We start from the raw sequence: 144,179 nt of genomic DNA, 5'->3' as shown, positions 1-144,179 counted from the left end.
TGGGCATGCCTGAAAGGGTTGGTAGTCATTTTCAGGAAGTGAAATTTAGGGAACAAAGTGCCTTGCAGAGACTACTTTGGTTTAGAATTGATCCAGTTTTCATAAAAGAGGATTTGAAACACTTCTAAAATCTCTTTTCTCCTTTTGTGAGGGTAGCCCATCTGCATGACGAAGTGTTTCTTAGTGTAAACAGTGTCCCATGAATAGGAGTATACAATTTTAATGCAGAACAATTTACAAAAATTTCTTGCATTCATATTAGCATTGTACTCACTACATCAAGGTCAATTGTTTGAAACTATTTATTTTAACTGTAACTGCTTGTTTGTAAAAGAGTACAGTGGTTTTTGAACAAAAAGCATTCTGGTCCCAGTTCCTTTCTGCATATTCTACCACCCCCCCACCCCCCCCCCCCCACCAGTTAAATGCATGTAAATCAGCTGTATACGTACCAAACACCTATGTGCTTAAAACTTTCAAATAATCTCATCTCTCTGCAGATTTAAGCAGATAGGCTGCAGTGTCTTATTTCACATAACATCTATGCTAATCTGAGAGCAACAGAAGCAGTTCTACATACCTCTTCCCTCCTACCCTCTATTTAATTTAGAGATAAACGTGATCCAATTTAAAGCTATTCTATTTTTCCCCATCTGCAATAGAAAATTATCTGTATTCTACTAGATCTCTCCTGTTGAACCAAATGGAGAAGGAAATGGGTTCTGTTTAACCATCCATCCTATGGTCCTGCCTCTGATAAGTTCCAATTATATTCAAGGCTCTCTTAAGCAGGCAGCATTTTATTACTAAAGAAAATGAAGGGTATGCAGGTATCCTAGTACAATCACATAGTGCAGATCTCTGTAAAGTGGTACAGGCTGCCATGTGTACCAACTATCATTTTAACCTGTGCAGCAGTAATGTGTAATACAATTATTATGCACATACTACAGAGTCAAGCCTCGCTCACCTAATAAAACCAAGTAATTCCTTCAATTTAAATAGAATTATTGAAAAGAAGTAAAGCAAGACTTGTCTATGAAATTTGCAAGGAGCTTTTCTATTGAATACTCTCTGTTACTGAAAGGATTAAAACCCTTCCTGTGTGCCTTTCATAAATTCTTAGCAATAAATAATTACCAAATTGCAAGTATATTTTCGTTATGCACATGAATGTTCATAACAACTAAAAACTGAATTTCTTTTATTTGAGGATATATGAGGATAAAAAAGATTGGGGTTAAGATTAAGAGGTAATGATGTGACAGGCTTTAGCTAAGACAAAATCACTTCTCTAGTTAGCAGAGTAATTTCAGCAATACATCTTCTGTAATTTTTTTTAATCACTTAGTGATTACTTGTGTGGTGCTATTTGATTCATTGGCCACCAGTACCTGATTAAGATTCTGTGCTTAGGCCATCATTACTTTTCAACAGGCCACCCATATGGTGTTAGTGTTGAGCCAGTGCAAATCCTTCAGTTAAGAACTGTATATTCTGTTAAAGAAGACTACGTGAAATGCTGACATTAGCATATGTTCTCCTCTTATTCTGTTGACCTTTATCCATGGCATTACACTAACACTGGATCTTTGGAGTTGGTCCAGTAAGAAATTGGGTTGAAATTATAAAATTAGCCATCTGTCTATTAAAAACTTTACTGAGCCAGCAAGTTGGAACAAATGAGTACAATGATGCAATGAAATGTAACTATCGGATATTAGGTGGACTTTGAGTTTGATTTTCTGTACATTTTCTTTTCTTTCAATTATGAAAGGACTTTTTTTTCCATAAGTCTTCTACTGTGATTTCTTATGAGAATACATGCATGGTTGATGAGAACCTATGTCTTTAAATTTATTAGGTATTAATTTTTCTTTCCATATGTTATTTCCATTTGATATTCTGAAAATCTCCCTCTGATCATTAATAATTAAAGTATTTCTTAAAATTAAATTAATTATATAAACTTGATATTCCTGACATCTGTCTTACGAGTGGGTGTTTTTTCTTTTCAGTCTGGTTTTCTTTTCAGTCTAGTTTCTGTGATTTTGATTCTAGAATTACTGCAGAAATATAACTTAAAACATGGTTACAATAGTGATAATCAGGTGTTCAAGAGCTACAGCTTCAAAGAGCATGAACACATCCCTTCTTCAATTGCAAGGTCTCTATTAAAAATAGGAACTACAGTAGCCTGTGTTGTAAACAGCCTAGTGGAACATTTTTGAAAAATAATTCATTTACTAATTAACAAAATAGTGTTTGTTTATTTACAGTAGATAAAATATTTCTATCAGGAAACAGCCTGCTAAGACTCTGCAGCTAGCCTGCTGTGCTGACAGCAGAACATCTGCAGTTTAATTTAATACATTTACTAAATGAAGTGGGTAAATAAAGGGATGTTAAACAGCTACTTCCCAGCCTCTGATATTTTTACTTTTCTCCAGAGGTCAGAAGCACTGATGAATGATTCCCCTTCTTTCCGTTTGCCTTGTTTACAGGAGGCTCCCATGTACCAACATTGTTTCAAAGGTTGCCATGTTGCAATTGTGATTGATGAAATTACATTGGCCCGTCATACCTCACTTTATCTGCTCATCTATCTCTTTAAATGCTCTATATGTTACTGTCAGGGATTATTTTACGCAGAGTATCACTTTATGCCTTTCCGAATGCATTCTTTGAGTGTGGTATGTGGTCACCAGTCACAGCAAATGGAATAACTGAAGAATGAGGACTATGTATGTTTTGCTCAAATTCTGGACTAGTGAAATCTGATTTCATTAGGTCAACAATTCAGTCCCAGCCAAAAATATAATTATATTTTCTTTCATAAAACGTTGATTTTTATTTTTTCTTAGAAATTATCATATGTAAAGTCAGGATCACATTGTGCTTTTATTGTTAGAAAAATATTTTCATTTTCTAACAAAGTGGATTTAAGGGATAATTTGACCCTTTTTTGAGGCAGTTGTGCTAGCTTGAGTCACTCTTGGCTCCTCATCCTGTTCTAGGTTTTATGTAGGTAGATGATAAACCCAGAGGAAGAGATAGATTTTTGGTTAATAGCGTACCCAAAGGTGGATATTTTATCAAATATGGTACTTTAACCAAAGGTGACTTTAAAACGCTCATCTTTGTCTCATCATTTTTAACCCAAATCCAGTTTGCCAGGTGAATCTCGGGAACAGCTGTAACCATAATGGAGGTATGGAACTCAGTAGTAAGAAGTGCTTAAGCCACTGGGTCTTGACAGAAAAAGGCTCATGAATTTATGGCTTGAATCACAGATTTATACAACATTATACATGAGCTCCAGGACTAAGCAGAGAAGAGAACACAGTTTTACCTTCTTTCAGTCATGTACCTTAACCAGAAGTCCATTCCTGTTATTTTAAGTGTTCAAGTGTTTTTCATGGAAGGGTTAAAATGTCCATTTATCTAAAGCTGGGCTTTCTTTTATGCCTTATAATAAGTCTTGTTAATTAATTCCAAAGATGATTACTTACAAACTTTGCCTACTTTCTGTATGGAATTCAATTATATATCCACAGATTTTACAGGTAAAATCCAGGTACTTCAGTTAAACCTGGTAATGAAGTGGTAGGTATTAGAATGATACTCATTTAGATGAACTTGTGGTAACTGATTTGCTTAGCAGGTACAAGGTACACCACTGCATGGCTCTAGTTTCTGGGTTTGGTGCTTAAGAGTCTAGTTAGGAGAATTGTGTTACTCTGTTAGTTTCACATTATAATGGCTAGAGTCAACAAAATAAAATGTAAAAGTTTTTAAATTTATAAAATAACTTGGAAACTTCAGCAGCATATCTTAAATGGATGCTGAAAATACTGTTCTGTAGATACTAGGTGGATTAAGCCAATAATGGAAGAATTTGCAATAACTGTAATTAAAAAAATGAAAAATATCAATAGGAATACACAAAATCTGATTCTCTTGTAGCGAGAGAGTGAGTTAGCATGTTAACGCCTCCTTTGCCTCCTATTAATCAAGGAATTATTAAGGTTTATGAAAGAGGTCTGTTCTTGATAAATGGTGAGCAGGATGAAAAGGAAGTATTTTTTCATCAACTAATACTAATCTATTTCAATGTCATAAGTAGCATTGGAATAATTGAATATTATGTCAAAAATATATTGGATGTTACCAACAGCTTGTGATTAATCCTTGTGTGCCTCTGGAGGTATACATGTTCCACTGGTGAGGTTGAGCTCAGAAGAGGTACACAGCAACACTTTCACTGATGCTTCTTTGAGATTCCACTACAGGGACTCACCTGTACATTTACTATATAAAGGTCTCATGAACAGTTCTTTACTGGGAGGTCTAATGAATCAGAATACAAAGAAGCATGACCTTTTCTCTAGGTATCACCCCACACACACCTCCCCCTGGCAGTTTGGTCCCTTGGTACAAAGGGGTGGTTCCATCAGGTTTGCTACTAGGTCAGTGCCCTATATTGGCTTGTTACATGTGGAACTTCCCAGAAAATGAACTGCACCATGAATTAAGTAGAGAGTGCTTAACAGGGGTACCTATTCTGTTGCTGGAGCATCTGTTTGTCAGAGCAAAAATAAAAGTTATTTATTAGCAAAAAGTGACGTTTACATATTCATACAGAAGAAACAATTTAATTCAGACTCTTATATGCACACACATACCTATATCAAGGATTCTCCAAAACATGCATATGCATTCTTTTTTATTTTAAGGCAGTGCATAAAAGTTTTCTAACCATGCTTTGAACTTATTCATAAGATTTTATGTGTCTACCTGGAGCAGATTTGAAATTGCTTTTTATAAAATATGCTGCATTTATAAAATGCTTTTTTGGATGCCTTTTTGTTTTTCAGTGGTTTTATCAGCCCCAACTCTAGATTTCATAGAGCCTGGGGAATTTACAAAGGAGCCAACTCAGAGTAAACTTAAGTCACAGATATTATACATACAATAGTCTGTCTGCTGACGCCAAGCCTCACTTTCCTCCTCCGCTAATAAAAGCCAGTAACAGTTGTCTGATCTTTTGCATCAAAGACAGTGTTTATGAAGTGGCCTGTATCGTTATCTTAAAATATACATATAATTCCTGCATTAAAAGCTTGAGAAGAATTATGAATCAACATTTCATAGTAAATTGTACACAGATTTGAGGACTGAAATAATATGTTTCATTCATGAATACTGGACCTTCAAAATAGGAGCACCCATGAAACAGGCTTCCCTCTGACTAATGGTACCTACCCACCTGAATGATCTTTTGTGTGTGTGTGTGTGTCCAGTATTTTAAAAATTTAAATAATAATAATCCTTAGTTTTTCTGTTCACAGACTTTGGGATATTGGATTCAAATTTAAGTGGGGTCTAGCTCTTTACATAAACAGCTTTCAGCTCAAAGTCCTCTGATTATCGATAGAGAAATACAGAACAGACTGCAGGACTGTTATTTCAGCAGCATGTTGCAAAGCTTAGGGATCTTTCAGACCACCTAGACATAAGAAAGCTCTTGGCCAATTGGGACTATTCAATCTGGCTGGCAGTTTACTTGATCATGTAGTTCTCAAGAGTGTGGGCTATGGCCTAGGCAAATTGTCTCAGTGGTTGGAGTCAAATCCTAGCCTAACTCAGACTCGCTCCTGCCCCTGCTTACAGATATGGACAATGTACATGGTCCAAGTTTGCCATGGGAGGACACTTTGGAAAGAGAGCATCAGGGAGCACCCAGCCAGCCTAATCACACCTCCAACTGCAGGGTCCTGAGGAGAAGGGAGCTAGCCATTGGTGACCCTGTCTCTATTCACATGTTTCTAGGCACTCCCTGTGTTGGAGCAGCTCAGGATCAGGAAGAGGGGCTAGAGGTAAAGCCTGTCCTGTGCAGGGAAGCATGCATTGCCAGGTGCTTTCTGTCTACATGCAGATGGTTTACCTGTGCATATATAACAGATCAGCTACTTTGGAGACACCTACATGAACAGTAGGTTTGAAGATGATTCTATGGATGACAGAAAAATTCTGTAGTTTCTTTCAAATATTATTTTTGTTTTTCCATGTTAAATCTTTAAAATACACAGTCCAAGGAGCTTTACTCAGGATCCTTTAAGTAACAGTAGATATCTGGGGGACTTTTCTTTGTTTAATACCAATTCACTGAGCACTGTGGTTCTTAGCACCTAAAAGTAGTGAATTCGGTGAACACATTCAAGTAAAAAAATAAGTTGAAATATCAAAACATTGAGTAAAGTCTCTGGTATATTCAAAAATTGTAATGAGATTTGCCTGGGTGTGACAAAATATGTGAGAACATTGTCATTTTTTTCTGTATTGAAGTGGATAGCTGGTGTAACAGTACATATTGGAGCAATATTTGTGAGGAACTGAAGTAAATGGCAAGGAGGCATTGCAGCTTTAAACATCCTGTTGGCCTCATCTAGAATACAGAATTTGCATCTCTCACCTTTCCAGATTGTCTGGGGTTCTTGGACTTTTTGAGACTGTGTCCCTCCCTCTCTTCATGTATCTAGTCCCTTCTTTCCAACCTGTAGAAGCCTTTATTTTTAACAAGCAATTACAATGCTCTGAAAAAGACATTTAATTTTGTGCCAAAGAGACATTTTGTGTTTTTCTAAGTTTGCTGGATAGTCCAAAAAATTAACACAATTCCTGAACTTTGTTTCTGGAATTTAATTTTTTTTTAAAGTGTCAAGCAGGACAGCTGCAGCTAAAAGAATCCAAAATTTTTTGTTTGAAATTGTAATTTACTATTATTTACTTTGATGATCACACTGTATAAATAAGGTATTTTGAATAAGTTTCAATGTAGATCCATTATGAAATTATGTACTCATTTATCATCACAAATATGATAACTGCTGAACAAGTTTGGCAGTGCTTTGAAAAAAATCTTCCAGAAACAGTCATACTTTTTGCCAAAGTTCTGCAAGATCTCCAAGCACCTGCCTTAGCCAGAAGAGCATATCAAGCAGCACAGAGCAAAACAAAGTAAGAGAAACTAATGTGCATGGGGCAAAAGATATCTCTCTCTTGCTTTCCTGTTTGCAAAATATTGAATTAAGAAATTTGTTTATAAACAAGGGATAATGGGGAGCAGAGAGATAAATCTAAGAAATGTGTGTTGCTCCCTGCAGTATAGCAAAATAGCTATCCAGCGTATATTTCCCAACTAATTTCTAGGCTACTGAATTTTGGGCTATTTGCATGTACTGAAACACTCCAGTATGTGATCAGCTACTTCTGTTTCAGTGTATGAACCATCTCTAGTCTTTCATTTTTGTCATGGTATGCAGTATTTTTCATTAGAGTGATTTAAAAAATACACTTACAGTTGGAGAGGATAACTTTGATCACTTACATAGTATATATAAGTATATAATATAATTATATATTATATACTTGTATATATAATAGTATACATTTAGTATAAAAATTAACAAAGTACTATAAATTTGCATGCATCTGATATTCCTGTTTCATAGCTCATGTTATAGTTTACTTACATCTTAGTCATTTGCATCAATTAAATTTAATTGGAATATTTTTCTCCTCCTACTTTAGCCCTTCATCTTCAGCTGTCAACATGCACATGCCAGTCAGCAGTGTAGCTGTCAAAGCTGACATCAACATCTATAGTTGTATTTTTCTGGTGTCTGTATCTGTCTTATTCTGAGTATTAATGTTTGTCTTGCTGCTAATAAAAGGATTTGCAAAGAATTAAGTTTCTACTATCCCCATCCTTAAGGGCCAGTGGAAAATGAGATTTCACTGTGGCAATCTGACTTCAGCAGAGTTGCTCTGTTCCCATCATTAGGGTCAAATTCTGGAGGGTTATAAGCTTTCAGTAGTTTTTTCTTTGCCATAGAGAGATCCTAGCTTCACTGAGGTTAATAAAAAAATATTTGTTTCAACTAAACCAATTATCTTATAATTTCATATTCCTGGTACTTTGGTTAACACAAGAACTATATTTTTTCTGAAAAGTAAAATTGGAGAGCATGTTGATAGACAAAACCGTTTATGGAAGTATTCATAATAGTGTGTAGTGTTGAAACCAAGTTGTGGGAACATTGCTCAAAATATATCCAAGTGATATTCTTTCATTGAAATGAGAAACTATCATTTGCTTGAATGGGGCAGTATTTGTGTGCTTTACAGATCACTGAATAAAAAATGAAACTTTTCAAACTTATGATTCTTCTTGTACAGATCAGGAGAAAATATTAGAAGTAGCACAGCATAAAGCTTTTATAAATAAATAAAAAGCACCTAATTTTCAGAGCAAATGACAGCATATGATGAGTGATGTGCTCCTAATGAGTACTGAAAAGCTTCCAGTGTAAATAAACAGATGGTAAAAATACTTAGGTTATAAATTTTTCAAACCACAAATACCTAAGTCACAGGTCTGTGCTACATATTTCAAAGGAAAACTTTGCATCCAACTTTTCCACAAGGTAAACATTTTCTTCCTCTTCACAGGGAGATAATAAACCGGTACTTACCTCACAGGAAGGTTGTGAAGCTTATTGAATATCTATATTTTTGAAACCTGAAAGGTTCTCTGGTATGGCAGGTATTAATAATGCAAGAAGCAAGGAAGTTTCATGTGAGGTTTTGTTAGAAGAGTATATCTTTAAATATAATAGCTGCAAAAGTGAGTTGTGTCGTGTGAGCTCTGGCCCCAGTGATTATCTTATTGGCCACCAGAGACATACATCTGCTGTAGAAAAGTGTTTGGAGCCTGTTCTAAAAACTAGATATTTGTGTGAAATGCATCTCACTGTATATATTAATCTCTGAGTTGTTGCATGGCTTTGTGCTAACGATAGCTCATAGAAAAGTCACATATGCTTCAGAAAATAAAGGCAACATCTATGAGACATGGTTATACTTTGTTCTATAATTAGATCTATATTGATCCTCAATGCAAGGAGAAAACTGAAAGGATTTTTGTTATCATGATTTAGTAATCACATTGCAGTTTACATACAGAATTATCTCTAAATGTCAGAGTACAGAAAACCTTTTTACCTTTAGTGAGTTTGTGGAAATCAAATCCTAGTCTAACATGAGAATATCTATTCATGGTAAATTAAAATATGAATGTATAGATTAGATTAATAATTTCATCAAAATCTGTTGTAGGTAGGATAGAGTTTAAGAGACTTACTTTTCCTGTCAGGCAGCATCTCCTTAAAAATACTACAGTGGGTCTATAGTGATCAATTCAAATATCCACATAGCTCGAAGTCTCTGGGATAGGAGAATCATGTATCTGAAAGGAACCATGAGATGTCACCGATGTCATTCTTCTGGTTGGAGATACTGTCAGGTAGTCCTGGATGAGTGTCTATCACATTCTTATAATCCAGTGACAGAGACCACACAGCTTGTCTCGGCACTCCATCACATCATTAACTGTAGCTGTCCTTTCATAGTGTTTTGTCCTAATGTCTATCCTAACTCTTCCTTATTGCGTAAATTCCTGATTTTTCTCGTATTTCCCAGTAAACCAATTGTCTCCATTTCCCGATATCACCATGTCCCTTGCAGTGAAGTTTTATAGTTTTGAAAGCTCTTCACCTCTCTCTGCTACTCTTATCTGGAATGAATGTCCCCCAACTCCTTCAATTTTTCCTCTTGATGCTTTTAGATGTCTGATTATGTTTGTTGGTATGCTCTGGACTGTCTGTATCAAATTGTTCCATGTATTTAGTAAATCATGATGTTCAAATCAAAACTCAGCTGAAGTCTTCCAGGGCCAAGTAGATAAATTCATTTCTTTTACACATGACGTTTATATGTTCAAGTATGCCTATGTCTACTTAATAATATGATATCTTCTGCATTGTTATTTCTGAGCTTTAGCATGTTTCAAATTTTGATCAAGAAAGAAATATGGGGAAACCAAATACAATTTTCTTTCTATTTCCAGGACTGAGCCCTCAGTCTTATGCCTTGGTGGATCAGCAAACACTCTTTTACTCCTTTTCCTAGCAGAAATTAAGAGTCCCCCTCAATTAGGGGAAAGGAGTGGTTGTTTAATTTGGGCCTAGCCAAGGATGAGTTCTCAAGAAATCTTTCTCACATGTTTTTGCAACGTTTTGTGTTTGACATGTTTCAGTAGGAAAAATGGGAGTAGGAAGCAGTTTCAGTCACTCAGTAATTGTTAAGATTGCTGTTTTGACTCAGTTGTTTTATACACAAGGTTAATTTTGTACCTACTTCTATAGCCAAAATCAGAAATGAGTGACATATGCATCTGATAAAGTTGCTATTTGTCTTAATTTGTTGAGCTGATCTCAACAAGTCTTACTTTCAGAAGAGTCCAAATGACTCCCAAGGCATAAATGTAAATTCCTTTTGTGGTGAGTAGCACATGAATGCCTTTTTCCTCTTCCCAGGTGGTTGATGTGTTAGTATGGAGGCTTTTCCTAGCTTTATGGAAGTGGCAGAGTTTAGCTACTTTGAGTTTACATGAAGGGGGTATCCTGAATGGGTCAGATCCTGTCTGCTTTTGAATCCTCTTCCAGAGTTTCAGATCTGCTCTTGGTGCTGATGAATTTCCCCTGGTGCACTTCAGAAACATTGGGAGAGTACAAAGGAGGCAGAGTATGATAGAGTGTGAGGGAGCTCTGCCTAAGGAAAACTTAAAAGAAACCTTCTTGTAGTTACCTGCAAGTAAACAGACTAGAGGCTTGCATTACATAGAGAAGTACAGCTTTTTGCTTCACCCTCTCTGATAACCAGGTACTCCAGACAGCATGCTGTAAATGATTCAGTTGCGTCTTTGGCTCCCAGCAGGAAAACTCTTTGAATTGCTCTTGGTAATAGCTTCAAACCTGCAACTCTACAGGTATTTTTAGGTCTGTCTTGGAGACATATCAGCTTCCATAGACTTCAGATTCTTTGTCTGCAGTCACTACAGCTCCAGACATATCATTGAAATGGGGTATAATTGTGGTCTCATGCCTTCTTAATCCACCCACCAATCTCAACTGCTTTAAAGGAGCCTCCTGCTGTGCTACAGGGAGTATTTAGAGCCTAAGCAAAGCAAACTTGAACTGTGGGTTGTGCCTGAATTTAAAGACTACCTTGGAAGGAGGAGGAGTGAAGACACGTTGTGAAATCTCTTCTTTAGAACAATATGATTTATAATTGTGGAATGCTTCAAGCTATGAATTTCATCGGAAGTATATGATTTACACTACTTATTGTTCTGGCTCATTGATTTTTCAGTAAGCATCTTCTGTCAGTATAGGACAAATGGTAAGACATTATAAGGCTGATTAATATTATAATATAGATCTGCTCCATACTGTTATAAAAGTGAGTATGATTTGCTGAGAAGTAGGGAAACAATCAAGTAAGCAGCATATAAATGTTCAAAGAGAAATTTACCAAAAAGGGCAAGAGAGAGGAGGAGCAAAGGCCCTTTCACTGCTCCATTTAAATCAGGATTGTGTCCACGCTAGAACACTAGAACATTTATTCACAGAAATAATCCCTTTGAACTCAGCAAGGCTAGTAATTGAAGTTTTGTGTACAGGCTACATGCAGCTTCACTAGGCAGCTGCTGTTTATCTCATGCAGTTTCAGTTTTTTCCTTTCAACAACTTCTGGATGCTTTACGGATGATTCCCAATAAAATGGGAAAGGAGAAGAAAGGAAGGGTTAATAAGGGGGTTGGGAAATCTAGAAAGGAGATAGGAAGGGTTTTTTTCTTATTTTTACCACTTTTGTGCAGCCTAAAGGGTAAAATCAGCAAGACTGGAAACTTTTCAACTGGTGCTGTATTCTCACATTTAAAATACAACTTTTAATCTTCTATAGCTGTTGAAAGATGTAGCTCTGGCTGGCTTTTTGCTTCTAATCAATGAATAAAATACAAATACCACCAAGTCTGCCTTTCATCATGCAAGTGAGAAATCTGTATGGTCACTCTAACACATCTTACCAAAGAGCAGCTGGGATAAGATCCGTGCTTTGGCAAACTGACATTTTTTTAACTGCTGGAATAGAGCTGGTTGAATCGTTGGCTTTTTGCAATACAAATTTTTATGGCTTCTTCTAATATAAAACAGAAGATAAAGGCGAAACAATGCAAAATAGTATATCAGCAGCAGATAACGTTAACCTGATAGTATACTCTATTGCGTAGTTTCAAGACGTATTTCAGACTAGTAGAAAAGCCTTTTCCATCCATTTAAATTAATAGTTGAACACAGCAGTATTAAAAGTCAGAAAAAAAGTCAAATAGAAGTGAGTGCAAATAATATAGAGAACAAATGTACAATAATATGGATAAAGTTTTCTGAAGAATTTAAGGTATAGAAGTTATTCTTGTAATTTATACCAACTCTCTTTCAATCAAATAAAGCTAATTACTTTTTGGAACAGTATATTAAGAGAGGGAGAGAGCATAAACATGAAGAGAAGCTGGTAACCCAAGAGAGTAAAAAGACAATATGTATTTTTCCAATATGGAAAATCTAAGTAAATCTATCTCTTTAGATCTTTTTAGAAGAACAAAACCAAAAAAAACAGCGGTAGCAACCACAATGATGTTTTACATAGATTGGAATTAGTTTGTTACAACTAAAACTGAACCATTTTTCTCAGGAAGTATTCTGTAGAAACAAAAACATACAAAAACAATAGAAAGAAAATATTTACTCCAGTAAATGAGTTCATACTCATTGTATGAACAATAGAGTTATTTAGCTTAATTAGCACAAGTGCATATAGACAATTAAAATTTTGTCTATCAAAATTTTCCACAGAAATAACAACACATGAGCAAAACTGGAAAGAAATTATCAAGTAATTTTGTGGCAAATAGAGGTACCTAAAAAAGAAAATGTTTTTTTATTTTAAGATAAGGTAACATCTATGTCATACTGAGATAAATTGTCTCCATGCAGAAGCCCACTGTGCTCAATGTTAATCTTTCCATATGTTTTAATGGGTTTTAACTAGGCCGTAATTTTCAATTTACCTGTCTGCATCCCTTTGTCAGCAACTGGTCCTTTGTAGCACTTTCTGGGCTTAGCTTATAAAGGTTTTCCAAATTTAAACTTGAAAGATAGTATTTGTTTAGATCCCCCATGGCATTAATGACAGTTCAGCTTGAAACACAGATTCAGCTTTAATTCTGAAATTTCCCAGTCATTGTTGGGCTGTTTTCTGGATCAGGGGAGCCTGGACTCTCCCAGCTTCGATCTACTGTGACTTTAGCTAGCCTATTTCCAACTTCAGCCAGAACATAAATGTTAAGGAACCCTCTCAGTGGAGTTGCATTTAAGGCTAACAAAACTGTCAGCATCACATCAGTCAGAATCTGTCTCTTTCTTCATGATTTGTCCCTTTAATATCTTCACTTTGTAAGGTCTCCCAGGCAGTGATTACTTTTTTGTGCGGGTGTATGTGAGGGGGTAGTCACTACAATAATGCAAGTAATATTAATGCAAAATTTAAAATAGAAAACTATGCTGTGATACGAATTTTGGGAATTGAAAAATAAACAATTCCAAAAGAATATATTTAAATTACTTCTCTAATAATACATCAGTGGTTACATGTAATATAGACTGGGTAAACGCGCATTCTGTTCTTCCTTACATGAATTTAAATCTAATGCAAAATGGACAGATCCATTCATGCCTATGAAATTAAATCCAAATAGGTTTGCATAAGCATTAAGTTTAATGATCACTGCACAATATAATTAAAAGGTGATGTTACCTGAATATCAGATTTTCTGTATGCATGTTTATTTGGAGTTTTAATTGAAAATAAACAAAATCAGAAGTGCAAAAAAAGTAGAAAAGATGTGTGAAATGTAATGATAATGGTTGACTTCTAAACAGCCAAGGAAATTATAGTCATCTTATGTGTGGGACAGGAACAAACACCTCTTAATTGCACTTCATTATAACGTACCTTTCTCTTCTCAGTTGTATATATTAATTATAAAAATCATGTTTCAGAGACGAAAAGCTGTACAATAGGTTTTTTTTTTTCTTTTCCCTCCCTCCCTTATGCTGTCTGCAGCAGGATGGAAGAACAATATCAACTGTCATCCACAGGAAGAGCTTAAGAGCTTTCAAAGACAAATCATAAAAAGAATGAAAGGCTATTATAAAAAAAAGGAGGAAAATGCTTTGATTTGACAGATTTGCTACTTATTAATGTTTAAGGTTCTCTCTTCTTTTTAAAAGTATCTTCTCATATTGTTTTGTATGTGTTATGTGCAGGTACATCACTTTTTGATGACTATATCACATGACATGTGGATTACGTAGCTCATTATTAACAGATGGAGGTTGAGGGGATAAGATATGGGAAAAGATACTTTAACAGCCCTCCAGGACTTGTATCAGTTCTTTGGGTAAGTTGTGGAAAACTTGAACGTGAATTTCATGACACAAAGAGACACTGTGTTTTGAGGGCATTTTTCTTCCATTTCACTTGTGTTCCTTTGGAGCAATAAAGACCCTTGAAAAGTAGGGACATAGTTGTCTTACCTGTATCGTGTCTAGCTGGGACCAAAATTTTGTGGCTGCAGATTTCTTTCTTGATTTGGATTTTCGGTTGTCCTGTTTCCTATATGATTAACCATGTTATTTCCTTAAAACATACATTCGAGCTTATAAAACTGAATAGTCTCACTGGCATTGTTGAATCTAGAAGCTACCTTACTGATGAAGATTTTGTGACTGCTGGATGTAGCCTTGCAGTGTAACCATCTGCATGAAACTTGGTATGTTAATACATGGACAATAAAGTAGTGAGCCATTATCTAGTTATACTGGCTTTTAGTATCTATCCTCGAAGTTTTTACCATTTCTTCCTTTTTTTTTTTTTTATTTTTTTGTAAACTTGAAATGTGGTTTCCTGAAGCAGGAGTCTGTGATATGTTTCTTAAGGCTAAATGCTTAGTTTCACTCTAGCCTTACTGCATCTCCTGCAGCCTCTGTGGATCTTACAGATGCAGTGTCTCTGTCACAGTTACAGGCAAACCATTTTTTTGTTGCATGTATGGCCTGTTGATAACAGGTGAAGACCTGTTATTGTATGTATACTGTGTATAATGTATGTATTCTTGAGGAAAAAAGAAAGTCAGTGAACTATTTCATTAATAACTATGACTGTCAGTGATTCCTGAAAGGGTAGGTACGCACAGAGATCCAGGTGTTTTGATTATGCTATGTGATTTTCTGTATGTGCCTTCCAAACCCTTACACTGTGTCTCCTTCAGAGAATAAAGAAAAGGAAAGAACCTCCTGTCCAAATGGTAAGTTTGTTGCTTCAGTACGTTCCTGAAAGGTAGATGCTGGCTTCTGTCAGTCTCCTGGCTAATGCATCCAGATTTAAGCTGTTGCTTTTTCAGATAGATCAGATAACTCTTCCCAAAGCTTCAATAGCCTTTACTAGACCTTATGTTTGCTCTGGTGGGAGGGAAATCCTCCATGTGCAAGAACTTGAAGCTTATTAAATTTGAAGTGGATGTAAAATATGTATGAAGGAGATAGGTACTATCTATAGGTAGTATGTTCAGAATACAAACTATAACACTTGTCATACTGAAGAGTGCCTTTTTTTTTTTGCCTCCTCTCCCCCCCAGAAAAACCCAGTTAGTGAAAACCATGATAACTATCACAGGTATGACCCCTTTTCCTCTCTTGTGAACAGTTGCAGCTTGCATATTATTTTAATGGATTGGTCAATTTATTATCAAGAAAATAAACAGTAGAAGAGGTGAAAGGAGTTCTTTACAGAACTGCTCTACATTTCAAGTAGGAGCTAGACTGGCCTGCAGATCATCCTGAGATCTAAGGATATGTCAGAGTAATTCAAAAACACAACAGAACCAATAGAATTTATCTGCATTCCTCTCTACTGTAATGCCATTTGTGTAGTTTAAATATTAACATGTATAAAGCTATCTAACTACATGAAGAATAATCACATGATACATTTTTTTCTAAGGAAATATTAACTTTAAGCTGGAATAACCAACTTCCCAGAATTCACATAAAAACATAATGAAGTTAATATTAAGTAGAAGGCTTGTGCAACCTTTTGTTTTTTCCAATATGTGCTAAAGTGTGCTTGATTTAATCATGTTTTGTCTATGATTAATGAACAATTCACCTTGAAGACTAAACTTTGATTCATATCTCATCAAGAATTTGAAGAAATTTTTTGTTTAGAAAACAAAAGAAAGCTGCTTTGTGTGTTACACAGTATTAAAAATTTAGCACAATCCACACTCGGCAATAACACAGGGAATTGAAGCTGACAGGACATAGGAAAGTTTCAGTTATGACCCAAGTGTTACCAAACCTCAGATTGTTCAGGAAATCTTCAGGTATAAGTTGTGTAAATTTAAAGCATGAAATATTCTCTTTTCTTCATTCTTTATGATGTTTTATTCATAAATGTAGACTTAGCAGATGAACTCAAAATGTAAGCATGTGGAATATTTTTATTTATTTATTTTCAATATTCCTGTTTATTTATAAGGCCAAAATAAATACATTCATAAAGAAAAACAGCTGGAAATATGATCAAGTTGCTTTTGTTAAAGAAGGTGCACAATTGTGCAAGTTCAGAGTTTATATTTTACTAGGGCTATAGCCAATTCTGTGACACTTCACCTACATAAAATATTATTAGGTAACAGATCTGAGGAAAGATATGAAGTAAACTGCAATAGTAATGAAAGTATCTGTGTATAAATCCAGAGCACTAAATTATTTGGCTCTATGATATATGTGTATCAATCTTAACATGTTTTTTTTTGTTTGGTTGGTTTTTTTTGCTGATCATGAAGTAAGGATTATTTTGCAAAGATCCATGTTGGAGTGGAAGCAAGTAAATTCACAGGAAGCATTATTTATAAATTATATAATGGGAGTGCTTTCATGTGCCAATGACCTGAGATCTACAATGCTGTATGTTTTAATTTTTAGTGAAACACAGACTGAAGGTTGTCTGGGGTGGATAGATAATAGTTAATTTGATAGCCTAGGCATTCATGGTATGATATCTAACAACCTTTTCTGACAAAATAATTTTATTACAACGATAGACAGATGACCATTCTGGTGTTATCAGTGGATGACAGAAAATTGTTTATGCCCTAGAATAGTTATATAGCAGAATTAATGCAAAATTTGTGGCAAAATTAAACTCTATACAGAACCACAGATTTCTCTTTAATTCTTCACTGAAGAGTGGGGGAGATGGTTTTTTGTAGTGTTCTGGCCTGTGCTACATTTAACTTTCTCAGAATAACTCTTCTGTGGTAATGATGCATGCGCTATAGGATGAGCACTTAGAAAACACAGTGCAAAATCAGACTATGTGAGGTGAGTTGCAGTTTATAAGATAGTTCAAAATTTCTTTCTTCAGAGAACTGTGTTCCTGTTTTCCTGGTGGAAGAAATCCTTTCTTTTCTTCATTTACTCATAGATAAGTGAACAATCAGTTACTTATTTTAGGTGAAGTCTTAAAAGCAGAGATTATATAATTGAAGTTGATTCCAGTGGTTTTAACATATTACAGTAACGTAAGAATAACAGAATTTTATAGTTGATTTGCTTTCCTGTGAAATTTTCTTGATTATTTGATGTATAACTTGGCATTAACTCTCTAACTTAAGGGAGTTTAATTAAGAACTTTTGTAAAAATTTCCATTTTCTGGTTCAGTGAGTTCATTGCTGTTCATTTAAACTCCACATGCTTTACTTGGCTTTTACATTTCATAACTCTTTGTGGCATGTATGATCCGGGCTGATTCACCTTGATATCGACATCACAGAGTTCAATGAGTTCTGTATGGTTTGTGTCACCACTTAAAAATAATATAGCTCTGAGAATTTAGAGTGATCTTTGTCCTCTGGTTTGTTTAATATTGTTGTTTTATGTTTCTCTTATTTGTTCAGAACTATTTGTACTTTGGATTATTAATCTATAACTAAATGTTGCCCTCTGTGTTCATCCCGCTGACGATATTTGGAACCAGACCAAAGCTATTTTCCTTAAAATTGTGCAAAGCATTTATGTCAGTGTTTAATGTGAGTTTCTTCTTCACTTATGATCTTTTTGGAATCATGTCAGAAGGGAGCAAAATTAGCATGGAACAGTATTAGTATCAATGCTAGTTCTGTCTTTTTTATGGAGAGAAGCCTTGGATACCCTGCCTAACCAAAACCTTAAATGGAATGCTGTCTGTCTCCCTCAATAGCAATGCATCAAGCAGAGAATATGTATGTCACTGGAACAATTACAGTTTGAAATGAACTATGGCCAGTCACTATGTGAGGTCATTGTGTAAATATCAACAAAAATTTGTAAGGAAATATCCTATATCACAAGGAAATGGTAAGGAAATTAACCCCAAGGCACTGTGTCATCTCCAGGTTGTCTCCATCTTTGCCACCTCCAAGATCCCAGAGAGGGCATTTCAGTGTGATCATGCAGACCAAAGCACATTGCCTTTCAGTAGATTATCTGTGACACTGGCTATAGAGGGGAGAAGCTTTTCCTCCAGTGAGAGCTTCCAAGCCTCACTCAGAGTCATTGCTAGAGTCTGAGTTGTGCATAATCAGGATCAGTTTTGGCCCACTCAAGTTGTACAAAAGGTTTCAAGCTTAGGAGTTGTTTGCAAGTTTGTACCATATTAACCTAAAAAGAAACTAATCAAGTGCAATGCCATAAGGAAGGTTTTGTTTGGGTTAAAACTTCAGATTTAGATGTTGTCTGCTGTTCTGAAAGGTTGAACAAATGAAAGTAAAAAAATCTTTTACTCATCACGGGTAGACTGAGAATGAATTCCTTATCAGCCTCATGACATGAGGGCTGCATAGCTTCTCTGCTGCTACTGTCACTGTAACCTGTGCCATTGTTAAAAACAGCCTTAAATGAGAGAGTTATAAGATGGATATTTGTGTAGAGGTAGACATCTATACGATAAAAAATACATGATTCTAATGAGCATGTAACAGTTAGTCATATAACATTTTCCTTTTCTTTTTCACCATGGTACTGTGTGTCAGATGGTATAAAACAGAGCACCTCAGCTTCCTAAAAAATTAATCTGGTTATGAACATCTGGAAGCGCAGAATGCTGAAAAATAGTGGCTGTGTGCAGAGTTTTCAAACAAATCATTGGGAAGCAGGGGCAGGGAGAGAAAACTCTTGTAAGTCTGCTTCATTTGGTTGCAAGTGTTCCACATCATTGGTAAACCTTTTAACTCAGGCAAAATTTCAACTGCCATCGAATAGTTTTTCTGAATAGTCTGTATTACATAATCTTTAAAGGCACTCCACAGATTTCAAGGGAAGAGAGGAACTTCTGCTACAGTTCAGATATCCATCTTTCAAATTAAATATAAACAAACATTAATCTATGCTAGTGTAAATGTTGGAGGTTCTTTATGAGTGGAGATTCTTCATGCTCTTTTTCCTGACTGCCATCACTGTGAGAGAGTGTGCCAACCATGGACCAAATCTGTTTGGATAAATCTTTGCATACATGTATTTATCTTTAAGTGTGCAAGTAATGAATTTTAAAAACATGTTCCCATTCACATCCTATCACAAATCTGAATGAAATTGAAGAAAATTTAATTGCTCGCATTAAACTTAATTAAGTTGGAGACTTTCATCATAGATTCTAAGTTATGAAGAAAATATTTTGAAGTGTAAAGGGAGTACGATGAATGTATCAAAATCCTCATGATTATAACTGGCATCTTTAAAAGAGTGGATTCCTGCTAAATAGCATGTATAGCACCACAGACGTACAAAAGAACAAGAAACAAAAATGCCAGAGTTTCTCTTCCTCTCATTCTTCACAATAAGTAGTCCTTCTTTCATACTTGCAGAGTGTATAAGTAAGGTTTAGTTCTGAAACCCATCGAAGACAGATCAGTTCAACATTTTTTAAGAAGCCTGTATTTGATGTCTGGCAAAATGTATACTTATGCTAATATTCACCAGTGTGTACACACTAGGTCAAATCCCTTAGTGTTACAAAACATGATATAAATGGTAATTTTAATTCAGTAACAGAATAAAGAAATTACTCCCAAAATAGGGGGAGACTGTGTGAAAAGCGATAAAGTTTTAGTAAATACTTTTTATTGTAAAATTTTCAATGCCATCAAACAGAGAATTAAACAGAATCTATTTCATGAAAAATAGCTATTTTAGATCAACTTATGACAGATTTATAAATTAATTACATGCATAAATAAGTGTGGGATAAGACACAAAACTAAGATGGCTTTGTTATATTCTGATTATATATTCTATGGTGACCTGGACCAAGTAAATTTCCATCTACTTACAATTCTAGTAACCATTCTGTTCTGGTTTTAAAGCAAATGCAGCATAATTCCACTAGAAGAAATACACCAGATTTGAGATGCATAAATATAAGTCAGAATATGACTTGTTATGTAATAATGCAATAAACAGCATGAAGATGAATCAATACGCCTCAAAAATATTAAAAAATAACTTACGTTTGCAAACAGAAACAGGTGCCATAAATTGCACTGAAAATAGAACTGCAGGAACCTTTTTAGTTAATTTCATTTCCCTGAAACAGTTAATTTCTAATTATTTTATTAACAATGCAACAAGCAAATAAAAATGGAAGCTTGTACTGCTTCATAGACAAGGCCTTCATAACGTGTTTAGAGCCCTTTAGTTCTGCTGTTGTTTCTATGTAAGAATCAATACCACAGGCAGCAATTATGTGTTGTTGTTTTTTGGCTAAAATTCCCACACATCTGGGATAAACAGATATTCTATTCGAACTTCCTCTGTTAACTCCACCAGTTTCCATGGAATGACTCTCTATATGCTTGTTAAGTAAATGATTGTTATAAGACTATGGAGACATGGTCGATCAAATTAACCCCTTTTGTCCAGCCTCCAAAATGGTTCCCTTCATTTGCCTAAATTCAGCTGCTTTGGGGAATTTTTTCAAGCTTGAAGGACTCTCTGGATTCATCACATTAGCAAACTGTAACCTGAGAAGAGGGTCTTTGGAGCAGCAGGACTTCTTTGGCCCCCAATTGTTTTGCTAATCAAGATTATTGCCACTATTGAGATGTGGAAAGATAGCCTAGCTGACAAAATTTGTCAGCTTCCCATGAAATAGTTCTGTCAGTTTAGTCAGGGTGCCGGCTAATATTAACATATAAATGAAGTCTCTCCCCCTCACCCCTTAATAGATGCAGAGAAAATATAAACACACACACAAAAAACCCCTCTGTGCTTAAATCAAACAAGCTTCTTTTCTCAGCTCTAGCCCATGTCCCTGGAAATCCTGTGAGTAGTGGAGCTAAAGGGAGGGGGGAGGGAAGTAGAATTTGCACAAAACTACTTTTAAGCCATAAAGCAGCAAAGCTCCACTCCCCTGCTGATAGCAACAGGAGATTGATTACGCCTGCAAAAGTACAAATGGTTGCCTGAATGCAAGTGGCAGACCTCCAAAGCAGTATGTTCTATGTGCTGGTTTTACATTTTATAGCAGAGGACTTGGATACAAAGTGGAAAAGTGGAACAGGGGGTATGAAAGAGTTATCTTTGCCCAGAGGTCAAACCTATGAGAACCGCCCCTGCTAGTTTTAGAGTTTGACCACAGAAAGATAGCAGGGGGAATCCAGCCTCTGCGCCGCAATCGTCCCCTCCAACTCCCTGCAGACTGAATCACCCAGCACCTGTTTTTTTGCCTTTCACTCTGTTTTCTCATAATCAGAATACATATTGTATTTTCCAGCTGACCTACAAGGTGATACAATCTCTAATGCTCTTTCACCCACTTACACAAATTTTGCATTATTTTGTCAAAGGCAAAAGCTTTGCATCATTCTGGCGGCAACTCTTTCAAATCCCAGCTGTACCAAATCATAAAAAAGTCATTCAAACTTGCACTCATTTTAATTGTAAATGGATCTGCTGAAAGTTCTCTTAATCTTTTAGCCTGATTTAAATATAAATAAATTAATATCTCGTGATATTTGTAATCTGCAAGTCAGCAATATTGGCCTTTTGGTACTAAATTAGCTCTTGAATGGCAACTGTGCAGCAGCTTTGTGTATTTAGTGTACGCATCAGAGATGACTCTTCTAACAAGTTCAATAGGCTTTGCAAAGCATAGCTTTAAATAGAAGAAATCCTTCAATCATGATTTGTTCTTGCTTTATGAGAAACAATCAGATTATTTCTTTGTGCTGAACTGTGACAATACTCTAAAGCATGAATGAAAACTAGAATATATGTTCCCCCAGTGGATTACATCAGCCGCCTTGTTCATTAGGCTAACATGAAAAATAGATTTAATGTGTAAAATATCTGTCACTGAAGAGAATATTAAGAAAATTACTTGGAAGCAGTTTGTGGGAACTCCAGAGATAATGAGTTAACAGCAAAGCACAGTATTTTGTTGAATAGTTCAAAGCAGATCATTCCTAAAGTGTTGTAGGGGAGCAGCTGAACTCCCTACTTCAGACTTTCAGAAGCTGTCATACAGAGTTGATTTCAACTTCTCCAAAAATGTTGTGTAAAATAATGCATTAGTTGCCCAGAATGTGGAGCTAAAGAAGCATAATCCAAACAGTACCACTGTTACCTATCATTCCAAGCTTAATGGTACCTGCAGTGTTCACGCTCATACCTTTAATCTGAACTTCACTTTTCAGTATTCTATGAAATTTAACTAAGATGTGTTAGACTTACATTCTCAACTCAGTAAAATTACTGGGAACCACAACAGTAAACATTGTAGTCAATAGGATAGAGTTAATAAAAATCAGAATGTAAATATAATAATAATAATAACATAATATGCATAAATAATATAAATTATGGTTAAAGTCACAGTCTGTTTAAAAGTTCAGATCTCAGAATCTTTGTGAATTTCCTGGATTTCCCTTCTAGTTTAGTAAAGTTTCACTGCATTGAATCATTCACCCTCCTGTGCTCTGGCCCCTCTCCTGCAGGGTATGAGATTGGGAAAGGCTGAGGGATATCTTTCTTACTACCCAATATGCAGTGTGCTGATGTTTCTGTACAAATGAATGAGTAGTCTTTGCCCCAGGGAGTTTACAATCTGCAATAACTTTTGGTTATCTGTTACAGTATCGGTTCATCAAAGCACATACACGCTTAAGTTTGTGTTCATCCAGCTCTAGACACTCTCACAGTCTGACTTCTGTTATAAGCACCAATCTAAAACTTAGATACCTTTAAATAGCTAAAGGAGTAATATTGAAAGTAAGAGATCAGTCTTCTACTAAACAGCTATCTTTCAGGTCAATGTCATCCAGAACTCACATAAAGTGTCCAGGAGTCAGCAAGATACACTTGACCGTGTCCATTAAAACCTCAATTTACTCTGCTTGACTTTTTCTCACATTTGTTTTTGGTCACACTCCCTCATTTGCATCTGCAGGACTTTTCAGGTATGTAGTTCCACTAAGAAAAAGAAGTCCTGCCCAAAGGGAAGAGCGTGGAGCTTTCCTCCACTGCAGCAATCGCCCAGCTTGCAAACTTGCCTTGGGAGGGGAGCCGAGTGGTGCTTATAATGGAGTCCTTCATACCTCAGAGAGAACAGCTGCCTCACACTTCAGTGCACACAAACAAAACACCTGCTTAAACCCAGAAAAAACAGTAAGCAATGAGACTGACTATATGTTGGATGTTGTTTAGACGTTCTCTTTTATCTTTTTTGAAATATTTTAACATATTTTTCTGCATTTTGGACCTTTTGAAATATTGTAGGTTTTTGTTTATAGAAACGTGTTTTTTCTTCTGTTTTTGTGGAACATGAAAAACCACTGCCAATATTTTGCTTTTCATCATTAGTAAAGATAAACCTCCGTAAGTTTGGTTTGGACAAGCATCCTGCAAGTTTGGCTACTCAGCTTTTACATCTACTTCAAACTATACTGCATTACTTGAATACAAGCAGCTCTTCATTCTTACCTATCCTTTCACAAAATATTGGACAGATATTGCCTAATTTGGTGTTTTTCTCTTGTATGTTGTAGATACATGGGTGTATTTCTTGCACAGAGTAACTGTAGATTTTCATCCCTGCTATTGAAGGGGTTTTTTTAGTGTAACTTCAAGGGTATAGCAAGGATCTTTGTAAGGAAACTGGCATTTTGACGTTTTAATTTTAAGCTATACTTTTCAGTGTATCGGGCCCGGAGACAGGAATGGCAGAGAGATAAGTAACTCCACTGAAAATTAGTATATAACACTGATTAAAAGATGATGAACTTATATCTGAAGATCACCAATAACACGTTGTAACTCCTCACTTATGAGATCTGTTTCACACAGATTGATCCTCGTTTCTGATAGATTTCCATAATTTTCAGCTGAAATGCCCCTCAGTGCAGAGAAGCTGTCCATACTGGTCAGATTTTGTAGTTCATGTCGATGGCTGTTGTCACATGGTAGCGGTTATCATCTGGTCTTTGTGATATAAATTTATCATCTCCACCAGTTCATAATGAGCCTGACTGATACCATAAAACCCTATACTGCCACCAACAATAATTGTCATTCTATTCTGAAGTCACGGAAGAGAGATTAGAGACCTAATGTTTAAATTTTAAATGAAATATTCTCTCACCATTATGGGTGGTCTCCTTCCCAAACATTGGCAGGACAGTATAGTAGCACTACCCAATGCTATTGCCTAAAAAAAAAAAATTGCCTTCAGTGCTGTCAACCTTTATGTTCTAAGTTGAATATGTACATAGTGTATACATTAATCAAAATAAATTTGAACTTCCTTTTTTATTTTTAGTCTTGCCCTGAATTTTATTGGACTGACTAACTCTAAATAATAAGCATGACTATTTTATTTAACCAAGGGAAATGAGTGGGAACAAGTTCCAGCTGACAATGGCTCTCTGCTGGAACCCAGAGAAGCAAATGCAAGCAATGCAGTAAGGAAGATCAAACTTGTTACACTGCTGATATTCTAAGAGTTTGAACTCAGACTCCCTGCTGGCCTCAATTTTACAATGATAATCATTTCCTAAAATGTCTTCATTTTGTAAATGAAGCTGTACCTCCCTCTGAAGCAGGGGTTTGCAAAGATTAAATCATTTACATTTCAAAGTGTTCATTTTTTGCCAGTGTGAGAAATACTCAAGCAGTAAAATGAGTGCTCCTTTTAATTTTTAAAGCTGGGGGAGCATTCATAGTGAAAATAATCACAGCCTATTACAGCAGCCTTACTTGCCTATTCCCACTTCAAAAGGATGAGCTATCTTTTCCCCGCCCAGCAGTGAATGACCACTTAAATGAGTGATGGCTTATTAATACTATGACTCAGCCACTTCTTGATAAGGAGAACAATAAGGGGTCAAAGCTTGAGCATCCCTTACAGGAATTAATGAGAACATGTTGCTGGTAATTTGGTCTTTTGGAGATTACATTTAAATTAAAAGGTTCTTGTGTCAGGCCTAATGGTGTGACCAATGTCGCCACTATTTGAAATCCAGACACCACATTTTTGTCCTTTTCACCTGTATAATTTCATTGACTTTTCTAAGGTTGCCTTGGAGGTTGGACACCATTTAAAGAAAAAAGTTAGAGAAACTGATAAAACAAAACTTTAAGGAAGTTCTCAAAAAATAACCCTAAAAAATTACACATATTTAATACTAAAAAATATAACTAAATAATAACTAAATATATAACTATATATTTATATAGCTATATAACTATAGTTATAAATTATAATTTATATAACTATATATTTATATAACTATATATATAATATATAACTAAAAATAACTAAAAAATATCTAGATTACTGTAAAAATAGGTAAACAATAAGCCTAAGAATTTTTTATTGGTCTTGATATATTATTTCTGATGTATCTAGAAGTCATATAATAATTTTATCTTCTGTCAAGATGATATTGCTAAATTTGTTAGAGAACTATAAATCTTAAAAGTTAAATCTTGGAAGATCTAAAACCAGTACATGCTATAAGAAAAGTAAATATGATTGTGATGAGATTAGTTGAAAAATAGTTATAAAAAATTAATGAAAGAATATTCCTATATGATACCAAGCCAGAGAGAAGATTTTCTATTCCAGACAAGAAAAATTTAGATTTGCCCTGGAAAATAGAAGAACAGTTTCTAATGCAAGTATACAAAGTGCTGAATAATGCCTCAGTGAACCCTCCATATTAGGCATTAGTTCAGCATTTATGTGATTCTTGGGGAAACTGATAAAATGTCATTTTGAGCAATAGCGTGATCAAATTAGGAATTCAGAAGGTGGAGGGAGGCTAAGTCCGTATGGTAGTATCATGATGGCAAGTGACACTGAATTGTTTAACTCCTTCCCTTGCCTGTAAAGATACGTAAAAATGCACTGGAAAATGCATACTTCAAATGATCTCTTCTATAGCTTGTTTCTCCATTTGTCATTAAAACAGAGTTTCTGGGTAGCTGAGATTGTTTCTCATCCTCTGTTCACCAGACTGATGAGATCTCTTGATTTTATGATCAATCTTTGCTGACATCTGTGGGATGTTCAAAATATACTGGTTGAGTGCTTATGAGAACTTTACCACTCACTTCTCCTAGGAGCTCTAAGTCTTGTAGGCTCTTAAAGAAGTAGAAGGCATCCAGATCCTTTATTATGACCCTTGGGCCCTAGTGATAGTTTTTGTCCTTTATTTAGTCAGTTGACCATTGATTACTCTGTGCCTTATGATGAAATAGGTTTGTGCATATTGCTCTTGCCAGAGGCAATGCAATCTTGTACTGTTCTGAAACATAAAATATGACTGCTCCATAATCAGGAGGATATTTCATGACTTAGAGTCTTAAACAGCCTCTCTTTGCTATGCAATAGCTTTTAAAAGGAGGGTGATCCACAGCAATGAGGAAAAGAGGTAAAAAGAGGGGATGACTGGGAGGCTCAGTTTAGCTGGTGCCAAGGAGAAGGGCTGGCAGCCCCCAGCGCTGGGCACTAGGAAGCTGGAGCTGCCTGGAACTGCTGCCAGCCAGAGCCTCCCTAGGGGGTGGCTGTCTTGATGCGGGGGACTCTTGTTTTGTGACTACTGACTTACTTATTGTTGCTGAGAAAAGTTGCAACAAGCCAAGTAAAAGCCCTTTTTGTCCTTTACTCTCAACAGGGGACCTGGTAGTGGTTTGTCATGTGCCTGGGCATAATCCAGGCAAAGTCCCCATATGCAATTAAAATAGATTTTGCTACTGTATGTGTTTCTTAGGAAGTGGAACTCCAAGTTACTGGTACTGTTCATTCTTTTATTTAATGTTTTAATCCGATTTCAATGCGTAGTTTTCTTGGGGATTGTTTTTGTCTTTTAATCAATACTCATTTCTCAATATCAGCACTCTTTTAAATATTTCTGGTAATGTATACATTACATAAGAGATATAATTTATAAATAGTAATGAGTAGCCATCTCTCCTTAATATAAATTCCAGTATATTTCATGATCAGAAATCACCAACGGATAGGCTTACCATTTAATAAAAGTATTAACAACACAGACTGAAATCTCACAGATGAATTATGTCCCTTTTGAACTGTCATCACAAGAGTCTATCATCAATATTTTTATGCCATTGTCACCTTAGTTAAGCTTTTATTTGTAATTTCTTAAAATTATTATTATTATTCAATTTTAAGGTACTTGAGTGTAATAGACCTAATGGTACTAGAGAATCAGTCTTAGTTGTTTATCTGTAGCTATTGTAAGGTTTTGTGCTATTTTCCACAGTTTGGATATTCTTTAAGAAGGCTGTAGTGGAATACATTGTCCCGAAGATCACTGATCTTAGATGATCATGCCAGATATATGGCAGGCAGAGTCTCACAATTATTCATGCTGAGTAGTAGTTCTCCAGTAGAGTATTTCTATTAAATTCAGTGGACCATTCCAGGAAGTAAGGGGCTGTGCAGTACACTTCAACAGATAATTTGCTTTAGCTACCTTTTCTTATGACAAATCTATGTTTTGTAAAGCAGTATTAAGAATCATTTGAGAAAAATGTCTTTCAACAGAAAATATCACCTCGTTAGAAACATAAATGTTCGTACAATACTCTTAATTTCCTTAAAAATAAATCTTTTCTGAAAAAAAGGTAATTGTATCCAGATAACAGTGATTGGTCTAAGTAAGAGAACTGCCTCTGCACCAAAGTACAAGATGTTAGAATTATCCCCTCCTATACGAAAGCACATTTTGATTCTCTGTTCCAGTAAATATTTCCACAATATTGTAGAAATATTCCTACAATAATTTTACATTATCACCTCATAATTGTAGAAATTGCAAATGTAAAACTTAATAGAAGTTGAAAGAGTTGATACAGAAGGTATCTAGGAGGTGGCTAGCCTATTCAACTGGGATCTGCAAGCAGGGAGAGTGCTGCCACATCCATGTGTTTGATTAGCCCAGATTGGATTCCTACTTTTTCATTAAAACCTTAAGTTTTTCCTTTTTCTTCTTGTGCAGGTATAAGGGCAGAACTGGTTGGATGTGAGACTCAGGGGATAAGAAGTAGGTGGCACTAAATTCTGCTTTTTAAAGAGTATCCTAATTGTAAGTATCTTCAGGAGTTTTTTCTTTCTTGTAATTTTAATAGATCAAGTAGCCTTATCTTGCTATGTAATATCATTACTATGCACCTATAAGCCAAGAGACATTGCTTTTTCTTAGGGGTGAACACTCTGGATCTAATCCAGATTGCTTAACAGAATGCTTTCATTAATAGAAATTGTACTAGTTATACTTAAAAGTCAAGCTTGTACATGTTTTCACTATTATAGTTCTCAAAATGCTTCATGTTTATTCAGGCTTGGTTCTTTCCTAATGATATTGGAAGTAGCATGGTTCCCAAAAATATGTTTTAGCATTTCATTTCTGAGTAACTATGAAACACTGAAATATGTTCTGTTGAGTTGATTTAGATTTTGTATCTCATAGGTCCTGATCCCTCAACTGAAATATTTAATAGACAAACGTTTGGGAGTGGTGTTTTTTTAACATGAAATATATGTAGTCTAGAATGAAGTGTACTATTGCCAGATTCAGTAGGAATCCTGGTGTGACCTGGGGGGCTTTAAAAAAAAGGGCAATGTAAAGGACTCTGAGAGCAAGGCCAAGCTTAAAGTGGATTAATGTAAGCCCACCCCTTTGAGGTAACATTTTTTCATAACTGCTTTATTTCCCTTGGTGCAAAGAGAAGTGCAACATACTCTCAGTTGCCATCTGATAGTGAACCATCTTCTGGAACACAAAGCCAGTTTGATTGTGGAACACTTAGTCCAGGTGGAATTTCTCCAGCTTGCTGGAGTTAAATTGTTGCCAGGATTGTGTCCTGTATATAAATAGAGGAAAGAGATAGTCCTGCTGGAGACTTGCTTCTCAAAAAGGTTTTTTTTAAACAAATGGTATTTCTGAGAAATTGAGCAAAATGTTTCAAGATAAAAGAATGTTAAATATAGCTAGAAATAAGAGAGCCATATGTTCAAAGCATATAATCTTTGAAACCATGCACTTAACCCTGGGACTCAACAAGATTTCACATTTTAAATAAGAATTTTAACTTCCTGAAAAGATAAAGTTCATTCATCTTGAGGGTAGCCTAGAAAGAAAAGAAGGAAAATATAGTCCATGGAGAAGCCTTTCACTAAGATAAGCATCTTTGACTTTAGGACAAAAAAGAATATAACGTAAAAATAAGATGGGTCATATCCCTTCCTAAAGAACTCTGTTGTTACATTTGTACATCAAAGTAGGAGTAAGGTTATTTTCTGAATGGGTTTTTTGGCTAACAAGTACATTATCTTCCAAAACCGTTGCCAGAAACATAAAACCTTAGTTCAATGGGAAAGAAATGCACCATTTTAGCACTCCTATTTGAAACATTATACAGAGCACAGGCTGTTCTAAGTTCAATGCAAATGTTACATAAATATACCCACTAGAAATTTGGTCCACTACAAGGAGTTTATTTGGTTGCTTCTAAAAGATACTGATAAATGTCAGCATTTGTGTGTAACACAGTATACATGTGTTCGAGCAACCATCATCTATGTTCAATTGAATTGATTTTATTTCTTACACAAACCGAGCTTTCATCCCAGAATAAGTTTTCCAGTAACACAAGGGCAGATCAGGAAATGTGTAAAATGGATCAGTGCCCAAAAGAGTAAGTTATACATCTATTCTTGGAAAAAGATGAGGACATATTGTCTTAAAAAGAAAGGCATAAATTACAGAAGAACACAAGTTCATTTGAACTTGCGTATTGAGCTACACTGTCTATACAAATCCTCATTACGTTACAATTACATTTCACTTAGTTATCTGAGCATATGAGCATGTTTATTTTATTTTACTATGAAGTCAGCTTTGGTTTTTTTGTAATATCATATTTTTATATTAATATATAGGTATATTACCCCAAAAGAAAAAAAATGGGATGGTGAAATAAAGTGAAATGATTTTTATTTCACTTCAAATACATTGAAATTAAGCTTTTGTAAAGTATAAAATACTATACAATCCTGATAATTTTTTAGATAGAACTTACTCAAAATTGTGTCAGCTGAAAATCATCCATGAAAAAGTTTCAACTTATTGAATGACTGTTGTCTTGAATATGAAGTAGATTACCTTGACTGCATTAATGTGTATTAGAGAATATATGAGTATCTGTTTGAATGGTAAACTTTACTGTTGCTCCTTTTGCAATTCTCTATCATTGCACTGTGTCAAACTGATATTTACATTTTTTTCTACAGGTTAAAAATATAATGTGAAAATTAAAAGTGAGAGAATATGTAATGCTATACTCAAGTGACAAAATAACAATGGATAGACTAATGACAATTCTGCAGAACCATTAACACTGTACATCAGAAGAAAACCATTCAAACCAAATCCAGAGCATAAAAAAACCTGGTCACGCTCTTTCTGCAGGAGCTTTCCCCTCTGTGTGTAAACATAGCAGAGGCAGTTTTCCAGAGACACCTAGAATGAGATAATAAATAAATATACACTACCAGTAAATTTTCAAACTGTTAGTGCTTATTCAGACTCAGGAACTGCTTCTTCATATGAGCAAAATAGACAAAAGTTTTCAGATGAAGCTATTACATTTGAAAACTGGATTATATATTGCTTCCAATACCAATGGACTGGGTTCTATGTGGAGCAAGTGCCTCCTGGTGCTGTGTCTCAGGCCTTGTGTTACTGTGAATCCTGTTGGGTCCATTAGGGTTCCAGCAGAGCCTGTTTCCATCTCTCAGTTTTTCTGTGTCTCTGAAGACCTTTCAGGGCCAGTGAGTGCCATTGGAATAGAGTAGCCATAAAGTGATCAGCTTCCCTAGGGATCTTACTGATTTTCATGGAGGCCTCAATAAATAGTGTCATAAGTCTCAGTGAGTTGGCAGAATAGAGTGTTCCTTCTTCAGTGGAGCTTTTTTGCATTCCAGAGGCATCAGTTCTTGTCATTTTGGACTGTTCACATACATAAATGCTTTCCAGGTTGAAGTCTAACAGGTCTCATTGGCTGTGTCTAAGCTTCAAAGCAGGAGCTCCCATGATGTACCTTGAAGCCCTTTTGACCATCCAGGCTGTGATAGCACCACAGCTTTTCCTGCTCAGATGCCTAGGTCAACTTCTGGTGGGAACACTGGAAGTCTGTGTAGCCAGACCCTGAGAAATGCTTTTGGTTTCCAGCCCTTCGAATGTACCCAGGTAAAACCTGTTGAACTTACGTTCCTTGTTGTAAGGAACATAACAGCCAGACTGCTATCATGTTGACTGTTCCTGCATACAAGCTAGTCTGACGTCCTTTTAGAAATCAAGTTTACCTTTTCTCTTTTGTACTCGACATTTCATAAACCCTAGTAAAATTGCAGACATAGTGGAGAAACTGCACACAGTGCCATTGACAGCAGTCTCTGAGAAAGAAGGAAAATTTGAGGAATTAAAGGTACAACAATCTCTGATAAAACCTGCCCAGCTACTTAGTATCATAAATGTATGTTGAAAAAAGGTCATGTTCGTTATATACATTAAAAGAATGTATGTGATAAGAATGTAAAAGAAGTGGACACACATTTGTCTTATTAAGAGCAAAAGTAATAATTTTCAATAATATACTAAGGCATTGATTTCAAACTGTAAGAGAATCACTATTTGAATAAATGCAATGTGTTTACATGATAAATGCTTTCTCTAGAGGTTACCCTACCTTCTGATGATTGAGTCTAACCTTGTTTAACTACTTCGACAAGATTCTTGCCTGAAGTAACATTTTTAATTAGCATTCTTGTTTGTTTACATCTAGAGATTGAGGGGAAAAATAACTAAAAGCTTTGGAACAGCTATTGAGTCTGCACTTGCTCTAAGCTGAAAGAAAATAATTTTTAGTATATGTTTAAAATTAAATAACACATTTCAGATGTTGGTTCAGATTACTGTTAAAATGGAATTCAAATCTGGGAGTGTTTCTTGCTGGTTATGTCCTTTTAAAAATTTCCACTGTGCTTTTTTTCATCTTTAATTAAATTTCAATTCATTTTATAATACTAATTAAAGTATTTACAGCAAGAAATTCTATCCATTTGCAAAACTGCAACAAATTGTAACATTTTCACAAACAAGTAAACTTTTTAAAGTTTCGCAAAATCTTTATTCTGTATTTGTAAGACATTGAAGGGTAGATCATCAGCTGGTATAAGTCACTGTCATTCACTGGAGTCAGAAGAGCAATTTTGATTTACAACAGTTTAGAATTTGGCCAATAATCTAATTAATATAATCAAAACCATGTACAGACACCAGAATAAACAATGCAAAACAGTAAGGCAAGTAACCTATCTTACAATGAAAATAAAATTAATGTCCCAGGCTTCTTAAATCACTGTTTCATTACAAAGCTTTGTTTTCTATCAGCTTTGATCTCCTTCATTTCATTAGAGCAAACTTCTCATTAGAGGCATGAATTTCTTTTTATGAAATTGATCTCACATTTAGCACTGATATCTAGTGACTTTTTCCAGTTTCAGCTTTAGTCTTTTTATGCAGCACTTGAAAAAAAAAAACCCAAACACAAATTATTACATCATAAGTAGAAGAACATATGGCACGTCCAAAAGTGAGTATACAATAAATATGTTTCTAATAAATACTTTGGTGCTGAGTAAATTACAGAACAGAGAAGACAATAAACTACCATTCTGCTATTAATTCCTTTTCTTAGCATGGTAGCAGTTATTAAATTAGTTTAATCATAACCAAGCAGTTGAGGTGCAGTAGCACTGCTTATTACACTAACCATTATCATCTCACTGTTACCTTGGGCTTTCCTCATCTGTTTTGTATTCACCTTATCTCTCAGATGCATAGTTTGCAAGCTTTCCTATTTCATATAAAAAATCCGTGTATTTTACATGTCACGATTGATGTATGTTCTGGCTTTCAATTTTTTTCAAAAATAAATACTGATTATAATAATTTTAGAGCAATGGGCAAAACTCATTTAGCCTCAGGATAGAACATTGTGCAAAAATTTTGCTTCATTTAGCTTACATTGATTTACAGATGCATAGAGAAACAGGAGATAAAACTTAGAAGAGCATGCCCACTACATACCAATTTTAGCAATTGTTGTAGCCAAAGTTAATTTTAGAGTAGTGCATTTTTTTTCATGGTTATACCAGTTTATTTGTAATATTCACGAGTTCTGAATATTTGAACAAATCAGGACATTTTCAGTGGGCTTCCTTATCTGTAGTAAAAGTAATGTATGGTCTTCATTTTGGCATCTGATGAACTCTGTTTTTAGGAGTGGATTCTTATAACTGTAGGCTGGACAAGTTGGGGCTTCTACAAATACACTATCCCATTACAGCTTTCTAATTAGATCAGCTGCAGGAAACAGTAAATTTAAAATAGTGATGACAATATTAAAACTTCCTGAGGAAGAAGGAGACTATTGAAGATAAGGAGGCAAATATCTTATTAGAAGAAATGGAACTCAATGCTCTATGGTGACTCTAAAGCATTGTGCAAGTATTCACAGTGGGCTATAGATGAGAATATGAAAAAGATGAGTGTTATAACATCAAGGGGTATGAATGACAAACAGATGCTAAACAGACAAATGAGCTATGGCTGAAGGAGGCCAGTGCTGTTTTATGCTGAGGGAAGAGAGAGGAGAGGAAGAGGTGGATGAAAAAAAATATAGCCCCAGAGAAAACTGAAAACCATGCTGAGAAGTAGTCTGGAGAAGATCACAGGAAACAGCTTATGGAATTAAAAACATTTGGGAAATTACAGCACTTAGGAGGAATTAAATATAAGAAAGTAATGGTCATCTATGAAAATAGAAACTTCAAAAAGGAAGGGACTGCAGCACAGAACCTAGAGGAGAAGAGCTAGAAAATCAGTAGATATGATCTCAGCATGAATAAAGAGAGACATGCTAAGGACCCCATGAAACACATCAGTCTCTAGGAAGACCTTTTATGAACAGTTAACAATAGACTTTGGCAACAGAGAGCAAGGAAATGTCTGAGAGAGAGGAATATCTGACTGAAGTGATGGTCTTACATCAGTACCACCATGACTGGGAAGAATGTGTATCGGATATAAATAGCATCTTAATTTATTTCAAGTGGATGTTACTTGCTTTTCACTGATAGTCCTTACTATTAATTTGTTAAAGATGCTGAGATGATATAGACAAATATTAGCATAATTTACAAAGTAACATAAAATTACATTGGAAGTAGAAGAACTTAAATAGTGCAAATGTATTTTTTATTTTCCTGATGAATTAACCATATTGAAAGTATTATTTTTGATTGTCCATGTAAGCTAGTGGAAATGTTTGTCAAGTATTCAGATTTAAGAATCTGACCCAAGCATGGATAAGAAAATTAGTTCATAATGAGAATGGATGCTACAGAGACAAAAGATAACCTCAGAAATAGTATATGGCTTAGTCCTATAGCAATTTTTTGTACTTATTTAGAGTTTTAACTTTTAAAAGTATTTAACAGTTGTTCTGCTCAGCAGTGCAACATGTGACTGATTTAGGAGCTGCATACTTCCTGCTTACCTCCATGCTTATGCCAGTCCGGTATGTTTTTCTGTGTGCTTGCCAAGTCATTTCTGCACCTAAGATGACGTGAAGTTGCATGGGAGCCCAAGTTTCATCTCATTTCCTTTGTGCAAATATTGTGAGGTGCAGACTGTAGGAATGAAATACTAAAATCTCATTAAATTGGACAGGAATTAGGCACTTCGGTACCTTTGTAGATTGTGGCCTAGCCCAGAGTTTCATGAACAGGGCCTAGGTCAGTCTCTGTTTAATACAATGCTGTCTACCACCACTGATATGGTACCCAATTTTAAGTGCTTAGTCATCTGAATAGAACTTGCTTGTTAATTTGTTGAAAGATCTGTGAGACATAATCCCAAAGCTGGTTTGGCTAATGTAGAGTAGCCTCTGTAGAAGACAATTTTTCCTTTCAAAATTATCCAAAAGGTGGGAAAAGTAGGTTTAAATGACTTCAGGAATGTGTTCCAGCTCCTTCATACACTGGGCAAAAGAGGTGAAACTCATGGGGGAAAAGGAGTGACCAGCTGTGCTTGGAGAATGCAAGTTTGTTTAAAGCATGGGGGGTGTAGGGGAAAGAATGCTTTAATTGTGTGTTCTGTGGATGACGGTCCCAGTGTGCCCAAGAGCAGAACCTCTAATTTCTAGTGAAAATTTTTCGTTGAGCATGTGTGTTTGTTTGATCTTCTACATGCCTCTGAGGTTGGTTGCCAAGAGAGAGCTTTTGAACTTTCAGGTTTGTACTTTCTTTCCCGAGACTACGTATAGGTCTTACCGTAACAGCTTGTTTTAAAGTTATAAAAATCATTAAACGCTTCTGTAATCATAGTCATGGACATATTTTTAGGTGGTATTGCAAAATGACTTGGTAAACTGAGCATCAGTGTGAAACACATGAATGAATTCAAGAAATGTAACAGACGTCACAGTAATAAGAAAATTTGGGGGGAAAATAGAAAATCACATGAGCTACTTGATTCCCATCAGCCTCCAATTTAGAAAGAGGAGATGTAGCAAGTTGATCAGGGAGACTGTTACAGTAATTGATTTGAAGCTGACCCGAGACTGTTGCTACAGTAAGCACCCTAGACTCACTGTTGCTACAGTAAACAGAGTTTGGAAATGTGTATTAAATGCAGTTGAAAAGTGGAAATAGTAGGATCAGAATATGAAAGAGAGAAGAAACCGGAGTCAAAGGCTACTCTAAATTCCATATGGCAGCAACAAGTGCAAGGCAAGCTAAGTTTACCTCACAGAACAGAAGTCTCAAGTGTAGAAAGATAAGTTAGAGCCAAAAAATAACATTTCTTCCTCATCCACTTTAGCAGAAGTTTAGTAACTGTGCAGCTGGAGAGACAAGGGGAAACAAACCAGCAACATTTCTCAGAAAATTTAAAGATAAGATACATGTGTGCTAATCAACCAGTGCTTATATTCTCCTCCTTTATTTTTCCCTGACCACTTTCCCAAATTAGAAGGGTACTCAACTCCCTCCTAATTCCCCTTCAGGGTTCTGGTAGCAGAAGTATTCAAAGAAGTAGTGCTTTCTTCAGAAGTTCAGCCAACTTTAGTGCAGCTAGAGCCCTCACAGAGCAGCATCTACCTACCCTAAGAAAGCTGAAGGTTGTTTTACTCCCAAAAGAACACACCATTCCACCTTATGTTTCTTCAGTATTTTTCTTAAACCATTACTACTTGCAACTTTGCTTCTGGGTAATAAGAGCCCATTTCAGTACTTTTGCCCTGATAATTCAGAAACCTGAAATGAAATTAACATAGGCTCTAGGATTTCTGCTAGCTGTGCTGAGCTTGTGGCTCTTTTTTTCATTCTTAAAGATGTCCTCAAGTCAGCAAAACTTAACTAAAATACTCCAGGTGTTCCAGTTTTGGGAGGCCTAAAAGTCATCTTGACCTAGAGCTCTAGAACTGTGAACACTCTTAACTCTAGTTAACCTGCAAAAACATCAGATATTTCTAGGCAGAGAATGCGAGGCTACATGGGCCAGCAGTGTGACAAATAGTGTAATATGTTAATTCATCAGCATAATACAATACCATTTTGTTCCTGGGTAGCTTTTTTCATTCTGAGTGCCTCAAGATGTACTCCAGACTTTTGTGCAACCTGCAGCTTAATTCTGGGTTGATAATATCGAAAGTATTGTTTTTACAAATTTTACAGAAAGGTACATGTTCTACACATTTAAGTGCTGTTAAGTAGAAAAGAGGTAAAGCATGAGGATTTCTAAGCCTTTCTAATGAAGCTTGTTTTGATAACTGCATCTAGTTATGATATGGTTCTGTATGGATTTAATATTTAAATGCTCCATGGTGATGGATTCTGTGCATGCAATACAGCAGTGCTTCTAAATGTAGTTGTCATTGTGATCCATTAAATTATAGCTAATGCAACATCTATCCCATAAATCTGGCATTCACGACACTACAAAATAATTATTAAGATAGTAAAGTAAACAGTGGTCAAACACACATCATATAACATTAGCTTTGGTAAATTTTGTTCCATAAAATTAGGTTTTGAAGTAGAAATTTACTACGTTGGTCATATAAGTATCTGTCCTGCAAAAGTATATTTTCTCAAATTAAAAATTGTCTGTCTTAAGAATTGGCTACAAGAGCCTTTTCTTATCTCTTATGGTTTCCAGTACTATGTAAATTCATAGCTCAGAGGAATGGTGTAATCTCACATAATGAGTTGCATGATATATTGAGCCAGTTTTAATGTATCTTAGTTTGAGAGAGGATTTTATTACTTTTCCAGAATATTATTTTGTTTCTTCAACATTATCATAAAACCTCATTCAGATAACATTAAGTATCTTCTTTAAAGCTTGCACAGGCACCAGAACTGAGGGGTTATGGATACAATGCAATCCTTATACTCGCCCCTATTGTGCAGGAACAGAACTGGAGCTTCAAAGCTGCTGGGGGTCTTACATATCTCATATGTGCTGCAACAATGAAACAAATTATGAACAGGGCTTAAGGCTCAACTCTGAATTCTTGCCTTTGTGAGTTTGTGTCTCATGCATGGAGAGCATTGATGTCGCAAGGTACTCAGAGATGTGGCCTGTCTGTCTGTGAATAGGACCAGATGGATTATTTTCTGAAGTTTGACATTAAGACAGGGATATCTCTTTTTTTGGTCTGGCGCTCCTATTAAGTCTGTACAAGGAGGTTAAGTAAAATTAGGTGGTTTATATATGAATTAATTAATTTCAATAATAATGTATTTATACTGATAAAACCATAATTGTTAATCTCACACAACGCAATGCTGTTCTATTCTGCTTTAAAATACGCTAGTATAGAAAATACAATTATGCTAATGTGCAGAATCTAAACCCACCCCAGATTTAGGCTGTACTGAAGAAATGATCATAAGGTCAAAGATGCATATTCAAAGCTATTTTATAGAGAATGTCTGAAGTCGTAGCCAGTTTTGCAAAATGTTTCAAATGTACTGAAATGTCTGGCAAAAGAAATTATATCATATGACAAAAGATGTATGAGTTTCACAGCCCCAGCACTGCAGTCCCACTAGTAATACAGAGCCAGGTTACATTAGCTGCCATTGAGTTGAATCTGCTTTTGGATAACCTCCATGGGTTTACTCCAAGAGGAAAATACTATTCAGTCTAACAAGCTAAGTCTTTAGCTATTCAGACAATAAATGCTGTATTAAGTTTAATTACTTTAGCCACCTACTGATGATCTGAAAAAATCTTTTGACAAACCAAGTGTTCTTAGCTAGGCTGTTGCCTTGGCTGTATGATCTTTCACTGTATGGCCATATGGAAGGGCTCAGATCAGAGTTTAGATCCTTTATTCTTTAGGCTAGTAATGAAACATAGAAGCAATTTCTCTTTACCCTCCCACCTTAAATTTCGATTTGGTGATATTATCAGATTTATAAAGATGAGCTGAATCTGTCTCTGCCAATACAGAGAAGTGAACAGAGGGAGAAGATGTCATTATAAATAAGAGGTCAATAATTATGAACTAAATCCTGCTTTGACTGAAGTGGCACAAATGGCATGACTTTCAACAAAATGAATAGCTGCAAATCACTGACAGTAAAGCCTAATAAAATGTTCTTTCTATTTGTAAGGTTGTTCACAGTTCATATTTGTATTCTGTGAAGCAAACTTGAAAAATCCTTAGAATAGAAATGTATTTTATAGGAATGGCACACTGTTCACACTACTGTGAAGGAAAACATGGTATATGTTCATGACATATGTAAAAGAGCAACCGTTAACATTCAATTAGGCATACATGTCATACAGGAACATGCATTTTAGCATAAGCATCAAAAATTGGATATTGTTCTTGTAAAAGTCAGTAGAAATCAGTGGAAACACTGATTCACAGTTCTAAGACTTTGAAATGCCAGTTTCTTCAAGGGTAAAAAATCAGCATGGATACCTTAGCCCCTCCTCTTTCTGAAGTAGAAAGATTGAGCATCATGAGTTTTGTTATGAAGTTGATCCTTGAAATATAGTAAATGTGAATGTTAAAGATGCCATAACAGTTCTCTTAAGAAGTAGGTGCAGAATACCTGCTTATAACTTACTGGGCTATGCTTTGCCACCTTCTTGGCCATTCCTTCAGTGTGCTTTGTGGCACATATGTGGAACTCACTTAGAACCTTTCTGAATGCAAGGTTTGTACAGTGGGATGTTATATTTTTAGTATAACTATTGCATTTCAGAAAAGCAGAAGGAAGCCCTTTTAGATTTGTAATAGTAACAGCTATATGGAAATGTTTTCTCAACTTCTTAATAGGGCTCTGCTTTTTTTTTTTTTTTTAGAATTGAAACAAAATCACTGGCCTTTTCACAGAAAAAAAATTCTTTGGTCTCAAGGCTTTTGTATTCAGTAGGGATGCTGGACTATGGTCCAACAAATAGAATTATTCAGCAAGTCATTGCCTTTAAGAAGTAATGTGTAACACCTTGTTTTGTTCCTTGGTTCAAAAGGCACTGTCGCTGTTGTACACCAGTGGGGTTTTTTTAAAAAAAAACCACTATAATTCATATGCAAACTAAGGGGGGGATTCATGATTTCATAATGAAATGTTGAAACGCTTTGATCATGAGCTGGAAGGAGGTGTGAAACAGTGCTTCAGAAACAGACAGATATTTGTGTAATCAGCTTTTATGTATTGCTGGTTCAGAATAATAACATATAAAAAGCCCCAACTTACCTCATCTGCCTGGTACAGCCAAGGCATAAATAAAAGAGAACAATGGAATTACTATTACTCACTGACTAAGCCCCAGCTACATCACTGTATTCGTTATAATTGCTGGCAAGAAGATTAATGTTTTGTTAAATATCAGAGTAAGGTCACAGGGGGACTTGCAGGGCTGTCTAAATATCTAGGCTTTAAACTAACTTCCTTCCTTCCTTCCTTCCTTCCTTCCTTCCTTCCTTCCTCCCTCGCTCCCTCCCTCCCTCCCTCCCTCCCTCCCTCCATCCCCTTTTTTCCTTTTTTGTTTATTTTTTAATTTCACAGAAATGAACTTGTAGCATTTCCTTTAATTATGGTGACTTTTACATTTTTGCATTTGAAAGGAAGCTTCCATCTTTGACAATGCAAAAAATAAACAAGGCCACCAATTTTTGTATGGCTGATAAAGCTTAATCATTGATAGGAAGATGGTAGGTTTTTTATGTGTTAGAAATAGACCCAAGTTTTATTTTGTCTGTCATAGTTCTGTTCCTTCATGTCTGGTAGTTCTATATTCAAATTGGGAATTTTTTCTCATCATATTAATGTCAGTTATCCTAAGTAATTATATATTCAGTTTAAAAACAGTCTTTGTAAATGTCTGTTAACTTATAGCTCATGAACACACAATAACAGTTTAGGAGAAAACCTCATAGTTTTTCAGAATAAGGAGATTTATACCTTATGTACCTTCAGAGTGTACGTACCACCAGACTGGGTTTACTAGCTCCAATTTCAGATCTCTTGCTGCAAACAAATACTGACATTTCTTCTTTGTATAGATAAAACCTTACAGTTATCAGTCTTCCCCATTATTCTTGGCCTAAGTGGGCTATAGAAGTAGTCAAATAAATGTTCCATCCTAAATTAACTGATTTAATTTTTTTTTTTTAAGGGAAAGTAAAACATCTGATACACAATGTAGAACAGCTTCACTTGGGAATGAATGCTAATGTAGATTTCTGGTAAATATAAACACAGTTGTTTCTGGTGAAGGAGTAAAGAAATTATATAGTCATCTTAATCTCTTGTTTAGACTATTGCCAGTCATTTGCAAAATGCAAATATCTTCCTCATTTGGCAAAGATTATCCTCCAAATTATACAGGAGCAGTCTGGGCAGCAGCAACCAGTCTCTTATTCAAAAATGGTAAATGTGTTTTACAGGTCTCTATATGTTCTGACTTTTTAGAGGTGACTAGCCCCAGATTCATCTGGTGTATCTTTTACTTTAGAAAGATTCTCTGAAACTGGTGCTTTTAGCCCTGGAAGTGCTCAGTGTGTGGGCCAACATGACAACTGCCACCTGAGTGCCACGGGAACATGATATGCGCCCTCTTTTCCTCTCCTAGTGCTCAAAAAGCTCCCTGAGCAATCACTTCTGTGAACACTGAGTGGGGCATTAATGGGACCAATAAAGCAGAGAAAGGTTTATATTAAAGAATACTTATTTCTTGGTGTCATTTGAACACTAAAACACCCTTAAGTCAAGAATTGAGAGGGCTCCTTAATAAAATGTTGTCATTAGGAATCCGTTAGTGTCTTTTAGTGGGATAGGTTTTTTCTTGAAGAGGGGTAATTTTATATGGTATCACTGACTTTTATGAATGTTATCTTCTGTTATCTAATATTAAACTAAGGACTTCAAAGAGCAATATATGGACAGCAGTGGTAAAAGTCGTACATTTAAATTCTACCACTTTGCATAGAAATAGCAGTGCTGCAGAAGAGCAACAGCTTTACAAGCAGTTCGCAATACCTGGACTGCTCTGAGTGGTTTCAGAAAAAAAGGTTTAGCGATCTGAGTTAAAGGAAATAAGATATTCAGGAACCCCTGTTCTTCATACAGATTAATCTATGACTCTTGGAAAAAGTATTTTATTCTTGCTTACTCAGTTTGCTCATTAGAAATTAAAATTAATGAAAAATACGTTCCTGTTTTCCTAGAAGTCTGTTGCAAACATACTATGTTAGTTAATTGTATACCAACAGGCATTAAAGTGTTGTTACAAGAACCTATTCTCTACATTCTTGGATGTGGAACTGTGAAAATTAGCTATAGAAAATACGATTTGAGACCTAGATTGACTAATCCTGAAAATATCTTTCAGTTTCATCATTTCTTGTTATCACCGTTAAGTGTACCAAGTAGTATTACCACACCACAGCCATTGAATACTGGAGTTTTTCCCTTATGGTTAAAATCCACTGGAGTCCTAAGGAGAAGGAAAGGAGCCTGGGAGGAATGGTAGTGAATGGGATTTGTTAAAATAAAAAAATTCGAAGAGGTAAGACCACTTGCAGTTCATTTAGTTTGAAAGAATTCTTTATGAACCATCACAATATTGTGAATTGATTAATCCATAATTTCTGTTTGTACGTCTCCCCTGGAGACATGAATGCTATTCCCATTTATATCAGCCAAAGATCTGGTGCAGTTTTGTCCTCTTAGCAACAAGTGTAGTGAAAGGTATGAACTGGAGGACTTGGCAGTCTTGCACCTATTTTTGCAATAGAAAAGTTACTAAATATCAATCAATAAATGTTAAAAATAAATCTGTCCCCTCTGATGTTGCAGCTTCAGCAGGGCTTGCAAAGAGCCAGAATGTTCAATTAGAAGATGTTTCAAGTTTTAACACCAAGCTTGGTTCATTACTTGGTTCTCTTCACAAAGAACATGTACTGATTTGCACACTCTGATGTTGCAATTACATATTACCCCATCTGTTCTTGATATGGTTTGTCTAGAAAGTGGAGCTGAAGCCTAAGGCTCTGCAGGGAAAATAAATGAAGAGGGAAAATAGCAAGGGAAATAAATGAAGTAGGAAAACAGTTTTAGGCAGCAGGTCCAGTTCTTTAGTTCTTTCTTAGCACTGGAAATTAAGGCTTTGCCAAGATTTTCAGTCAACTTTCAGAATGTTCAACTCAGTACTATAAATATCCTCAAATACGGGGTTTCTTACAGCTTTCTCTCTCAGAGATACCAGTGAGGTTTACTTACCAACTTTTGTCAGTGCATGTCACGTAAGTCTTAAAACTGCCCGTTATTACTTGCATTTGCTTGATCATGAAGCTCATCTGTCAAAAGCCCTTTACCGTTCCTCACATTTTCTTCCTTGTACATGCTTCTTTGGTGATGTTTCTGTAAGAATCATGTCTCTGGAATTGTTAATGAGATTTAAATGAAGAGGCAGATCCTAGGTTTTGCTAAAAATCAGAGGGTTTTGGACTAAGCCAAACCTATGGACAATCAGCTGAGATCTACAATCCAGAGTTCATAGAATCATAGAATGGGTTGGGTTGGGAGGGACCTTAAAGATCATCTAGTCCCAACCCCCCTGCCATGGGCAGGGACACTTTCCACTAGACCAGGTTGCTCAAAGCCCCGTCCAACCTGGCCTTGAACACTGCCAGGGAGGGGGCAGCCACAGCTTCTCTGGGCAACCTGTGCCAGTGTCTCACCACCCTCACAGGGAAGAGTATCTTCCTTATTGCAGTTCTTTTAATTCTGGCTCTCATCCAGCTAACTCCTTAACCCAATCCCTAGAAAACAGGCTGCTTAACCATCCTCAGCAGCTCTTTTCCATTGCGTGGATAAATTTATTTTCCAGTTCCTCTGGGGTAGCAGGAGGCAAGCCAAGCTGCCATTGTAATGTCACTGCACTAAGGGTTCCTGAAGGGCAACTTCAGTCCCTTATACAGCATATCACAATCAAGTACTAAGAAACCTTGAAGACAAAGTTTTAGCTTGAGTTTTGTTTGATATGGTCATGATCAGGAAGGAAGTTGGTGGCAAAGTCAAGGATGGGATTTATTTTTCCAAACTCTTGTTTCTCAGCTCTAATCATGATGCATACCAACAAAAACGGGTTGTTGGGTGTTGGAACAGGCTGCCCAGGGAAGTGGTGGATTCCCCATCCCTGGAGGTGTTTAAGAGTCAGGTTGACACAGCGCTGAGGGATATGATGTAGTTGGGAATGGTCAGTGTTAGGTTAATGGTTGGACTAGGTGATCTTCAAGATCTTTTCCAACTGAGATGATTCTGTGATTCTGTGAAAAAACCTATCTTCACTGTACATGTTAAAATGAAAGATTATTGTTTAGTTGTGAGCATTTTTGTTGGTTAAAACTATTGATACATGGTCAATAAATTAAAGTATTAATCAGTGAAATTAAAACCAGTAGAACATCTTTAATATAGACAATCTTTTATAATTTATAGACACAGTAGGCACTGCATTTTGTAATAAATGTAAATACATAGAAGTCTGTATGGTGTGAATAGGAGAAAAATAAGGTGGAAGAAACAACTCTAGCAGTTATTTATTAAAGACATATGACACATTAAAACTTAAAAACTCAAAGGACTGTTCAGGTTAAGGACCTATAAAGGGTATTAATATGTACAAAAACCAGGAATGTGAAATTAATTAGTCTTGCTTTAAAGGAGAATTTTCCAAAGACTAGAGTTCTCATGATTTATGTTAGGCAGCTATGGGAAAGCATAGTTCTACTTATTTGTTGATCCATTCAGCTGAACTTACTGTACTTATTTATCACCTTGTTAATTCAGACAGATGTGATGTCATCTCTCACTGCTCTCATCCAGGCTCTCTCTGTTGCAGTTAAGTTAAATCACTGGAAAAGAGCAGTTGGGAACACAGAAGAGTACCATAATTGAAAATAGGTGCATTTTCCAGTTGAACATTCCTGCGATTTGGAACTGAAAACAAAAGTGAATATACAGCTTTTCTCCTGGGAGGACAAGAATGGGAATTATTTTCTTGTAAGTATGTCCATTCTATACTCTTCAAGTCAGTGATCATACTTTAATAAGTACTATCTTTCCATTATTTCTATTATTTTGGAGTACAGAAATGTTACTATGTCAACTTTTTTACTCGGGCGACTTGTGAACAAATAAGTCATTAAATACCTAGAAGAGGGAGAAACGCTATAAATATCAAAGGTAAGAGTGGGTAAACTCAGAAATACAGTGTGCCAGTGATAGACATCAGAATAGAATCTACCAGTGATGATATGACCCTGTAAAAACCTTTTTTTTTAATCAGAAGACAACACTGGCTTCTGGGATTCTATTTTGTCCATCACTTTGTGATAGCTGCTGTTGTTTATTAGTAAATATCAAAGAAAACAAGAGAGACATTGACAAATCTGGAGTGAGTTCAGTGGAGGGCCACCACAAGCAGCTCAGGTGTTGGGATTTGTCCAGCCTGGAGAATATAAGCCTTTGGAGGGACGTCACAGCAGCGCCAGTGCCTGCAAGGGGGTTAGCGAGGACATGGATCCAGGCTCTTCACAGAGATGCAGGGCGGGAGGGTGAGAGGTAGCAGGCACGAGTAGAAACAAGAGAGGTTCAGACTGGAGATAAGGAGAAGCCTTTTTTTCCCCAAGGCCATCCAAGCAGGGGCACAGGTTACCCAGAGAGGTTGTGCAGTCTTCATCCTTAGAGATTTTCAAGATCGGACCGGATAAAGCCCTGACTGGCCTGCACAGACCATAGCTGAACTTACTTTGAGCAGGAGGTAGGACTAAAAGTCTCCTGAGGCCTCTTTCAACCTGAATTATCCCATGATCCTAAAAAGGGAATAAAATTATATCAACCTTACTCATGAGAAGATTGAGGTTTTAATATTCTGGAAACAGATCACAATTCTAGAGTTAAAAGTAAACTGAGTTTTCCATTTGAAAGTATGTTAAGATAGGTTCATTCAAATGGTTTTCATTATATTGTAAAACAGTCAGAGAATCCAGCTCCCTCTTCTGAAATGCCATGTCAGGACATGAATTAGCAGGTAGGGTACTTTGATTAGAGACAATGTTCATGAAAATTGTATAATCAAAAAATATAGCCTTGAAGCTTATGTGCCTGATAATAGACAATGATGGTTCTTAGTTTATCGATGTCTAAACATAAAAGACAGGTTACAAAACCTATTAGTAAGCTCTCTGGGAGTTTTTTCTTATATTTTTGCATGATTTTATTGATCTATATATAGCTGATTTGCCTTCAGAGAGACACATATATCTCTCAGATTTTCTCCAGGGCCAGACATTAAAGTGTGGTCAACATGTTGCATCATTGTTCCTGACCAAGTACATGGCATAGCAAAGATACAGATTTCAAAAGTATCTTAAGACTGTGTATCAAAACCAATCTACCAGTAAAAATCATGGAAGATTTCAGTCTACATCCTGAAAGACGTTAGGGGGCCACTTTGCAGTAAATCATTAGAACTTGGGCACATATATACCTTTGAAGACCTGCAGTGCTTACTTGAGGATATGATTGGGTTTAGCATGTTGGAAAATGCTACTGGCAAAGTATGTAGTGATATAAATCAGACATTTAGATGAGAAGTATATTACCTTAATTATAAACAAATTTACAGTAAAATCTTTGATTTCTTGTTAAACTTTAGGTTGAAAGAGAAATTCTGAAATGGAAAAGAGGTACTTGGGTCTCTTCTACCAAGATGAATGTGGCCTGGATTTTGTTAAGTCACAGCTGCCCTTAGAATCTGATGCTGTGCGTAGATTAGTAGGAATAAACTTAAAATTAGTTGCAAGACAAGTTAGACAGCTTTTATATCTCTGAGGAGCATTCAGAGGGACACTGTGGCGGGCCCTGAAATACTATAGACCTCCAACAGTCTAGTTTCCAACGGTCATCACATTACTTGTTTCATAAGGTCAAACTTTACAACCCAGTTACTACCATAGATAATTCCTTCAGAGATATTTTATCTATTTCATCTTTTCTGTACATGAATATGAGAACTACTTTTGCAGAATTACGGTTTGGAAAGATAGACCGTATGAAATTTAATTTCTTAAAGTGCCACAAAAATATACTATTACATGTAGGCAGAAATCAATGATAACTGCAAAAATTAAAAAAAAAAAAACTATAGTAAAAATAAATAAAAACGAAGCTAACTCTTGGAGAGAAAGATAATTATAACTAAAGGTAAAAGAAAAAGAAAGAGAAACCCCTATTTCTTAGCATTCTGAACATTAAATTTTTTTCCTGTCATTCCATATGCTCAAAATCCAAAATAAGAAGTATCCAAACTATATTGCAATAAGCAGAGGAATGAACATAAATCAGTTACGTGGTACATAACCTTTCAGTGTTACCATACTCCAAATTCACCTACTGTAATGGATACATTCTTTTGTATCTGGGGAAAAAAGAAAAAAAATAATAGTTTTTTGTCCTTTTTTTCCATACAATTAACAATAAGGAATTCAGGGGGGATGCCTGCCTACATGTGATGAAAGGCTTCAGGCTCTGTGATTCACCATGATAGAAAAGTATGACAAAGTCAAAAGGAAAAGAATCGAGTAAGTTGTATTGAGTCAAGGTGGTCTGAGAGCTTCACTCATGTAAAGCTGGTTGAAAATGTGTAAGAGAAGTAGCAGGTGGAAGAAATTAGAGTAAGGATAGGAAACCTGGTGGGTTAGAAAGGGTGGATTAGAAGGTAAATCTCCAAATTTTCACAGTAATTTATCATCTGAATTATTCTGACTATCAGAATTGCCAGATCTTTATATACTTCCATCCTTCCTTGAAGACCACAATTTGGGATCATGCAATCCTGGGTTTGTATGAAAACCCCTGCTACTTCACATCTAATCTGCATTCCTGCTCAGAGGGATCCAGCCCCTGCGGTAGGAAGCTCCGTGAACAGCAAGGGATGGGGTGTATGTTACTGGGTGTGCACACTGGAGGGTGCTAGTATTTAGAAAAGAGGATACTAATTGTGATGGGGTCTCCCCACAGGAGAAATCGAAATGGAAGATCTGAGGTTTTGTCATCTAGTTGCTGGAGGAGAGCAAGCTGTGACTGTGTGTCAGTACTCTGACTTTGCTTATCATCCAAGCTAGACAAACATTAAGTAATTTTTTATGCATATTCAAAAATTTGGAGTCAAATTATGATTTCCATTGCTTATATTACACATGTTCAATGTACCTATAGGCAAGTCTATATCTTATATCATTTTCTTATTAGTGTGTTTGTCCTTGTTTATATGTGTGTTTATTTGTGTTTTCCTCAGGCTATTTTGAACGTCATTGATGAGTAAAAGATGATGTATGGCATGTTCTAAAGAAATGTAATAAAAGATAATATAGCATATTTCTTCCATGCCTGACTATATTAATTCTTGCTTACATGAGAAAGTACAGAAAACAAATTGTAAACAGGGAATCATTTGGAATCAGATTATGCATGAATAATGATACGCAGTCTCATCTCAGATAGAAACTAAAAAAAAAAATCTAGTTTAACTGCTAACAGTTTTAGAAAACATTTTTCTTTTTCAAAGGAAATTATTCAATGTAATAAACACATGCTTTTTAAAATAAATTGATTAACTAACCTTTTGTTTCAAGATAAATAAATAATCATAAATACTATACTTAGCCCTAAAAGAGGTATAACTCTTTCACACATACTTCTCTTGGTGATGGAGTTTGACCTTGGCTTTATGACACATCTGTTTTCTTCAAAAACTCTTTCTGGCTTTTATGGCTGCTTCTTTACCTGCAGTTCTGTTGGTCACTCTGCATCTCATTCAAAGCTTATCAATGGGGAAATTCTTACTGGCTTCACTGGGCTCTTATATCAGGCTCTGTAGATTTGATCTTTTTGCCCGTAAAATTTATTGCAAAACTTCTACAGACTTAAGTATCTCTTCTCACCAAGACTTTTGTATATACAGTCATAGTTCATTTGTTCATTGACTTTTCCAAGTCTATTGCACCAGAAATTTTTTCCACATAATGATAATTTTTAAAAAGATGAAGTTTCAAAAAAGTTGGGGAGTTGTTTGGTTTTTTTGTGCACTAGTAACATATGATTTCTTCCCTGACTATATATTTTTAACTTTAACACCAGAGGATTAAAAAAAAAAAATGCATTGTATTTAGGTTACAGATTCAGTTTAAGTATGTGAGTATAGAAAGAGAAAAATTTTTTTGTTCACATGAATAAAGCTCCTTAAGTGTTTGCAGGATTGAGGTTTTAATTTGTAACCCTGATCTGGCTGCACGTACAATTCTAATAAAGTTTAATGAACATTATTAAAAGTTTATATGCAGGCAAATAGGGTTGCACGTTTGGAGTAGTCATTACTACCCTCCAAAAGAGAAGTAACTTGAGGTCGCTCCAATTTTCCATTCACAGAAATAGGGGCATCAGGACAGTAAGAAGGAGAATAGAATCCCCTGATCTTCCAAACAAAGACTGACAGTATTATTTTTTTTTTTTCCATGGGAACCAGAAGTGCTTCTTTTGCAAAGTAAAATAAGAAAGAACACTTCTGTACAATATTACTTCAAGTTTATACCTGAAGTATAATTCTTATGCTGTAATAATGTTTGAATTCAGTAGTTTTAGAGTGCAGATACAGAGATCCCTGAAGACACAGCTCATTAACACTAACGTACGGTAAGAAGGAACACCAACAAAATGCAGTTTCCCTGTTTTGCACTAAACTGCACCATGTAGCTGTTTCTCAATCACTGATTTTGCTGCTCCAGTTGAGAAAATACTACAAATACTAGTATAAGCTTTTCCCTGAAGCCAGTTTAGAAGTACGAAAACAGTTTGCCTTCACCCCTTTGTTGCTTTGGCTTATCTTTATTATACATAACCTGGAACAAAATACTGCTGTAAGATTTGCTCAACAGAAGTTATCGAAACTCAGGTAGTTATTCCTGTGAACTGGGTTCTACAGCTGTGACTTAAGACTGAATGTCTGAGACCAGAGGTCTGATCTGGAAGAGATAACATGTCAAGAAGTTGATTTTTTTAAAAATCTCATTGGTTCCAAGGGAGGTTAGTCCTGCAGATGAAGTTACTCATGTACTTGACTCTTTGCCGGATCAGATATTGTAAACTCTCTGGGGGAGGACCCATGTTTTTTTTTATTTGTCTGTAAAGTGCCATGTATACCTATGGCACTGTATAAATAAATAATAATAATAGAAACAATAAAAACCATCTAGGGATTAAGCAGGCCTTTTAAAGAGGCCAAATGTTCTTCACATAAATCTTGGATCTAATTTGAGCTCTAATAAGCTCCATTTCCTGCTTTTCCAATATTTTTAAGCCGCATTGCAATAGCTATCTTTTTTTTTTTTTTTTAACAGTTGTTTTAAGAGGGCCCTAAGGCAAGTATCTAATCAACCTAATGGAATTTTCCATGCAGTTAAGTGTTTTATTCAGCTCAAAACATTGTCTTTGATTAGACTTACCACCTTCCCTTTTGCCCTTTTACATTATTTTGGCAGGCTCTGCAGGTGTAAAAGCTCCATCTCCACTGCAGCTCCATCATGTGTGAAATAGCCTCGCTGTGTGTGCCTGCTTGGTTGCCTCTGAGCTGTGGGAGAAAACTTCGGAGCCAGCTCTACAGTTCCAGTCCCAGCTTTGGATCTGCCTGTGCTACATTCTAGACGTATGACAGCCCTTTGTACAAGGTACTCAGGTCAGCTTTTAATTAGCTAACTTGTATCCTGCTAGTGACCACATAGTGCTGAATGCAGTCCAGACTAACTATCCCAGTATTTGCCTGGAGTCTGGGATAGACTTTGTAGTCTCCTTGAACCCTAGTTGCCGTGCTTGTGCTGAGTCCGTACTAGATTAATTAAAGCTAGCTCATGTATGCCTGTGAGAATCACAGTCCTCTTAGATGGCAGTGTAGGCTTTTTTCTGTAGAATGTGGCTAGCTCAGGTGCTTTAAACAACTCTTTTAGCCTTCAAACCTCTTTTTTCCTTGGTTTTCTAGAATGAAAATTGGTTTATATCACATGAGGGTATAACATTACACTATGCTTAATATTTACCCACCTCATGAGGTGTTGTGAAAATTTTTAAAGTAATATTTATACAGAATTTTGAAGATGAAAAGCATTGCATAAGTGATAATTATTATCTACTTTTATTTTCATGCCTCAGTTGAAACATCTTTTTGTCTAAGATAATTTTTCTTTTGCTCTTTTTTTTTAAATCACTGTGTTATTTAACTTTATATGAGATTTTGGTATATAATTTTGGAGAAGAAAGCTGTTGTACAGGTTACATTATACTGTGTCAGATGGTTCTTTTCTTTTTTGTATTTTATCCCATGATGAACTGATGCTTTCACCAGTCCAATTTGCAACCAGAGGTTTATTCATGCCAGAACAGAAGAATAGTTTGATTGTTCAGGAAATCAGCCAAGACTCAGAAGGCCTAGATTTTCTCCATTCTGCTACAGGTTTCTTGTTTGACATTGGAAAAATCACTTAATTTCTTCTTGTCTAGCTGGCCATCTGTAAAGCAGAAATGGTGTTTCCCTACTGTGTACTTGGGTTGTAATATTACTTTTCTATATTAGGCAGTGTTCATAAGTGTGATAGGAGAACCAATATACTTCAAAAGGCATTGTTAATCTCCTGTGTGCAGATCACTTATAGGATCCAGTGACCTACAAAATTGATATGGGCCTGTATTTCAGAAATACATGCTAATTTAACTCTCAATTAACTAAATAAGTTTCTATCTTCTTTAGAGAGAATCAGTAAAAAATAATTTCAAGACAGTTAATAGGCATATCTCCAAGGTCTCTGTCAATGTCTGCTTACAAAAAAGAAGATATATACAGAACTTATGGTTTGGCCCCCAGAAAAACTATGATGAAATTGTTTCTGTGAATTTTACTTTGAATAAACATTTCTGTGATTTTGTGTCAGATACAAGCAGTCATTTCATTCTGTTATCTGGAGTCCAGTTGTTCTTGCCATGATATTCAAAGGCATATCTTCTGGGGAATGATATGTAATATTGATTGCTACTGATGGAGCTATATTTGTAATTAGATATGGGCACATATGTCCATCCATCTTTCTAGGAGGAGGTTGTTAGATTCAAGTTATTCTCTATTATAAATAGTAGGGGAAAAATATGAAGTACAACATATGATCAGACAAAAGATTATAAACATAAACAGTCATGCTTTTATTAGTTTCTTGATCAGTGTGCAATACTGAAAATGTGGGTAAGATGGAGATCAAAATTTATCATATTTTAATTGAATTCAGTTATGCTTTTCAAATGGTTCCTCTGTCCCAGTGGGAAAGATCCATGGCAAGATAATGTTACTTAATAGTTTTATTTCTAAAATGCACCTTCTCTTCTCTGTGCATGCAAATGCTTTACAGCTCAATAAAAACCATTGTGAAACAGACACTAAAACATTATCCTAAAAATCATTTCACTTTCCGCCTTAAATGTAGCCATTAAAGTAATAAAAGGATGTCTACTACACAAGGAAAAAATTAAAAACAGAAAAGTTTATATGTGGGGATAACAGATCATTCTAATCATGTTGAAGTTTCTATCAGTTGCAGTTTCACTATCTTGGAATTGTACTAGATAGATCCAACATTCCCCGCTGAAATAAGGTTGGTTGCTTGAAGAGGCAGTTTTCTGAATCTTTGGAAGAATGAAGATTAAGTTATACCTATGAAAGGCTATGAACTCTTTATACTTTGGCAGCTGTTAATTCTCAAAAAATTAAATTGGTTGTTATTGGAAGCTGATCCAATAGCATCATTGTATTCCTGTCCAGTTCTGATGGTCTTCCCCTGTACATGCAATACTGAAGGTGAAATGTGTGCTTCAGCATAGTCAAGGGAATTTTCTTATGTAGAGGCAGAAATTCATCTTAACTTTTTACCTTGCTTTTCTACTTAAATAAGAGATGTAAAGGAGTAATAGAATGTTTTTCTTTTCATGACCCAGAATCTAAACTGCTCTTTTATGAGACCAAGTTAACTCTAGGTTGTTTAAGTTTATTCTAGAATAATGTCTTAACAGATACGACGGGGTTGTATCTTATTGCCTTAACATGAGATATTTGTCCCCTTAACTTTTTCTTGGAGGTGTCCCAACTCATGTACAGTGTTAAGACAACAGGTTTAGAAGGTCTTAATAAGATTCTTTAAAAAGATGATACTTGTTTTCTATCTGTCCCCAGACTTTTCAGAGACTGGCAGGTACTTGACTAGGATGTCTCCCCATTCTTTTTTTTAACGCACCTGTGTGTATCCTCATAGTTATCCCACTGTGATCTGAAACTCACCTCTAAAAGGTTATTTTCAAGGTTTCTAAAAGTGTGATGCAAAACCTGTATTTCCTATAAGTTTGAGATCAGGAAAGCAGTTTTCAGAATCTCTCTGAGAATCAAAGATTTCTTTAATCATGGTACCTGATGTCCTCTCATGCAAATATTCTCCTCAGATGTGTCTACAAATGAGTTTGGCAAGTATTTTTAACCTTTAGATGTTACTTTCTTTGTGTCCTGATGCATCCTTTTTTTATTCAATTTCTAACAGTATTTTAGCATTTTTTTCACTACAGCAGCTGTTAAGGTAATATTGTGGAATATATTTTCAGCTCTAAAAGACTTTAGTTGCAATTATTCTCCTCAGAAACATCATTCTGTACATATATGTGTATATATGTACATGTACATATGCATACACACATGCATATACCCATATAAACAGAAACAATCAATGACCATAACTCCACTATACTGATCCTCTGCATTTGGTCAAACTAGCTAGGAAATCTGCTTGTAACCAAGAACTATCTGTTTAGAAGAAATCCACCCCAAGAATTAACAATTCATTCATGACTGGTCTGAAATACAGTTGTAGACTACATCCAGAAAATCTGTATGTTCAGCTTTCTCTTACAGAAACAGGTAATGACAGACAAATTTTGTCACACTATGAAAGAGGCACTCAAAAAGAAAACTTGGAAATTGTGTCCTGCAGTCACTATTTTTAGAGATAGAAATAATGGATTATGTTAAAATGACTAGTACTATGGCAGTAGATCTGCACATCAAATAGTGTTCTCTTAGCTGATGGTAGCACTGGCTTCTTACAGAAACCTGTTTTCTATAAATTATGTACCAATTTGCAATACAAAGAACACCAAAGTATTTTGTTGTATTTTGATATCTACTGCCTTGTGACAGATGTATTTTTTAAACCTGCACATTGTTATCATTAAGCTGCCTAAAGACTTGCTTTTCAACTGAAGCTTCTACAGAGCTGTAAAAGATAAAAGTACCTCAAAAATTAATTTGTTTGCCATTCACATTGTGTGGTGATGCAGTAATCATAAGACAGTACTGTGAAATCTCAAGTAAGAAAAAGTAGCTCCCTTCTAAAATTCTTTTGCCTAAACTTGAAGCTAAAACTTCCTGTATGAGAACTCACAAAAAAATAATAATGAAAACTCACTTAGAAATGAATAGTCAAAAACTGAGATGTTGAACAAGGTCCTGACTAGCTTAATTTTAATTGTAGGTTTGGCAGTTATTAAACTTTCAGAAGACACCTAGAAATAAAAAAGTAGGGTAGTAAAACCTCAGTATTACAGGAGCAAACATGTACTTACTAAACATGAAAGTAAATGTTATCATGCTAGTAGATCCTAGAGTTAAAGGGTTGAACGTAACTCTGGATAGTTAGCAGGAGACAAGAAGATGTCAGGAAGTTATCTCCTATAGGTTAATGGCCATGTAGTTAAATTGCTCAGTTTCCGTACAGTGGTAAGTATTTTGATGAGTTTGCCATCAATGAGTCCAGAACAGCCATGTGGGACTCCCAATAAACAACGCTTTGAGCTGAGATCAAGCTAAAGGAATGAATGTACTGAAGGATCACTTTGGTCCCAGAAGTCCCAGGAGCTGTCTGTAGTCACTGCCTGGAGTGGGACCTCGTTTGAATGTTTCAAAACTGAGAATGCTTTCCTAGTGTAAAAAATCTTCACACATAACCCTATTTTTTTTTCTCCCTTCACTGATGGAAGTCTTCCATTATCTTCCACTCTGTCACCTTGGCATCACTTGTGCTCATGATCTTTCTTCCTGCTTCTCCACATATCATCTTTTTCATTACAGAAATGCACTCTGCTCAAGGAATTCAAGTCAAGCGCTCCCAAATATTAAAGGTATTTGAAAGACAAAGCCAACTCTGCATCTACATTTTACAGTCCTTAAAGAGACTAGAAACAAAATGTATGGGTGACACATAGAGTCAGTAACATGGTTAGCAAATTTCTAGTTGACTTCAGCAGGGCAGATTTGCATCCAAAATATCAGTTGCTCCAGCCACCAGCAGGTTTTGAAATAAGAACCTGGATGTGAATCCTGCTTTATTAGTTTCTGTTGACAAGTGAATTTAACTTTGCAAAGTGTTTTCTGTTTACATTTTATTTAGTTACTGTCCCAACTATATTTAGCTTTCTAAAACAATCTGAGAATTTAAATGAGTTTCCTGTCCACACACATTTGTGATTTTTGTACTACTCATTTCTTTTTAGATAGCACATTGTTTTATTCTTTCAATCTTAAAAAAAAAAAAAAAGAAAAAGAGAAAAGAAAAACCTGCCACAAAAGTGAAATTTTTTTTTATTGCATTTCATTTTAAGTCGTCTTTTTAAAGATCTGTCATTTATACAATGACAAGAAAACTTTCTAAATTGGAACTAATTTATGAATTCCTTCTTTTTGGCATAATGTCACTTTGCAAGTTAAAATGATAATGACTGGAAAGATCAAATATGTTTATCTAAAAAAAGAAGAGGGGTTTTAAGAGTTTGCTCTCATTAGAAATCTTTGCAAACTCTGTACACAGCAGGCACTACAGATTTTTTGAGTGCAAAAATCCTTTAGGTTAAGAAAGAGCTGTAGTTGAGAGGTAAAATTTGAAGACAGCTAAGAATCCCTTTGTCAAACAACTATAGATGGGTAAAATATCTGTTTTCCACTTATGTGATTGTGAGAATGAAACTTGATTTTGTTGTCAAATCAGCCCTTCAGAGTACTCCATGTAAGTGAGCGGATTCTTCCTACTTACCCTTCGTTCATGTGCAATCCTTTGATTGTACAAATATTCACAAAACAGTGTGGTACCTGGCACTCTATGTGATGAGAGGTTACAGCACCGAGATGCACAACTGAGTCTTTGCAACCGGTAAAGTAAAATTATGTGTTGGTTTTTAATAATTTCTCCCTTGTAAGAGAGTGATTTAGGAATATGCATCCAAAGGGCTTCCAGTGGAACTTCAGTACACTGGAGAACTTTCTGACTTCTGTCTTTTCATTACAAGGATTGTGATGCTAAGGAAACAACTAAGCTGCAGCAAATGAAGTAGAATTAATACCATTATGCTTACAATATGCCCATTGCCTGGGGGGAATGGTGTTGACTGATCTAATAATACCAGAATCGCATCCTCACACCAATGTAAAATGCATCCATATGTTTCTTATCAAGACCACTGGTGGCACAAGTCCTTGATCCAAGCAAGTAATAGTCTTCAAAGCTGTACAGAAGAAAAGTTTCATTTGGTGCTGTTGCTGTGCCCTGTACTCCTGCTTCCTCTTACACTTCTGAATTTCTTGTTGCTACCAGTAATGTTAGCATCTCACCATCTGTTCTCTCTTCCAAGATGTCAGTTCATATTTTTATCCTATGTTTTTATGTCTTGTGCTCTTCACCAATTAAGTGCTTAAAAGTAGTACAAAGGAGATATTAGTCTGTGATATAAAAACGAAGAAATATGTTTCCCCACTCATTTTCTTTCACTGAAGGTGTAAGTATTTTTACAGCAAGTACTTAAAAATAATTGTGAAAGAATTTTGAAAATACTACCAAAATGTCATATGAGATTATCTAATGCTTTGTCTAGGCACACTGGATTCAGTGCAGATTTCAGATTGCAAGTGAATAAGGAAACAATTTCTACTTTATATTGCCAAAAATATATGTCAAATGAGCTAGTAGTTTCACCTTAATCTCATTTTAACTATAGTTTTCACACTAAAAAGAAAACCTCCTAATATCTGATGCAAAAACATACAAAGATTAGAAACAAAAATATAAATATGCATAAGATTTAAAAATATTCAGACTACACTATTTCCTACTTAAATCACTCTGAGGGTTGCTCTTCTCCTTTGAGATTATGAAGAAAGATCCTATCCAGGGTTTTCCTTTGACACCACATACAGCTGATCATCATGTCACTGAAGGAGATCCCACACTTGAGTGGTGATCTATTAATGTCTGTCTTATTCTCAGAAGCTTCCACTGTCAAGCCCTGATTGTGCTACTTTCATTGACTAAACACAACTTTTGAGGATCAGCTGCTTCAGACATGCTGGAAAAAAAAAAAAAATAGTTCATTACTGTTTTATCCACAATATAAACCAGAAACAAAGGAGTATGGTTTGTCTTTTTGTCTCTAGCATAATTGGGGTTTCTAAAATTCATTTACACACAAAATTTCTATGGTAGTTCAAGTATGGTATGGAACAAAAGCCATCCTTTATGTGCGGTATTCATACTGATACTGCCAAAGCATACAGTTCAGTACCCTTCTCCATTTTATACTCAGTGTCTTGAAGATGAAAGCATAAATAGGAAGACTACAATTAGATAATGTGCCCATGAGCTGTTATACAAAGCTTCAAATCACTAGTGAAATACAAAAAGTGAACACAGGGGCAGGTGCTGCAGCTGGCTGGCATAAAAAAGAATTTTTCTTTCTGTCACATATTTGAAGCACAAGAATATGGGAGTGTCTATGATCAACAGTGTATTAAAAGCCTTTTCAAAGAAAATAAGTGATCCCAACCTATCTGGATGCTATCCAGATTTCTTTGGAAGTGCTCTAATATGAGGATAATTGAAAGCCAATCTCTGGATAAAGATTTAATGTTAATCTTTACTCTGAGATCAGAAATCTATCCTATCACTGTACGTTACCTGTCACATTTATAGGATCATGTCCTTGACTTATGTGCTTTACTTCCAATTTTTTTATTTCAAAGATAATTTGAGAAATGTTGAGATGTACTGAGGTACATTCTGCTAAGAATCCATACTGTTTATGCAACATATCCAGGAAACTTTTCATGAAGCAGAGAGATTGTAAAAGATGATTATACAAAATATTCCTGAACTAGGTTGTGTCAGTCCATTATCTGTAGATGTGGGTAAAGATGTCCTTGAAATTATGTATTTAAAACTATTTAAGTCACTTGCAGATGGTGGTGGGGCAAAATTTAGCTTTTTTAAAACACAGCTTACCCCAGCTATATCAGAGATAACTTTTGATCAATCTTTTCTATTCAGTTTTTTAAAATGTATTAAGCTAGTTAACAACATGACATATAGGACTGTGAAAATTCAGTTCCAACTCCACTTTGAGAACTGCATCATGGTCCCTTTCCTTTCTGCCTCTCTCCATATAGAAAAAGCTAGAGCATTGCTTAAGAGACAGTACAAGGAACGTGCTACTGTTATAAGCATTCCATTTCTAGAGGCATGACAGGGTGCAAGAAGAATTATTTCATGTTTGTTGCTCCTTCCTTCCTTACTCGTAAGAAGGAAATGTGGTAGAAAAGTCATGACACTGTTCTAGAAAGATTGTCTTGATGTGTTTTTTCTGGTTTTCAAGAAGGAGGAGGAAGAATAATAGAGATCTGAAGTCTTGAACAGTTCCTTCTTGCTACAAGAATTATCTTTATTACTTTTTCCTTCATAGAAGGTCCAGTATCTGACTACAAGTGATCACAGAAAAAGATTTTGCCTGAAGACATACCTGGATATTGCTTGGTGTGAATGTTCAGTTACTACAATGATGTCAGGGTGGAATCAAACCAATGTCTCTGAGGAAATGTTTTTGGCCAACATGTTTTCTTTAGATACATGAATATAATTTTCAGTGAAGGCTTTAGAATTCTTCACTGTTATGACTAGTCCTTTTATTTTAGATGCAGTGTGTCTGTCAGGCAAGTGTTAAAAATAGTAATTTTGGAATGTTCTGTCCCCAACTTGCAGTATTGCTATTGTATTGTGATATTGCCATATCGTAGTATTGTGATATTGACCACTTAGCTGGTTTTACCTCTTTCTTTCTTCTGTTTGAGCTATCTATTTATCTTGACAAATCTTTGAGCACAGACAGCAAGGGGTAGAGGCTCTGGATATTACTTTAATATGAGTTCTTCAGATTTAGCATGAGTACAATTTCTTTCTGCAGTACCAGTGTATATGTGCCTACTGTGGTCAAGTGCTGTTTTGAATGGATTTCCAAAGAAACTCTGCCAGAGTTGTAGCTTGTCGGACGCAGTTATAATAATTACAATGGAACTTCCAGTGGAATCACCCAACTGGTTAAATGTTAAAGAGCCTCAGTCAAGCTGCAAACCCTGGTACTTAACAGCAGAAGTTTTTAAGATTTTTTTATCTTCTGTTCCTCTTTGTTTTTAAAGAAATGTAGTTTAGCAAAAGTCTGTCATATCCTGGAAGGTTTGTGCAGACAGAAGGTAGTTAGCAAATGGAATTATGTGCAGAAAGGCTTTAATCCCTGCAGCCCTTATATAAGAACATCTGCTTGAATTACAGGCCATACATAAATTGTGTGTGTGCTTGTTTTTGTCACAGATCCTTGCCCTCCACCCTCTACTCCCCACATCTTATATGATACAACGCAAAAAAAAAAAAAAAAAAGCTAATTAGTACTTCCAGCCCCCCCATTAGTGAAACTTGATATGTTTACTAAAAAAATAATTACGACATTCCATTCATAAATCTTTAGCAATGTCAGCATTATACTGATGGAATTATGATGTCCCAGTACAAATTGTCTGACCTGCTTTATGTTCCCCAGCACATAATTAAGGTGGCGGTGTGTTAAAGGAAGTAATTTTGTTCAAAGGTTTGGCACCAGCCGTGCAATGCCTTTTGCTCGTATTACTAACAGTTACCAGTCAATGTAAGGAACTGCACCATGTTAGACACTAAGACTAGACATATTCTTGTAGCTCTGAGCACAAGGCTTTGAGCAACACATGCAAAATTAAAAATAATGTTCTGTGCTGTGACTTTGTCAGGATTTAGGTCTTACTCTTTTGAGGATTTGAGTGAGCAAATAAATTAATGAATGATGACAAGAAAAGCTTAAAAACAACAAGCTTTAAATTTTTTTCACAGATATTTTGAAACATAGCTTGTTTCCTTCCTTTGTAATCTTTGAACTTTCTTGCTCTGTTCTTTGAAGACAGAAGTTTTAAGAGTCTCTAGCAGACTTCTGAAACTGTTAGCAAATTTAATTTTATTGTCAGAGTGCATCTTCTGAATATTGATTCTAGAGGATCACAGTAGTGTACATTTCTGGAGAAAATACCAGAGAAAATATAGGATCCTGATCCCACAAACACCTGAGAAGGTGTGCCTCACTGAAGTTCCTGAGTAATCACATTGACATTGAGAAACATAATGTTTCTTTACAATTCAGTCATACAAATGTCTTCCTCATCATTTGCAGTCATTGATGAGGTCTCCAAGCCTGTTGATTGTAAGTTGGGTCTGAGCCTTTGTAGAATCATATTTTATGAGCCTTTCTCATATATTCTTCAGTGACTTCCAGCTCATATTTGCAAAATTTCCTCACATGTTAGATTGTAGGATTTGGTTGAACACAAAAAAAATTGATAAAATGCATAATTACTAACAAGGTAAATGTGATTAAATGTATTTTCTTTATCCTGTGAAGCACTCAGGCTTGGACGGATGATAGCAAAATTGCTACTGTTAGTTTAATTTAGGAATTGAAATACCTAGTACCTTGAAGACTGTGAAATTGCTTCAACGCGGCTTTGGAGCATACTTGTAATGAAGACCTCTTCTTTTTATTATTATTCAATAGAAAAAACTCCTGCTTTATTTATTTCCTTTGACATGTCAAAGGAAGTGATATTAATGATGATTAATTGTAGAATCAGCAAAATAACTCCAGTGCAAAGGATTAATAATAGTATTATTGATAAGGCTGATTATAAACTGAAGTATTTTATTGCTTTAAAAAGACTTTTGATTTAAAATTTTCAGTTTTACATAAGTTACAAAGTCCATTTCTATTTATAAGTCAAAATTACATGCACTCTAATTCCTACTACAGTTAGTACACGGTATAATATTTACATTTGTTGAAAAGAAGAAATAGTTATGTGTCTAGCAGCACATGCTCATATTTGAGCATGGCTGAAACTTCCCCCTTAAAGTCATGAGAACATTTAATCGAGGGTTAGCTTTAATGTGTCTCTCCAGCTAGTTACATGGCCTGAGTATACACTCCCATGCCATCATTTATAGTCTGCTATTTTTTTATGTAACATCCTCTTAAGATTTCAGTAAAGCTTGCAAGATATATTTCAATATCACTGGATCTTCAACACATTCAAACCCAAAATATAAGTTTTAAAGCAATTTCCCTGCTGTGAGATGATACAATGCTGGCCTTTCTGCTCTGTTCTCTAAATGAAAACACACTGCCTAAAAGAACATAGACATTCCTTGAAACTTGTATTGTTCTTTTCAGTTGATCTGAATGATACCGGCATTTCATTTCTGCATGTTTTTCTACTGTTGATTGAAACCTAGAGCCAAGGCTCCTAAATAAGTCACACATCTAAACATGTAGAAATGAATTATTGAAAAATCTGGACTTTAATCATCTTATACCAATGTCAACCTGATTTTTTAAGTCTGTTGCTTCTGAGGTAGGAAATATGTCACTAGACAGATTGTCTTGTGAGACCAAAATTAGCTGCTACTCTTTCCTGTAAAATATTAATTGCTGAATAATTTCCATGCAAATACACTAGCAATTATTAATTGCATTGCAATGACTTGCCTGTTTATAGCCTGTAAATTGAAACATTAGGTGTATGTAAATATCTTGACTATAGTGGGAAATGGAAGGACACTGCTTAGTAATAAAAGCTGTCTTATTCAATTAGCAGAATGTTACATATCCTGTTTCCTTCTAAACACCATAGGGTCTCCTAAACATTCACAGGGTTGGTGTCGACTAAGCAGTCTGTTGCATTGCAGATTACAGCAAGCCTTGTACTTAAAATTACCGTTTGAAATAAAATAGAACAAAAATTTTACCAAGTATAAGTAGGGCTGTGGCTAAGCTATTTGAAAATCAAAGCTAAGGGGGTAAAAAAAATCAGGGTAACATTTATTTCTGAACAAAGAAGTTTCAGAGTGGCTGAAACTATTTGACAAATAGTCTGAGTAGAAACAAAACTGACAAAAACGTTTCAACACAATATCGAAATGCTTCATTTTGAAAATGTCAAAATGAACTGTTTTGACGTTTCGAAATGTTTTGGTTTTCTGCATTGTAATAGAAGCCAATGAAATAAAAGGCTAAGTTCACAGAACTACTTGAGGTCTATGTCCTCTTACCAAATAAATGCCATGAGATGCCTTAGCTCAAGCACATCTCAGTCTTCCTGCCTTCCAACAGTGTCCTCACCCTTCCACAAGATTATGCGTACTCTGATTCTCATCTTCTTGATGATGACCCACTTCACATGGTCAACTTATATATCATTGAGCAGAGGAGGGATCATTCCCACACCCTAGTAGTTTGAACATGTGCTAGGAAGGGCAAAAAAGCCTGAATTTCTGCCTGTGAACTGAATCCAGCAGAGAATGAACTTTAATCAAGGACTCTGATGTTTCAGGGAACTTTATTACCCCCATGGCATCAGCCACTTTGGGGTAAAACATCCTTAGTCTTCTCCTTTGTATGGAATATTTAAATGTTATTTGCTGAAGGGAATGGAATTCATCATAAACTATATTTGGAGTATCTTTGGTTAATAATCCTTGGATATCTAATTATTTTTTTTCCCTTTCTTTTTCTTAGTTTCCCCAGATTAAACTTTCTTTATGAGATTTTTTTATAATTTATTTTACTTCTGTTTTTTTAAACTAGTCATCTGACAAGAAAAAATAATCAGTATTTTCACATTCCTTCTCCAGTTGATTAAATCTTTAGAAATAACAATGCAACAAGTTTCCATATTTGGATTGATGAAAGTTGCTGGAATGTGTCAAGAATCAGAATTTATCTTTGCATCTATTAGGTTGCTGTCTCAATAGGTGTAAATCAACATAGCTCCATTCATGTCAGTAAGGTGTGCTGTTTTATACTAAGTAGGGGATTGACTCATTGTATTTTGACTTATATTACATAAATTACAAATAGGTGTGCTAATGGGCTTGCTTTTTCTCCACTCATTTTAGTAAGTCCTTACATGCTGTTATGCATCTGCTTATCTAACGAGATATCTAGTTTCATTGACTCAAATTACATATTCATAAACATAAGGTAATTAATGCTGTAAGTTTCTGGAAGACTGAGATCTAGGATTGTAAGTCTGGTATATTTTAAGAAATAATCATATCTGTGCTATATACAGTTGTGTGTGTGTTATGTGTGTTTGTGTTCATGTACAAGTATATAATGTTAAAAAAATTTTATTAGTCTCCATTCAAAGAGTGGTATAAACCTTTCATGTCACTAGTTCCTGTGGGCATAAGGAAACAACTGTAAGAATCATTTTTTTCAGAGTATTGTTGTCATCTACAACTGCACAACTGAAGATAGTGAGTCAGAACTGTTGCAAATCAATATTATATCGACTTTATTAAAACTGAGGAATATATGTATGTAAAGATCACTTCATAATATTGCCAATCTGCCACATCCTCCCATTCTGTTTTAAAAAAACTCTCCCATTGCAAAACATGTTATCGTGACACTTTTATGAAGACTGCATATTTATTTTCCAAAATGTTCAAAAGTTTCAGAATGTTACTTCATAAAATGTTAGACTGTGCCCTTTGCCTTTTCTTCCCATCATTTCCATCTGCTGAAAAAAATCTGTGTAAAATACAACTAATTCAGGGTAACCATGGTGCATAAGGCCATGAAGAGCAGGCCTAACCACTTATATAGTGCTGAGTCCTAAATCCTCCTGTTCTCAACCCCATTGACGATAGCACTGTACACATGCTTGATTAAAGTTTAAATAAATGTCATGGTTCAGATTAAGATAAAAATGTGCTTTTCTGAATGAGGACCTCTTGACTACTCTTCCAAAGTCCAGTAATTTCAGAATACTTTGAATTTCTTTCACTGTACTTAAAGGTCAGGCCTTTAAATATATGTTTAGGGAAAACTTTTTTATTCAGCCAAAAGCGTATCATATGAGACATTTTTGTACTGAGATAGTCCTGTTAAATTATGTCCCATTACAACGTTACACGATTAAAGCACAGGCTCTGACATCTTTCTGTAATCCAAACAGGGAGTCAAATTTAGGGGCATGAAGATGTAGGTTAGTATCTCCAAGGATTGCTACCAGAATTGAGTTAAGCCCTTCTCAAACGTCACTAGATGTGCCTTTTGAGCCAGATGGTCTTGTAATTTTGGGTCCCACCCTCTATAAATCTAGTCAATAAGTTAGTTTTCTCAGTAAGACATATATGTATCTATCCAAGGCATATATTGAGATCATACATTTTTGTTAAACTACAGTAGATTCCTGGCAGCATATATATCAAAAAAAAATTAATGAGTGATCAGTCTAATAAAAAGAAATGGGGAACTCCAACCGATCCCAGTTTGAAGTCCTTTGCTGGTATATTTATAATATCCAGGTGTTTTAGTGGAAAGTGAGAGATTTATACAGTAAATTATTTCATAGCTTTTTCCTGTTTGACTCAGCACATTTATGCATGAGAAGTTAATTTATGTTCTTAACAAATTAGCACACACAGAAATACTTTTTGTATATGAAATAAAATGCTTCTTTAAGAAATGAAGTCAAGCCTATACTTCTAGTACAAGCCTTTGTTCAACTCAGTTTTGTATTAATTGTAAATATTATGCATAAATATATAAGCCAATTATGAGATTTTTATGAGAATATAACGTATGAGTCCTAGGCAAAGTATTAATTTAAATTTCTCTTTTTTTTCATTAATGAATTGGTTGTTCCTTTTTTGTGAGTTTTATGACAAACTTTTTTTTCTATACTTCAACAATAGCATGTGATTGAAATCAGCAGTACTGTTGAAATTGGGATATATCTAGAGGAGCATGGTTCATAGTGTTTCTTCTCCTTCCACTTGAAGTCAGCATATAAGTTAATTTTAAATTTTTTGGGGGGTAAGAGAAAGGCATGTCACTGGGAGAATTTAATGTACTAAATTAAACAGTCAGAAATGTAAGGATATGGGGTTTTCTTGCTTCAAAACATATAAATATTTAGTTTTGATTGTAAAGACTGTCACTGTACTGCATAACATGCATGAGTAAGATCTGAATTTTCATATTCTAGTTGCATCAAAGTGCTTTTTACCCAATATTTGACTAGGTATTTCCCACTCTTACAGTGGTATAAAGTCTGCTAAGACCAGTGGAAAGATTTCTGTCAACTTCAGGCCAAACCTTATACTGGCAAAAGTAGCCAATCACATTCCATTAGCAGTAATGTTCACACATATAAAATTTTACACTTTATTTTAGTAAGATATATTGGGCTTCATGTAAGACAGTGCCATACTTGTTGTTTGGATGCAATGGCTCATGTATTGACATAATTTGGAAAGGCAGAAACAGACCTCAATTTCAGCTTTGATATAGATATTTCCTTGAAAAATACAAATGTCTTGATGCTCAGGGCCTGCCTTGACATCCAGTTCTGTGTTATTTGGGGGGGGCTTTTCAATTCTATTTTCCATGCATCTATCTGCTACTGACTGTTGTAAACTGCTTTGTGAAAACTGAATTCAGTCAAATGAGTGCAGGTGGCATATTGTGAAAAACCCGTCCAGGGTTGTTCTCATCAGTCTTTGAGCCAGTCCTTACTTGCATGCAATTGTGAGTGCAGACCTGGTGTGATTTGGGAGTGCTTGGACTGCTCTTTTTAGGGCTCTGGACTGCAACTCAGTTTTGCTTGTTTGGTTCCTGGATCATGAAGTGTGTCCATGGCAGATCACTTTGGTAACTGTGAACTTCCCCTCAAAAGACTGCAGCAGCATTTTCCTGTCTCTCAGCAGAGTTATGAAGACAAAAATAAGTTCGTGATAGTAAGATGTTCAATTTCTACTCTACTGAGGAACTTAAAAACAGTTCACATAGGTATCTCAGCCTGTTCTTAAATATCAAAGGGCACTGATAAATTGGTGCTTAAACTTCTTCCCTTTTCTCTGTGTCCAAACTTGAGAAAATTCAGTAACAGTTTAGTATGCTAACTCCTAACTTTAGGCCATTGAAGCAACACATCAACAGGAGGCCAAGACCAAGAAATCCATGCACTTTTAAAGCAATAGCATAGACAAAACATGCAAGATGTTGAGCTTTGTGTCGGCCAATAATGTTTAGTTTTAAGCCATTCCAGATCAGTATCTTCTAATTTTTTTTCTGCATATAGGAAGAAATCATATTTTTGTCTGACATCATAAAATATAAAGCATCTAAGAACAACTGGGATCTTGTTAATCAGTTTGAAAATATCACAATCATCAAGCTGACTCAGTGCTTCTGGTCATTTTCTTCTGATTCCATGTTCCAGAAAAGTACAGCAAGTATGTACCAACCACATATGTACGGGAAAATATTAGATGCAGTTCTTCAGTCTGTGATTCTGGAGGAATGCACACTAGCTAATTAGCACGGGTCTCTCTGGTAGAAAAATCTCTAAAGCTCATTATAGCTTAGTGTATACCTTTGAAAAAGCAAGTGCTGGCATAAGCATCCTTCAGATGCACTTTCCACACGAGAGAGTTCTAAAGTGTGTAAGGAATGGGAGGTTTGCACTGTTCATGTCTACCTTCACACTCAGGATTTGTCAGTATGGCATTGTCCACACCACTGACTCTATACATTTTTTGGATAAACTTTAGTCCCATTCCCCCCAGCCTCTAGCCAGGTGCAGAATTTATATACAACCTCCTGGCCTTGAGGCAGGAATGCTCCCCAGTGAGCTATCCTGACACTATAGTACATCCTGCCATGAGTTTTAACATCACTAGAGACATTTTTTCCCCCAAAGGAAATAATGACTTGCAGTAACACAGCTTGTTGTGAGATCTTGTTGGAAATCCAAACATGTGGCAATTTACGAGTGTCAGCAGATTTTTTTAAGCTCGTGTGGCAATACGTGCTGTGCATTAGATGTTGGAATCTGACCCTTTAGCTTTGCCACAGTGGTGTCCCAGGAAAACCATGTAGAGTTGCCTCTACTCTCTTCTATTTACTTTCTCTCCCTTAATATACTGCAGTATAATTTACCTATAATTTGTACATGAAATCCTGCCTAAGACCTTTTTATTTTATCTGATGGATCAATTTTGCTCTTTCCTTTTTTTTTTTTACTATTCATGCTTTCTTTTTATGGAATTCTTGACTAACTGAATTAGGGTTGTAAAGAATTAAGTAAGAGGCAGAAGATGGTGAAGATCATAAGTTTATTTTTAATTTCTCCTCCCAATCTTGTAATAATTAGTATATTTTAATAAGAAGAGATTTTTTTCCCTACAAAAGATGAAACTCAGATTCTAAAATCCAGTTTGAATACCTGCATTCTGCCTAACTGGAACTGAAAGGAATATAGATCTCATGCTGTTTCATGACAAAACAGTCTTTGCATTCATCCTTGAAAAAGTGAAACAGGGTTTCCCATTATTACTATTAAGAACAGCATAAACAAACCTGAGCACACTGCTGTGTAATGTTCAAGTAGAAAATAATCTTGTTACAGACTGACTTGTCTGAAACTTGGGTTTGGCATGTTTTACATCATCAGTTTCTGTTACAGCTGTTGGCACTAGCCTGCAACATGATTGAGAGGTTTTGATGATCTCAGCTTCTGCAGTTTATTAAGTCATCCAAACAAATAAAAAGGCTCTGTCAAGTAGCTCGCTCCCAACATCTGCCTTACCTGTATATTGTTATGGTCTAATATAATTGTAATTTGAATTTTAAGTGTCTATCAGTGAGGGATGGAGAAGAGAAAGTTACTATTCTGTGGCTGAAAGGAAAAGGAAAAAGGCAGGAGCCTTGGTTACCATCTCTACTGAATACTCAATGAAGGGTTAAGAAAACAATCTTTTAATGGCCTCAAGATTTGGTCATATTAATAAAATAAGCTCCTTTTTGTTCTGAAGTTCAGTAGCAATCTATTACTGTTTATTACAGGTATTGCTAATACTGCATAGAGAGGCAGCAACACATGTATTGCATCAACTGCAAGAAAGTAACGTATTCATCTGAAGGAAGCACACTAGTTTTTTGAAAGTACATTTCCTCAGCCCAGTGGCATATCTAGTGACTTCTAGTTCTCTGCTAGTATCCAGATGATTCTGTGTTGCAGAGAGAACAATGCCATTTTTAAAACAGTTGATTATTTCTTCAGAATTGGAGACTTTCGGAGATCTTTTTCATCAGTTCTCTGTTGAGATAGGACTGATAGGGTTAGGACACATATAATAAATGACAAAACTTGAAAACTCAAAAGGTTTATTTTTTCCAAATTAGATGAAACTCTTTATCTTTTACATGGAAATCCATGTGGTGTGGTGGTAAAACTGATGGTTTAAGACAGGTTGAAATTAGAGCGAAAACAGCTTTCCCATTGGTATTTCAAAACATCTGATAAGCAAGTAGGCTTTGGCACAATGGGAAAAAGAGAATACCAAAGCAACATTAAGCAACTCTGGTGATTCTCAAAACCCTATTAAAGCAGAAGTCAGTAAGATTTACCACAGTGGAAAGTCTGTACCCAGTTTCCATTCCCCAATGAATGTGTTGCTTGGAAGTGAATGTATATGGCTGTATTGGCCTGGGATGGTCCCCTATGCCTGGCTCTCAGGCCTAACTCTGCCATTTGAAATCAGACAATGCTGAAGATTGACTTCAGTGGGCAGGAAAATATTTGGAGACTAAATGCTCCTATTTTCTTTTTCTTTTGGAAACTATAACAAAGCATATAATGCCTTGTAGGTGCTTCTACAAGCCGACTCTTACATTTTCAGAGGAAAAATATCTGAAGTCAACAGCAAGAACTTCATAAAGCCTATGGAGACTCAATGAGTGGAGGCAAAAATAAGCTAGAACTTAGTATGGCCTCTAACTGTGTGTGATTGCTCTGTGACAGTTTCACTACCTGAAGTATGCAATGTCATGTCTTCCCTGGAGAAGGTCTGGCTCACTGCGGTTATTTGATTTGGCCTTAGGAGGCTATGGTAAATGTGTCTTCCTGGCAAATATAGCTGTGGCTAGATACCACAGATATGAAATGTGGCTAAATTTTTAGATAAAACCTCGTAATCCCTGTGCCATGCCTCAGAGTTCATCTAGAGATTTTGCATTTTTTGTGTGTGTAAGTCCAAACAGATGACCTTGAATGGGCAGTATATGACTTCAGGTTTCAGTACCAGCACTCAAAACATGCTGTAGACTTCAGTGAGACTGGATTAGATCACATTCTAGAGATCACATATGGAAATACAGCTTGCTGTTTTCTTACAGAGCAAAAGAGAGAGTCTGAGTATTCTGAGTCATGACAGAAAAAGCTCTATTTACTCTTAAGTTAGGAATTTGCTATGTAGTAATTAGGGCTATCCTGTCACCATCAAGAAAATGCTGGCACAGGCCACTAAAATGACAGACAGTCTGCTTGGCTGGATCTCATTCTGGGGGAGTTTGCAGTGATGCCAACAACTCAGAAGTACATCAGAAGTTGTTTTAAAGTACTGAAAAGCAACATGTAAACAGTGAGGAAATACATGAGTAAATGGAGAATGAAGTTGTCATCAGCTGTCCTTCTGCTGAAGCAGGAAAATGCATGTTATAAAATGTGGCTAAAAGCAGAACTTTTATTTGCTGCCTCAGTGAGCACCCAGCTTTCAGAAATAAAAAGCTGATCATTTTCAAATCTACCAGCACAATATGTCTGCTTAAGCTGCCTCAGGAATAACCCTTATGGAAAATGATGAAAAAAAGCAGTCATGCTGTTCTTCAAGCCAGTATTTTTCTTGTGGTTTTAATTCAGGTCCTGGTCAGAAGCTAATGGGATTTATTTTCCTTTGACTTCTACAGTCTTTGAATCTAGTCTTTAACATGCACAAATTCATGAAAAGCTGGGGAGCATGTTTATTCCCAAAGTGAAGCGGTCTTACAGACATTTCTCTTTTTCTTCTAAGGCTGCCCTTTTCTCTTTGGAATAAAGGTGCAGGCAACAGGCCATGCTTCAATGTCTGGGACCATCTGCCAACGCAAACAGAAAAAAATTAATTATGAATGGTGTCTTCCCATGCTAATCATTTATTGTAAAGGAGTTTTTCAGCTTGTTTGTAATGGCTGTAGCCTAAGGGTGTACACTGTATAAATTGCCTGATTACAGGATACAGAACACTTCTTAATAGGCCTCAGATGATTAGGAGAGGGGAAAGAAATTAAAAAGGCCATTTCCCTTTAGGTATGCAAATGGATTGCAGAACAATAGACAAAGATATGATAGACCATGATAAAACATACCCTCTTTTCTTTTACCTTAAATTATGTACTAGGCAAGTAGCAAGCTTCATTACATGTGTCAGCCAAGATGTGAATTGTCTCATAATTGAAACAATGTCGTTGCCTGATAGTGCATGTTAGATTTCAAGATAAACTACCAGTTTTTGTGTCCTCAAGCAATTTGGGGTTTGCTGCCTAAATCTGTCTTAGCAATGGTTACATTCTGACCTTGGTTTCATTTAACTCTGCCTACTTTAGCCTCTTTGAGCTGCCTATTCAAATAGTAAAGACTAAACTTGCTTTTGTCACACTAGATACTCTTCCTGAGTCATAGTTTACGTGTCTGCATCACCTAAACAGCTAGTATTCTACTGCCCATTTAAAAGTAGCTGGGTGTGTCTAAACAGTGAACAGCAGGAGCCATCTCCTAGTTGACTGTCACACTGTTACACATGTACGTATTCCTTCTTTCCCATACACTTACACACATACACATCTGCGCGGGTCAAGCATCTGCTATTTCCTGTGAGCTTGAATATTTGGAGAGATACAAACTCATGTTTCCTGGTACTAAAGTAACATGAATGTCTTAATAGCCAAAACCAGCTCCTAGGGAATTGAAAGGTGAGAGGTGACAGATAATATTGCCTTTAAGGATTGCTCTTCAGTGACACTTGGGCTCTTTGGAGCCTAAACCACTACAGAATTTGGTCAGAAGTGGGTGCTTAACAACTATAACCCTTTGAAAAATCACACCGCCACCCCTCCACCTACCCTGTGATGAAGGAAGGTTTTCACAACACATGGTAAAGTGCAGTGGAAGTAGCTAGCAAAAGCTCTCCAGTGCTAACAGGAGTGCAGTCTGAAGCAAAGTTTCCCCTTTTATCTGGCTGAAGGGTTGGTTCTGACAGCCACATTGCTGTGTTGCCAGTGTTCAGCAGACAGGGTGCTGAGAATCACCAGATTTTTAAACCTATGACACTTTTGCAATCTTTTTCTTCTAATATGTAAGTATCTGGGTTTAAGATTTTCTCTACAAGTATGATATGTCAAAAGTAACAGGGATTAGGACCCCAAGTCCAGTCTGTGCTGAATTTTTTGGATAGCCAAAGCTAGAATTCTCCCATAGTTATAAAAGACCAGGACCTGAACATAAAATATGATATTTGTTCTAAAGCTATCAGATTTGAAAACTGTCTACAATTTAAACTGTCTGCATTTTGCTGTATTTCTTACAACAGCACAGGAACAGACAGTAAGTTTGCAAGCTTAGACAGGGGAAGCTTATGCGAGCAGAAGACTGAACTTACAGTTACGAGAAGCTCAGCTACACATGAGAAACAGTAATGTTTTAGTGTATCTCCCAAAACAGATGAAAATCAAAATTCAGGAAATAATCAGGTCTAAATTTTTTTAGATAAATATTTTGTTTCGCATATAATAAGTAAGCTAACAAGGAAGTGAAAAAAATGAACTGGGTCTGTATGGTATACTTACTGACAGTTCAGTCTTCCCTACTTTCTCAACCCAGTCTTTCTCCAGAGAAGAAATGTATTTGCAGGTACACCTCACATGTAGAGCTCAATGCTCTGATCCAAGCTCAGGGTGTTAAGTACAGGACTGTCCTTCCTCCCACTTGGAATCTGTTGATTGTTATAATAGATTCCCCTGGCTAGGTAAGGCCACCAGGTCAGCCTTTGGCTCCTTGCAGTGGCCAGGTATTCTCTCAATCAGATGCAAGGCAGAAAAGAGTGGAGGGGGCACGGTAAGGAGAATTTCATGATACAGTCATCTAGGGCTTTCAAGAGCTGTAAATTGGGATTTAGAGTGATATTGCCATTCTTTCATTTATTTCACCAAGTAACACGGGAAACAGCATGTTGAATGTAGTACTAATGAAAAAATAATGCACTCATTTGAAAGCTGAAGTTGAGATTGAGAAATATATCCATTTTTTTTTTTTACTGGCCCTGAAGTTCCCTTAAGGTACTGGATTGGAGAGAGGAGCCATGCAGAGAGATGTGCACGGTACAGGTGTGGCCCTGCCACCTGCCCCAGCCAATGGGGACAAAAGCACACACGTTTCTTCCACATCTTTGCTAGTAGTGCCTAGACTTCCTATACATTCTTGAACTTTTTTCATTTAAAGGATGTGAAAAAAAGAGAATGTTAGGTTAAATATTGTTTGAATCTGTAATTCCTTTTATTTAACATCCACACTCCACTTGCCTGCAGACTCAGGCTTGGTTGCATCCTGTGAGGTCCTTGGCCTGCTGGAACAAAGCACAGTGAGGGATCACCAGCCCCTCTAGGGAAGCTCTTACCACTTCTTTCAGTGCTTTGTGACTATGTTCTTGGACTGTTCCATGAATATTGCATAGATCTGGTCCATTTGGTTGTCAACCAACAGTGCTGTTACTGCAGTAACATGTAAACGTTCTGGGTTAGATGAAACACCACCTGGTCCCTTACAACTTCAAAGATAATCAGAGAGTAAAGCACTTTAAAGATATCTGTTCTCCTAATAATTTCTCCTTACTTCACTCTGTGTATTTTCCTTTGCAGTTCTTTCTAAACAGTCACCCTATATGGGATTATGTAGACCTGCTTACAACTGTCCCTTGGTTGCCCAGTAGATCCTTTCGACAATGTTTCTCAGTTGGTTTAATTACAGCAAGAACAAACTATAATTTGTTGCCTTGTACAGCTCCAAATATGCTGTTGTTGATAGCTTTTCCTAATAATTTGCAAACACGGTGGAAATGTCATGTACATCTTTTCTGTCTTTAGTATGCTATGCTAATTGATTCTGTAAAGGCTTAGAAGTTGTGATGAATATTTGTGTTGTTTTGGAAGAGGAGTACTTTCCACAAATATGAGTTTGTGGGATTTCCCCTCCCCACTTCTATGGATTGTAAATTCTTGATGAATAACTGAGATCAGGTCAGAATAGAATAAAATCTGGGAAAGATTAGTGATTTCTTTTAGAAAATTGCAATTTAAATTGCAATTAATTGCAATTTAAAGAAAATTGCAATTTAGAACATGCAATTTAAGCATGGTCCCGCTTGGCAGATCACCTGCTGGAATCAGTGGTTCTCTATGGATGCAGGCATTTCAGGATCATTATCATCATTCAGACATGAAAAATTATTTTTAAACGGATATGTAATAGACTATTAATTTTTATAAAATTAATATTTGCAGTTAGCATCAACAAATACATTTCATTTCATGTGATGTTTGTGTTTTTCCTTGTTCTTAACTATTAGATAGATGAAAAGCTTTGAATCCAGTTTGAAATATGGTATTATATATCCTACATTAGGTATCTTTGAAATAGCATGTGTGGGTGTTTATGACATTTTTGAAGATTGATGATTGACACTCACTCCCATAAAAAATAGTAATATGAAGAATCGCTTGTTCCGAGAATGCTGAGAACATTCCTTACTTTGATTTTTATTCCTTCATTTCTGAAACCTGAAAAACAGTTTTATTTTTTAAGAATAAGAAAATATGAACAAAAAGGCACTTCATTAGGCTAATCTACTATTTTTTATTTGACTGCACAGTCTAAAACAATCATCTCATATTCTGCCTCCTGATGTCATACAGAGTATTTTTTCAGGTCTTGCTGATTGTAAACTCAATACAACCTGATCCTTATTACTCCACAAACCTTGGAAAGGCAAAGCAACTAGAAAAGCAATGTAAGGAAAAGGTGATTTTGCGAGGCAATCCCTTTCACAGTGAGTGTGAAAACCAGCAGAAAGTAGCATTATCAGAAGTGAAAAACAGATTTAGCTTCTAACCACACTTCACCATGCTTGGGATAAATGTCAAATAGTATTTTGGACTCTAAGGAAGCCACATAGCCAGAGAAGCTGCCTGGACAGCAACCTCCTGTTTGAAAGCAGAAAGCTCTGAGCAAAGCTAAGCACTGCATGATTCTCCTCTCCCCTTCCAGTTTTGATATGATCAACCCCCTGTTTCTTCTCTGGTCCTTATATGTGATGATACAAAGTATCATTCTGTGGTGATGTTGTTTAAGATTGACTGGAATCTTAAAATGCTTTTTCATTTATTTAATTTTCAGTTTTGTGGCAACAGTTTCACACACACACACAGAGTTTGTTGTTTTGGAAGGTTTCGGGTTTGTAGGCTAGGAGTGTATTAAGGATCAAAACAAAAACTGATGATGATGGGTGCATTAAATTATTCTTGTTATCCATTACAGGATATTTACAGGTGAAATGAGTTCTTATCATAACATTTAAATTTCAGTCTCTCTAGTGTTAAGACTAAGACTTTTTGTTTACTCCTCAAGTTTCCAGTGGATTCAGCTGGCTTTGGCACAAAACAGTCATAAATTTTATCTTGTCTACTTCAGGTCACTTTTCACTATAGACAGCTTTTATTAACTAGTCACATAACATATAATCATATAACTAAAAATTACCATATAACTTATTAAAAATGTTAAATGAGGTGTTCTGATTTATAAAAATAAGTTCCTTTCTCATGGACTTTTCTGCCAAGAGGTAGATCTTAGCCATCAGTGTTTCACTTAAATTGCATTGTACAACATTGGTGGTACTTATGTAGTATTTGAGAAGTATTGGCTTGTGATACAACAGGGTTTTTGGGAGGGGAAATTAGTTTTTATTTTGTGAATATAAAGCAGAAACATACCTACCTGCAAACTTCTCCTGTTCAGCATGCTGACAAATGAGATATTTAGTTGGTGCAAATAAGTATAGCTCCCCCAAATTGCCTTACAACAGCTGTGAATCTGGACAAGTTTATAGATTTCATGCTTTAACAGTTACCATCTAACTCTAAAAGATAATACCTTTTTGTATGCACCTCACTGACCTGTCTCTTTCCAAAGCAATGGTGCAGTATGTAGTAACTGAAAGAAGTGCCATTTTAGCCTTCAGCATACCAGGTTTAAAAAAAGAGTCAAGTCAGATTCCAGGGCTTGAAAACTATTCTTTTCATGAGTCAATCATATGTGTTTAGCAACTAGAGAAGATCTACTTACATTTTTAGAGATAGTATACTTCCATAAATAGATAGAAGACAGTACATCTAGTTTATAGGAGGATGGAATAGAAATGTAGGTAAACTTCTAGCTCTGCCTGGGTAAAGTCTTTAAATTGCAGTGGACCAGTTCCTATTCAACCTCTAAGAGCAGGATTGGAACATTTACCTTCCTTAGAAAGTGCTTTGATAGCTGATAACAACAGAGGAACTCTAGGATCGAAAAAAAAAAAAAAAAAAAGTTGTCATAAAAATAACATGGATATTTTCTTGTTGTTTCAAGGGACAGATAACTTCCTAAATTATGCATCCGTGCAGAGAAGTAAAAGATAAGATCCCCTTTGAGTATCTGTTTGTTAACCTAATCTGTTCATGTTCAAAATGGTGGGTATAATGGCACTGCAAATAATATTTTATTTTAAGGCTTTTTAAGTCCTATTTCTCAGTTGTCTTGGACATACATTCTTGCTAATTAGAAGGAAATTGTATGTAAGGCTCCTCACGTTAGACAACATGCAAATGATATCCAGGCTCTGCAGAAATGGAACATTTCTATTCATTTTGTAATGAAGTAATTGTGCATCTTACAGTCTGCAACCCTTTGTGCTTATTATGCACAATAAAAAGCAATATAAATTTCTAGGTTACCAGTACTTTTGCCTATATTTTGTGAACAGGAGCAAATACCACAATTTCCACTAGCTCCTGGGTGATAGCTAGCTCTATGTGTTTTAACAGAAGAAATACAGTAATCTGTTGAAAGACTGATAAATAACTTTTGAAAAAAGTTAGTTACAGGCATACTCTGAAATGCCTGTTGTCTCCCATCATAGTATGAATTCATCACAGTATGAATCACTCAGCAATCCTGAAACAACTTATCACAGGTACCATATACCATTACATTCCAGAAGAGTGACAAACTGGTATTTTGCAGTGCTGTGGATGACTGATGATGCAGGAGTAATAAGGAGTAGGAAGTACACTGAAGTTATAAAGATCTCTTAAATGAAGCCTAAAAAGCATTCAGCTGATGAATTTTATTTTGTGATTGTTTTGTGCTTGAGATAATGGGAGCAAAAAAAAAGGCATCACTTCAGATCCTTTAACATGATTGTACTTTCCTGACACGAGCGTACAGGAGGACACAATCTATTCTTGTTTCTGTATTTGAAAACTGGGGCCTTAGGTTTACCTGAGTCATTCTGCATATATTTTTGCAAACCAATGCCAGTGTAAGGTTTCCTCTTGGAATGGATGTTTGCTGGTGAGGCTCAAGCTCTGCAGTTTTTTTCCCATCAGGTTCTGTGACCCATTTGTGAATTTAGTGACATACGACACACAAAAGTTGCCAGGGAAAAGATAACCTTAGATACAGTTCCACTATTTCTTGTGTAACACAGTTGATTTAAGAGACTGTTGCCAACCTCACATCTCCGATCACCAGCAATTCACAACAGCTTTTGAACCCAGGTCAGTTTTCAACCTGCTTTATAAGATGACTTCATAAACAGTTGGAGTGGTAATAGCTCAGAATTAAATAAATTGTGGCAGGACATGGGAACAAGTGTACCAATGCAGGAGACTTCCTTTTGGGAAACTGAAGTGTACTCACAGCCATCCTGTTGGTTAACTTCTGCTGACAGCAGAAACAAATAGGGAGAGGATGTTGGAGCTGTTTCTGCAAACAGTGTCTGACCATGGGTTGATGCATAAGAGCACTTATAGGCTAAACATGGTTTATCTTATGCACATAGAACTTTAGTAGATTTGCTTTAATTTTTTTCTGAGCCTCCATGCATGCCAATCCTAAGTGTGTTAAGAATACTTATGTGTTTGGTAATAGACGTAAAAATATATATGTATATTCAAATAGGTGATCAGATATTGGCAAAGAGGGAGAGAACATTGATGCAAGGAAATTCTTCTAGGCGCTTTGTTTTAATACTGATGGGACCGTTGCTCATGTAAAATGACTCAATACAGTTCCTAAGAGAGACATCATTAAATGCTCCCAGCTTAATTTCTTAGACTACTTTACTTGATAAGGTAGATTTAGCATGCTTTGAAACAGAGAGTTTTACTGAAGTAGCCTTTAGTGCTTTGCATGTATTCAAACTAAAACCAGTTTAGAATCTGATCAGAAATTACACCTATTGCTGATGCAGTTCTAGGATCTATTTTCTTTAGTGGTGGAGTTAACGCCAGTGGTTCCCTGGCTTCTGGGTCCCACCTTTGCTATGCTACCACAGATTTTTGTGAGGTCACTTCTGTAGATTTCACCACAGAAAAGAAGATTAACCACAGCACAGGAACAGAAATGAACAGTCAAGGACTAAAAGGAAATACAAGAATTTCTATGCCTTACTGTCAGAGAAAAATGTCAGGTAATTATACCTTCAGCAACACCAAGACTGCATTGCAGTTTATTAGGATTATTAAGATTATTAAAATTATTAAGATTATTAAGATAACACGTATCTTTGAACTTGTTTCTCAACCATCTCTTGCTTCTAAAAGGGCAAGTTTATTGTCAGATTCACTAATAAATTTAAAGAGCCTTTATGCTTGTTTATATATTAGCCACAACTGCAGGAAAACTATGACCTGAACCACTGTCCAAGTGTGTGCTTTCTGAATTGGGGATCGTGGGTGTGTAGACAGAGAACTTACAAATATTTGTGTGTGAGAGCAAAGGAAGAGGCAGATATAAAGGAGGTCTGCAGGGGAATTCTGGAGCTTTGTGCTGTGTTTGATGTTGTGCATGGGCAAGTGTTAGGGGTCTGTGCTTCAGAGAAATCACTCACTGAAACAGTGTGACCAATGCACAAGTGTGCCTGTAACACATAAGCTATAGTTGGAGTGGTTTAAGGGTTTTGGGTTTGGGTGGGGTTTGGGTTTGTGGGGGTTTTTTTGCTAACAAGCATCCAGTTCAAGTGTTAAGGTGTCTGAGCTAAAATATCTTGTGACTGTGCAATGATTTTTTCTCTAAAAAAAGAAAGACCCAATCCTAGAGGCTCCTAGAAGTCAGAAAACACAATTGGTATCTACTAGTGGCTTTTATGATCACTCTTTTTAAATAAATTAAGCAAACAAAACATATTTCCTCCCTTCTAGCTGGGAAGTTCTGTCATCAGCATGGGTAAGTAACACTTATGAACTACAGCAAATGATTTCTTGGCAACATTCCTTTTTTCATTTATATATATGTATATATGCACTGTTGTACCTTAGCTTTCAAGCATCATGTGTTTGTTTAAAAGAAAAGGACACACACCTTGAAAGTCAGTTGTCAAACAAAGTGCTTGAATTCCAGCTGAGCAGGATTCCCGAAAGAGCAATCCTTGCCAGTTCATATTATGGAAAAGCCTAATACCGACACGCTGTTCTGTGGAGCCTTGTCCATGCACTAAAGCAGCCTGAATTAATTCTCATGTTAGAGTCAATCAGCTTGAGAGTTTTCCCGAACGCACATGTTCCAAGGTGCATGCAGTTTTAATGAAAAGCGAAGACAGCTATTCTCAAGCATGTAGACCTAGAAGAGAATTTCCCAGAGGTTGCTGTAGATATACCAACCCATTAACAGATAAATAAGTAAGATTCTCTCCAGTGTCAAGCATATCTGGTAAACTGGCTTTGCAAAGGCAAGAAGCTTGTCTCTCTTCTTAGATCTCTTTTCCCCTTTGTCTGATGCTGTTATGCAGTCCCAAATCTAAAATATTGTACTTCATGGTTTTGCTGTGATACCATTTATCATTTTGGTGTTATCTTGTTATTCCTTGACTCCTTGTTCTCAGTGAATGTTGTTTCTTATTGTGATGGATTTGGTCATCTTCATTAAGAAATTAGGAAATTACTTTAATGGGATTAGACTATCAAACATAAAACAAGGAATTTTCAAATCCTAGAAACTTGGTATACATGAGATGAAGCTTCACTGACACTGAGTATTAGTATCTGCATTGTGCTTGTTTAACCAAGACAGCAAGGAGAAAATGTTTAAGAGAGGTAAGCTTATATGAGGACAGACTGTTCTTAGGCTTTGTTTATATTTATTTAGTTAATAAACTCACATAACAACTTATTTTCAGTCTGCATAAACTGTTTTCAAAAATTATTTGAGGAATATCCATGTAAGGTGGGTTTGGATGTAGATGGGGACAAATCAGTATCTCAAGCGTGCCATGTATACTCTAAGATTAATAGGAAAATCTTTCAGTGTGGTCCGATTGCATCATCAATGTGCCCTCCCTATTGAGGCAACTTGCTTTTGCAGCTGTTTGATATAAATTCCTCGCATATGTCTTAGTCCAGTTGGTTTATTTTTATAAACAATAAATAGCCCAACATTCCTGCAGTGTTTCCCTTCCTTCGGACAGTCTCATGGAGCCATTTGCCATGAAGACAGTGGCTGAGATTAGTGGCGTTTGCACAGATGGCGGCCATCATTTTGGAAATCTCATAAATAGTGGAACACGTGGACTTTTTCCTCCCCCTTCAACATGATCACAATAGATTATGAGGGCCTACAAATCACTACCAGATGATATTAAGTTGCTTTGATAACACTCTGGGTCCCTTCCGGTGTGATATTTTTCTTCATTAGAAAGGATAGCTCAAGCACACCAAATCCTCTTACTCTTTTCTCAAAATTTATAGATCTCAGTCTCTAAACTAATTGTTAGTTGCACAGCATGCCTTAAGCTGTGCCCAGACAGAGCAATTACATCCCCCGGCCCTGATTAAAGGCACAGAGGAAACAGAAGTGCAAAGAAAATGAAACACTCTTGGCTGTTTGGGCAGGATGTCATTGCTGTTGTTTGCCTTTTTTGACATTTGTTGATAAAAGTGAGAAAGGAGGTCAGTTATCCATCACTGACCCTTGTTCAAAGCCAGAGATGTGACAGGCTTGTCTCAGGCTACTGACTCCGTTTATGAAATTATAAACAAAAAGGGGTTTCTAGGCCAATGTGCTTCTTTTCTATTAGCAGTTCAAGAATTTCTTCATTTTCCCCCTGCTAAATTATATTGCTTTCTACATCTTTTAAACTCATTTACTTCCTAGCGTATGCCTGAAACCACAAAATGTCTTTGTTCGTGAGTGACCAGAGCTGTACTACCATATAAACTCTGCAAATTACCTGGAACAAGGGAAAACTGATATACAGATATTCCTACATATTCAGGCATTCTTACTGAATGTTTCTCACCTGTAAACTGAAACTTTCTAAAAGATGTGTTTTCCTGTTGTAATTCACAGTAACTTTATGGCTATTTGTACACTTTAACAGTCCAGATCAAGTTTTTCAAAGAAAAATGGGAAAACACTATTTGTTTTCACCCAATAACTTTCTGAAGTCATCGTGTCTAAGTTTGTAAATTTGAAGCAGAAGTACTTATTTTTAAAGTACTGAAGTGGCTTAAAAGTCAATCATATACAAGCATTTTAAAATTAGATGACAGAGAGCAACAGTTTTCTTGCATTAAATCCAAACTTATGTTTGCAGTATCATCTCCAGTAATGTTTCCAGTCTATTGTGAGCTACGTATTTCATAGAGTAGTTTGTGGAAAAGGCACAGTGTATTGCATTTTAAATCTTTTAGCCAGGACTACCAGAGACTTCACATTTTGAAGTCTTTGTTTAACCAGTTTCTCTAATTGCTTTGCATGATATAACACTGCTTCATACTAAACAGATGGGTTGCACAAAGGATCAAACCCATAATCTCATGGTGTCTGTAAGGACACAGAAACAAACAGTTTAAATATTTTTGAAAGTAATAATAGATTTGTGTCCCCAATTTTTTTCACTTCTTCATATTCTGTTTTCTCACTTTTTAAGACACAGAGGGATTTTCTGCTGAATGACCACACCTGGCCCCAATGTTTAAAATGTCTGATAAACTCAGATGTACATGATAGTTCATAAGTAGAAGTGGTAGTTGTTGCTTTCCTTTGTGTCACTTGCACCATGACTGAACGGAAGAGAAGTCACTGTCTCTTAAAATGACCAAACATCAAAGAAGTTCAGTGAACTTGAAATTATATCAGGAAGTAGATGAGACAAAACCTTAGTTGGGTGCATCTGTAGTTTCCCCAGTTTTGTGCTTTTAAGTGGATTTAGTTTCAGATATTTTGTCTGTGGAAACTGTACACTTACAAAACTAGAGGTCACTCCCCCATGAGCCTTGGTTCCATGGACAGTTTTATTATTGCTGTTGAAGGCTGACTGATCTGGCATTAGTAGAATAATACGGTAAACAAATGGCATGTAATAAATTAGAGCTTCACACTTTGAAGTCTTTGTTTAACCAATTTTTCAATTGCTTTATGGGATACACTAACACAGACTGCTTCATGGTAGAAAGATTGGTTGCACCATGGATCAAATCTATAATCTCATGCGTCTGTAAAAAAAAACCCCACCAAACAAACAAAAATAAACTGACAAACTCTTATACGACATGCTTATGGCCCAGGACTCCCACAAAACTGCTGTCATTAATGATGGAGCATTGTCAGTATGGAAGTCAGTGTATTAAGACTCTACAGATGATAGAAAGCATAAAACCTTGTGTTACATTCCAGCAAAAAGCAGTGATGAGCAAAAACCTATTTTCAGGTGCAGTAAGTTTCTGTCCTCCTCAGATAATCAGAGGTATAAAGACTGACTTCAGATGATATTTGCTAAATGTAATTTGCCTTGGTCTTGAAGTGATCCTTTAGCTAAATCCCTTACAGAAAAGTTATGTCCCCTGTCCCACTACCATTTTACAAGTCTTCATTAACCAGTATTGCCAGAGAAGCCCTGCAAAAAAATTCCAGCAGCCTTACTGCCAACCTTAGCTCACAGATATAGCTGTTGAGAGACATACTTCAGATGAAGGGGTGATTCCTCTTTTCTTGGCAAAAGCCCACATAGGTTTTCCTTGTATTCCTTTTTATAGCATGCCTATTTAGGTATTTATCTGTGCAGTTCAGAAATCAAAGAAAGATTCAGCTAGGGGGGTTTTGGGTAGAAGACAGGGGTAGTGAAAAACTCCAGTTTTTCTGTTCCCTTGTTATTTAAGAACCTTTCAAGGGAAAGGAAATCCACTCTGACGTTCTATTTTCAAGATATCTATAAATTATCTTCTGATACATTTCCTGAAGTAAACAGAATGCACAAGATGTGCCAGCTCTACAAGTGTGCTTTTGGTGCAGTGGGTGAATGTAACTACTGTTCCTGTAAGACAAGGCAGAAGTGAGACATTACATGCCATGTGGGAGAGGCTGTTAACAAATTGGTGGAAATGGTTACGGTTTTCAACTTGTCAAGCATCATTTTCTTAGCTTGATGACACCTTGTAAGACCAATAAATAATTTATGGGGTATCTAAATGTTTCAAATAGGAGTTTAAGGACTGGAGGAAAGAGGTCTAGGGTCTCATAGTTAATCCTATTCGAGCAGCTTCTTATTAAAACAGCCCTCCACAAATTGATTACAGCTGCAATCCCTTTTAAGAAGGATTATTTAAAAATCCCAATTATAAAGACTATTTGTAAAGAGTAAAATACTTAGTGTCAGTTTTGCATGGAGACTGTGGCTTGACTCAGTTGGCAGAAGTGGGTTATCCTTTTCCTGCCTTTCCTGCTCATAGTGATCATTTCAAACAGTGGCTTTAACGCAGTCACTGCAAAGAAGGTTAGCTTCTTTTCTTGTCATTTGTATTCCTTGGCTATTTCTGCTGGCCTACCTCTTCTAGCCCCTAGGTTGGCCTTTGCTTCCTTTTGGCCGTTCCCCTCAACTTCATCTGGCATAAAGAACTGATATTTAAAGTCCAACTTAATTCAGGACTTGGTCCTGAGATCCTTTAATAATGTTTCCCCAGAAGGGCACCTCTGCCATTCTTACAACTCATATATACAACCTACAGTAACTGTGAGTGAATATGACAGAAACAAGGGGCTCATATGGCAATATTCTGCCTCATTTTAGGTGCCTAAGACCACCTCCAAAAGGCTTCTTTGCACCATTCTGGTGATATAAGCAGTAATAAACTGGCTGATGAAGACAGTTTTACAACTGTTTTGTATAACTGGAGCCATGCAAGAGAACCAGGGCATGCCAGTGGATTTAATTCTGTGGTCTTTATCCAGAAACATTTCTAACAATCTGAATATGCCATTATATTTTAAAATATTCTAGTGAGTTCAGAGGGATTCATATAATATACTTTGACTCCTCCAAGGAATAGTTTTCTTACAGCTAACCAATATAATTCATCATGTTTGCATTTTCAAGTACGATGACCTCAGTTGTACTCACTCAAACAAGTATGCACCTTCTAAAACTTCAGTCACCAGAAACTGTTGCTTGAACTGCTGTGACAAAGCTTATTTTCTTATGGCAGGAATGTATGAAATAGTGTATATTAAATAAATGTTGAATAACAGTCTTAGAAAGTTGGAAATTTGTAAACATGAGCACTCAATCAAGAAACTGAACACTTAGAGATCTAGTCAGGGACAGAAATATACCCTATAGCCATTTATCTAATCAAAATTAAAGAGTGAACACATGTAATGAGCTGCTTGTGAATAAGCTGGCAACCACGAATAATTCTCTGAATACAAATACACTTTCAAGGAAAAGCTAAACTGCTTCTGAGCAGTTAGTGAATAAAAACAAAAAACAGGTGGCATTTACCAAATAAATTATACGTTTCACCCAGTTTTGCTGACCATGACAAGAGTGATAAAGACAAACAGTACTTCCTTTCACAGATAAAGAAAAAGGATAGCTGAGTAAGAAAGATGGTAGATTGGGCAACTTTTATTCAGGTCTCCACTTAATCACACACTCACCATTTTGTTCTAGTCTCACTGCTTTACCCTCATGTTTTATTCTGAGTACTTAGGGTCACATTTTTCAAGGCTGAAATCAACTCCAGTTAATTTTAGCAGGAGTTAAATGCAGGCCTTAGCATTCCTGTATCTGCTTATATATACACATTTGTTAATGTACATAGTAGCAGTTCCCTACTGCGGATGGGCATTGGGAGGATGCATGTATTGACGGTAGTGAAGCGTGTGAGTAAACTATTTAAGATATCTGACTAGATAGGCTGGTGTCATGGGGTATCAACATCTCTCCTGCTAGGCATGTATCATAAGTACTGGATCAGGTCATTCATGCTTGTGTTTATGCTCTCATTTATGTTTAATGACTGTATGAATACAGGAACATCTTTTTCATCAAACTATAAAAAGGTCTGACTATGGGAAGTCTTTTGAAGAGTGTATTTTACTTTGCTATCATTTTCCAAGGAGGGTTAGGGGAAGGAACCCATTAAAAAGGTTATTTGTATTTTTATTTTTTCTCGGGTTTTGTCTGTTAGTTTATGAGAAGGCAGACTGCTAATAAAGCTTTTGGTCTAGCATCACACCACTATGTGGACTGCTCTGTGGGCTTCTTTCTACATAGACATATACATATTTGAACACGTGCATGTATCTATTTCACAGGAGTATCTAGTCATCATTCCTTTTACAGTAGTTTTAACTTTCTGCTACATGTGCTGAGCTGTAAAGTATTAAGCCTTATAATCCCTCAACCCCTTAGATGTGGTTTGCTGGGGAGGGGGGAGGGCTGTAAATCCGTGGTGGCAAACAAGAAAAGCCTGAAGCTGCGAGCAAACAGGAAACAAATGATCTCAATCCCAGAATGTAAACTGCCATTGACAGAGATGCATGAAAGAATCATAACAGGGAAACCTGCTGCAATTTTTCATCCAGTTACCAGCTGAATCCCTGCCATTACACTGAAGAAGCAAGCTGCCAGCCCAACACTTACATGGCAGAGTTCTTTAGATGTTGTGTGCACAAAGCAACCATATAGCCTGACTGGCATTTACTCCTTTTCATGCTTGCAGACTGATAATTATTGTGCACTGCCTCAAGCTTGCAATTAGAGGCCACCAAGAAACAAAAAATAGCTGAATTTCAAGATTAAGCCTTTCCCATGACTAGTCATATTTTCCCAGCAGGGAATATGTTGTTGCCAGTAAAAACAGAAATCACCTATGCCATACTGTTACCAGATTAAGGGGCATATTAGCTGCAGGAACAAAAGGAGAATTTACATATAATAAAAACTAATAATAACTGTCATTGTACTAGTGACACAATTAGAGTTGATACTGACTCTTGTGTCACAATGCAGCTTTTAAAGGGGGTGAGATAAAACACTGAGTTCCCAAGTACTTGTAATTATATATTCTATAGTAATTTTGCAGTATGGATATTCTCTCTGTTTCGAGCGTATTCTGGTTCCACTTTCTCAGACTCCTCTTCAGTCTCCCAGATCTTTGCAGTTGAAGTTCATAGGAGATATTTCACTTCCTTTATTGCATAAAAAATATACCCTGCTGAGTACTTGCCCAGTTTGGCTCAGTTTCAGTGGTAGGCAGAGTATATAAAGTTAGTAAAGCATTGGAGAAACACTTAGGACAAAGTGGAATACATAAAGAAGAAGTTGTCAATGGGGAATGTTAAAGAGAAGGTTTTGAGTTTCTTTTTTACTTTCTCATTATATGACTTTTTCTGTGTTGTATAGTGATGACTGAGATAAGTTGCTCTGGAAAATCAGAGCTGCTCTGCAATAATAATCAAATCAGTCTATATATGGACATGTTTAGTGGAATGTTTATCATAAAAATACATTGGTTTCACTTAATGGAGGATTTGGGGCGAGGGGCAAGAAGTAGAAGGGGAAAGAATGGTCCCACTTGAAACTTAGCACACCATTAAGAACCATTTATGAAAGTTCTATCAAGTGTGAAGGGTCCTCTTCAGCCATTTGAACCAGGGCAAGAAAAGACCCATAAACAGGAGAAAAAAAGGAAGAGTGGTAGTTTTCAAAGGATGATCTGTTGAGACATGGGATTTTGTGGTTCAGGAGAACCTGACTGAGACAGGGCTGCTGTCTGGGAAGAATCAGAAGCAGCAGCCCTGCTCAGACTGCCAGAAATGACTGGCCTTAGGTGAGAGCAAACATCTAGCCACTTAATAAATCATACTTTTGTTTTCAGAAGGCTGTGTGATCACTATTCATTGCTGGATGTAGTCTGGAAAGATGAATTATGACTACCTGGGCTCACTGGACTTGCTGAACAAGAGAGGTAGATTTTTGGACTTTGATATAAATCCAATTCCAGTCTGAGGGTGTTGCTTCTGCCTTGTGGATCATTTACAGAAATTAATAGCTTGCAGAAAATTAAATCATCTCATTGAGAGGTTTGATTAAGTGTCTGAGCTAATGCTCAGATGAGATAAGTTGGGTGGGATGGAGGAGAAATAAGAATGAGACCACTCTTCTGAAGCTGATAACTATTACATTAGTTCTGCTGCCTTGCAAAACCTCCCTGACAGTGAAGGGAGCTGCAGAAAATAAAGGGCAAGGTTCTAAAACTTCAGAAGTGCCATAAAGATGTTTTGTACTGCAGTTTCTTCTATGACTGTGAGTTTAATGTAGCACAGAAATCATCCTCAACCAACCACAAGACCATTACCCAGGTTTTCAGATGGGTTTTGTAGCTACTCTGAAGGCACTTAAAGGATGAACATAGGGTTCAATCACAGTGTGAATACTACTAAGAAACTAGACAGAGACAGAAATACCTCTGTGTTGTGACATTTGTTTCCTGCATCTTTCTGTCATGTTTGCTTTAGTAACTTTATGAGAGTACTCCCACATCATAAGCTTTATGAATAGGAAAATAGTTATGTATGGTTGTCGCAGATGGAAATATTAACATGGTAATGATTTAGCAGCAAATCAAGATTTATTAATGACTAGCAGCACTTAACCATTAACCAATTTAAGAATTTACAAAATAATTCAGTGAAATACATTATGATTAAAATAGCAACTTAACTACAAATTCGAAAATTACAAGATTCACACTAATTTACTATAAAGTATCCTAAATCTATGTATACGTGTATTCATAGACACAAGATGTACAAACACACAGACAGACAAAAGTGTTTGGATCCAGTGAAATACGTATGTACCCACACTCATGAAAATAACTGTATACACAAATGCATCAGTAGGTAGAGATTTGGGTGAAAGAGAAGCTAGCCTACAGTTCAGATTTCCCTCTTCCTGAGTTTAGAGTAAATACTCTCAATGCTTTGGCATTCCTCAACAGGTGATAATTGAGATTTGAGGGTGTCAACTTTGCCCTGGCCCTTCATCATCTTTGACAGCAGACAGTACCTCGAGGAGTTGATACCTGAGAGGCATCCCAACTCAGGCGAGGTGCTGGTCACAGGCCTGGTGTGATCCAGGAGAGCTTAAAGGGTCACTTAGGATCACTATTTATAAGGTCCAAGATAACTACTTTTGCCAGGTACCTTTCCACTCTGGCCCAACTCAAATGATGAAATATTCTGCTGTTTTCCACCAGTTGCACAGGCTCAGAACATGCAAGGTGTACGGTTTTGTTATCACACTCCCTCAGCCATGTTCTAGGTACAGATGTACCAGGCTGTCAGGAGATGATGGACTTATTACCATTCCCAAGTGATAGGGAGAGCAGGAGCCAGGCACGTCAAGGGGGTGCCTTAACGCTCTGGTCCACTGCCATTTGCAATCCATACTGCTCTAGTTTGGTATGTGGCCCAGGAGGGGGGTTGGAATCACACCAAGAGCCGAGCAGCCCAGCAAGGAACAGGGATGGAATTGCACCACCACAATGGCCAATCTGGAATTTGGGGCAGGGGGGAGTGTATGTGTGTGTAGATAGGTGTGTATGAAAGGAAGCAGAGTTTGGTCCTCAAGGGTAACTTTAACTCTACCATGTCTACACACTAAGCCTTGTAGGATAGCTTCAAGTTATTTGGAGAGCTTATAGGTGTATATTTTGTCTATTATCTAGTATTTTAGTATGTGATTATTAAAACATTTTGAAAAGCAGCTTTATCTGAGGAAAAGTAGATAATGAGGCACTTTGAAGCAACTGTTGCATATCTGCAGAGTCCTCGCTTTCCACTCACTGATGACTTACATTCTCCTTGCATCCTGACTGGGTGCTACTTTTCCCGTTTAATTGCAGGAATACAACCAACCATTGTCCTTTAAGATACCAGCTTGGGAGAGAGTTGATCTACTCTATTTGCTAAGTAGGAATGCCTCACATTCAGCTTGCTGAAGTTTTTTGCCCCTGTCGCCCAGGGCTGACTGAGTGCTCAATTTCCCTCAGGGTCATTCTGTATGCTCAGTGAAAACTTTTGCTGCTCCTAGTCTTCAATTTAGTGTATTATTACTTATTTTAAACTCATTGAAGTTACCTTTGCAGTCAAGATTTTGAGTCATGCAATTCTTTGTAATGCCTGACATCATTTGTCATAAAATCCATACATGCATTTAGTAAATCTAAATGTACTCTATAATAAAAAACCCCACATAAAGTATGATCAGGTTGACACACAAGGCAGGATTAATTCCTTGCATAGCTACCTATACACATGAAGATGTGCAATAATATGTACCTATACAAATGTACATGTTATTCACAAATAATCCTAGACTCCAAGCGTGAATATAATAGCTCAAAGAAAGTTTTTTGTATAGATCTTCTCTTTGGCTCTGAAAAAAAATCAGCAAACTTTTCCCAGGGCTTCTTCCTATCTCTTGCAAGGCACTTTTTGCTCATCTGTTCTCACAAAGATAGTGTATAGCAGAGTCAGCTATTACAAGACTCATCAGCTTCCTGTCTCGACATCAGGCTTTTCCTTCTCCCTTTAGTCTTAAAAATGCACATTTCACTGTCATCCTGAAACTGCTTAGGGTATGGTCACACTTATAGCATCCTAGCACTCAGCAGCAGATGGGAAACTGCCTCCCAGAATGAGGGAAAAACAGCAGATTTTCTATATGGACGAGACATGGGAACAAAATTGCCTTTTCCCACTTGAAAGAGCTGTCAGGGAGATCCTGCTATCATGAGTCTTTCCAAATCAGATGATGACCTTTTTTCAAAGATCCCGTAGTGTACCCTGGAAAAAAAACACCTCTTTTTCTTGATGGACTCAGAGATCTGCTGCAAGAGAAAACAGGACATGGCTTCTAGTCCTAACCTGTATTGTATAAGCAATTTGGGAAGCCAGTGGTGTAAAAGCAGTAATAATTGGCCTGCATGTGGCTCAGGAGACTTCTTAGAAGCATCAAATGGTGGAACTACCAACTCTGAGTTGGTTGATGAATGGATATCCATTAGGGTAGCACCTTTTCAGGTCACAATGACCACACGCTTTTCCAGGTTGGGAAGAATTCATGCTGAGGATGCCTTGCTGCCCATCACAGATGTCCATGCTTTATGACCACAATTCACTTTACTAGCAGTGTTGTGCACAACCACAGCTGAGCCATGTAACAGGTTCACATAAAAACACATGTTTCAGACTTCAAGGAGAGATGAGAATGGTGGTAGTACAACACTTTGCTTTGAGGTGCTTGAATGGAAGTGGTACAGATCACAAATCTTTCAGAGTATAATACTCTTAATGTATTTATTACATTAAGAGTAGTGGTTTATAAGATAGAAAATGGATTCAGTTCTGTCTTCCCACCACTCCACAAGTAGTGACTGATACATTGTTTGTCATTAATGCTAAATTTAGTGAATAAAAAATATTTTAAGGTGTGGTCCCTAAAGGAATCAGTTTATAATTCAATATCTGTGCAAATAAAAATATACATGTGTATATATTTACACACATGGAGACCTAATTTTCATTTCAATTTCTACTAAGATAGGTCCTGCTGGATCTGTAAAATGAAGTTGATTTGGGCCTGAATGCTTACTGAAAAAGATGCATTTTATGTGAGAGCCCAGTCTTACTACAATTCAGTGAGATTTTGCATGTGATTTTAACAGGATTAAAATTTCACTGATGCCATAATGTAAAATGGCTTTGATATGAAAAAGAATCAGGCATATACAGTTATATGTGTATGTACTTGTATTGTCAGATTTACCTTTGGCATGATTATATTTCAGTTCTACTGATTTTGAATTGCTGTATCTCTAAACTGATTTTTTTCATACTGTTTGGAGTAAATTGCAAGGTTCTTATCCATGGCACTGACTTTATTGTTCTGCAGGATGTCTTCTTTTGTCATAAAAACAATAACTTAGTGTAAGTAGTACTTTTTAGGTTTACTAATCAGACAGACTAATTGTATCTTTTAATCTGGGTCAATCTGCTCTTGCTTATTATAATTTGGCTCCAAGTCCCCCCAGAAGAGGAACATTTGCAAATAATTTAGTGGCAGAATCACTCTCATATAAACACTACAAGAATTGCTGGAGAGGTCCAGCAAAAACTCTCTAGAATTTTGAATCCAAGTGTTTGATATATCTCCTAAAAGGAATATATTGCTTTTCTTAAACCTTGGAGTGAATTTGAGTATGTGTGTTTGTCTGTGTCTTCAGGTGAACACATAAAAGGACTGGATAAACAGTTAGGGAATGGGGTCTTTCCTTTATTTACAAAGCTAAGACTGTCTAGACAGGGCATTTTTCCTGATTCAATCTACCAACTAAACTTAGAAAAACCATACTAATATTCGATTTTAGCTTCATTGCCATGTCTATACAATTCCTGCTTAGACTGCTAACCGGGGTGATTATTGCTGACTGAAACTGTTAATGTTTTGGTTGGATGTTTGTCTTTTCGAAAATGGACTGAAAGATTTTTCCCTATAGGCTACTGAATTTTCATTGCATGTTAACTGTTTAGGTTATTTTCCAACTCCACCACAATCCAGTAGTGAGAGAAAGTAGCTACCACAGAAAAAAAGAATACTCAAATTTGTCATGGAAACTTTGAAATTGACTTGATACCTGTTTTTTTTCTGCAGACTCATAGGGGGGCACTTTGTTTATAACTTGAGGTCTGAAACTGGATATACATTATGACCAGCACAAGCAACTGCCCTCAGGAAGCAATAACTTTGTGGTATCAACATAAGAAAGCTTCAAAATAAGTTTGTAAAAATACTTGTTCTTCTCACCTGTTTGGAAGTGCAATCATACCTGAATGAAGGAATTTTTTTTCTTCAGGCTGAAGGATGGTTTTACCATCCACCTGCATAAAGTGCTTTAGAAACACAAACTAGACTGTCTGTTATCAAGAAGGCAAAAGATAGTCCAAAATTATGCCCAGTTTCACGTATGTCCTCTCAATAAAGGATGATCTTGAGAAAATGTGCTTTACCATAAATTATGCCTTCCTGAGGGAAAAGAATGTTGAAAGGGTTTTTTTGACAAGTACAATATAAGAGATTAGTTCATTTGAGTAGAGAGAGTGCTTAAAAATGCAGCTGCATGCAGATTTCTTAAGAAACTACAACTGACAATTGAAGAGGAAACCTAAAACAAGATTACAAAAATTAATCAGATGGCACAGAATGGTTGACATTAATGTGTGTACTTCTTTGTTTTGAAACTAGACTGTGGAGGAGTTTTCTTATACGGAAAATTTCATCTACTTGTACTTGTCTCCTCACATAGTCAAATATTTTGTGAGACAGATCAAAAACCCTCTTTGACAAGCTCATTCCCACGCTTCTCCTTTTTAACCTGCTTTTTTTTTTTTTTTATTGGGTTTCTCCTCTTTTCCTGGAGGCTTGTTCAGATAAAGAAAAAACTTTGCTTGAAATCTATTTCAGTAGCTATCTACCTCTTGGGCAATCAGTATTTAATTGAAATATGGAAATGAAGTTTTAAAAATATTAAGGGGTTAAATAACACAAGTTCCACTAGCCTGTAAAAGAACTTTGGGAGTATGGGAAGAGTGTTGAAGTTGACTTTGGTTGAGACAGTCAAGAGAAAGAGGTTCTTTGATAAACTAGTGCTGTATAAACTCTGAGCTGTACCCTGTAATGCTATCAGTGATTTCTCTCATGCTCCAGGTTCTTTTTTTTTCACTTTACAAAGATTGTGATATTTGTTGGAAAAACCTTTGCTCACAGTACAAAAAATGTAATGTGACTGGGTGTGCTGTAATTTTCCTCCCACGAGAGAATAAGAAAAAATGGTATGATCAAGCATAAAATTTGAGTGGATACACTTTCTCAGTTAATCCTGATTTCACTATCTGTGTGTATAGACCCAAATGATGTGTTGCTATGTCTAGAGTAAGAATTTTTCCCTTAGAAAGTAATAATCTTCATCATGTCCTACTGTCATAAACCAGTTATGCTGTAAAAACATTCTCCATTCTGACATGTTTTTTCATTACCGGTAATGAGCCAGTAATTGAACATGAAAGTAAGTCCTGAAATAATGTCACAGCCATGGTGCTCTGTGGAAAACCCCTGTGATCACATGTAAGAAGGTAGAGCATTTGGAACATGCTAGTAAGAATGAAAGTATATTATTTAATTGTTTGTGATAAAGTTGATAGCAAATTAGGTACTAAATTCAGTAGTGACTATTAAGGCCTGTTTATCCCAAGAGTACTCTCCACGCCAAGACTTGTTTCAGAAGGGAAGAAGAGATATCAAGTCCCTCTATCAACACAGACAAATTCAGAAATGCCAAGTGTGCATGAAAAGAAATACATGCCGAAGTAGAGGAACATAATTTAGACTCCAAGGATTGGAGGATTGCTACACTAATTTGCCTTTCTTTTTCTGCTTTCTTCCTTGCAATTTCTGTATCTCCACAGGTGATATTAATTGGATATCCAAGACATCAGTTATACATCACATCTCTATGTTCTGCGCTGGAGAATCTGGGGTCTCCAAGTGCATAATAGCGTGCAGACAATTTAGGACAGGTCAGACAGAAGCTTTGTTAACGATGAGCATAATGAGAGCACATGTGGACATCATCTCCCCCTCTGCTCCCCTGTTCTCTGCCGAGTGGTTGCACAGGCTCAACCTATATACTGTTTCATTAAAAAGGAGAGAGGTGAGGGAAAACGGTCATTTCAGTGTTCACAAGGCTGGGAGGAATGTACTCCTTAAGTAGCTTGCTAACTGCCACAGTACTAAGGAATCAAAAACTAAATAACAAAACAATATGGAGAGATAGCACTTGGTGGAGCCTATAGAAGCGGCACACACAGTATTATCCTAGCTCAGAGCTTGGGAGTTGGAAACAATCACAGACTGGTAGCTTTTAGTCAGAAAGGATGTTCTTCTAGTAAAGATTATTCTTAACCAGACCTCTTAATCTTAAATATTAACAATTTTACCACTACTTCAGTAAGTCTCCTCTTTTGCATGTGCACACCCCTGCGATTTTCCTCTTTACACTTACAGAAAAATTAACAGCTTGTTACACTTCATACGTGATAATTTTCATGTGCTAATTGCTTTCCTTAAAGGGGAATGTTCGCTTTCTCTAAAGTTTAGCCATTTCCACACCACTTCCATTCATGCTCTTCAAAGTCTTATGTATCAGAGAATATCTGTTCTTTCCTTCTACTGAATTATTCCTCTATATTCTGAATTTAGACAATATTTGAAAATGTTTTTACATATTTTAGGTTTTCATCACTGTGTAAACAAATACCCAAGTAAAATAGCCATCAGATATTAGCTTCATATATTTTACAAATAATTCTTTGTTCGTGGAAGCATACACACACAAATAGTGTAGAGACACTAGACTATACGGAAAAGTCTGGAAGTGTCTAGCATGCTATCTGCTTTATGAAGTGTTGTGATACTTGACAATAGTCGAATATAAAGAGTGTAGGGAGTTGCAAGACTACATTAATTAATTAATATGCACTGTATGCAGCACCCATCACTCAGGGGTGAATCTCTATTTATGAAATTTTCTTTGCATGCTTTTTTTTTCTATCAATCTTTGCATTTACAGAGTTTCTTTTATCCAGTGATCTCAAGGAAATTATTTTGATGTCTTCACTCATGCTGTGAATATTGGTGCCCACTGATCAGCCCACAGGATTACATTCTAAATAACCTGTAATGTAAGTGCAATCAGTCTGATTTCACTGACAAAGAAACTGAGACTCCAGACAATTGATTGCCTTGTTCGTCTTCCAAAAAATGTTGGAGTCTGTAGAGTAAAACTGGTTTCTCCTCTCCTGTTTCCATTTCCTGTCCCAGCCTCAAGCTCTAGTTGATCTATTCTCACTATTATCATTTCTCTGACACTAACACAAAAAATTATGCACCCTATTTGTAAACATATCAACAGTGTCATTTTACAGAATAGTTTTAATTGTCCTGCTTTGTTGCTAATGACGTTTAAATGAATCAGAAAACAGTGAGTTTATGAGCTTGGTTTGGTATATTCTATAAAGCTGAGTATGATGCATCTTTACTTTATGCATCTGCACTATGTAAATGTCCATTTTGTAAAGAGGTAAATATATATGGTATGTGTATACACCTGTTCTTTTAGAAGAGTCTTATCAGTAAAGTGATGGTCTCATTTTGAAAATAAACACCTGGTTTATTATGAGTACTTATTAAAAACTCCAGTGACTTGAAACAGAAAACTATTTATATCGTAACCAGAGGCTGCTGTAGTTTTTAAACAAAACTCCCATTGATTTCCGTGGAGTTCCAAATTTTAAAATGTAATTTTATATCCTATCATGATTATTTATTGTCCTTAGGAACTTGGATGAAAGCAAGTGATTCAAAGCAAAACCAGATAAATATTCATAGAAAAATCTTCTAAATCTTAAGAATTTCGTTTAAAATTTACCTTGTCTATTTGAGTTTCTAAATACAAAATATGATATAAAATTATAACCATGTTACAGATTCTATAGTTGAATTTCTGTGTACATTTTGAAAGTGCCTGTTGCTAGCTAGGTAACCATACTTGGTATCACCTGCATTAAAAAAATTGGACCTTTAATAATTTCCTGAGTATCAGTATTTTGGTCAGGAAAACCCTGCTAGAAATCTTGCTAGAAATAACATGGTGAATAAGACCAGCTGGATCAGTTCTGCCTATGATTAGGATCATGTTTGCACCCAAAGGAATCTCATTCCTGTTGCTATATTTTCTCTATTCAAACTACATCTCTATGACCTATAGAGGTGTCATTTTGTTTCGCCTGTGCTGTACTCTTGAATTTGCTTAACTGTATACATAATTGATCCAATGCAACTTCTGAGCTACTTCTGAAGTTATTTTGGCTCTTTGTGATGTCCTAGCATCTCTCTTTCTCACACAAAACTTTGGCCTTTAGCTTGTAACATGCTGCAGCTGGGACTATCAGGAGGTTTGGAAACTGTGGTGTGTAATGGTCATTTCTCCATGGTGAAGAACAGTCTTTGTGGGAGAGGTCTTACCGGCTTTGAACAGCAGCAGGTGAGTTCCTCTCTCCCCTTTGGATGATTAAAATTATTTTTACTGAGGCAGAGTACCCTTGAATATTACAGGTTTCTTTTGAGTTGATAACTTTCATGACTCCCAAATACTTGTGAAGTGTGTCCCAGTTAAATCAAATGTATTGCTAAGCTATCTCAGTTCTGAATACTTTGTGCAATGTATTTCTTTACCCAAAAAATTCTAGAAAGGCCTTATGAACTTTTTGAAACATACCCTCTGGAAGAGTCTATTCAAAAGGATCAGTTTCCTTTCTTCTTCTGCTGTGAGTGTACTGAAAATGTTATAAGGCTTATCACTGATAAGAGTCAATGGTGATTCAAATTAATTGCAGTTATTTCCAGGAGTGTCATCTTAGAACAATGAAACAAATCTCTGAGCTAGTGCACAGATTTTCAGACATGCCCCAAATACCTCCTCTTGAATTAAGTGTTAAATTCTTTGCCTGTTTCTTGACAAACATATCTGTTATAGATACAGCATCTGCTATAACTACAAGAGGAAAAGTGTATCTGAGGAGTTTGTGAGCTTGGCTTTAGAATGAACAAATTTGAAATTTAAAAAAGCTAACTAAAATCTCTCCTTTATAGGTATGTTTTGAATTGATTCTGTAGTTTCTTTGAGTCTAGGCATGAGTGAATGTAAAGTTCAGACAGAAGACACACTCCTCTTCAGTGATCCAATTTCAAACTGCCTAACTGGTCTTTTATTCACAAGCATGCATATTGAAAAGAGAGCACAATGTAGATGGGAATGGCTGAAGTAAGCTACGCATCATAGTGATGAGGTATGCATTTTTCTCTGAAACCTTTTTTCTGCTAAGGGGCAAAATAATCTGACGATTACACAGTAATGTTGTCTTTAACGTCAGAATTTTTTTTTCCTCTTGTGATCCTGTTCCTCTTTTTTTTTTTTATGTTTTACCTATGCATGCAGCACTGTGGACCTGTGTTTTTCATCCCAGAGTATTCTCATTTGCTTTTAAGATAAGGAAATCTGGGTTTAAAGAGAAGTTTATGCTGATAGAATCTCAGGACTGCATAAATCTGCCAGTTGTATCGACTCCTTTTGCAATAGTACAGTGTGTATGAAGCAAATACAGAAGTTGTACATTTATCATCAAAGCCTGTAGAAAAAATATTCTTAGGATCTTTAATTTCTGTAGCTCTCCCACCTAACATCTCCTTCAGAGGTTTGATTATTGCTCTGTGATAGACGCCTTAGAAAAACCCAAGACAGATAAGATAGATCTAATTTCTAACCCTGACATCTCTGCCACCCATTCATTACTCTTTTTTAGAGTTCTTGCTATGCCCTGTGAAAGTAAATGTGTCAGTTACATCTGCAGTTTCTATCAGAGGGGGGAAAGTTGTTGTCTATTAACATCAGAGCTATTAAAAAGTGGAGCAAATTGTGTACAGTTCAGAATCTCCTCACTTAGGTGAATAATCAGTCTGGCAGGAGAAGATCATTCTACCTGTTTGTCGGTGAGTGCAGGCGAGCGACATCTGCTCCACTGTTGTTGTTTGTTTTAAACACATATTTCATAATTGTTGTGTGAAAAGGCATCCTTCATCTCCTTGGCCAGCTTAGGGAATGTTTGAAATCAAGCAACATTTGTTTTATCATATAAAAACTGTGTGTCCCTGTGCTTTTGTACCACTCCTAATCTCCACAGTGACTCTCAGTGGGTAACTTAAAAATGTACAAGAACGTCTCAAAACACATCTTGAAGAAAGAAGAGAGCAAGAGAGAGAGAAAAAAGAGCAACTCATCTAAAGTTACACCATCATCTTTAACAGCTGTGTGCATATTAAAGGAAGTAATGGGGGAGTGAAGGTACTGCATATTTCAAAGCTGAACTGTTGCAGTAACAATAAGAAAGGGGGGATGTTGTGCAGAGTTAGCCAAGTGTTTGAAGTACATTACCGTAAGCCAAACCAATGAAGTGGACAAGATTTCTAGCATGCTGCAGTGGTGCCTCTGCGTACTTAATAACAGATGTTTGGTCTCTCTAGGCAGATAATTGTCCTGCTGTAAGGTTGGCTTGACCTGTGTGAGCAATACTGTGTACAGCACTGAAGCAGTAACAAATGATCATAGCTTTTCTCTTTTTACTGGTAGAATGCTTAGCCACGCTTCCTTTTAAGCACATAATTACTCCAAAGCAACTGGAGCCCATACATCCTCCTTGCCTAATGGCTCTGAAGCCATTTTGCTATAATTTATGGGGACAGGGTTCAAAGTTTTAATAATATTTGGATAATATCATTGCCAAAATGTCTTTGAGCTGTGATGAATAGAATGAGAGTGGGCACATTTCGATTCTGTGCATGACAGTGCGAGTGTTAACAGCACCATACTTTGTTCAACCTTTATGGAAACATTCACGAGCCAATTTGCTCATGAATTATAGATATGAGCATGAAGAATTATAAACAGCAGTGGAAAACATACAGGGTTGCTTGTTCATAAGGCACTGTCCTGTTAGTGGCTCTTCTTTATGCAGATAAATGAATTGCTGGGAATACAAAAATGGTTTAAATAAACCCTTAGCAGATAATGTATTAGCACATCAACATAAAATACGCATGCAGTGTGGCATGCTTTTGGATATTTATGTTTATACTCTCTGCTCAAGTGGCTCACTGATTTTTTGGCTTCCTATCATTCACCTAATAATTTCAGCATCCTAACTGCACCTCTGGGTATGTTTATCTGACAATCCAAGCTGTTCTTTGCTTTATGTTGCTTGCTGAAATTGGCTTACCAATTTGCTCTGCAAGTCGCTTCAGTGTATGATAGGTTAATGATGTTAATCAAAGCTAAATAAGAGTAGAGATGATCCTTTCATTGAAAGCATAGACCAGCCTAGGCCAGAAAGTGATAGCATTGATGAAGCAAACAGGATAGGTGGTATTAGATCACAAAAATAACATCAAAGTAATGTGTCGGTAAAGCTAATGTACACCTAGAGCTTCATCCAAAGCCTCCTGAAGGTCTGTAGGAGTCTCTGCTGATTTCAGTAAGATTTAGACCAGGCGCATAAAATTCTGCAGCGTTTGGCTAAGAATATTTTTTTTCCAGTTTGCTTGATAGGAAAAAAAACATATCATGAATAAACTGTGGCTAAATTCTGTAGATAATTCATCAGTGAAAGGTTAAGAATTTGTTAAGTAAAGAGCACAAGTATTTTTCATTACACAAACCTGATAGAAGTGCTGACTTTCTCCATGCGTGGCAGCTGCTCTCAATGACAAACAAAAAGAAATGCAAATACAAACAAGAATTATTTAAAATGTTCCCAACAGTGATGGTAGATAGAAACAATTTAATAAATACTCTTTGTTTAATTCCATCAACGATATTGAAGGGGGTGCTTCATATAATCAAAGGGCTGTTTGTTGACAGAAATGATCAGCTGACAAAAGTCCCAAATCACCCTGGCCACTAAGTATGCATGTAGATATCTAGATGTGACAAATGTAGGTTTGGCAATTATTTCTGAAAAACTATTTTGTATTTGATAGCCTTACTTGAAAATCTTAATGTTTATTATGAAATTTTAATGTTCATTTCTTGAAGATTCTTTTAAATATAAGCCTTAATTGCCTTGTGTAAACAGGTTGGGTTTTTTTTCTCAATGACTTGAACAGTGTTCGCAAGCTAAAATTATTTCCTCTGATTATGCTGAGGCCTAAAGACACCATGAACTTCCATAGCTGTTAAAAAAAAATCAACCAAAAAAATGAACTAATGTATGTGGGATTCAACTACTCTTCCAGTCTTCAAATAATATCGTGTAATCATATAAAAAATTTGATTGGTAACTCCTGTGGTTATCTTAAAATAATACATGGACTGTTTTAATTCTGTATTAAGTTGTTGACTAAGTCTTTAAAAATAGGCATATTTCTGTATTGAGTTATCACAAGAAGATGAAATATATACTTTATTCTTCCTCCTAATTCTTTTCCTCCTCAGAAATTAAAAATACATCTCTGTATTTTTCTTAATTGATTTCTGGAAAAACTGTGATCTCTAAGAATGAATTGAGAGACAGGAGTGATAAAGGCAGAAGTAGTTTTACATTTTGAACAATTCCAACAAGGGGCTGAATATTCAACAACTGATAGGCCAAATAACAAGTTGTTAACTTCACAATGCACAGTCACAGAGTACGTATGTGTCACTTTGAGCAAAGATTGAAAAGACGTTAGAATTAGGGATTTAACAGCCAGTTTTGATTAAATCAAAACAATCAGAGTAGTTGCATTTGCAACAGAATTAGGTTTAAAAAATCCAGACTCGGAATATGTTGCCAGACTTCACAGTTCAAGCTTATTCAAGGATAAGTTTTTCAGGTGATACCTTTGAAAAATAGATATTGCAGAATACTTGAGGACTCTTCTGGCAAATGACAATGTACATTCAATTATTTTGTCTCCTGTCCATGACTTAGAACAGTCAACAGAGCCACAGAAATGCTGCTATTTGCTTTTCTGTAGAGAGAATTCCATCATATTTAAAGTCAGGTCATAGGAAATCCTGATTTTTTAGGTCATGTTTAATGGTTATGCTCAATGGAATAAAAAAGGAACACAGATAAATCCATATTGTCCATTTCTATAAACTGAAAATATTTAAATTGAAATTAGTAGAAACCAGCTCCAGATCTGTCTCTTTTTCTCCCTTTTTATTCATTCACATACAGTTTGTCAGTACCTGCTTTGATCAAAAATGTTCACTCCTCATATACACCACAAAGCACAGGGATCCGTCCCAGGACAGTGTATCACAAACAGAGGACACGTCAGTGTAGGAGCCTGAAAGCCTCAAAAATTGCATTATGCCACAGGAAGAGGATGGGTTTATGCCCAACTAACTATGTCATTTCTACCTATAGTTGGAGAGGAACACTTCCAATTTATCTGCAGCCCTTTTACTCCTGGAACAATTGAATTATCAGTCTTTGGAGAACTGCTGATTTCTGTTTTCAAATCACATCTTGTTAAAAGTTCCAGTGATGTAGTTTGATATCATCCCATCAAGAGAAATTAACTCAGACATAGATATGATACCAACCCTTTATTCTTCAATCTGTGTTCTGTCAAGGAAAGGTGCACTCCACTCACTGTAGAGGGATTTCTTAGTACCTACATCAAACAAAAAGCCTGAGGGAAGTCACCAGAGTGCATAAAATGTGGTCCATAAGCCTCCATGGAAGGTGTAACCGCTAATTTAACTCAGAAACTCACATAACTCAGTAGCTTATGGGCCAAAGTGTATCCTCCCCCTCACCTGCCTAGAAGACAAGCATATGCTACCATACCCCTATCCACAGAGTTTAGGGAAAGCTAATGAATAATGAAGAATGCCAGGTAAACCCTCAAAAGCTCTGTAGATCATGGTATGTGAAGCTTTTGGATTCACATGCAAAGTTTATTCAAAACATCTATGCCTAAATAAATTTGCCTTGAAGTCTTATGAGAATAGTCATTCTTTATAAGATTTGCAAAACCTGCTGGTTTTTATTTGACAGGAAATGCACCTAAATACAGCCAAGTGAATGATTTAGTGATATCCCTCATCGGGGAAGATCCCAGCATACGCAATAGGCTGAAAGTTCTACAGAGTCAAACTTCTCTCTATGCTTAAAAGTATTTATCCCAAAACAATGCACAAAAAATGTTCAAGGTGGTTTTGTTTCATTTGTCCCCATTTACCTCTTTTCATCCTCACATCGTGCTACACTTCTACCCCTGAAAATTGGTGCTGTTCATGGCAAAGTTCATGGCAAAAGGAGAATTCTGGAGATCTCCATTGTTTAGTGCTGGCAGATGTTGAATCTTTGGTAAGACTACAAAGTATTTTCGTTTGGCCTTAGATAAAATTAGTCTGTTGTGCCTACTTCTAAATGATACACCTCTCCAGGTACACTTCTAGTTTATCACCTCCTTGTGCAGTGGAATTCGAAGTGACCTGCTTCCTCTAATTGAATGGGAGTTCTATTCGATCACCCTGTCCTTTAATTTAGCTCTCCCACCTAGAACAATGGGTGATTAACACAAGTCAAAACAAGAGCATAAAGGAAAAAGGCAGCACAACCCGCCTTGATGCAGCTGCTCAACTCCAATGTTTGCCTGCTGTGTAGCAGCATGTTACGGTCACTGCCAAGCCTTGATCTTCTCTCTCTCTGTGTCAGTACTCCAAGGATCCATCCTTTAAGCAGCACAGATCACACAATTATACATTGTTGGAGAACTTCAGTGTCACTTCTAAGCAGTACAGATTCTGCAACTTGAAACAAAAGTGAATTAAACAGAAATACACAAACGGTTTTAAGTATTGTTTTGGTTTGGGTTTTTTTCATTCATAGTGCTGCTTCTATTACCACCAATGCTCTTTTTTCCCCTTAAGTTATTGAAATGCTTATCTGCCTATATGTCAGACATCTCGGTTTTAAGGTTTTTGGGTTTTTCATTTTCATCTTGATCCTAATGCCAGCATAATATCTCATCAAGCTGTCCCTTCCTTAGATCACAATATGTTTAAGATCTTGCTTTAAAAGAGTTGAACTTTTATTCTGGAAATCATCTTATATTTGTCTGCATATAATTCCTAGAAAGTTGTTTCAATGCAATACATTTTGGTGCTGGTCCAAAGGCTTATAATATCAGTGAAATGAAACTCAATGATTGAAATTACTTTGAATCAGGCTGAGGAAAATGCATGTGAAATATTAGCATTGATAGTGACCTCTTTAAAACCATATGGAAAAAATATATGATTTAAGAGGGATAAAGCCATTAAGCTGTGTAGAATTTACTTTTAAAAGCTTATAAAATGTATCAGAGAGCAAGAATGTTTCTGTCAATGCTAACTACAAGAGGTTGCAAACAAATCAGTTGTCCAGGTGTCTATGCACATTTCTGAATAGACAGTAAGGTGCAGTCTGTCCCAGAAACTCTGGGAAGGTTTTCCTTCACAGTTTCTCAGAGAGCATATAATGTCACTTACTCAGGCCCAAACCAAAGACAGCACGACTTTTCCTTAGGTTAGTAATCTTTGCATCAAGCTGTTGATTTTCCTTCAAAACCTGACAGACGTGTACTCAATTTCAAATGTACGCGATAGGACTCCTTAGAAAAAAAAAATGTCTTTCACCTCTGGAGACAAATCTCCACATTCCTAAAAGGACAGGGTTACTTGATAATCACTAGTTAAAATTAGACTCTGCATACCTGCTATGATTCAGTGTTTAGAAAACAAACAGATAGGGTTAGATCCAAACAAAGGATTCATTTTAATAGTAAACATATTTAAGAGGGTGCCTGTGTAAATGTGAATTGTTTAGGGGATGGATTACCATTTTGCATACATTTTAGGGCTCTGAGAGAAGCCATTAAGGGATTAACACCTCCGATTTATGAAAATGCAAGGATGATAAAGAAACAATAGGGGTGACAGCATTGTGTAAACGACATTGATTCATTTCAGAACAGGGCTGTTAACTGCTGGAAATGAAGAAATAAATGGAACAATGGATAGATGCTTTTACCAGCTTGTCATTAATTAGCAGTGAGCACAATTCTTTTATTGTCCTTTTTGAAAAATACAAAATTGGTAGGAAAATACAAGCACTGAACAAATAGATTACTCTGTGTCACTAGGCTGACATCTGCATTTTCTTTCTTCTCTAATATATTTTGTTTTTCAAATGATATCGAACTTTTAGCCTGGCAGCAAGCCCAAATTTTGCTTCCTCTGAAATTCCTAAAAGGATTCATTTTCATCCTTGAAACCTTACTGCTTTATAAAAGCATAACAAAAGCCATGATTGAGAAAGGGTTAATAAACGTTAGTGAATCCCCCGTAACACAGCTTCGAAGCACAAACAACAGTTCAATGCACTATTCTGCTGACCTACTGCATCCGATCAACTGTGGTTTTATTTCTAGCAATGCCAGCAGGTGGGAACTGACAACATGTTTCTTTGGAATCGTAAAGAAAGATCGTCTCTGATGGAGAATTAGCTGGAAGTAAGTGAGGTTGTTTGGCACAGATCTAAGCAGGGACAATGCTTGATTATGGCTATCACTCTCCAGCTGCTGTCAGAATGTTAAGTTTGCTTTCTTGAGGCCTGACATCTAACACATTTCTTTTTCTAATTAGTATCTGGTACTGTAAGATGTTGATATTTTACTGCATGTCACATATGCAGGGCTGAAATACATCACTGAACTCAGAGGTAGGTGTGGGTGCTAGGAATTAAGTTTTTACCTCTCATAGTGAATTCAAAGCATCTCTTAAAAAAGCTATGTGGATGGAGAAGTTAGTGTGTATAAACCTCCAGTGTTGTTGCCTGAGAAAGGATGCAGAGTGAAGCTTACAAACCAAACATCAGCTAGGCAAAATACTCTGAACACTGGTTTTATTTTCATCAGCATATTCAGGCAATATTTTGTTCACTAATATTTCCTCATCCTGGAAGCAGAGCAGTGTATTTCCCAGCTGCAGATGCAAGGGTTTGGGGGTATTTACACCATCCTAAAGAAGGAGAAGCCCTGCCCACCAGATTCAGGTAAATTAATTAAACTCAGCATAAGATTTGCCATTTTGCCACCTGTGTAATGATATTGTAGGTAAGGAGGAGTCAGGGCTTACATCTGGGGCAAGTATGTGGGAACTAATGTGTGGATTCAGGTGTGACTGAAAAATGAGATTGCAGGTATAAATTCAGCCAATGCTCAGCAGAAGTCTACTCACACTGCTGCAAAGTTCTATGAAATTTTCTGTGTGTCTAAGAGTGTGGGGGTTTTTTGTTTGGTTTTATTTTTCAGGCTAACAGTACAGGCATTATTTCATAAACTACTTTAACATCCTGAGGTAAAGGTGGGAGTGGTTTTTTCATCCAAGGTGAAGACAGTAATTTCTCACCTTAAATGCACATAATAGGTTTCATCGGAAACTCTGATTGTTTGTGAGAGAGGGCTCTTCAGCAACAAGTAGGTGAGCTGAATCTTTATTTTTTTATTGCACAAAAAAAATGGATTTGTATTCAGAAGACTAGGACTGATTTTTATTACTAAAGTGTTGCCATTTATTAGATGGTGCCTGGACAAGTCACAGTCACAAAAAATATTTAGGAAAAAAATTGCCAATTTAATTTTTGTTTCTTGTTCAAAAGTTCCTTACAAGTTAGTACTTTTTAGATTGAGTCTATCTGAGTTTCAATAATATTCTCCCAGAGAGAATAGGCATAATTATTTTGTAAATTTATCAACCTTGGTAGTACAGCTCCTGGTGTTCCAAAGATGTTTACAGTAATTTGAGGCACTTACAGTGTTCCAAGTCAAAATGTTAATAACCAGTCCTCATGCAAACAGCCAGGTCACACCTTGCTCCAAGCTTTCAGCAGTACTGGATCTCTAAAGTGTATGTTTATGGTTTGCAGAGCAAAAAAAGTGTTTAATGCAGTTTTCATGAATGCAAGTCTGTACCCTAAACAGTCATTTCAAAACCAGTCTTGCAAAGATACAAGTCTTTTGCTCCTTGGGGGGGGGAACAAAAAACCACAAAAAAAACCCACCTTTTTTCAGCATCAGAGATAAATGAAACCTGTATTTGTTGCAATTATTTTATTCTATATGTGTGTCTTCCTTTCTTTGTTTGCCAGGAAAGGTATCCATTTTGCACATGCACTTAACTCCGTCTGCTTGTAACTAATCTAGGTCTCCAACAAGGTTTAAATTCTCGTATTGGGTTGACAAAGAAAGGGGACACAAGGCTATAAAGCTGTAAAAAGAGGTGTTTAGCAAGGTTTCCTTCTACATATAGTAGAGATTCTTCATCATATGTGAAAGTCATTGAGACTCTGTGAGGGTTCCTAGAATTATCTGTACAGAAGAAAACAATTGTAAAGGTCTTATTGTAGTAGAGCACTGAAGCACATGATTTACTCTCAGTCTGCAAGCAGTCCCATTGATTTCCGAAACTAGTGACATGCAGAAGGTTAAACATGTGCTTTGCTGGGTTGGGGCCAAACCTGGTATCATTCTTCTGAATAGTTTACAAAAACTTTTACTGTTATTAAAAAAAAAAAGTCATAAAGATATGTTGTATTTTAAGTCCGGGTATAAAAGAACCAGCTCTGGTTCAAAAATAAGCTATTTTTGCAAACACAGTAGGATTTTTTGGCTCTGTTGCTGCTGTAAGCACAGCAGGCCCCCTGTGCATCATCCCTTGCACGGCTGGACAAGTACTGCGGTTATATTAACTTTCCTTCATAGGTTGCCTATTCAGGGGAATTTACCCTTCAAAGAACAGTTGTAGAAAAATCTCCAAGCACATCAAGCTATACTGTTAAATACAGGATGGAGATTTTAAAGACATTACAATTGACTTTGAATTCTGAGCAGGTGCAATTCAGCATCTTCCATAAGATTCGTGTTAAACTCAGGTCTGAGGAATATATTAGTTCTGAGCTACATTCTCAGAGGCAAACTGCTTCATGTCAGTGGAATTATATGTCATATATTTAATGTGTGGAACTCTGAAGTTTTCTACAGAATAAAAATTCTGAGTCTAGGTGAGTTATAAAACTTTTGCTCTGACTGGGAAAAAACCCCCAAACTTCTAAAAGTGTAAAATCTAATCCATAAGAAGGAAAATCAAGTGAGGTGATGAGCTCTTTTTGCATATCTCTAATTTCTGTTCCAGTGTGATCTTTTACGTTGAATGACTCATGAGCACTAGTAGTCTTTATAGTTAATTTACCATCTCTAATTTCTTTCATATTGATTTTGATGAGATTTCAGGTGTGTCCCATATTGACTCACTCTCTCCTAATTTCTATGAGGATCTGAAAGGAAAAATGTAATATATAAAGACTGGATGGCACTCTTACTCTGCACTTCATCATGATGCATTCATCAGTTCTATGTCAGCAATACTTCAGCAGTATGAGATTCGTAAGTTTCCAGAAACCGTATAGCACAATTTCACTAATTCCTCCATGTATTCTCTTCTTTTGACAGATTATTGAGAAATTAACGTCGTATAACTAATCTAAATACAATTACCATGGCAGGTTTAGTCAGGATTTTGGACCATCTGCTTCCTCAGTTCTGTAATAAGAGCAAACCTCTTGTTTAGAGTGATACGTTGGAGATACCTTGGAGGCTGTGAAATATGTTTGAGAAAGCTATCCCAAAGTAAACAGATCTGCTTGATGGAGTGATCCACAATCACTCCCTGAGTTGTCATTCTTACTGTACAGTGCAAGTGGATTAAAAACATTCATAAATGAAGTACTAAAGAATAGCTCTTCTGAAACATTTGCTTTCAGGAGCTACTAGTAATGTCCATGCTGGGACTTATGGGCTGAGAAGACCTGCTCATTCTGGTGAGAATCATGCATGTCTTAGCTAGCAGAGTGCATGTTTCAGTAACATGGAAGTGCTGGGTGAATGCCAGAACACCGCAATTTTGGAAGAGCCTCTCTCACTCGTTTTGATTTTCTCATTGCATAACTGAACTTCCAATGTTGTATCCAGCTAATAAAGGGGTGGGGAAAAACATAAGAGGAAGGAAAATGTTCAAAGGGTTCTGTTGAATCTTTCATGATGGAAAAAGGAAAAAACCCATGCTTTGGTGCCTGACATTCTCCAGTTTATGAAATAAGAGTTCTGAAAGTTTTGGCCATATTTACATTCACATACTTAGAGTTTTATTCATGTCCTCATAAATAAGTTATCTTTAACTGCAACCAAAAAAGGATTTTGTACAGTTTAGTGCCCTTTTATGGTTGACATTAATTTAAAACACTCCATACGGGGCATGGTACTGCAGGATCAATTAAAATAAATGCAGTCATGAAAGTTACATGAAGTACTGTCTGCCAGAGCCTTGCAGACACTGTTCTTCATATGGCTGTTTGCCACCTTAGCTAAACAGAGAAAAACAGCTATATATGTCATTTATTTCATATTAATTGGTGGCCTTATGACAGGAAAGCAAAAGTCCCTGACCAAATCAAGTCTTCTCAGATAAAAATCTTAAGTAGTTTTAAGAGGATTTTAACTTAGTCTGTTAAAACATTCAGTCAAGTCTCCTTCAAAATAGCCGCCAAACAGCTATGCTGACTGTAGGGCCTCACCAAGGCAGGTTCCTAAAACATGACTGTTAATCACTACGTTTGTGTTAAGAAAATAAACACAAAACAAAAATCTAGACAAACTTGCACTGGTGTGTTCAGGTCTTCCTAGTTCCAAGATCTTAAAAACAAAAAAGAGATGAGTGTAAAATAAAGCATGTGTCAGATGGGAACCAGCCTTCACGTGTAATCTGTGGGGAAAAAAAGTCATGACAAGTTTTCTGTTGTCCCTGCATGAAAAGCTGTTGATTCCAGCTTTGGTGAGCTCAGGAGCTGCACTAATTTGACATTCCAGGATAATGCTCAAAAGGGAAAAAGTAGGAAACAGGGACTCCAATTTTAGATGGTTTCAATCCTTCCAGTCCAGCTCACCAGAAGCAAACTGTACCATGCTGTAAGCCGTGGTACATCTTTAACCACAGTGGGTTTTGTAGCCCCCTCCCCCAAAATGTAGCAATAAGAAATGCATTACAAGTTCTTTGAGCAACAACAGTATAAAGTCATTTTTCCATTTGTGGGGATTTTTCTCCCTAAGGCCTGATTGTGTGAAAAAAGGACATAACTTGCTATTGCAGAGTTACTGTTGGGAACGTACTGGAAGGGTACATTCAGCAATGGTAGAGTCTGGACCATAGAGCCTCCAGTGGCCCCTGTAATCCTAATTTTTGTGTATATATTAACATTTGAATGAAACAGGAAATCTAAATTAGATCGTGCCATCAGTTTTAGAAAGATGAGGTTTTAGAATGTCTCAGAGATGTCAAATTTATGCACTCCTTATCCTGACCTAGCATTTTTTTCCTAATCTATCAAAGATAAGGACATATCTGTGCAGAAAGTGGAGACTTATTTTGCTCTTTCCTATGTAGATGCTGCTTTGTCAGAACTTTTTAATCATTATCTATTTTTCAGATATATGAGAATATTTTTTTACTTAACCTCTCAGATAACATTTTATTCATTAATAAAATCTTTACTCCTCCCAATGGTAGATGAAAAGGATAAATGGATTTCTGAAGAGTTAGTGATCATTAACACAAATATAATTATATATGTATATAAAATATTCACTCGCTCAGCTCTGATCTGCCAATATTTCTATTGACATTTCATCACAACTGTTTTATCTGTTTCTTGAGAACATGAGAGAATCATCTGTGAAATGCCAGTTTGTTGGCAAGCTGCTTTTTTATACTGTGAGACCAAAGTGTTTTGTAACTGAATTCATTGGAGGGGTCTCTAGGTAGTGTCTGGTTACTAAATCCCTGGTAAGAGAATGATAATAAAGTAGGTGGGCCAGAATTTGTCCATTTAATCTTATGTTGAGTCCCTGTAATTTCAGTGATACATGACATGGCCAGAATAAAAGCAAGGGGTTCAACACAGCTTGTTATCTTTATCTGTAAACAGCTGTTTATTGTATTACAGAAAACAAAACACTGGATAGCTGTAGGATAAACACGTGTTTAAATCTGTTCCCCAGACTAGATGGTACTGTAAGTTATATGATAATTAGAGGATGCATACACTTAGGTTAATTGCCAGATAACAATACAAAGTTGTTGCAGTGTGGTACAATATGTGCCAAGAAAATCCTGTATATTTGTGTTTTCTACTGCTAACACAAATACCTGTGCACTAAAACATAACAAAAAAAAATCATGTCTGAACTATTTCCATTCTCCTTCTGAGGGACTGTATTTCAACATATGGTGTCAATAATGAAAAGATAGACTGTGCAAGAGCACCGTCTCTCTATACTGCCATCGTATTCTCTTTAGATTGTTGATATTTATGGATATGTTCCTATGGAAAACACATTCAGGTCACTTTTATTTTCTTGCTCTTCTTTGACTTGTTGAAACGGTTACATCTGTGTCAGTGTATCAATTTAACATCATTTTTTCCAATGAAAAATAGTAAAAGTTTGGACATCTTTTGGCAAGACTGGAGACTTTTGTCCAACCAGGTGGACAAACAGGCCTGGCTGTAAATAACAAGTTGAAGTATACTGTTTTCAGTCAACAAGTAATGGAGTTACTCCTCTTATAAGTCATTATAATTATATACATGTGCGCTCTTACAGAGACATTTATTCAGTTGATGCTTGCTCAGAATCTTAGTATTATAGATACAGGACTTTTGGAAATTTATTTTGATAGTTTGGCAGCTCCAATAACATAATGCAATAATTGACCATGCTACATTCTTTGGAACTTTGCACAGATTTTATTTAAAAACATAACAACATAAATATCTCTGCATGCAGTATTTTGATAGCTTTTTTGAGGACAGAGAGAAAACTTTTTTACTTCATCTTTGTAAACAAGAACTCATTTCCTAAATATTTTGCTTTTGGATTCATTCACTTATAGTTGGGGGGGGGCAAAATTCTCAAATTATTTTAGATAATTCAAACTTCCTGAGGAAAGCAAAACCAAAAAAATGTTAATAGTTCATACCAATCTGATTTGGGGGAAATTCTTCATTGACCTCACATCTGAAGCTTGATTTAATATGAGGAAGACACCCCAGCTGGGCACTCTGGTAGCGTAAGAACAACTGCATATCAGTCTGACATACTCTACCAGCTCCAGTCATGGTCAGTTGTCAGTGCTCTAAGGAAAGCAAAACAAAAACCAGAAGCCAAATTATACATCAAAAGGGAAACAGTTTTTTCTCCTGCACTGCAGGCAACCAGCAGACCACCTCAGAATGGGATTCATATACTATGTCAGAAAGAAACAGTCAACAAACAGTCCTTTTAGTCTACACCACCCCATATCTACAACAACAATCTGTATGGCCAAGAACTCATATTACAAAATTATTTTTTAAATTCCAGGATTACCCTGATTTCAGACATAGAGTCCTTTCCAGAAATCATATTAAACTTGTAAATAATCTTTACATTTTTTAACCAAGTGACATATATGCAGAAATAATTGCTCCTCTCTATGAGATTTTGTACGTTACTTGAGTGATGCATTATATAGCCACAGCACGAGCTGAGCTGAAGTCTTTAAAGATTTTTTTTTTTTTTTCTTGTATTGGGAGGAAGGGAAAGGCTGATGGCTTTAAATATCTTACAACAGGATTTTGATTCTGGGGGAGAGCAGTCCCAAAAGAAAAGATCTCATATTAAGAGTGGTGAAATGCTCTAGACGTTCTTATAACGGATTTTTTTTCCCCTATCTTGATCAAATAACACAGCATAATCTTGTATATGTGCATCTCTGACAAAAAAAAAAGAAAAAAAGACCTTTACTTAGTATTGATATATTTGAAGCTTGTGGTATCATAATGCTACCTTGCCAAGTGGGAGCATTAAAAAAAAGGGAAATATTTTCTATTCAAATATATTTCTACTGAGATAGCATGAAAATATGGTATCATTCTAAAAAGACTGAATTTAACAGAAAAAAATTAGTTTCTGGGTAAATTAGGGGTTACAAAGCGTTACTACAAATATGGGATAATATTATTAAGGAGCAGTTATGAAGTGATGCTCTGGTATTCTTAAATTAGTGTTATGCTTACTGATGTTTAGAGAGCCTCTGCATGAGTTTTGTGATCAGCTAAAGGACTGGCATAGCACAGATTGAATAATGTATTTTATAGTCTGCTATTCAGTAGATCAAACTCTGTGAACAAGATACTTAAATTGTCTCTTATTTCAATATTGTTCTGAAAGACTAATGGTGAGGAAATAATAGTACTTTTGTAGTAGTAATGGTATTAGAAATATTAGTATTTAGAAGTAGTAATAGTATTTTTGTTCATGTCTGTAGAACAAATGGGTGGAAAAAAAGGAGTGAGTTATGGTGCTGGAGAAGGTTTCACATTATGTGCTGAGCAGCACTCTATGAATGATGGTTCTGGTGTTTGCTATTCAAAGGTAATTCATAGCACAGTACAGATTTAGACTCAGTTATAGTGTGAGTTTAGCTGGATAACGTGTACCTTTACTTGAGTATAGTTTTACTTTCCAGTCTAATTTTGTTTGTTTGCTTTCAGCTTTGCATAATTAATTAGAAAGTCTGGTTAATGCAAGAGAAACAGCATGTCCAACTGTTTCTCACAGATGTCAATTGAAATGAGCTATCAAATTAATGCCATATGACAATGACAGTTTTGTAAATCATCCTTTGACCTGATTTGCCTCTGGAAGAGTTTATGCCAAAAATATTTATTCTAATACAGGCACATACCGACCATTTTTATCCCACCCACAAGCAATTTATCCTCGAGTCTTAATGTAGAAAAACTATTTGAAATTAATTGGAAGTTTTGCTTGATAAAGGAGTCTAGTTTTGACTGCTAAACCAGCCAGTTCCAGAATCAAATTTTTACTGTTAGTAAAATATGTTATTATATTCCCTCTACTACTACTATCAGCAATGTTAATGATAGCTACTGATTACCTTCTGTATTATTAGGAATAAGGAATATTTGTAATTGTTTTCAACAAGCAGAAGCTTGAGGTCATGGATCACTAGTGTACTGCAATGAAAGTGCGTTAACTCCTGGGCCAGAATCCTCACGTAATAGCAAAAAGGCTCTAAACTTTTTTTTTCAGTGAAATTTGCATGTTTCTCTCAGAATACTTTATTCTTAATAAAGGAAAACATTTTTTAATTAGGCAGAAGGAATGTAATCATAAAATTGTTACATTTCTTTTATGGAAGCTGAAAAAATGCACACTATAATTAAAAATAACATATGATCATTAATGAAAAAGTCATTGCCTGTCCCTAATGCCAGGCTTCTTGCTTGACAAGAAAGAGGGAGGAATCTGACATATTAAAAGAAGCTGTTTATTGAAAAATATTAAATTGTACTAGAAGTTTCATTTTCATACATTATATGATTTAATACCGCCCTAACAAGGGAAAGAAAAAAATGTGTTTGTACCTTTTTTTGAGTCTTTATGATGAAGAAGAAAGCAGGAAAGGTTTGGCAGATATTTTAGACTGTTTGCTTTAAAGTTGTTTTTTGTGCTTGTTTTTAACTGAGAACTATCATGAATAAGAAACAGTTGTTTCTCTGTTTTTTTTCCTGGAGGATCCCTTTGTCTCAAGAGGACTAGAAAGGAATCTTTCACAAAGATTTTCTCTCAGTTGTGGTATTGCTGATGTCAAGAATGCAAAAATCATGAGTCAGCACTCCAAAAGTCACGAGACTGCATTAAAAAAAAAAGTGATCTTTTAAAATAAATATTTGGCACTCTTTTTTGAGCCTTTATGGTAAATGTATGGCATATTTTTATACTTTTTCTGCAAATAGAAATCTTATTTTTCAAAACAAAAGAAGAAACAAGAAGAAACAGATGAGCTTTCTCAAAAATTTGCATGACTCCCAGAAATGGTTTTTTAAAGAACGTTTGAAGCATTACAAACGTTGCAACGTAATTGCAGGTGTTGGCAACATGGCAATTATTTGTAAGAACTTTGATCTAAATAGAGGTTAATAAAAACAAGTGAAAAAAACTGATTGAAAGAAAAGCAAAGAAACCTTCCTTTGCATTTCAGAAGCTTGGGCTGCTGTAATACCATTTGTTCTGCAGTCCTCCCAAGAAATCTTTAAGCACAAATTCAAGAGAATAGGCCTCGTGTCTTTAAGGTTAAATAAAATGACATATACACATCTGATTACCAGATACAAGATATAGTCAGATAATGACAAATAACACTTTGATTTTGGCAAAAAAAAAAATAAGCAAACTAGTGCAGATGCTGCTGTTTCAAAGATATAAGACCTTTACCACAGTTTAAAAGACAAAGACTATTTGAATCTAACAACATGGTTTCTGGCCAGAAAAAGCTACAATTATATTTAAAAACGTCACCTCATTCACATTCAATGATCACAGAAAATAGAAACATTTTAAGGAGTAATTATAAACATCTGCTAAAGAAAAAATGAAAACATGACTAAGACAGAAATGAGCTGCCAACATAAAGTATTGTGTGAACAGATCCACCAGAAAAATACCATTTCTGTGGATGGGTTCTGTTTGGAATGTGAAAAATTTGATGATTATAAAAAAGATTAGAATCCACCTAAGAACATTTTACTTTAAGTAAATCTGGCTGTCTATTCAAATATCAAGGACTGTGGCTACACTTGCATTCTGCAGCAGCTTCAGCCCCTGCTGCTTCTCCTGCCTTGTTCCAACAGAAGCATTTGCACAGTCACAGTGAACTGGACTCAAACTAATCTAACAGTTTTTTTCTTTCTTTTTCAGCTGAGTTATTTTTCAGCTGGATCAGTTAAGAAAAAGTCAATGGCAGTGCAGATGGTGATGACAGCTCATACAAGAATGCTGCTAGATTTCGAACCATTGCCTCGAAATACTGATTTCAAACTTCAGTGCTGTAATGACAACATGAAGGTAAATCAGATCCTTCTGTTTCTTAGAAAGTGTTCTCCCAGTCTGAGGGCAAAAACCAAGTGGAAGACATCTATAAATCTACGCCTCAACACAGCATTTAAAGTTCTTGAGCGGCTTGCAGGACACAGGGCTGTTTTGTAAGATCTGTTGACTCCAGCACAGAGAAACAGAATGACTGAGTTAACACAGAAGAGAAAGTGAAGGTGTGAATCACCCAATTTTCAGGTATAACTGTGCCAGTTAAAGAAGTTTCTGTGAACAGCTAATACCACTGATTGTAGAGATACAATGCCACGTGTCTTCTGGCACAAGTGATCATGTGCACATTTTCTAAAATACTGCAGGCAGCCTGGATTTGCTCAAGTCATCTTTTCTTAATGCGAAACATTACATCTATAAACAGTTGTTCTGACCGAAAATGTTTTATCACCATCCATTGGTAGAAGCTTGCAACTCCCCCAGTTCAGCTGGCTGACCAGTTCATCTGAATTATTCCTAATCTATCCCTTTCTGTAACTGGGGAAAATCAGACAGATTACATGTGGCTGTGGGCAGACAAATGGTGCTGGGTTAAAAGGTTAGTGAGCACAGGTGTCTTGCATTGTCCTCCATTGTTGCAGCTTTCCCTGCCCAGAGAGCCTGCTGACTGTCCATAGGTTGAACAGATGATACTTAGTCATCTTTCCACACCTCCCCCTCCTTCTTGTTTTGTTTTTTGTTTTTTTTTAAACTGGATTAAGTTGCTGTTTGAATTCATGAAATTGCCATAAGAATGCCTGCCCTTCTGCAGCATAGGGGGCAATACAGGCAAAACAAATACCTGTTGGCAAGGTAGGTGTGATTCTTTGCTCCAATGGCAATACCAGTTTGAGTACAAGGCAAACCATCAATTAAAAAAACCAAGCCCACAATCTTTAGAATTGACCAGATTTGAGAATGTGAAAAGGAACTTCCAGGAAATGGGAGACTCCTAGAGACCTTGCTGATGGTTGGAAGACTGCAGCACCTTCCTTATGAGGACAGGCTGAGAGAGTTGGGGGTGTTCAGCCTGCAGAAGAGAAGGCTCTGGGGAGACCTTAGAACAGCCTCCCAGTACTTAAAGGGGCTACAGGAAAGGTGGGGAGGGACTCTTGATCAGGGAGTGTAGGGATAGGATGAGGGGCAATGGTTTTAAACTGAAAGAGGGCAGATTTAGATGAGATATAAGGAAGAAATTCTTTCCTGTGAGGGCAGTGAGACACTGGCACAGGTTGCCCAGAGAAGCTGTGGCTGCCCCCTCCCTGGCAGTGTTCAAGGCCAGGTTGGACGGGGCTTTGAGCAACCTGGTCTAGTGGAAGGTGTCCCTGCCCATGGCAGGGGGGTTGATGATCTTCGAGGTCCCAAAACTATTCTATTATTAGCTTTCTAAAAAAACCTCTGAAACTGTAAGAACGAAATAGCTTGATGTCCATGACTTCTTATAGTTTATACTCAGGCTATGTGCTGGTTATATCACGAAGTTATAGGAGCTTGGAACCCTGAAGGCTGTGATGATGGAGGGAGGGTGGTTATGTTTATCATGTGGTCTTAAATCTCAAAATATATGTATAGATGTTGTTTGGGGAGGTATATTTTTGCTGCTGGATGTCTAGAAATTACATATGTGGAGACCTGAGGACTCTGAGCAGATTGCCTCCATTTGAGTGTCAATTGAGTCTGCACTCTGGAAATACAGTAGGAAGCCCAGTTTTCTTAAACTCCTGAGCAATCAAAGCCAAATACTCATGAAAAGCATCTTTCTAAGGGATTTCCTTGGAATATGGCACAGGATTTCAAAAGATCGATGAGTCTTCTTGAAGATCTTAAAATCTGTGAAATATTGAATGTGTACTTTTAAACTGCATTTGTTTGGTAGTTTGGTAATGGAGAATTGACTACTGGTTTTAGCCTGTGGCTAGGAAACCAGTAACAGCAGTTATATAATAAATCAACAGAGAACCATCTTTTGACATTCTCACAGTGAACTGCAAGCAAGCTAGTATTTTCCCTAGAAAGTTATTCCATTCTTTTATCTAGGTTGAAGAAGCCAAAACGAAACCTATTTCCAAGTGCTGGAATCCCCACTATTGTTAGAAGATGATCCTGCATAAAGAGTACAGGTAAAAATAACATTTTTGCTTTCCTTTAAGGAAATAAGAACTTCCAGAGGTGTCATAAAACTAGTACATCTTATTAAATTGGGATTATCATCCTGAATACTTGTAGATAATAGGAAAATAAATGGGGTTCAAACCTACCATTTTAATGAAGTACCAGCCCTCCAGGTTCATGGTGTGCTGCCTTCGTTAAAGCCATAGGTCACAAGCCATGGGTTCCATGATACACTAAGTCTGTCTTTAGGCTCCTATTACTGGATGAAAATGGTGCAATGAAATAATGCAAAGTATTGAAGTGGACTAAAGCCACCCTGTTCGTTCAAAATTTGTTTTTAAAAAATTTGACTTTTTACTTGTAGGCTTTATGTGTGACTAGAAACCATTTTTTCAACATCTAAATTTAATCCTGTTTAAGTATCACTCATCATTTTTATCATAGAATGAACACCATAGGGCTTGGCCATTGTAAGTGTATGACTAAGAAATACTTATCATATATACTGAGGAGGTATTGATCATAATCGATCTGCTATTAACAGCTGTTGACCCAGAGCTGTCTAAAGATGCAAGTCTTTGTTTTTCTGCTCAATTATACCATTCCAAAACTTGGTCCACTACTTTCCTCCTCCTGATACATTTGATTATCCTATGTAAAATACCAGAAACTAGAAAAAGAAAGCATAAGTGTGAAGATTAATATTCTCCCATGGTCTGTGCATTTTGAATATATCTCAAACCACGATTACAGGCTTCTTTCCCCACTTAAAAATATTTGCGTTGTAGAAGCTAGTTTAAAGAAAAACAACTAGTTAAATAAAAGTTGAATCTCAGTGGTATTTTGTTTCTCCAGCATTTCTCCACTTTGAGCTCTGCTCTTATCAGATGGAAACCAGAAGAATGTTGGTTTTAATCGCTGATTGTAAATGTGACAACCTGTATTTTCAACAATGGTATTTGCTAGTTTTAGAGAACAGAGATATGGAAAAGGTAGAGGACAAAATAAGATACCTGTATTCCTACATGGACTTCAGTGGGAGTCCCAGAAACAGCCTGAAGGTACAACCTTTTTATTTTTTAATCATTAAATTTATCTGAGTTTTATAAGACAACTAGGTTTTTTTGGTTAAACCAAAATTAATCTGGAATAACTTTGTGTGTAGTAGCAGTGTTTAGATATACAATAGTTCAATTAATGTGGAGTTGTGCCTGCTGGACAGAGTTGTTACTAGGGCATTGCTACCTTTTAGACACATTTAGGAATTCAGCTCGGTAAAAGACACAGTGCAGATGTTATACTGATTTCATATGCAGACGTTTTGCTTAAAATACACAAAATTAATGAGATGGAAATTTTTTTCTTAAGGGCTATCATGCACTTTTTGCAGTAGAAGGGAAAGAAATGGAATGTGATTGATGAGTCAGAAGGATATCAGCCTTTGTTACTGGCTAAAAAAAGCTTGGAAGTAGGAAAAGTGACAGCAGAATACAACTGCTTTATTTTCAGTACTACAACATATTTCATATCTGAAAATACGGACTTTGATTTTCCTTTTACTGTCTTGGTTCATCTTCATTGGACTGCAAAACAGATTAATTCAACTAAGTAGTGTTAGTTTGGGTTTCAGCTCCCCCGTAACTAGCATAGCATCTCCTTTGTGCTAACTGAATCTTCTACCAGTTTCAATGGGCAGTTTTAGTTCATGTGAGAAGTGATTGTGCACAGTTTTCTAGCCTGAGCTCTTTACAGCAGTGCTAAAATCCTGCATTTGGACACTAACATCATCACAACAGAGAATGTGAAAGTCTTTCCATCGGTCAGTGCAAGTCCTGCCAGCACCAGGCTGTGCATGGCACCTCAGTATCTTCCCACAGGTTCCCCTGCTGCACACGAGGCTCCCAAAATTGCTAATGCTCCTGTTATTCATATTCAGCTTTAGCATAGGCATGACATCGATATTAATGACACAAACACATCAGTCTGTTTTTGCTTTAGAAAAACTGGATAAAGGAACATGACATTTCATACACAAAGCTGACATCCAGAGACTGCGTAAAGAAGTCTCCGTAGGTTCACTTAGGAAGAAAACTAGGACTAGAGTTTGACTCTTCAGCCTGATGATGCAGAGCTATTTGGGGTTTAGTTTTGGTTTGTTTTGGTTGGGGTTTTTTTTGAACAGTTAACTTTAAGGGGAAATAATTATAAAAGGTCTACATGTTTACTTTTAAACACAGCATTTTTTCCACTCTGCCCCAAGTCTGACATTTTAATGACCTGCTTTGCCTTGGTTTTTACTGGCAGCATATATTGAAGGGGTATTTTATGTACAGTTTTAACATTTGAACAACACAGCTCCATGTTCTGTCACTCTTATGCTGTAGAAAATGTCTTTTAAGTTTTTATTTCTTTTAATTGCTTACTAATTTGAGGGCATTTTTGCAAATGTCTTTAGAAACTTTCAGATTTATCATTGGTAAGGGTTATTAATTTAAGAAGAGCAAGCAAAGTAAAGGCTGCATGTATTTTCACTCAAATTACTATCCTAAATGACTCCATGGGGGGTTTCTTATAGGGGTCACTGAAAGGCAGAAAGGAATGTTTTTACTTCTTTGCTTTGTCACAAAAATTAGGTTACAAGGGCTATAAATGCAGGTAATACTTTTTATTACTAGATTTTCCTCTGTAATGAATATAACATTTCTTCTTTTCATATAATGATACCCACTGAATGTCTTAGTACTTAGCATGTTTACTCTTACCTTTAACAAGGGTCTAAAGTAATTCCCCTTTAAAAGGCTTGCAAGCAATCTGAAGGCAAGAAAGAAACCCTGTATGGTAGGATCGCTGCTTGAAGTGGAAGATTGAAGGGGCACACTGTCTTGCTCACTGCCAACAAGCTCATCAGTAACACCAATCCTTGAGTAGGTGAGGTAACGAGAAGTAAAAACTAAAGCTGGAGAAGTTACAAGTCTGAATCAGAAAGACGAGAAAATTTTGCAATACATAATACAAAATTGGTCACATATTTTCCTGCTATAAAACACATTGCTCTGTGCCAGTCTGCCAGAATCCACATTTACATGATTCTCTAGTTCCAAAAAAGACTTAGTCTCACTGTTGCTTTGAGATTTGGGCCACATTGTTAAACTGGGATAAGCAGCTCCACCTCAGCGAGACTACGCTCTTTAACAGCTGATCCAGCGAGCATGCTACAGTTGTTCAGTATGACTAGGCTCACAGGGCCCTCTCTTCAGGGGATTACACCTCCTTCCCCGCTTTGCTCTTCAAGAGGGCATTAATATTTTCTGAAAGGCGGCCACTCATCTGTAGCTCTATAAGGCCGATCTACTTTGATCTTAGCCTCAGAAATAGAATGATGAGGGATAAGAGTTCAAAGTATAAGAAGAAACTCAATATGCAAAGAATGTACCACATCTTAATAAGTAATGAGAATTCCCTCCATTTGTTGCTGTTGTAAGGAAAAAGAGTTTAATATCTTTATGGGATTAGGACTCCACAGTACTTTACTAATGAGTGGCCAGAGCTATTAAGATTTTCCTTATGTCTCCAGATAGACTGGCAAACAAACATCAATAAACAATGGCAAGTCTAAGACTGGCTATTAAGATTTTGATCTGGCAAGTATTTTATTAATGTGGCCAACATGTAGAGTTATTTTGATTGTAGACCCAATAGAGCAAATACATAACACAGAATTTCAATCTTTTCCTTACAAGCAACTTGAGGATTAAGTAAATTACCAGTAATGAATGGCAGCTTTTTAACAAAGTTTATCACAAATGACCCCGGATTGTGAAGTGTTTGCTATTCAAGCAGCTGTAGATGGACAGGAGATTCAGAAAATTACCAGTAAGGACAAAATTCCTTGTTTTTTACTGGTTTGCTCAGAACTGAGGAGATATCATTCACATGAACAGTTAGCCTGCATAGCAATGATAAATACCAGTAAATTTAGCTTTCATAAGTGTATTTGAGAAAGATTAACACACACCATTCAGTTCAAGTTTTAGTTTTTAGGTTAGCTGCCTTTCATATTAATCAGCTTTGTTTTTTTCAGGGCTGCCTTTTCTGTGTAAGAGCAGTGGGTGAATGCCATGTTTAATAACCCCTTACACCGACTAATTCCTTTTTCCAGCAATTGTGTGGTTTCAAAAAAAATTAAATTTGTATAATTGGAAGAAGAAATGTGGAAATGAATGGTTTTTGTCTTTAAAGGCTAGAGAAGCTTACGTTTCAAGGAGTCGCATAGCCCTTCCAGGACTATTTACTGTTCCTCAAATTCCTTTCTATTTATTTTTCCAAGTCCTATAAGTATAGTAGGATTTAAGGTCAGCACAAGGTACTTTTTCATTTGATCAGATCAGATGCTAACTGTCACAATTAAGTATAGGAGAGTGAGATATTTCACGTGCAAATTCTGATTTTCTGAGTGTGATGGCAGGAATTAATAGCAAGTATTTTCATTAGGTCAGTGTTGAAACCTCGTTTCCTTACTCAATTTTCATGACTGATAAACAGCCATGTCATGTCTCTCTAGCATCAATTCAACTACTTAGAAAGAGGTTCTAAATTCTTTGCTTTACAGACAGACAATGATTTAATTTTCCTTACAAAAAATGTTTGAGAAGTATCAGTGAGTTGTACAGTAGAGGCCAAGCATGAAAAACTTGTCAGTCAAGAGAATGTCACCCCATAAATGTCCCTAACAGCTCTTTCCTCTTTTCTGATTCGAAAGGAGAGTAGTTTTAATTAATTTATTGGTCGGCATCTGTTTAACAGGCATATGTGTGATGGGTTTCTGAACACACCTGGTCTATTTTTTAATGTAACCTCCAAAAAGATTTTGATCTTATTTTTAGCTTTAACCTTATAAAAATGTAACAACACAAAGAATTCTTACAGTGACTAAACTTTTTTTTTTTTTAATTTAAATCCCAGTTTCAAAGGAATTTAGCTATGACCTGGATTTTAATTTTCTTGGGGATTTTACTAATGCTTGAGGGGGAAAATCTGGTACATTTTCAGCATATTAAATACCTGTTTGTGTCAAAGTAGTCATTAGATTTCTAATTCATTTGATTACAGTACAGTGATACAGCAAGGGGTATGTCTGGATATTTGTCATCTTTAGCTATGCTATCATTAGAATATGATTTCTTTATTTTCATTATTGGGGCATGCTACAGTAAATGCACCTAAATATTGCTCAGTTTTGAAACCACTTAATTATCCTGTCATTGGTGCAACATTATTCAATTTTGCATTAAAATTGTTTTCCTGGAGACCTAAGCTTGATTCAAATAAACTGTTCATTTTTGGCAACCAGAAAGAAATGGAGTCCTTGTAAAAATCAGACTTTGGAGTGAGGAAGTTGGCGATTTTTTTCATTAGTTTCATAGGGCTCATTGTTCCTATTCTGGAAACTTTATAGCTGCAATCACCTACGGCTAGAATCTGATTTTTACTGAGGTGCTATAATAATTATACTAAGTACTTTCTGTTTGTCACTGACAAACAGCAATCCTTGAATGTCACTTAAGGAAAATAGAAACTTTTATATTGTGGGTTAGTTTCCAAAACTTCATGGTTTGGGTTCTCAGGAATAAGTGCAAGCTTTTCATTAAATAAAACCAAACCAAACAAAAGAAACTACCCTAGGTTTTCCATATAACCAAGAAATCTTTCAAAGTCTTGGACATATTCGCAGAGATGTCCAGGGCAGTGGGGAGGAATATATGAAAAAGAACAAGAACTTGCAGAAACTTTGAGTTCCTTAAATAAAATATTTTGTTAAGAAACTTGAATATGATTTACTGAGAACTGAAGGTTGACAAGTTTAACTAAATACTGTAATAGCAAAACAAACAAACAAAAACCTTTCAGTTCACTTGTGGATTAGCAGTTAATACTCTGAAATCCACAAGCTACGGCTATCTGTGCTGTTATAATCCAAAAGAAGAACTCTACATTTTGTGTTTTTTTTCAAAGGAAGATCTTAATCACCTCTTTGTAAGCCACCAAACCCCTTATTTAAACTCTGGGCCCAATCCTTCCTTGAAAGAGTGGCCGCAGCAAACTATAGTCTTTGATCCTAAATTGAGAACGACTCCTACTGAAGGTAAGGGTATGTGATTAAGGACTGCAGAATTTGGGCCACTGACATTAGTGAGACTGGCTGCTGCCATGAGTAAGGAACAATTTCATAAGATTAAGGACCATTATTACATTTGGTATCTGTATTCTTATTAACTCTTCCTCATTATTTATTCAGCTTAAATAAGATGAACAATATTACCTTGTTGTCAATATCAACAATCAGTGGAAACTAGAGTGAAAATGACTGCAATGTTTTTTTAATTAAAACTTATGTTTATAGCATAAATACTCTATAATGTAAGAACTTAATGATAAAGTTGCTAGTCTTGCTCTTTGATATCATATTTTTAAAATAAGTTACAATCTGAATGATTAAACTTCATTTTCTGTTAACATTAACTCGGTCCCACACACATACAAATTGTTTTTCTGTCACCCTAGTACGTACGTTCTGCAAGGGGACCTGGAGGGCTGGGACCAGCTGGCATGCTCAGGCCTGGCACAGGGTGCCATGTCCTCTGGTTGGGAGGGAAGGAAATAATGGAACATTCTCCTTTGAATCTTATGTGCAAATAAGGGCACATATAGTGTAACATTAACACCCGGGCTGTTCAGTTAACTTCTACAACCAAATGGATTGGGATCTCTGCTAAATGGATTGGGATTTTCTCCATCCTTAGGGACTGGGGAGATCCCTCAGCTGAGCTGTATGTTCTCTCTGTAATAGTGTAGGTAGAAGTAGTACCTGCGAGCTTAGGGGTGGTAATTTTTCTGAGGTGAGGAGGATGTCTGAAGTGGATTGGTTTGCTTCTCTGTAACTTCAGTTTACCTGCAAAACCAGGCATGTGATACTGAGGTATCAAAAACGTTGTCTGGGAATTTAAAAACAAAACAAAACAAAAATTAAACTTGCTCTACCTGAACTTTGTAAAAGTCTTGCAGTGGTGCATCACTGATTTCAGGTTTTTGTGTTTGTTGCAAATAGGAAATGTTGAAAGAACCTGGAGCTTAACAGCTTAGCTCTTTCCTTTGAGAGGAAATAGAATTAGAACCTGCATGTGCTTGGCTTATACTTCATAATACATTTTATTATTAGAATTATAAATTAGACCCTTGGGCACCAAAATACAGCATAACTAAAACCATAACTAACCAAGGTAAATTGATGCCTGCCCTAATATATTTTACCAGCATAGAATACCAGAGACTGCTTCTTGCTCTGAGCCCTCCATTCTTAAGTGGGTCTGTTGGCACCACTGTTATACTGCTGTAACTAGTCTAGGACTTGAACCTGAGCCACGCTCTTGGTTTCCATCTATTCATCACAACTGGAGAGTCTTATAGGTTTTTGGCCAACTTTCACCTTCTACAGGTGGTAGAAGGCCAGCTGCAAGTGTGTTTATTCTCATTAGCTGTTCAGTAAGCCCTGGGCTTTTCGGTGCTGGTGGTGGAAGAGAGAGGAGATTATCGTGTGTGTGTGTGATCACGTATCTTTCTGTGCTGGCATTTAGCAGTGTCATGATTCAGTGGTGCAGGAGTCAGTCTTTCACTTAGCATTTTCCATAGGATCAGCAGTCAGAAAAGCTGTGAGTGTGATACAGTCCTATTTCCTTGATATTATGCAGTTATACAAATCTATAAAAATGGGGGTAGCAACACTACCCCACCAACTTGTGCTTGATGACTATAATCATGAATGTTTCTGAGGAGAGACAGTCATTTGAATCAAATTGGTTGCCTTCTTTGTAACTTCAGTTTATCTTGCGAAAATACTGTCAGAATAATATATGCTTCCTTTATAACCAAGAAGTTCTACTCTTGATCGATAGGACTTACATTTCATTTGTCAGGTTAATGAATTATTAGTCTTCCAGGTTTTTTTAGTACATTTCAGTCTCTTTTTATGCAGCAGACAGCTGTGACAAGACTGAGGTGGAAAAGTAGCCTAAGCTCTGGTGCTAAAAAGGGACTAGTACTCTTAGATCTCACTGGGTGCTCCTTATATAACTGAGGTGGAAGTAGTTCGGCTAATGCCAACAACTGTAGCCAGAAGTGATGCTGGGAGAGTGCCCTAGTGCTTGGGCTTGACAGTTTGAGACAGTGATTAGACCTGGGAACTCACCACAGCCCTGATGGGAGGGTCCAGGGTTGGGAAACTTATCCTTTGCTAGCTGAAATGTTTTGACTGTATAACAAAGAACCTTATGGACTTGTGTTCTCAGAAGGTCAGCTAACGTGGCTTTGAAACCACAGTACAGGACCTGTCTGCCTGCATGTCAGGATTGTTGCTGCAGACCAAACTGTGCAGCTCCCTGGAACTCCAAAGAAACTGAAGTTCATAGGGGAAAGGATTTGGCTTCCCGGGGTGGGCTGCTATTCCAGTTGTGTGCAGCAAGCTGTATGCAACTGGAGAATAAAATAATCAGAAAATCCAACTGTGAGTCTTTCTGCCTACCAGTGACAACATTAAGTGCTTTGCTTTGGCCCCTCAGGATTTTATCAAGCAAGTTGGGGTTTTTTTGGTTTTTTTTTTGGGTGAATTTACTTTTACTTTGGATGCATATGAAGAAAATTAAGATTTCACATTCAGTAAGTTGGTTTTGTACCATAAACATTAACTATGCCTGTTAAAGCTGTCCTAGGGCAATCCTGATGTGCACTCAGTAGTGTTTTCATCTTTTCTATAAATATTTGTAGTTGATCATGCATTACAATAGAGCATTCCTCTCTTTTGACTTTGCCCTTTTTTTAGCTTGTTCATCTGATTTGCACAGAAGGGGGAAGAAGTTTTTATGGAAAAGATAAACTGCAGACTCAACTCTTTGTGTAGATATATGTGTGTATGTTAGTAAAGTCTGCTGAAAAGCTATTTATGGATTTTAGTGAGAAGGCATTGTCTCCATTTTTATGGAGCTAATGAAATCTTTGGGGTTTTGCTTATCTACATACAAAGTTCTGTGGAGAAAAGTGTATGTGGGAATGACAAATGAACATCAGAAGTAAAAAGTTAACAAGTTCTATTACTGCATTTTAAATGTCATATTCTTCATCTTTCGTTTCCTCTGTGAACACTTCCTCTAATTTTTGTATGCTATGATATTTCAAAACTTTTTGACCAATAAATGGAAGTCTTCTGATGTCATTCATGCTTTAAATACTTTGCTTCTCTTGCTATCCAAAAATGCCAACAGTCTTAGGAGTGTGTTTCTGAGTGCCTTAGACTTTTGGAATAGCCTGAAAGATTTTGTGAATCACAGAAAAAGATCAGCCAGTCTCAGTGAAACAAAAACTTGTTTGTAAGATTGAGGGTTAATATTCTCAAATTCCTTCTAGTATATGACTTTATACCATAATAGTATTTCTGGTTTTGTTCAAGTATTACCTAAACTAGGCAGTTCCAAAACTGGGCAGGCATTTTGGCAACATGTTGTTGCTAGATCCTGAGTAGAATACTCCTATTTGTTGACTAGTAAAACAACAGAAGTTCTTCAGTGAAAAAAAACCTAAAATTGTAATTATTTTTTAATTAGTAGCAGGTCTACTTAAAAGTTAAAATGGTGTGACATTTGCATAGGTCCTTTGCATGATCCTAACTTCATGACAGGCTTTGCAAAATAACTTAAAATGTGACATACAAAATACAGTAAAATTTCCCTGGGTTCCACACTCTGAAAGTTTATGGCAATTTTGTATCTCTAATCATTTAAATTGAGCTAAGCTGTAGAAAGCTAATCTCTCTGTATTTTTTTAAGTAAATACTATTGCATCTATTATGTGAGAAGTCTGGACGTTTCAAACAATTATTTTAGAAATAAGCGTAGGAGAGCTTTAGTTATGTATGGAGAATGCACCGCTGTGGTGCATATTTAAAGGAATAATTGAACATTACTGGTCTAGTATCGCTGTATTTTCATTTGTCTTTCATCACTACGCCTTTCAATACCATTCATCTATGGACTAATGCAATGCCTGCTGAAGTCAATAGAAGTCATTCAGTTGACATCAATGAACAATGAATCAGGCCCTTTAAAAAGAAGAAGAAACTAGAGTTTACAAGGGTTAAACAGAACACTGAGGAAAAACACTCTGAGGGAGGAGGAATTGTGACTTTTCCTGTGTCCATACAGCACCTGGCACTTTGCTGCGATACAGAATAGCGACAAAATAAACTGTTCATCAGTCTCTGCTGGTGGCTCTGATAAGGAAAGGCAGTTTTGCCGGTTAACATCTGAATTGTTTTTCTTAACAAAGCCTTAGTAGGTATCAATAATTGTAATACACAGTAAAAAAATCTGTTCCCATAGGTGTCATTGATGCAGATGTTGAAAATCTTTTACTTGCTTCTGCCCAGTCTTTTCAAAGAACTCATACTTTGCTATCAGTCTTTCTTTGTTCTGATTAAGTTGTAATCACTCAAAAGCAGATTCAGAAGCTCCCCCTCCTTCCTTCACAGAGACGGTGTTTGTTTTATACCCAAATGTGACATTGCACACTAGTGCAATCGAAAAAGGCTGCAATGATCAATTGAGGGCCCAATCAAATCCTAACAGATAGGCGGCCATTCATCGCCGTTTGATATAAAAGGTGTTTTATTTCTCATCACTTTTTTGTCACTGAAAGAATGCTTCCTACGTGCAGATTAATTAAAGTGTAAACATTAAATATTGATTGATGCATTATCAGCATGGAGCAGTTGCCTCCACTCAGATTGATTCCTGCAGTGATTTATTGTCATATTTGTGGAGTCATTTCACTCGATAACAAAGAGAAATAGCCTGCTCCCTCTACCTTTCAGGCTCGCCTTCTGGCTTACACTGCACCTCCTCATCCTCAGTGACTCCCATTCTTCACCTGCTGGAACTAACACAGCCTCACTATATTTTCAGGAGAAAAGTTTAGGGCTTTTTATTTTGGCATTTGCATAGCAAGTTTATAGTTCAGGGGGAAGCTCGCAGACCTGTGCTCTCAAATGGAACATCTCTGGTTAATGCTTTCACCTCCTCTCCCACACAGCTGCTTTCCCTGACCCTGGTCAGGCACAACTTTGCAAACACAGGTTCAAATCATTCAAATTAATTCACTGCCAACCAGCTAGAAAGGTGAACTTTCAACATAGTAACATTGTTTAGGTCAGTTTTATGGCTAAATTATCCAATTAGTTACTCTGAGTAGGATCATAGCCACACAACAGTGTATCAATTTAAAGAATTTAAGGGGTTTATTCTCATTTTTGGACAAATGTATAAAAGAGGCCTTGATTCAACTCCTGTGGAGTATTTATAGTAAAGCAAAATTTTTGTGGAATATTATTGAACATCTGCATTAGAAAATAATTTTTAAAAATTTATTCAATTTCTGTAGCTTTTGGAAGTGGATTCAAACAAGATAGTAATCCAAATCCCTTCACTCTTCTCCTTGAGTCTTTTAACGTTCTTATTCTGTGTTCATCTGCATCAGGGATGGCTATTGCACAGCACCCCACGTTGTCAGATCTGCTGCACGCAGCCGTCTGTGCCAAAAGGAGCTGTAGCCCCTATGTCATGTATTTGTTCAAGACTGCTATATTCTCCCCTTCTCTGTGTTTCACTGGGAGGATGGTGATTCAGCATGTTTACAGCCAGAAACTGCCTGTGCTGGCTGGATGTACCCTTAGTGAGGTGTAGCCAGTCAGCTACAAAAGAAAATTATTCGTGAAACTGCTTTTTTCTGCAGTAGCAAAACTTAATCTCTTACATACATGGCTTTCATTTAACATTCAGAGAATTAGATTACTCAAAATCTGCTGAAATCAAATGTATGGGTAAGACCACAAAAATATGTAATGGGCAACTGGTGATCTTGATTCAGCTAACCAATGAAACATTAACCTTTGGTCACAGTAGTAACAAATGCTAAACTTGTGAATTTATTGCAACAGACAATTTCACTCCTAGACCTGCAGGAAATCATAGGAATGGTTTCCTACATAAGCAGCAGCCATGCCAAACTGGCTTTCTAAGAACTGTATGCTATGATTTCTCTAAAAGGCTGTTGCAAAAATTGTACAAGACTTCATTAAGATAGGTATTCACTTGTACTGCTGCAATTCCTGACCATCCCTGCCACTCCCAAGCACTTGCCCAATAGCACTTTATTTAGGATGTTTTGATATTCTACAGATGTACCCAAACCTGGGAGAAAATGCTGCTGTTCTAGGTCCTTCCTCCGCATGTATTCTCTGCCAGATGCTCTTCCTGTCCTTCTGCTCTGTTATCCATTCCAAGCCAGAATTCTTCCTTTTTGCATCAGCTTGCTGATATCTGGGCAGTCACACTTGAATTTGGCACTCCTAAAATTAAAAAGCAAACAAACCAACCCTAAGGTATTGCAACTGTGTGCTCGTCTGGATTCCTTCAAAATAGTGTTCTCTCAAGATCACTTTTTCCCTTCTCTTTGTTTGCTGTTGTCCTTCCTACCCACTGAACGCCACCATTGTCACTTTTTGTTAGACTGTCAGCCTTATTGAAATTGTCAGCTTCGCCGGTCAAGGACCTTGCTTTCCTGTTTGTCTTTAAACAGCTGTGCAAACCAGCATGTCTGTGTAACCACCACTGCTACAAATGCAGTGCCGTAAACCCGCATGCTTGCGAGACTGCTGTAAACAAAATCTATTTTCACACTAATTTTTGTAGAGTACATATACGTTTTATAAATCCTTTTATTCAATGGTTCTAATGCATTTTGTGTAGTACGCAATGTTCTTACATGTTTTCATCTAAAAATAGAGATATTTATCATCTATGAAAATAAAGTTTCTTCTCATATCAGAGATAAAGACTTTCTAACAAATAATATTCAGTCTGAATTGCATTATCATTGTTTAGATAGGGCCACCCAGAACAAATTAAGAGAGATCTCAGTTGCAAAGTATCTGTTATGGAGATCAAATATGGACCTGAGAAGCACGCACAAAATTGTTCCCTCTGGGTAACATTAGAGCATCTTTGAAAACAATTGGAAAGCTTCTAGTGACTTTAATGGGCTCAGGCTTTCCTCCTTGTACCCGGCAGAGGATATATAGAGATGCTTATGCACAACTTGGACCTAATTGTAATTTGGCGTATAACCACGAACAGTTCCCAGAAGGAAGCTGTCCCAGGGAGGACATCAGCTTTCGAAGAATTAAAGACTGTGCCTCTGTTGTGGTTTGTCCTGATGTAAGTTAGCCAGAAGGGCTGGTAACTGCAGGTAGCTTTTCAACTGTTGGCTTGATCTTTGCTTTAGGCCTTTTTCAGTAAGGTGTCTAGCTAAGCTTGGTATTAGTGCAACAAACTACTAAAACTAGTTACACTGGTTGGGTTTCTACTTAGAAGAAGCAGTGCAAGTCAGTGCATAGCAAGTCTGTATGCTTAATTTATTTCTCTCTTAGCCCCCCACTAGTCCTAGCTGAGAGTGGTGGGCAACTGAGTAGAATTAACAGATATTAGAAAAACAGATATTGGGGAAACCACAAAACAGAGAATAGAAAACAGATCTTTTTGATAGGTTGTAAAAATATATTGTAAAAGCAGTGTATGATTTAATACTATGTCTCAAATATTGTCCTCCAGGGCCAGATTCTGAAAAGAATAAGGTATTTGTGAACTGAGCTTTTCCCTCAGTGTGCCTCATTGCACCTCACTGTTCTGCAGCTGCTGTATAAAAGCCATGCAATAGTTAAGAATGAGAATTTAAAATTATTTAACTTTTTTTTTGTGTTTCAAATAAGATGAAAAGTTGCTTTTTTCCTTATGTGCTTTCACAGGATCATAGGATAGTTCAGGTTGGAAAGATACATGTCTTAGAGTACTTCTCTTGAATTCTGATTAGGGTTTTCTTTCACCATGGACAATTAAATCTGACATGAAGGGATACAAAAAGATGTTTGTTAAGGATTTAGAAAGCTCAGTACTGACCTAGATGCTGGAATTTTAGATATGTTCAGATACATAGGGATTCTAAACCTGTACCGAGGACTCAAACTCACAAGAAGTTCCCCCCTCAAAAAAAAAAAAAAAAAAAGTTGTGATGCTGAACACAAGCCATAGAAGGCTGAAGCCCTTCCCATTTTACTGAAGAGGCTATCTGATCTGCAGTAGGAGTTGGATATTAATTCAAACCAGCCTGTTAATTTTACATATAAAGTTAGTTGTATGACCTTTTTAACTGAGTAGACTTTATATATAAATTTAGATTAACATATCAACAAAAATTACCCCACTCTTTTCTTGTACCTCTATAAGACCTGCCAGATGAATACTCTTGCCCTAGATTGTGATATTTTCCCTCCAGAAATTAGTTTACCATTTTTGCAGCAACAATTACAGGTTGCATCAGAATGGTATGTTATTTCCTGAAATTGTATGTAATTTATTTTTAAGAGCTTGAAATGTAGTTTTGAAGTTAAATGCATATCATCTTTGTAACTGCTCAGATCATGTTATTTTACATTTCCTGAAATAATACCTTTGAAGTTAAATGCAAATTAGGAAAATAAATTACAACCTGTGGAGTGACCAGTATCTGATTATATGTAATATAATTAACTCCATCCTTCATATAATGTTTATCTTAATAATTATCAAATGTACTTTAGAATAGTCAAAATGATTGGTGATTCTTTCCTTGAGGGGAGTGGTTAGGTTTGTTCATAAGGTGTAGTTGTTATTCACTTTCTGGGTCACCAGGACTGGCCATTTTAAAAATCTGTTGTGCTAATTTAAAAATTATTTAATGTTAATTATAAGCAGATACAAATGCCATTGTTCAAAATAGTCTTTTATGATCATCTTCTCTAATTCTTTTTTACCTTCAGTACTTTGCCTTGCCAAAAATTGATTGGATTTATTATTTGAATTTGAATTTTATTATATTTAGGACCATGAAATAGATTGATAAGGCACATTTATCTTTTCTTTGGTTATTCTGTAGTCTACAAACATGAGATGGGATTTTAAATTAACAAATTTCTATTAGGAGAAACCGTTTCAGTCCAAAAATAAGCTTTTTCATTCTTATACTATAACTTGTATTATGACAGAAATTAACATTTTTGTGACCTGTAATTAACTGTGTCTCCTCATGCTATAAATAAGATTTGTCAGCCTTAGCTGGAGTCTACTGTATCTTGAGGTCTAGTTATCTGTAGTTGGTTTTTTATTTATAGGTTTTGTATTTGCTAATGACACTGCAGAGTTCAGGGATGCAGACAATAAAGAGCACAAATAAAATCTGTGGCTAGTGTCTGCAGCCCTGTTCCATTTTATTCCTGCAGTGGCATCAGAGTTTCCTCAAATTCTTCCTGTGCTTGGAAATCTCCGGGGTTAGTGCTTAAGTCTTTGATGCTGCTAGTAATTCCAGTCTGCACCATTAGAGCTGCATTTTCTAACTGTCCCTTGGTAATTGTTGCAAGGACTTAGACAAGTAAGACTATCCAAAGGCATCACTAAGGTCAAACTGTGGTAGAAAGTGCTCTGATTTTATCCTGGAGATTGATGCTTGTATCACCTTTTTTTTCGATTCAGCAGCTGGGGTTATAAAATGTACTTGCAATCCCTGATAACATGTTAGATCAGACTACAAGTAGAGTAACACAGTATTTTATACACTCTGTGTAGTTTTACCTAATGCAACAATAAATCAGTGAAGGCAGAGGTCTTTTGTAAATTTTAATGAAAATTCAACTGCTGAAAATGTAGTTACTTCTGGCTGAAGTTCTAGAAATATGAATTCACTTCAGTTCTTTAAAGCTGTAAAAATTGTTTTAACTACAAACTTTCTGGAAGAGCAGTAAAGAAACAAGCAATAAAAGAAGAGACGTTGCATTCAGTATATTATAATTACTTTGTCATTGGCTATAAGCTAACTGAGAGGAGGGGGACAGATGATAAAATGTTCTTTGAGTTAACTGTAAAAAATTCCCTTTACTGAGCAAAATCTTAAAAAAAATCTCTATACGAGAATGAGACAGAAGTTGAGAGAATGGGCCCATTGTACCATTTCACAGAAATAAAATAATGATAAAATTTAAAAATAGTTACCAGCTGATCAATAAACCATATTTTTATGCAAGTCCAGAAAGTTTACTGGAGAGCTTTTTTTGCCACAGATTATTATAACTACTGAAAAATATGCTTTTATTTTCTTGAGCTGAATTGTTATGTTGCAAAATAGCAGTTATATGTAGTAAACCTAATTCATAGTTATTAAATGAGTGGCACAAGAGGGAGCTGGGGGTATAGAAATAAAGAATATTAAAGAATATGCTGCTAAACTTCTACAGCATCTTTTTTTGTAAGTTTTAAAGGAATATTTCTGTGAAATTAGCATTATTCTTTCCTAAAACCTGTCAGCCTACAGGAAAGTGACTATGCTCATTAGAACACTGAACATTTGAACAACATAAAGCAGAATTTATGCTTGGTTTTTGTCTAGAAGTCAAGAAGTCAAGTTTATTCGGTTCTTCGCTTCCCTTTACTGGGTTTCTTTTTTACAAATTGTCATGCACATACAGGATTTCTGAATTAATTTTTTTACCACATAAACTAAGAGATGGTATTCATTATTGCTTGTAGTTTGCTTGTTTTTCTGCTGTGTCTTGGATATTTTTCTCAAATTTCATCCACTTTGGATTACATTGTCTGGTTTATGTCTGGTTGAATTTTGATTTTGATACTGTCATGATTGATTCAGAGCAGAACTAATAAGATCAAAATTAATATTAAAAAAACAGATAAAATTTGGAATGAAACATCTTTAAAAGGCTTTAAAAATATACTCCTTTTCATTTTTATTTGTGTTTCCACACAGAAATTATGAATTATGCATATTGGGTTGTTTCTTGTAGCCTCCTCACAAACTTAAAATGATTTTCAGAATTGCAGAGGAAAATATTTAAAATCTGATTCTTTGATCTCATTTATATGACTCTCCATGTACAGTTTGTTTCCAAATTGTACTGGTGTCAGGCTAGAGTCAAATAATTACAGTTCAAACACCATACACACCACTCTTACCCACACAACATCACTGGCTTTCACAAACTGAAAAGGTACAAGTGGCGATCTGCAATGTCTTATCTGCAGGTTCAAGGGAATAGATTTTATTCCATTGCTTCAGACTGCTTGGAAAAAGTTAGCATCAGTTCTGTGAAAGTGTATTCTCTCATGCATTGTGATATATTTCTGCAAAGCAAACTTACTATCAAGCACAACGGGTTTTCCTATGGCTCCACATCTGTTTCTGCTCAGTCAAGGTGCATCTGGGAATATATTTCCCCTTGCAGCAGCAGGTGGCGTTGAACAGCTCACGTTATTCTCACACTCATAATAATTTTGTCTTACATGTAATAAAAACTTCTCTCCCAAAAGAGTTAATCCACAAGAGAAATTCAACAAGTTTTTATAGATGTAGCAAACTTTCTGCATGACAAAAGTAGGGGTCAAATTCTTCCAACTTTAATCACACTGAGAAATAAGACTATAAATAATGTATTTAAGGAACAGCAAAAACAGGTGTGATAGAGTAGTATCTTAATTACATTTTATTTTTCTATCCATAAAAATCTCTGAAGTACCACAGAGTTCATGTTGTGATAAGGTCATGTTATCATGTACCAGCACTCATTCACTCTGCAGCAAATTCACAAACCTGACTTAGTTCTGTGGCATTCTTTGCACACCTCCATAGAGCAAAGGAACTGGTTCTCCTCCCAAATACATTATCAGTGTGTCTTCATTGAATACAAAGCAGTGTTGCAGATTTACACTCTGGTGAGAACAGAATGAGAATTAGCATCTTCTGAATTTCTTTCTGAACATCTTTGTAAAAATTAAGGGGTGTTGCAGAACCTCCAAAGACTTCTTAAGTTTATTTTTAAAATATGACACACACATAAAACAAAAAATAATTTATTTTTACCTGCACGCAGCTAAAATTTAAGAACAGAAGTCTTTTACAAGCAAATGATTGTACATCAGTCTATAGTTAGTCTTAACACTGATTATGAGTATTTAAGAAATCCATCCATCTTTCTTTCATCAACAGAGTTTTCCATTTGCATATCTAATAATTTATGGCATGTCCTGACCCCAAGCAGTAATTGAACCAATAGATCTTCAGCCTAGATTTACTCCAGTCTGGCTGCCACAGTAATGTAACTCTGCAGGAGTTTTGGATTACTCCAAATGCCATCTCCTCTTCTGAGGGACTGACAGTCACAGGCAAAATTTAACCTCCCAAATGTCAAGGCAAAAACTCCATTGCCTAATTTAGACTATCTAGCTCTCCTTTTGAAATACTTCAGATAAAAACAGGAGGGCACCATGATTACTCCCAATATTACCCCTGGAAGACTCTCTTTATGTAAGACTCTGTAATGATAAATGAATTCTCCTAAGAGTTTAAAACAATATAAGAGCCTAAATCTTAGACTGAAAGGGGAAAACCTATATACCAGAGCTCATAACTAGTAATGTAAAAACTAAAAAGGGAAAAAAAGAGAGAGAAGCTGTTGAATTACAGAGGACTCTCGTGATCAGAGACAGACCGACGAGAATTTTGCTGAGAGGACATTTGGAAGGGGGAGATGGGAGTGCTTTTCTGACTCGAGCAAGCCGTGGCACAGGGCAAAAACACCCAGCCAAGTGCCTGTGTTTCTTCTTCTCAAAATGTGGTTTAGAAGCCAATTTCAAGGCAGCATTATAGGCTTCAGTAAAGCGTTCTCAAAAGCTTTGAACAATAAAAAATACCAGCAAACACACAGCTCTGCACTGTTGCAGTCTCTTTGCTGAATACTAACTATAGAGAAATCGCAGCCATGGAAGTTGTGGGTTTACAGCAGGTATTGCTTGGGAAACTCCCTCTGCTCTTCAGCCACTTCTGACTGCAGGTGAAGGAGCAGGTGCAGGGACTGGTCACACTGCTACTGCTTCCAAATCATATTCCAGATATTATGAAAAGGTGCTGGGTTTGAAATTTTATAACAACTCTCATCAGTTGGCTATTTTGTTTTCCTGGAAAGGAGCTCTGGCAGACACACAAAGCTATGCTGTTGCCACTGACACAAGTCCCAAAACAACACATACAGGCTGTGAGAAAATGCTACTGTCTCACAACTGTGGAGGGGGGGGAAAAAAAAAGAGCAGCAAAGGTACAAACAAGGAAAATCTGACCCAGTCCCCAATTAATGGCGTAAACAGTATTTATCTATTGATGATTAAATGCTGCCATTGTTCCTTGGTAGCTAAGTTCAATGATGATAGACATCTTGGAAAACAGGTAGATAGACAGAAAGATAGATATCTTCAGCTACTTCAACCATCCATAATATCCCATGTGCTGCCATCACTGCTTTAGCCTGACCAATTGCCTCAGTAACATGTTCCATCTTGTCTGATCAATATGATCACATCAGTAACTCTTTGCAGAGTTACAGCTACCTGCTAGCACAGGAAGAACCTCATCTTGCCTTATTGTACAGCAAGACAATCATATGGAAGAAGAAATGCCATTATCTATTTAAAATTTTTAATTGCTTTCATTGACTTCTTTTTGGCTCTGATACCTTTTTTTGTACCTGTTATGCAAATACATTAGAGCAAAAAGAAAAAACTGGAGTATCAGAAAATGAATGAACATTGAAGAGTTTAACAGGAAATCTGGGTTTGGGGCCCAGCCTCCTGTCCAAGCAATTACTGTGTGCCTCAGTTCTGTACATTTAAAATGGGATTAACAATACCATTAAATCACCTGTTGCAAGACTAAGGAAATTTATTTGATTAGCAGACCTATATAAAAACAAGATCCAGAGGCAGAATTGCTGCTGTTTCCTCCCAAGTTTAGGGGCTGACTGACATACTGAAGGATGATATGATACAGTAGTGCAGGATCAAAAGGAAGGGAAGGCAGGTCCACATGCAGCACTAGAAGAAAAATGTCCTTGGTTTTACCATCCAAAATCTCTCATTAACTGGCAAAGGGAGGACAGAGTTGAATAAAATGTTCCTTATCCCACCCAGCTGCTGCTGAAAGAGTGGGTGTCCTTGGTGAGTGTCTGGAAAAACAGCAAATACCAGTGAGAGACAGAAATTGTGACATCTCCCTTGGCACCCTGAGGACATACAGAACAGCAGGAGGTTTCCTGTGTTATCTGTGTGATCTCTGAAAGTCCTCCTTACCACAATGCACAGAGCAATAGGAGATTTTCTTCAAGTGCAGCTCAGGTGAAATGAACTGCAAAAATGTAAGAAGGATTAAAATATACCTTCCCTATAAACTGCTGATCTCCCATGTTTCTGGCTCCTCTGTCAACATTGGCCAGTCATCATTTCTGTCCTTTTCTCTTTTTTTTTTTTTTTTTTTTTTTCCTGGTAGTTCCTTCCACCATGCTTCTTTTCCAGATCAGAGATGAAAGGTACAGGTGAAGAGACAACTGCCTAATTGTCATAAGGCTAAATATTTGTTCATTTGCTTAAGATGCAATAAGTGCTGGAGTGCGCTCTGCTTACACAAGAGGATTTCAGCAGAGGTGTATACTAGAAAGGTATTTGTGTAGAAAAGGAAAAATTCTGCAGGTCAGTGTAATCTCTGTTACTCTAAGAATTACTGAGAGTGTGATGTGGTGTGGGTGGTTGGGTTTTTTGCCCTTTAATGAAGCAGTGGCTTATGGGAAAGATTAAGGGCTATAGAATCTGCATCCTAATATAGTCAGAACCTCAACATCAAATGTCAGAAGCTCTGAAGGTAGACGCTTTTCAACTGGTATTTTAAGTTGTTCTTGAGCAAACTTTTCATTTAAATCAACAAAACAGGTTTGATCCTTCAGGCTTTTCCCTTAAAATTTCCAGACTAGGACAGCAGTCACATAATGGTGTCAAAATCCCATTGTGTTTTTCAGGAAAAAGGCCTCTTACTGAGATGCTGAGAGTTTACTTGCTCAGGAACAACTCTGAATTTTGCTCTGTAGAGGAAGTATTGCAGAATCTGCACCCAGCTCAGGGGTGAAGACAGCAGAGCACAACAGATGAGGCTACTTCAAGAAGTGATACAAGAAAACCTGCCTTTAGAAGGAGCATAAAACGTAAGGAAGCTCGTGTAAGTAATATCTTTGTTTCAGGTTGAAAGTTACTTTTCATTTTTTCAGGTTAAAGTCACTAAATGAAAACTGGGTGTATTTGGTGGGCAGTTATCCTCTGAAGTTGACTGACAGAGAAACCCGTTTATGAAAAAGGAAACAGTAGAAGTACAGCACCACAACAGCAGCAGAAACCAACTCACTGGAGATGGCAGATGGACAGAATGCTAGTAGTTATGGTTACTATTTAGTCATTCTCAATAATAGCTGTCCCAGTGTGGGGAGGAGCTGGAGAATACCCATGAGTGCTCTTGTGAACTGTGGTTAGCTCAACAGAGGCCTCTGCTGAGCAAATAGTAACTGCCCGAGACAAACTCAAAACCAGGCCAAGCATCTCACCTTTATATACCCTTATAAGGACTATATAGTACTCTTACAGGCAATGTTGTGAGGAAAGAAAATTCCAGAGGGACAGATAAGTGTGAATAGATCTGTCTTATTTCTAAGGAAAAAAAAATCAAGAGCTGTGCCTTATGAAATAAGAATGTTCACACGTGGTTTGCAATTAGAGCGTTTTATATATTTTGCTGTAATTTTGTTTATTAAAGGTCCGAAAGTCATTTAAGCAATTGTACAAGAGAGACTGTGATTTGCCATAAGATTTGAAGTATACCTTTGGATCATTTCAAACTGTTTTCTGTCTTTGTTTAACTGAATTTGCCACTCTGAAACTGAATCAAACCATTGATTTATCAGAAGTGCTTATTCTTCACTCTAGATCTGTGCAGATCTAAGCTATAAACCAGGAAAGCAGTAAAAAGTTGCATTTGTAAATATTTTAGAGAAGACTGCTGTTCTGTGGAGCTTTATGCTGTTTTCTCTGGTGCTATTGAGCGCTTTGTAGAAGCTCATTTGGGAAATGTATTCTTTGATTTTGGTAATCAATTGATCAACATTTGAAGCTTTGCTCAGACACAGTTATTGTGAAGAGCAGTGCTTTCAAATATCCATTTGATTGTGTTTGTGATGCTTGCTTTATTCAACTCTGCTCCAGGCAGATTAAAATGTACTGCTATATAATAAGTATGGGAAGGTTAGCATTCACACTCTAGGGATAAAACATTTTGACAGTTCTATTCTACATTTGCATTTTAAAATTGTAGCGTTTTTAATTAGACCCTATGTTTATCATAGGATCTCTTGTAGGCATTACTACTGTGAGATTGTTACCTTTCAGGATTTGTTCTGGACTGCTTGTCTGTGGGGAAAGCACAAAAGCCTGCTGGTTCCGCATACATTTTGTTTTCTGGTCCATGGTATGTCTCATTTTCTTTAATTTCTCATGGGGCTCCACCTGTGCCACTACCACTGAGTCATTTGCATTTGTTTCTGAGATTTTTTAATGTGCAGAGTTAGGGATGTACATATGCATGGTTCTCCCTTACATGCTTGGTACATTTTTCCACTGGTCTCCAAATTCTCAATTTTTGGTGCATAGCAGAATCCCCAGGGGGACAGAGGCAGACACTGTCTGGAGAAAGACAAGAGGTACTGCCATGATACCCATTATCTTTTTAGCTGGTGGACAGGTGATGCTTAAACACAGCATATACAGAGACAATGGTCAACATTCTGAGCTCATGAAAATGATCACTGACACAGGCTGATGTCTGAAGGACTGGTCACTGAAACTCTTCATGTTATTTGCTCCTTCATCTTTCCGTATTTCTCTATGTTATTTTATCCTTCATCTTTCTGTATTGGTAGTGTTCAGGAGGGATTCAGGTAACCTGATATAGCATCTCCAACATTGCTATCACCAAGAAAACATTCATTGAGATAATAAGGCAAATGTACAATGTCTCAAGAGGCTTGTGTGTAAATTAGACCAAGAGATTAAAAAAAACCTCAAAAACTAACAAACAAACTGGGTAGATATTTCAGACTTTTCAGAAGAGCAGAGAGAAGGAAGAAAACATTGTAGGTCTTACCAATAAAATGTGTTTGAGCTGAAATGTGGTCTTTTCCCTGATAGTTTAGCCAGTGCCTAGAGACTTTCTGTAATTATTATTAGATTTACCTTTGGAAGGATATGGACTTAAGTGATACCAGAAATCTTATGCAGTGAACTCTCTGGGAACTCCTTCCTGCATTAGGCCCCATTACTCTGGCTCCAAAGCCCAGGAAACTCAAATGTCATCATAGACTGATGTGAGCTGCTCTTTTCCATACCTTCCTTCACTTTTGGGAACTGTTTCTTCTGACTCAACAATAAATAGCAGAGAAGGGATGTACTCTGGGAATTCAGATATATGATATGTACAAAGTCATGCTTTCTGATTGTGAAGGGGACCACAAGTAAATCCTCCTTGTGCACCCAGATTGGATCTTGCATTGAAAAACATCAAAATCTGAATTATACAGAGGCTATGCAGCACTATGGGTAAGTACATTGGCCTTTCATGTCTTATTATGTTGTTAATTAGTTAATGTTTGTAAAGCACTTTGAAGATGAAAAGCCCTATATAAGTTCTAAGTGTTATTATCTCTAGAGACCTGGGTTCAATTCAAAGGTGCTTAATTACATATGCCATAAATTAGACTTAATGAGTTGTGGAATCATACGCTTTATGTGATGCATGCAGGTTTCTCAGCTACAACTAGGCCTTACGGTCTGCTGCAATACTTCTTTAGGTATTCAGAGCTGCTAAGAAAAATTACACAAAAAGAGAGCATATAATTTCTAAAAATAATTTAATTGCATTTCAGTACTATTTAGGACTTGGTGAAGCAAATTACCAAGAAATTTGGCCTGCTGTATCTAGGGATTTTCCAGTAACCACCTTCAAACTGCTGAAGGTAACATTACTGTTTTTAAATTGTGGTATAGACGTAATTTTAATTCTTACTTCTGTTCCATATTTGGGCTTAGCAAAAGGGAGCTGAGAGGTATTAGTATGACTGCTGTCCTTCCAGTAATGCCCTGAAATGTCCTGTCAGGGCTGGGGACCTCACGGTGTTGGGTTATGTTCACAAGCATAAGAAAAGAAGTTCCTATCTCTAGAGATACCATCATATAATTTACAACAAGTCATTACAAGTGGGTAACATGCAAAAAGGCGAAGTAGCGGTTATAGGAAAATGTGGTTTCATTGGCTTTGCAGAGCTGAGAGTTTCAGTGTTATGTAACTTACATGTTTTGTGTCCAGAAAGCGGCAGAATTTGCCCCACTCAAGCCCAGGCACCAGGGCGGCTGTCTGGCAGGAGTGCAGACAGCTTCTCCTGATTGTTCCTCAACCAGCAGGATCGTTCCCCTGTCCTAAAGTGGCACCTATGTGTTCCTGCAGCAGAATATCTCCATTTTACCTTGGGCCTTTCACAGGTATATATAGAGAGGCAGGATTTATCCAGCATATAAATATGTTAGAAGTGATTGTGTTCATTAGTACAACCTAAGTAGATTGAAAAAACTAATTAATAGCAATTTACTGTAAGTGTCTCTAACAGACTTACTTGAAAGTATTTATCCTGAAGTGAAAGTCATTTGATTTCGTTAATGTTTATTGTAAGCATATGCAGACTATCTTCCAGGGGAAAATGTATTTTTGAGTACTCCAGACAATTGAAACTAGTGAGCCCACTGTCTGGAGAAAGCATCTGTAACCGCAGCCAAAAGAGGAACGAGATTTCCGACATTCTTTCAAGACATGTGTTTGAAGCATGGGTTCCCATCGCTTTCAGAGTGACTTGCAGGCTATTTTCTTTATATAGATTTAGACAAGTCGGTGTGGTCCTGAATTCATCTTGATAAATGCCATTGTGATTTCTTCCTCGTCCATTTTATCCTGTGTTATTTTATTGCTTATTTAGTATAGTATACTTATATATATAGTATACTTATATAGTATATTTAGATAAAGTATAATTTTGGACTGTTTTTATCACTCGCATTTCTGTATTCCTAAGAAATGGATCTAATCTTACACTTTGATTACCAGGGTGCATCTCCCTCAAAAAAAAAAAAAAAAAACAGTTTTGCTGAATACTTTTCAAATACTCTAATAAATAGGAACTTCACATGAATGCTGATTTGAGCCCCAGGCTGTGGTTAAACGTTTTAATAGCGTAGCAAACTTATCAACAAACCTTTCCTTCCCCACCCTACCCCCTTCCCTTTTTACAATGAACAGATTTTTATCCGACTGGCTCATGACTTGGGGATTTTTACTAGCAGGTTTGGGAACTTGTCAAATGTTTTGAAATTTGAGTCTGAAAACAAAAAATGGTATTTTATACAGTGTGCATCAACTGGGTAAAATTTTGACTTGCCAAAGTACATACAGCATTCTATTCTCTGACCTATCACTACTTAATTAGAAGTTACCAGTCTGATTCCCTTTTTTAATACTCCAAGGAACCATATATACTAGCATAACTCTATTGGGGTACCGACTCAATGGAGCTGTAAGACCCTCTTCATTTCTGAACTACTGTAGCCTTTTGTCAAAAGACGATAATATTCATATTGTTACTGGCGATAAGAATGTCCATATTGTTATTATCTCATCTGGGCATTTTAAGTCTGTTTCTTTTCCTCCTCTGTTTCCAAGATGTTAGTGACTGACATACTCTAGCAGTGATATCACTATTGCTTAAACTCAGTGAAGAAGCTACCAAGCAAATGAGAAAGTTGTAAGCTCTAGCGGCTGCACTGAACTGCCTGTTACAGAGACATCAGGCAGGAGAAACAACTGACCAATATTGTGAAAGCACTTTTTAACAGCCAGGCCTCCAACTCTGACCAAGTGTGCTAATGGCTGATAAGAGTGCTCTTTGAGAAAACAATTCATGGGTTACAAGAAGCATTAAATGTGTGTGGAGAAACATCTTGGTGAGTTAATATCCAGTGAAGAACTCTGCTCACTTGGTGATTGTGTTTGGTGACCCAGTGAGTTTTACAAAAAAATCCATCCTTTTGACTTCCCCAGTCATTTTTGTGTTTTAAGTCTCTGATTTAACAAAGCACTGATCTGTCTCTATCCGAAAGTTTTCAACTGTGGAATCACTGCTCATGAGGTCTGAAAGATTTCTGGATGGTTACAGCTTCCTCTCCCTGTCTGTGAGCATGGGGTTGTCACAGGTCAGCTGCAGAACAGAAAGTGTGGCAGTAAATTGTGGGGTGAGCCCAGATTTTATATCGATGTGTCTGATTTTTATACTAGAGTGGATGAAGAGCATCCATCCCTTCTGACAGAATATAGTGAAGATATATGTGAATCATTGTAAACTCGTTGATACCTGTAGTTTATTTCAGTGGACCTGTGGATTTTGTTTCAGCAGACCTTAAAAGTTTACTGATGATCTGCTGCATGATTCTTAAATTTCTTTTATCTCTACAGTTAAGATGTGGTATAGAAAGGAAGAAAATACCACACAAAATGCAAAAAAAAAAAAAAAAAAAAGGTTTGTTGATTGAACTGTTGGTCTTAGCAGGGGAAGGATGAGAAGCACATAGGGCCTTCAAAATTACTAGTATCACTGGTGTGATATGGTTTAAATTTTAAACAGATGTAAAGCTTTTTAAAATCATACTAATTTATTTCTGTTGTTCAGTATGTGCTGGGAGGAACAGTTTAATGCAAAAGCATTGAGAATTAGGTTCATAGATATTCAATTCCAGAAGCACTATTATGACACCAAATATTTTAATCTGTGACACAGACCTACATATTCCTTCAGCGAGAATCTCTGTCCTCTGTGGTTGAACAAGAGCATCCCTCAGCTTAACACTCAGTTCGGTAAAACACTTCTATTCTGAATGTTACTTAATCTTAAATTTAGACATGTCTGTAAATCCATTGTATTTGATGACTGAAGTTAATCAGCTTGGAGTTAGCAACAGTCTGAA

General features: G+C 36.4%; 2 long non-coding RNA genes across 2 annotated transcripts; both read left to right on the top strand.

The window, feature by feature from the left end:
• The first annotated feature begins 50,643 nt into the window (after positions 1 to 50,643).
• On the top strand, positions 50,644 to 117,055 carry LOC141929837 (uncharacterized). The gene is made up of 3 exons (XR_012625119.1): positions 50,644 to 50,976; positions 114,784 to 114,930; positions 116,986 to 117,055. It is a non-coding gene; the product is annotated as an uncharacterized LOC141929837 (long non-coding RNA).
• Positions 117,056 to 139,505: 22,450 nt separating this feature from the next.
• On the top strand, positions 139,506 to 141,104 carry LOC141929838 (uncharacterized). Its single transcript, XR_012625120.1, has 3 exons — positions 139,506 to 139,587; positions 140,653 to 140,714; positions 141,041 to 141,104. It is a non-coding gene; the product is annotated as an uncharacterized LOC141929838 (long non-coding RNA).
• Positions 141,105 to 144,179: the final 3,075 nt, after the last annotated feature.

The sequence above is a fragment of the Strix aluco genome, chromosome 14 (assembly GCF_031877795.1).
Source record: "Strix aluco isolate bStrAlu1 chromosome 14, bStrAlu1.hap1, whole genome shotgun sequence".
In the NCBI taxonomy this organism is placed as follows: Eukaryota; Metazoa; Chordata; class Aves; order Strigiformes; family Strigidae; genus Strix; species Strix aluco.
This window is presented reverse-complemented; position numbering and strand designations above follow the sequence as displayed.